Source organism: Oncorhynchus mykiss, chromosome 16 (assembly GCF_057628025.1).
Source record: "Oncorhynchus mykiss isolate SJ-2025 chromosome 16, ASM5762802v1, whole genome shotgun sequence".
NCBI classification, from domain to species: domain Eukaryota; kingdom Metazoa; phylum Chordata; class Actinopteri; order Salmoniformes; family Salmonidae; genus Oncorhynchus; species Oncorhynchus mykiss.
Genome location: NC_143037.1, coordinates 41,572,995 through 41,717,173, shown reverse-complemented (window position 1 = coordinate 41,717,173; position 144,179 = coordinate 41,572,995). Strand labels below are relative to the sequence as shown.

General features: G+C 43.4%; 2 protein-coding genes across 9 annotated transcripts in view; one reads left to right on the top strand and one right to left on the bottom strand.

Annotated features, from left to right (window-relative positions):
- LOC110491928 (fidgetin like 2) overlaps nucleotides 1–11,919 on the top strand; it is a 31,128-nt gene extending 19,209 nt beyond the window's left edge. Inside the window, exon 3 of the mRNA XM_021565801.3 lies at nucleotides 6,008–11,919. Within this exon, the coding sequence (XP_021421476.1) occupies nucleotides 6,008–8,154 (2,147 nt within the window). The 3' untranslated portion in view covers nucleotides 8,155–11,919. The remainder of the gene's footprint in view (nucleotides 1–6,007) is intronic.
- A 30,471-nt stretch (nucleotides 11,920–42,390) lies between these two features.
- LOC110491926 (sodium channel protein type 8 subunit alpha) lies at nucleotides 42,391–132,169 on the bottom strand. Of its 8 annotated transcripts, none has more exons than XM_090202672.1 (27): nucleotides 131,822–132,169; nucleotides 125,950–126,282; nucleotides 103,911–104,028; nucleotides 100,875–100,965; nucleotides 100,362–100,490; nucleotides 99,750–99,841; nucleotides 87,731–87,952; nucleotides 87,455–87,518; nucleotides 85,795–85,936; nucleotides 80,642–80,848; nucleotides 79,529–79,816; nucleotides 76,793–77,116; nucleotides 75,739–75,759; nucleotides 74,566–74,701; nucleotides 72,511–72,749; nucleotides 70,087–70,260; nucleotides 69,306–69,662; nucleotides 68,578–69,051; nucleotides 66,901–67,021; nucleotides 66,516–66,670; nucleotides 65,203–65,376; nucleotides 56,732–56,854; nucleotides 51,076–51,360; nucleotides 50,504–50,695; nucleotides 50,073–50,177; nucleotides 49,129–49,399; nucleotides 42,391–48,755 (listed from the first exon to the last, which is right to left on the bottom strand). In XM_090202672.1, the coding sequence occupies exons 2-27, from the start codon at nucleotides 126,223–126,225 to the stop codon at nucleotides 47,605–47,607; spliced, it is 5,931 nt and encodes a 1,976-aa protein (XP_090058798.1). In that variant the 5' UTR covers nucleotides 126,226–126,282; nucleotides 131,822–132,169; the 3' UTR covers nucleotides 42,391–47,604. The 8 variants fall into 8 exon arrangements, with proteins under 8 accessions (XP_090058798.1, XP_090058797.1, XP_090058800.1 ...); XM_090202671.1 differs by lacking the exon at nucleotides 99,750–99,841 and adding an exon at nucleotides 99,422–99,513; XM_090202674.1 differs by lacking the exon at nucleotides 75,739–75,759.
- Between the last annotated feature and the right edge of the window lie 12,010 nt (nucleotides 132,170–144,179).

Sequence of the window (144,179 nt, the reverse complement as noted above, 5' to 3'; positions counted from 1 at the left end):
TGGGTTGAGGTCGGGTGATTGTGGAGGCCAGGTCATCTGATGCAGCACTCCATCACTGTCCTTCTTGGTCAAATAGCCCTCACACAGCCTGGAGGTGTGTTGGGTCATTGTCCTGTTGAAAAACAAATAATAGCCCCACTAAGCGCAAACCAGATGGGATGGTGTATTGCTGCAGAATGCTGTGTTAGCCATGCTGATTAAGTGTGTCTTGAATTCTAAATGTTTTGAGGGTGCTGACTGTATTATTTGACATTAATAGACTGGTTTTGCCCACAACAACTTTCTATCCCAGCTGGGAGAGAGTGTGAGGACGGCTCAGGTCATGCAGGTTCAGATAGGACTATACAGGACAGTTGTATCTTTTTGTAAAAATCAGTTGGTTGCTGATTAGTATGCTGTTGAATCAAAAATTTGAATTTCCAACTTTAATTACTGAACAAGTAATTGCATTAATAGCAGCCTTGTAACACTGTGTATAGCTTTCTGAATTGTTAGGCTTAACATGAGAAAATTACGACAAAATAGGCCTACCAATAAACATTTATCCATTAGCGAAAGCAAAGATATTGGCTACATGCACAGGCACCATAGAATGCCTATCATCGATTAGATAGGCACCCCCAATAGACGTCTCAATTTCAGCACCATGGACAGCGATCGGTAGTCTATACTTTGTGAGTGGCTGTCTGGGTGACGCATTCAATGTATTTATTTTTTAAATGTTGGGGGACTCCGACCTTATTGGGGGTCCAGAGAAACTGCGCTACGCCAGTGATCGCATCATTAAGAAAAGAGGGAGTGAGGTTTTTTCTAACATGAGAAGAAAAAAAATCACCCAACCTGTACCAATTTCTTTTTCACCCAACCTGTACCATATGCCCCAGGTCTCCCTGGAACAGGATCCGTCTGTATAGCTCTTGGCATGCTGCTCTGATGATGGAGTGGCCAGCAGTTAGACCCCCCTGGATTTCTCAATGAGTCCTCTAACATCCTAATGTCCTAACGTTCGCCCTCCTCCATCCTCTTTGGGTCCACACGCCTGCTGTCCAGTCCCTCCCTCCCTCCCCCACTCCTCTCCACCTTCCCCTTCCTCCCTCTGTCCGCTGCAGGTTTTATGAGATCCCCTGGGCTTCCATCTGTCTCTGTCCCACACTGGCTCCGTTATTGGGCTTTACGCTGCTCACAAACTGCCTGCTGCCGCAGATGGGAATGGACTGGCCTGCAGGACATGGAGCTAAGTCTCTCTGTAGCAACACTCTCTCTCTCTCTCTCTCTCTCTCACTCTGTCTCTCTGTTTCTCTCTCTCTTTGTCTCTTGGACATGGAGTTACTCTACCCTCTCTTTCTCTCTCTCTCTCTCTCTCTCTCTCTCTCTCTCTCTCTCTCTCTCTCTCTCTCTTTCTCTCTCTCTCTCTCGCTCGCTCTCTCGCTCTCTCTCTCGCTCTCTCTCTCCGTTTCTCTCTCCAATCTGCCGGACAATGACTTCTAAGTCAAACCACAGAAATATATGGTCAGCTGGCTGGGTGTGGAGTGGAGAATGTCCAAATGTCTTTAAGCATGTTTCCTAAAAAAGACTGTGGTGTCCTAGTACAGGTTGTCAATGTGTCTGGAAGGACTGCAGTGTGTGGCAGGCTTAGGGGACTGATTACTTTAACTGGTTTGGACGTTGGGAACTTAAGGCAGTCTGCGGATTTGAATATGAAGGACTTCATAATCCAACAGCCATCTGCTCTGCTGCTCTGATCTGATGGGACTGAATTAATAGGGAGGCTGTAATCTGAAGAAAACACACGGAGAAGCTGAAGAGAGGTTGGAGGTTTCCAGGGGGGAAGAGAGAGAGAAAAAGGTCAACATTTAGGTTGAGGAAAGCAACACAGTCAGAGTGAAAAAGCCACCGCGGTTGGTGGATATTGAGGTTGATTTGATTTAAATGATTGATTTAAAAGATGCCGTTTGAAGACAAACCCATGGAGAGGGCTGGAGGTTGGAGGTTCCCACTGGGCGGATAGAAAGCGAGGCCAAAGTTTAGTAGTTGAGGAAAGCAGCACAGTCAGAGTGAGACAAGCAAAGGAAAGAGTGAGGAAAGGCACAGCGGTTGGTGGATGTTGTTGAGGTTTGAGAGAGAGAGAGAGACAGAGAGAGAGAGATTGGCAGTTGCCGGTCGGTGGATATTAGCGGTTTGATTTAAATGGCAATAAGAGTCCAGGCTCCAGCCTCACAGTCATACAGACAGAGGAATGACTCATGGATCATCAAGCAGCTAGGCCTCTCTATTGCTGAATGGAATACTTAGTGTGCATCCCAAATGGCAGCTTACGAAGTGCACTAGTCTTATGGGTCCTATGGGTCCAGAAGTAGTGTGCTAGAAAGGGAATGGGGAGGGTGCCATCTGGGGCGCAGACTAGAAGAGGCCAGGCAAGTAATAATGACAGCTTCTTGTTCTTTATTCCTTTACTTTACCACTCCTCTCCTCTTCACTCCGTCTGCCTGGCTATAGTTCAAGTCCTCCACTCCTCCTCTCCTCTTCACTCCGTCTGCCTGGCTATAGTTCAAGTCCTCCACTCCTCCTCTCCTCTTCACTCCGTCTGCCTGGCTATAGTTCAAGTCCTCCACTCCTCCTCTCCTCTTCACTCCGTCTGCCTGGCTATAGTTCAAGTCCTCCACTCCTCCTCTCCTCTTCACTCCGTCTGCCTGGCTATAGTTCAAGTCCTCCACTCCTCCTCTCCTCTTCACTCCGTCTGCCTGGCTATAGTTCAAGTCCTCCACTCCTCCTCTCCTCTTCACTCCGTCTGCCTGGCTATAGTTCAAGTCCTCCACTCCTCCTCTCCTCTTCACTCCGTCTGCCTGGCTATAGTTCAAGTCCTCCACTCCTCCTCTCCTCTGCCTGTTCTGCCTGGCAATAGTTCTAGTCCTCCACTCCTCCTCTCCTCTGCCTGTTCTGCCTGGCAATAGTTCTAGTCCTCCACTCCTCCTCTCCTCTGCCTGTTCTGCCTGGCTATAGTTCAAGTCCTCCACTCCTCCTCTCCTCTGCCTGTTCTGCCTGGCAATAGTTCTAGTCCTCCACTCCTCCTCTCCTCTGCCTGTTCTGCCTGGCTATAGTTCAAGTCCTCCACTCCTCCTCTCCTCTGCCTGTTCTGCCTGGCAATAGTTCTAGTCCTCCACTCCCCAGGCCAAATCGTGACAGTTCAATAATGCCAAACTATTCCTGGAATGTCAAGCTAACGCCTCAGCAAGAAGCAGCCTGACTGTGTGAGTCTATATGAAACGGCTGATTCTACTAACATCAGTTGTTTTTTCCCTTTTGCATTCTTCCATATGCTCCCCTTCTCCCCTTTCTGCTGGTCTTCTCAGTGTATTGAACAGACATGATCAATCAGAGGCTCCCTGCGTTGTGCTACACACAAACGTGCACCAACAAAAGCACACACACACACATATAGAGGAACAGCGCCAGCTAGTCAGCCAAAGTACAGAGTAACAGACAGGAACAGGCATTCCACTCTCCCAACGTTCCATGGGAGGCTGCAGATGAATAGCACACTATTCTGTTATTCCAAACCCACCCAACCCCCTCCTCCTTTCTCCTCTCTCCACAACACTGTCCAGTGTCCATTCTCCCCTTCCCTCCATCCCTCTTCCCCCTCTCTCCAAACCACTGTCCAGCATTCACCTCCCCCTTTCTCTGTCGAGACGGCCAGTGGTCTGTTTTGAAGCGATGTTGTGCGCAAAGGGGTTGGTTTGGGGTGGGAGGGGGGAGGGGAAGGGGGTGACAGCATGCAGCAGGGAGATAACAATAGGTCATCTGGGAGTGCTGCTGGTGCAGGGAGAAGTAGGATAACCTTATCAATACTATCACCACCACACTACTAACACAACCTGGGAAACAGCTCCATCCAATTCCTCCTGGCCCCTTACCTCTCTCTCTCTCCATCTCTCTCACTCTCTCTTCCCGCTCTCTCGCGCTCTCTCTTTATCTCTCTCTCACTCTCTTTCTCCCTCCCTCTGTCTTTATTCTCCTCCTCTCCCCAGTCTCTCTCTCTCTCTCTCCCTTTCCCTCCCCCCCCCCCCCCCTCTCTCTGGGTAATATGAGCTCCTTCTGTTGCCATGCATGAGGGTAACACTAAAACACAATCCACTACCAGCAGGAGAAACAGGAGAAAGTCATTCCCACTAACAGCCTCTCTGATAAGAGGTGTTCTGGCCATGTGTCACTGTGGACACAGTAGTGGCAAAGAGGAAAACAGGCTGAGGAAAACGAGAGTGTTGATTAAAGGAGTGTTGAAAGGCCTGTGTTAAAACAATGTTAAAAGACAAGTGAGGTTGAGGGACGTTTTCCAATATTAATATATGTGAGAAGAAGAGAATAGGTTGCACACAAAAACAATAGGCTTTTATAGTGTTTCAACCAGTGGAGGCTCCTCAGAGGGGGAAGGGGGTGGGTGGGGGGGGGGGGGGGGATCATCCTCCTCAGTGAAACTTAAAAAGTGATCCTTTTTAGACAAAACTATACTCAATATACTCACGTCACCAAATGTTTGATTGAAACACATTGTTTGCAATGAAGGTCTATAGTAGCCTCACCAGCACTCTGTAGGTCAGCACCATGTTGTAGCCGGGGGACAGCTAGCTTCCATCCTCCTCTGGGGACACTGACTTCCATGCAAAACCTAGGAGGCTCATGGTTCTCACCCCCTTCCATAGACTTACACAGTAATTATGACAACTTCCAGAGAATGTCTTCCAACCTATCAGAGCTCTTGCAGCATAAACTGACATGTTGTCCACCCAATCAAAGGATCAGATAATGAATCTAGTACTGAAAGCATAAACTACAGCTAGCTAGCGCTGCAGTGCATAAAATGTGTAAGACTCAAAGAGAGAGAAAACAGTTTTGAACAAATACATTTTCTTCAAAAGGAAGGAGAAGCAAGAGGGAGTTCGAGACATATTTACTTAACTAGCAAATACAGCTAGGTAGTCTAGCCTACTCAAACACCCTGCTCAAACAGAGGGATGCTATGTTAGCTCGCTGGCTATGACTATTCAACACAACACTGGAACAAAAGAAGGAAGGGAAACACTACTAAGGTACACAATAGCAGATTTTGGTAGACGGAAGGTGCTCTTTGGTAAAAGGGTTAAATTGGTCATCAAAAAGAAGGCACTCTTCATATAATTAATTAAAATGCCTTTATTTGTATGGTATGTTCAATGGAAACAAAGTTTAAAAACACTGGAACTCTTCCAGGTCAAGGTAAGCTTTGGGTTTTTACTCATTTATTGCCAACAGGGCCCGCTGGTGTAAGTGCTAAACTGCTTACTGACTGTACACCGCAACATTACTGCATGATTGCAGGGGATTTAATTACGTGTTAGTTCTATTAAATATGTTGACTACGACGTTACTTTAGCTAATATGGTGACACCGATGTAGAATGTGTGTAGCTGTCATGATATGGCTTGGCTTGGAAAGGTTTTTTCGCCTGGTCACATACAGCTGATGTGTTGTGCATTGAAGTCCACAAGAGTGGGAAAAGGTAAGCGGAGGAGATTGCAAAGATGCGAGAAGGAATGCATCGTGGCTGCTATGAAAGTGAACTGTGTTCATGTGTGATTAGGGGTAAATTCATTCCGAAGCTTCTGTTCACAAACTTTTCATAGGCGAGGTTGTAGCAACCTCATGATGGGTAAAGGAAAAATGTGAGTATCATGTAGTAGCCTAAACCTATCTCTGCTACATTAAAATGGGTGAATGGAATATGATTGACAGTCATCCCATATGCTTTAATAGGCCATGCTCATGAAAAAATTATATTGTCCTCCCTTCATTTTAAACGGCACCGACCGCCACTGGTTTCAACACATTTATTGTTCTGTGATGTCTCGTATATATTTCCTCAGGTCTGCCTCTGTCTCCTCCAGGCTTGTAAAAAATGCACTGGAACCACTGTCCTAAACAGCACCTGACAACCTGGTGTCTCTCTCTCTCTCTGTTTCTTCTCCTCCAGGCCTGTATAAGATGCACTGGAACCCGGAGCATGCCCAGTCTCTCAGCCAGTGGCCTGAGCAGCACCTGGATGTGTCCTCCACCACCTCCTCGCCAGCCCACAAGTCCGAGCTGTACGCCGCTGGCCGCACCCACGGCCGAGGAGGCTCCACCCACGGCTACGCCTGGGCCAATGACGACATTGGTGCCCTAACCGCCTCCAATCTGCTGAAGAGCTATGCAGAGAAGTACTCTGGTGTTCTAGACTCGCCCTACAACCGTCCACCGGGGCCCGCTGTAGGGGCCTACCCAGAGCCAGGGGCCTTCGGGGGCCTCAATGGCCTCAAGACTGAGCTGGAGCCCTGGCCCCTGAGCCACAGTGCGGAGGGGCCCTACCCCGTGTCCCTGGATGGTCTGTCAGGCCCCAAGGCTGGGGCCACATCAGCAGGGCCCCCAGGTGCCAGCAGTGTGTCAGTGGTCAACAGTAACCTCTCAGACTCTGGATATAGTGGTAGCAGCTCCTGCTCTGGGTCTCACTCCGGTGACTACAACCCCCCCAGCTACAACGGTACCTACCTCTCATCTGGGTACTGCCCCGGGCCCCTGCCTGGCTCAGCACTTCCCCCCGCCTCCCTCCACCACCCCCTCCAGCCCACGCCCACCCTGGTGCCCAGCTACTCACCCTCCACCCAAGTTTACAACTACCCGCCAACCAGCTACCCCCACCAGCCCAGCCTGGCCCCCGCTTACAGCCACCCCTCTGCAGGGTACTTACACTCCGGGCTGGCCGCCCCTACTCCTCTCCCCTCCCGGCCCACCGTAGTCGGGGGTAGCTACAGCTACCAGGAGTCTGGAAGTGGGGTGAAGAGGAAGGCATTTGACATGTCATTGGAAGAGGAGGGGGAAGGTTCTCGATACAGGAAGTATTCAGGCTACGACCCAATGAAGTCCGGAGGAGGAGGGGACTCTCTCTCTCCCTACAGCATGGGGGATAAAGGAAACATCAGATTCACCACAGGCAGCACAGATTCCCTGGCATTTAAGCCCAGTAAGCCCTCCTCCCAGCCCCTGGTGTCCCCTCCCTATATGGTGGCTGTAGCAGGTGAAAACAGCCCGGCAGCAGGGATGACTGGAGAGAACGGAGGAGGAGGGGGGTCAGAAAACCAGGTCTTCTCCCACTCCCAGCAGCAACAGCAGCAGCACCGCTCCTCCCAGGCTCACAACCAGAAACGCCCCTCCCTCCACGGCCAGGGCCAGCCTGGGTCTGGACCAGGGGAGACAGCCAGCCTGAAGAGTCCAGACCCCATGGTTCTGGATTTAGTCAACGGGGAAGTGCTGGATTGCAGCCCGGCCCTGCTATGGGGGGAGCTGGCTGGGCTGACCCACGTCAAGGCTGCCCTGGAGGAGGAGCTGTTGTGGCCCTGTCTAAGGCCCAGCCCTGCCATCCTACCCCCAGCCACCGTGCTGCTGTTCGGCCCCCGGGGAAGCGGGAAGACCACTCTGGCCCGCTCCATGGCCGCCCAGCTGGGGGCCTCCTTCTATAGGCTCAGCGGGGCCATGTTAGCTTCTAAAGGCAAGGTGGATGCCGAGGGGATCCTGGGGGCCACGCTGCAGGTGGCGGGGGCGAGACAGCCTTCTGTTGTGCTGCTCAGTGAAGTGGAGGCTCTGGAGGATGAGGAGGGGCTGAGGCAGGTGTTGCTATCCGCCCTGGAGAAGGCCCAGATGGGGTTAGGGTCGGCGGGGGGAGCCCCTGGGCTGGTGATTGTAGTGTGTACCACTGGCAGGCCAGACCTGCTCCAGGATACGGTGCATCGGAGCTTCGCCAAGCACTACCACGTGGGTCTGCCAGATGCGGGGATGCGGAGACAGGTGCTGCTGCAGGCGCTAGTGCCCCAGGGATGTTCTCTCAGTGACAGGGAGCTGGGGGCTGTACTGCAGCGGTCAGAGGGGTTCTCTGTGTGGGAGCTGCTGCAGCTCTGCCAGCAGGCCCTATCCTCAGCATCCACCTCGGGCCCTCAGGGGCCCTTACACAGCCTTTCAGGACAGGCTACGGGGCCCCCAGCCCTCAAAGACTTTGAGAACGCCTTCTGCAAGGTGCGTCCGCAGTCGAACGCCACCCCAAAAGAACTGGACACTTGTATGGAGTGGAGCAAGGTGTACAGCCACTGAGAAGGCAGGAAGGCAGGGAGACAGCCACTGTATGTAATATAATGTAGGAGACTGTGAATGTAAACCCTGTCTTCACTTTTGACATGATGACAAGTCTTGGAAATGTTTTACTGTTTAGTTTTTTTGCAATTACTTATTATTATGCAACCAAAGGTGTTAGATTGTCAAGATTCGAAGGTTTGGGAGAGATGAGAAGCAGATTTAACATAGGTTTCTCTGGTTAGCATGCTGATGCTTCTATTAAATATACATATACTTTATTTTTCCCAAAGAAAAAGATAGATGATGCCTTTGTGGACGGGGCAGTGTATTACAGTAGTAGTTGAACCTATATGGTGGGATAACTGCATCATTGGAGATTACTTCTCAAAGGTTCAAATCCTAACTTGAGATCCATGTGCATAACTTGTCTCTCAAATCTCGACATCAGTGCATGAATCACGCAAAAGCCGAGTTGAGTGCAACGTGCATCTCTAGACAGTTAGGATTCCACCCAAAGATCTATCTTTTTTTGTACTCCAGGACATAAGTCAGTGATGTGTTGTCAAGGTGACGTAGTCCAAGGTGATGGATCACCAGGGTCTTTAGGAACAACCTGGACTTGTCCAATAAGAAACGTTTTTTTTCTTTTGCTTTCCGTTGCAAAACAGATTGAAAAGGGGCAGGACTACCTGGACTCGTTCAATAAAAGCAATTTTCGTTGCAAAACATTTTAAAACATTTGTTTTCCTAATGAACGTGACCCAGGGATTTTTTTAGGGATCTCTCTGTTGTCTGACTGATACTCTCAGGACCCTATCTATTACCAGTCCACTCCTGTGGTGTTTTAGTTTTCATTGGTCATTTGGTGTGTGAAAACAGCTTAGAATCAATTTGAACAACTATAGTGGGGGTTTTTTTCCACAAAAAAATGATCAACAATACCTAATTGTCTCTTAGCATTATGGGTTATTAACTTAGCACAGCTTTTAGCTTCTCACCAAAGTCATGTCATTGTGCTGAAATAATTCAACAAAAAGCATCATCATCATCTTTGATCTGGTCTTATCGTGGACACTTTGGATCAATAGTCCCTCTTTCCCCTATAGTACAGTATCACATCATTCACAGCTGTTTTGGAGACAAAACAACTACAATAGCTCATCAATTGTGTACATCCTGAATGAACGTTAAAAAAAAAACGTTAATATGCAACTTTAAAAAAACGTTGAAATAGAACATAAAGGTCATGAGACTAGGTTGTGGTTGGATATACAACACTATCATTCAAAGCCATGAGTATAACATCCACACATACAATATATTTGAACTGTGGTTTCCTCATTCAGTGCAGTTTTCCCTGAGAATGCTGCTTTAATTACAGCCCTATAACACAGACAAGCACAGCAGGGCAAGATGGCGGTATCTTTGATGTCTGTTTGTCTCTTTCACCTATCTGCTTGTTTTCTTAGTATGTATGTATGTAGTCTTGTTTGAAATGCTCAGGAAGAATTTCTTTACCTCAAAAAAGAAATAAAGAATGTATGTAGTCTTCAGTCTTAGTGAAGAGAGTAAAAGAGGGGAGGAAGAGCTGACGAGCAAAAGGAGAAAAGACCTCACACAGTCCTGTTGTATACACACTGCAGCTGTCTGGGCATATGCCTCGAGGGAGAAACTTGAAAATTATACAAAGAGTAACATTGAATGTAATTCAGGTATTTCAAAGGATATTTGATCCCATAAAATCCATGTTTTTATTATTATATATGAATATATAAATACAAAAAAATATCTTATCCTTTTATTTTTAATGTAGATGTTTTTGGTAAAATAATGTTTGTCTTTATGAAGTGTTATGTAGAACACAGAAAATATCCCTTTTTTTGCTGGACAAACTGTTTACAAATCAACCCAAGGCATTGTGAGTTAACATGTCATATTCATGCATTACTGTTAAATACATATTTTATTGTAATAGATGCAACTCTTTATCTAAATCGATGAATAAAAGGTGCACATTTATTTCCCAAGCCTGGACACAGACAAGAAGCAGTAAAACCATTGTCATATACATTTCATTCTCATATACATTTAAGTGTCATATACATTTCATTGTCATATACAGCAGAAAGAAAATAGAAAATGAGCAAGGACCTAAAGATGAATCAGCTATATGCAGTCGGCAGCTAATCATGTCTAACAATAACCATATATTGTTAATCAGTATTATGCATTATGTACAATACAATACAATCCTAGATATAACATGACAATCCAGAGAAAAGCATACGAGCAGGGTTGTGCTATCGCTACTACTCTGTTTAACAACAGCCTGGAAATATCTTGTCATTCAGTTGAGCTGCAGGTACCGAGGTGAGGTCATGATTATTGGACCGTTACCATGGTATGCAGACCGGAGGTACACTGGAGGATGATGTCTTCTGCTTCTTCTCCTGTCTCTCTTTATCTCTCCCCATCTCTCTCTCTCTCTTCTCGTTATCTCTCTTTCTCTGTACCCAATGCAGTTATTATAGAGATAGGGTCGTCCCTAGCCCTAGCCCTAGCTGCTGGCCCCAGTGACCATGTGGCTGGCCCCCCTCTGCCCTCTCCCTCCTCCATCCATCCATCCCTCCCCTCCTCCTGCCCCGTCTTTCCCTCCTCCTTTTGGAGTGGCATTGCTCTGATTGATGTCCGGGAACCTAATATCACAACCCTGGCCTCTCTCCAGTCTCCCCTGTACAGCTGGTGGCTTCAGTCATGCCATAGAGCCGGGTCAAACACACTGACCCCAGGGTTGATACACATTTTGTAAAAGTAGTGCACTATAAAGGGAATAGGGTGCCATTTGGGACACATCGTAGGTCTAAGAAACTGAAAATACATCTTCAATCTTAGCAGGAGAAATAAGCCTTAGGGAGCCTCTGAGAGATGGGTTTAAATATGTAATAATTTATGTGTAATAACATTAAGATACATCATTTATAAGGATCATTAGAGGCAGTTATAATTTGTTTTCAGATAGAGGTGTTACATATCAGGCAGGGGCTGGGGCTTGAGGCAAATTGTCGTAGTTTATAACAGAAGTCATGGGAGTTTAGTTCATGAAAGGCAGCCGATATCAATACTATCATTAGTTCATTTGATGAATGAAAAATATTTTCTCTATTTCCCAGAGCTCAGATTCACAAAATCGTCCGTGTTTGTCAAACATGTAGATTCAGAAAAACAATCATTTTGTTCATTCTTCTGTCAGCTGTTTTTGTTTTTGTTTTTCATTAATGCATTACCTCACTCTACATATGTTACTGCTTCATGTATTAATCAGAGATAATGAGTGGGAATAGCTCTTATCATTAGAGGCATTGATGATTGGGTGAGGTAGTACTTCCTAAAGGAAAGTCAAATAACCTCACAATGTTTAACTCACGCATGTCCTTGATATCATGTCGACAACACACCTTTGTTTCACCAGTGTTGTGTCTTCTTGAAGCCAATGAGGAAACAAAAAAAATACAACAGTTTGTTCAACAAAATAGGCTTTTGTTAGCTGTTTTGAATCTAATATTACAGTAACTTTGTTATTGCTTCTTGTATATCTTCTGTAACCATTTCTACCTCATTTGGCAACATGTTGTACATGAAAGTATTCATTTCATGTCTTTTTTTATGTCTGTTTTCAAACTGATAATAATGTTCTTGAACTGTAATCATGGTCTACCTCAGAAAAGACTGTATTTTAAGAGAAGATTATTACACAATATTAAACAGAAATATGTCAATATTGGACTGTTGGCCCTGTCATTCTTTTTTTTAATGACATCAGAGTGTATGATTTTTTGTGTGAGTATTTTGACAGGTCTACAATGAGAAGAGGATACAGATAGGTGGGAAGAATAGATGTGGCGATTGAACCCCGGTCTACAGTGGGGAGCTTGATGTATGTGCCAGAAGTCTTGCCACTCAACCACAGCTTTGATCAAGCTCAAGGTTTTGGTTGAGGAGTTCTGATTTCGGATTCCAATTGGGTTGTTAAAAAAATCAAATTCCAGAGAGTGCTGGAATGACAACATGGTTTCATCTTACCTCACTCTACATCCATATCCTGGACTGACCCCAATGTTAAGGTCAGTTAAGTCACTTCAATTGATTAACAAATCATTTAATTAATCAAAATGCTAATGATTTGTCGCGCTAGCAGTAACGTGGCTTTATATACTGAACAAAAATATAAAAGTGTTGGTACCATGTTTTATGAGCTGAAATAAATGATCCCCAGAATTTTCCATAAGCACAAAAATATTATTTTGTTCAAATTTTGTGAGCAAATTTGTTTACATCCCTAGTAGTGAGCATTTCCCCTTTACCAAGATAATCCATCTACCTGACAGGTGTGGCATATCAAGAAGCTGATTAAACAGCATGATCATTACACAGCTGCACCTTGTGCTGGGGACAATAAAAGGTCACTCTAAAATGTGCAGTTTTGTCACACAACACAATGCCACAAGTGTCTCTAGTTTTGAGGGAGCATGCAATTGGCATTCTGACTGCAGGAATGTCCACCAGAGCTGTTGTCAGAGAATTTAATTAGTTAATTTCTCTACCATAAGCACCTCCAATGCTGTTTTAGAGAATTTGGCAGGAGGTCCAACCGGCCTCACAACCGCAGACCATGGCGTTGTGTGGGCGAGCAGTTTGCTGATGTCAGCATTGTGAACAGAGTGCCCCGTGGTGGTATTGGGGTTATGGTATTGGCAGGCATAAGCTATGGACAACAAACACAATTTCATTTTTTTGTGTGTATGCACAGAAATACCGTGATGAAATCCTGAGGCCCATGGCGAGGCCCTTTTTTTTAAAAAGGTATCTGTGACCAACAGATGCATATCTGTATTCCCAGTCATGCGAATCCATAGACTAGGGCTTAATTTATTTATTCCAATTGACTGATTTCCTCGTATGAACTGTAACTCCGTAAAATCTTTGAAATTGTTGCATGTTGCGTTTATATTTTTGCTCAGCATAGTTAGGCTATATTGCCGCCGTGCTATATATTCACGCCACAGGCTGCTGAGGGGAGAACGCTATTATGGTAATGGCTGGAGGGGAATAGGTGGAATGGTATCAAACACATGTGTTTGATGCCATTCCATTAGCTTCGTTCCAGCCATTACTATGAGCCGTCCTCCGCTCAGCAGCCTTAACTGACTCACACAGGCATCTCTGGTGAAATAGATTAGCCTACACATGAATGACGTACACAGAGCCAAGTGTAGATTCAAATAAAGTATATTGTCTTGGTGGTTGTTTTTTGTATTGGTGCTTGTGTTCTGGGAATTGTGGTCATCATCAGTGCTCTCGGGGTTCAGAGGCAGCAAAGTAGAAAAAAAAGAATACTGCTTTCAAACCAAGATGCATAAACATTCAAAAAACTATCCAGCAACTGTCAATGGAAGTTTGCTTAAAAAAATAATGATTTATTGTTCAAATAAACCTTAGTTTCCTCCACTGTTCTCCAAAGAGCTGCTGGATATTTTTCACCTCCTTTAGTGCAAAGATCCAGCAGCAGCAGCGGCAGTAGCTGACCCAGGCCAGAGACAGCTGAATAATTACACAGTACCCAAGAGGACCCAGAGCAGCAGCACCAGAGCACTGAGCTCCTCCATCCCTGTCATACCATGTAAACAACACCGTGCCCCATACTGTCTCAACTTTGCTATTTCTGGGCTTCCTTGACACCTTTCAGAAAACACAGACTGAATGTGAATATATGACAAATTATGTATAGGGACGGTCAGTGACAACTACAGTTAACTCTGAAAAAGTGAATTAAAGCTACTGGTAGCCATCTCTCAAGAACCTGCAATCCAAATTGAATGGTAAGAATTTCCATAGAGGAACAATCAGTAACAATAATAGTATAAGGGCTCGATTCAATCCGTTTTGCTGAAGTTCAGAGCTATAGTGTGCGAACCTGGGAACATTGCCTTTAAATTTCAATCGCACTATAGCACTGAACGGATTGAATCAAGCGCTAACTCTGAAATTAGTCAGTTACTAGATGTGGTTGATAGTTAGGGTTGTGTTTGAGGGTTAGAGTTATGGTTGAGGGTTAGGTTTAGGGTTGTGGTTCAGGGTTAGGGTTGTGGTTGAGGCTAGGGTTGTGGTTGTGGTTAAAGCTAGGGTTAGGGTTGTGGTTGAGGCTTGGGCTAGGGTTAGGGATAGCATAAATGTCAACAGCTTAACTGAGCTATAAAGTTCGTGTGAGTCCCTTTAGAGTAGCGTGTGGCGGTGGTGGTGGTGGTGTGTGCGTGCATGCGCATGTGAGTGTGTGTCGGGAAGGGGGGTGGGGAGGGTGTTAACTGTGTGATTAATAATAGTCTAATAATGACATGTAGCTGTTTTGTTCCCACATCCTTGTGGTTAGTGGCTGTCCTTCAGCCCGTCATCAAGGATAATTGTTTCCCCAGCTGTTAGAAAATGAGTTTTATCCTTCTTCTTTTTTTATTATCATCATGAACACACTTACAAACAACAGACCGAAACATAACCTTGGAAAGGCAGTGAGAGGTTGGGAGTGGGAGAAAGAGTGCTGAAGGTAAAACACAGAACATGTGGGTTTTAATAACAATAATTTGTAATACAATTTTTTATTATACTTCCCATTTTCCTCCAAGAGTAGATGAATATTCTCTTCTCATGAGTTCCCTTCTATATAATGTCACCTTGGTTGGGAGAGCGAGGCAGCAATACCACCTTGGTTAGCGAGCGAGGCAGCAATAGCACCTTGGTTGGAGAGCGAGGCAGCAGTGGCACCTGGGTTGGAGAGTGAAGCAACAATGGCACCTTGGTTGGAGAGCGAGGCAGCAATGGCACCTTGGTTAGCGAGCAAGGCAGCAATAGCACCTTGGGTGGAGAGCGAGGCAGCGACCGACTGTTCCTTTTCCTGTAGAAGACTGGAGTGAATAGCTCAGAAAGGAGTACTAACAAACACCAAAGAATACCAAGAATGTATAAGCCAGCTCAAGCTAATCTACCCTTTATCTAATTGTACCATAGAGCCTATAGGCCTGGTTGATCCTTGCATTAACATGTGGTTTTCTTCATCCGATCAAGGAATACCAAAGCATACCAAGAATGCATAAGACATCACTTACTAATCTACCCTTTATCCACTTATTACTATTAGTCCATGGAGGCAACAGGCCTATGTCTGGTGATGTATAATAGGATGTGTTCGAGGATCAGAGGAGATCTGTTGTGTTGGTGGAGGTCTGATGGGCACAACAGACAACGCCCAGAAACACTGTCTGTTGTCCCTGCAATCTGGCCACGGTGACGGTGTTAATATACAGTTGAAGTCGGAGGTTTACATACACCTTAGCCAAATAGATTTAAACTCAGTTTTTCACAATTCCTGACATTTAATCCAAGTAGAAATTCCCTGTCTTAGGTCATTTAGGATCACCACTTTATTTTAAGAATGTGAAATGTCAGAATAATAATGGAGATAATTATTTCTTTCAGCTTTTATTTCTTTCATCACATTCCCAGTTGGTCAGAAGTTTACATACACTCAATTAGTATTTGGTAGCATTGAAGTCAATGGTTTAACTTGGGTCAAATGTTTCGAGTAGCCTTCCACAAGCATCCCGCAATAAATTGGGTGAATTTTGGCCCATTCCTCCTGACAGAGCTGGTGTAACTGAGTCAGGTTTGAAGGCATCCTTGCTTGCACACGCTTTTTCAGTTTTGCCCACAAATGTTCTATAGGTTTGAGGTCAGGGCTTTGTGATGGCCACTCCAACACCTTGACTTTGTTGTCCTTAAGCCATTTTGTCACAACTTTGAAAGTATGCTTGGGGTCATTGTCCATTTGGAAGACCCATTTGCGACCAAGCTTTAACTTCCTGACTGATGTCTTGAGATGTTGCTTCATTTATTTCCACATAATTTTCCTCCCTCATGATGCCATCTATTTTGTGAAGTGCACCAGTCCCTCCTGCAGCAAAGCACCAACAACAACATGATGCTGCCACCCCCGTGCTTCACGGTTGGGATGGTGTTCTTTGGCTTGCAAGCCTCCCCCTTTTTCCTCCAAACATAATGACCAAACATTATTTTCCTCCAAACATAATGACCAAACATTATTTTCCTCCAAACATTATGACCAAACAGTTCAATTTTTGTTAAATCAGACCAGAGGACATTTCTCAATTTCTCTTTCTCTGTCCCCATGTGCAGTTGCAAACCGTAGTCTGGCTTTTTTTTTGGAGCCGTGGCTTCTTCCTTGCTGAGCGGCCTTTCAGGATATGTCGATATAGGACTCGTATTACTGTGGATATAGACACTTTTGTACCTGTTTCCTCCAGCATCTTCACAAGGTCCTTTGCTGTTGTTCTGGGATTGATTTGCACTTTTCGCAACAAAGTACGTTCTTCTCTAGGAGACAGAACGCGTCTCCTTCTTGAGCGGTATGACGGCTGTGTGGTCCCATGGTGTTTATACTTGTGTACTATTGTTTGTACAGATGAACGTGGTACCTTCAAGCGTTTGGAAATTGTTCCCAAGGATGAACCAGACTTGTGGAGGTCTACAAAAAAATAATTTTGAGGTATTGGCTGATTTCTTTTCATTTTCCCATGATGTCAACAAAGAGGCACTGAGTTTGAAGGTAGGCCTTGAAATACATCCACAGGTACACCTCCAATTGACTCAAATTATGTCCATTAGCCTATCAGAAGCTTCTAAAGCCATGACATAATTTCTGGAATTTTCCAAGCTGTTGAAAGGCACAGTCAACTTAGTGTATGTAAACTTCTGACCCACTGGAATTGTGATACAGTGAATTATAATTGAAATAATCTGTCTGTAAACAATTGTTGGAAAAATGACTTGTGTCACGCATAAAGTAGATGCCCTAACCAAACTATAATTTGTTAACAAAAAAAATTGTGGAGTGGTATGTAAAACTTCCGACTTCAACTGTACAGTTGCTAAACTAATACTAAACTTTTATTATATAATTTCAAATACTCTATACCTTGGTGCAAAGCGTTATCATGATAACTACTAGCTAATTTGCAAAGATACTCTTAAATATCTATACTCCCATACTCTGCTAATGAAATGTTGTTGTTGTCTTCTGATTGGTTCTCGGCCAACAAGAAGCAGGAAGTCAATCATCTTCCTGTCAGTGTTGTTAATTGGAAGTAATTAGGCGAGTAGAGTTTATAATGAGATAATAAAAGATGCTAATGATCCACCATCATATTTACTCATAATACTGACAGAGGAGAGGAGAAGAGAGGAGAAGGAAGGGAGGAGAGGAGTGGAGAAGGGAGGGGAGGGGAAGCGGGGAGAAGGAGAAGGAGAAGAAGGGAGGACAAAGGGGAGAGGAGAGTCACAATAAGGCCTCACAACAAGCTTACAAAAACTTAAATCACATTGCACATGGACACAATGTGAAGTCTGCCCCCCTCCCCCCTCTCTCTCTCCAACTGTTCCCTATCGCTCTCTTTCTCTCTCTCTCTCTCTCTCTCTTTCTCCCTCTCTCCACCTTGCCTCCTGCCTCTCCATTGTCCAGGCCTCCCCACCCCCCCCCACCCCCACGCTCCCTCTCTCTCCCTCAGTACGTTTCTCCAGCTCAGCGCTTCTTCTTGCCACTCCATTGTCCAGGCCATGCAGCACAACAGCCTTGATACTGACAAGGTTGACATCAGAGGAGAGACCTGACACGGGGTGAGTTAGAGCTGCCAGCTGCTAGCAATCAAGTCTATTTTGAAGTCAGGGATGCAGGGACCCCCAGGGCCAAAGCGGCAACCAGCCCAACCCCTACAGCCCCCACACTACCCCTTTCCCTACAAGTCCCACCGTAGCCTCCACAATCCTTGCCCCCACCATCCTACCCCCCCCCCCCCCCCCCCCCCCCCACACTATAGCCTCCACCACTATCATGGCCCTCACCACCCCTATGGCCCGCATTGTAGCTTCCACACTGACAGCACCCACTCTCTGGCCCTCACTCTACCCCAGCCCCCACCTATTGTAGCCCCCACTTACCCTGTGCCCCACTCTGGCTGGCCCACAAGCACAGAGCCCCCCGCCCCATGAGATACTCTACCCTACTCCTACTACCCTGCACAGCTGTATTGGTTCCAGATGTGCAGCCCAGACCAGTCCAGCAATAACAGCAGTGAAGGGCATTTACCTAGGAGCACCCCGAAAATGATTACAGACTATGGGAGGAGAAAGAAATCGCTGCAAGCATCAATGCTCTACCCTAGCCAATACTCTACCCTACCCCTACTACCCTGCACATCAATTCTCTGAGAGAAAGAATGGGGCTGAACCATAGGAGAGGCTATTTCAAAATACTATTGAATTCAAAATTGAATGAATAGGATTGCCTCAAACAAATGTCATATTCTCATATTTTATAGCCATCTTATCCTTGATAGACCAGCAGCGATATTTTCAGCCTATTTCACCCAGTAAATTAAAGAAAATATAACCAGAATTTGTAATGCCCTTGTAACATTTATTTAACTAGGCATGTCAGTTGCTTGTTCAGAACGACAGATTCATTTTTTTTGTTACCTTGTTAGCTCAGGGATTCGATCCAACCTTTCGGTTACTGGCCCAACGCTCTAACCATTAGGCTACCTGCTGCCTCAACGTAAGTTATCCTATTTGTATTGGCATGTTGGTTGGGGGTGTGTTTGTCTTCAGACTGAAACCTGAATGACAACCATGGCAGAGGCTGCTCTTGGTAGACTCTGATGGAATCTTTTGACAGGAAGTAAAAGTCAGTTGATATCATATTTTGGAACAGTACTACTGTTGTTTTGTTTATTTACAGACAAATTGTAGTAATATTTCTGAAAATAAGGCCTTTTCACTATTTAAGAGATCAGCTACTAACCCAACTTTTACCTCGACCAGAGAAGGCCAACAGTGCCTTCAGAAAGTATTCATACCTCTTGACTTATTCCACATTTTGTTGTGTTACAGCCTGAATTCTAAATGGATTAACTTTCACAGGCAGCTCAACCGGGTGGTTGAACTGCCTGTTTAATTTCATTTTAAATGAAATCAAACATGAATTTTGTTTGGCATATTTTATCATCTCAACCATTGCAATGTATTAAAATTATTTATCATATCATTCATTATCGGACTCCTGCATTTTTGTTGAACACACATTCAAATATGGTTGAAAACCAGGAAGTGAAGCAAAACCGAACCTCATTAATCACACATTTTCAGACCTAATTGTGTATAAAATGGGAAATTACAAGCCTGTAAAATGTTGTTGATCTCTAAAACATCCTTTTGGAATTATTAAATTATTCAACTGTTGTTTTATAGTTTTAAGAACTCTTGAAAAATATTCTCTACTAGGCAGTTGAGTTGCCCATTAAAGGAATGCAATTTAGTCAAAGCTAGCTATTATGGACAATGGGACAATATGTTATGGGATTTTATTGTCTGTGCAAATAGACAAATATTTTCATTTTCATATCAGTATTTACCGTCTGCCTGTTATCTTCAATATGATTCACAATATTATTCATGTTATTTTACAGCTATTATGAGCATATTAACAGTTAACACATTCACTTACATATATTTCAATGTTCTTTTTTTTTCACCCCAATTACGATCTCATCACTGCCACTCCCCAACGGGCTCGAGAGGCGAAGGTCAGGTCGTGCGTCCTCCGGTTTGACCTGCCAAACGGCACTTCTTAACACATGCCCGCTTAACCCGGAAGCCAGCCGCACCAATGTGTCGGAGGAAACACCATTCAACTGACGACTGAGGTCAGCCTGCAAGCACCCGGCCGCCCACCACAAGGAGTCGCTAGAGTGTGATGAGTCAAGTAAAGCTCCCCCGGCCAAACCCTCACCTAACCTGGGCGACGCTTGGCCAATTGTGCACCGCCCTGTGGGACTCCCGATCACGGCCAATTGTGGTACAGCCAGGGATCAACCCCGGGTCTGTAGTGACATCTCTAGTATGTATATTCAGCCTCCTGAGTGGCGCAGCCGTCTAAGGCTATGCATCGCAGATGCAGAGCCTTAGACGGCTGCGCCACTCAGGAGGCTGAATATACATACTTTGACACAAATGTATCATATTTTATTCCTATTTGATATCAGTCCTCATTTAACTAGGCCGGTGTTCTATTAAGTAACTGAAGCAGACAATGTTAATTAATATATCTTTTTTTTATGATTCATAAAGTCTATGCAAATTCCAATACAAAATTAGTTTACCCTAATTGGGCAACTTAACCAGCTGGTTGAGTTGTTTGCAATGAGTTAGCTATCAAATATTAAGTCATTCAAATAAAAAAATATTCATGTATGGCCTGTATTAAGGCTAAATACATCTTTCTGGGATTTTTGTTCTGATATTTATTTCTTGCTGTGCCAGTTAAAGGGTTAAATATGTTTGTTCTCACCCATCTACACAATACCCCAGAATTACAAAGTGAAAACATGTTTTTAGACATTTTGAGATTGCTCAAGCAGTAGAAATGTTGATTTGCCGATTTCTCAGCTCTAGTGAGCTCCTGCCTAAGTCAAGCACTGGCTGAAAGATGAATATGTCTCCCAGTGTCTGTTGGAAAGCAGACTGAACCAGGTTTCCTCTTGGATTTTGCCTGTGCTTAGCTCTATGCCATGTCGTTTTATCTAAAAGAAAACTCCCTAGTCCTTGCTGATGACAAGCATACTCATAATATGATGCAGCCACCACCATGCTTGAAAATACGAAGAGTGGTGTGTTGTGTTGGATTTGCCCCAAACATAACACTTTCTATTCAGGACATAAAGTGACTTTCTTTGCCACATTTTTTGCAGTTTTACGTTAGTGCCTTATCGCAAACAAGATGCATATTTTAGAATATTTGTATTCTGTACAGGCTTCCTTCTTTTCACTCTGGTGTTTAGGTTAGTATTGTGGAGTAACTACAATGTTGTTGATCCATCCTTATTTCTCTCTTATCACAGCCATTAAACTCTATAACTGTTTTAAAGTCACCGTTGGCCTCATGGTAAAATCCCTGAGCGGTTTCCTTCTTCTCCGGAACTGAGTTTGGAAGGGCGCCTGTATCTTTGTAGCGACAGGGTGCATTGATACACCATCCATTGTAATTAATAACTTTACCATGCTAAATGTGATATTCAATGTCTGCTTTTTTAATTTTTACCCATCTACCAATAGGTGCCCTTCTTTCCGATGCATTGGAAACCTCCCTGGTCTCTGTGATTGAATCTGTGTTTGAAATTCACTGCTCGACTGAGGGACCTTACATAAGTATGGGGTACAAAGATGAGGTAGTCATTCAAAAAACATGGTAAACACTTTTATTGCACACCGAGTGAGTCCATGCAACTTATTATGTGACTTGTTAAGCACATTATTACTAAAATGGAGTTGAAAACTTATTGACTCAAGACATTTCAGCTTTATATTTAGATTAATTTGTAAAAATGTCTAAATATATCATTCCACTTTTACATTGTGGAGTATTGTGTGTAGGCTAGTGACACAAAATCTCAATTTAATCAATTTTAAATCCAGGCTGTAACACAAACATTTTGGGAAAAAGTCAAGGGGTGTGAATACTTTCTGAGGGCACTGTAAGTACATTCAGACCATAGCATTGGAGCCTGTAGAGGTACAGCATAAGCCTCAGAGAGTAATACTGCCATCTGTTGGTGAATACTTATAACTACATGCACTAGGAGTAGAGCAGAGGAAAGCAAGCATGGTTGCACTATAATGATGTTCAACACACTCACATACTCACAAACAAACTCAGTATAGTCTCAGCTGCTGGTGCTGGAGTGGATGAGATCCAGGGGCAAGGGGCTCCAAACAGTGGGAGAGGGAGAGGAAGGGAGGAGGAAGAAGGGGAGGATGAGGTCGTGTTCATTACGGCATGCAACAGAAATCTTATTAAGTCCAAGTAGTCTCTCCTGTTTTCTTCCATTTGGTGCCTAATAAATAGGAACCTGGAGTCTTTGTCTGTTTGTAGTATTTCTCATGCTGTAGGCTATACAGCACACACACCGTGAGAGAGGTGGGTAAACCACAGCCATCTGGCTTGACTCATATCCCAATTACAGCTGAGGAGTGTGTGGCCTTCTGCAGTCCTGCGGTATGTGACAGGGACCAGGCCTGACCTCATACAACCCCTAACCCTTGACCTCTGACATCATCACAGGCCCAATCCTGGGGTCACAGAGAGGAGTCTAATGAATGACAGACATAAAAGATTGTCCCAAAGCAGCTGACAGACCATAGGGTGGCCACACATCTCTGGCTTCTCTATTAGTATGCTATGGATTATTTCAAAGGAATTCTAACTACTGATCAGCACTGAATTCTAACTACTGATCCAACTACTGATCAGTTGGACATCAACTGTCGAACATCACCTGTGCCAAATAATGTTTGAAGAATACTGCCACATATAATGCCCCTAGCAAAGATAAATGTACATGTAAACTGTAATTGGAGTTTTTAGCAATTTATTCAAGTGAGTTGTAGGCTAGTACATAGTCTAAGGCGCACATGCTGGAGGTGAATGCTGGCCATCTATTCAATTGGACTTTTATTAAATGTTAATGTCTGTCAAGAGAAACTCAAATTACATTTAAATGTTTAAACTAGGAGCATTCTAAACCGCAGTGTTTATTTATCAAGGCCCATTTCTGACTAATTTCTGGCATAAATTGAGATTCTAGGATTTGCGTGAGCAACAAACCATTAGGATTTACCCTATGTTTTCATTGATAAATCAGAGCCATACTACAATTTAAAAGTAAATGTTGCCTACAAGCCCACACTTCTATACAAAAGACAAATTGTTGTGCAGCATTTTGTTTATCAATACATGATTGTGTTTCTATTTACTGCCTTGGTATTGGCTCGGAGATTGAATAGGCTATGACGTCACATTCCTGTCGCACAGAAATAAATCTACTGTAGCCTGCCCATACTGTCAAATATTTTAAATAGGCTGCTGGTCTATTTACTTTCGAGCATAATTGGCTATTGAATGAACGACAGATATAATTGGTAACCTAATATTTGTTGTGGGGCGGGAATAAACCAGTCATGTCAGAAAAGGAGAGACATGCGCTGCAATATGATTAGGATTTAGGCCTGTATAATAAAAGTCAAATAAATAATGACCTGCTGCTAAGCTATCTCCTTACCAAACGCAAATGCGTCTGTTTTATCATTAGGCCTAGGCGTAACTATATATGCTTGCAATACAGTTGATCAAGCACTACAAGTTGTGCATTTGCATTGTCTGAGATTTGCGTGGAGATACATACACTTTCCCGTCAATTTCGGAAGGGATAAATACCTACCTTTGCGGGGAAACTGGCGCACTCAAGGTTTAGTCTTTTTTTGTGCGCACGCACCTTTGATTAATGAGGCCCGTGCTCCTTCACACTCCCTGACACTGATGGAATATGTCAGCATTGAAATGCAAAGAAAGAACACTTCCTATCTTTTCCATAATGGCTTCTGTGGCATAGGTAACGTAATTGTGGGCTGGCTACCTCTTCTATGAGTTTATTTCTTAAAAGTCTAAGCAGTTGAGGGGGGGGGGGGGGGGGGGTAGGGGGTCTAGGATGACATGTGGAATTGTTTCAATATGGTGGTACGATGGATCATTTAGATACATAATTTTAGGACCCCTTTAGATATAATTTTTTTCCATCATAAAATATAGAATTTTGTCTTTACTACTTTAGCCCAGAGAAACTCATTGAATAACATATTCATAAATGAAAATCACAAGAAACAAGGTTTTGAAGTGTTTCTCCTATATCTAGGAGATATAATAATGCTCAGGAAAAATATATACAGTTGAAGTCGGAAGTTTACATACTCTTAGGTTGGAGTCATTAAAACTCGTTTTTCAACCACTCCACAAATTTCTTGTTAACAAACTATAGTTTTGGCAAGTCGGTTAGGACATCTCCTTTGTGCATGACACAAGTAATTTTTACAACAATTGTTCACAGACAGATTATTTAACTTATAATTCACTGTTTCACAATTCCAGTGGGGCAGAAGTTTACATACACTAAGTTGACTGTGCCTTTAAACTACTTGTAAAATAAATAAAAAATGACGTCATGGCTTTAGAAGCTTCTGATAGGCTAATTGACATCATTTGGAGGTGTACCTGTGGATGTATTTCAAGGCCTATCTTCAACTCAGTGCCTCTTTGCTTGACGTCATGGGAAAATCAAAAGAAATCAGCCAAGACCTCAGAAAAACAATTCTAGACCTCCACAAGTCAGGTTCATCCTTTCCAAATGTCTGAAGGTACCATGTTCACAAAAGTATGCAAGTATAAACACCATGGGACCACGCATCCGTCAAACCGCTCAGGAAGGAGATGCGTTCTGTCTCCTAGAGATGAACGTACTTTGGTGGAAGAGTGCAAATCAATCCCAGAACAACAGCAAAGGACCTTGTGAAGATGCTGGAGGAAAGGGTACAACAATATCTATATCATAACCTGAAAGGCTGCTCAGCAAGGAAAGAAGCCACTGCTCAAAAAACGCCATAAAAAAAGCCAGACTATGTTTTGCAACTGCACATGGGGACAAAGATCGCACTTTTTGGAGAAATGTCCTCTGGTCTGATGAAACAAAAATAGAACTGTTTGGCCATAATGTCCATCGTCCTATAGAAAATTTGTGGGCAGAACTGAAAAAGCGTGTGTGAGCAAGGAGGCCTACAAACCTGACCCGGTTTCACCAGCTCTGTCAAGAGGAATGGGCTAAAATTCACCCAACTGTGGGAAGCTTGTGGAAGGCTACCTGTTTCAGGCTACCTGTATGACCCAAGTTAAACAATTTATAGGCAATGCTACCAAATACTAATCGATTGTATGTTAACTTCAGAACCACTGGGAATGTGATGAAAGAAATAAAAGCTGAAATATATCCTCCTCTCTATTATTTTGACATTTCACATTTTTAAAATAAAGTGGTGATCCTAAAGGACTTAAGACAGGGAATTTTTACTAAGATTAAATGTCAGGAATTGTGAAAAACTGAGTTTAAATCTATTTGGCTAAGGTGTATGTAAACTTCTGACTTCAACTGTATATATATATTTTTTACACATATTTAACCCCTTTTTTGGGTAGGTACAAAACTACCTTCATACTTCCATTAGAATTTGTTTTACCTGTACTGGTTATCTTCAGATGAGTCCCATGACACTTGTAGAGGTCATAGAGCAGGAACACCATCATTTTCGTGAGAATCTCCCCTTTGCACGGTGGGGACACACTGTTGGGACGCTACACACGTTTTTTGGAGAAGACCAATTTTCGGGATGTCTCATGGTCTGACATCGGCGGATGCGGTGGTTTGAGATGCACCCAATTAAAAAAAAAAACAGATTTCTCCAGCTTGAACTGATGGATGTTGACGGGGATTTTTGTATTATGCTACTTAGATTTATTGACACACCAGTGGCTGTACAGTGGCTGGCCAATCAACTCTAGGGGGGTTATCAGTAGTTAGTAGACACACTGAATACAACCATCTACTGTCCAGGAGTGTGTATAATCTGGACAGGTATAATAGCCAAGCTTGGTGATTTACTGCCACCTACAGTAATGGAATGTTTGGTCAGGAGTATAATTAGTTGGCCTGGATGGGATTATTGGATCCTTCCTTAACCCATAGCAAGTCCCACACAGTTGACGTTGAACAAAGTCCTCATGCCCTTTTTAAAACAGGCTTTGTGGCAAGTGTGTCCTCTATCCTTCTCTATGTATGTCAGCCATCAGACACTTCCTGCCCTGTTCACACCTGCTGTATGAGAGACAGTCATAAGTCGTGATTGACGGAAGACTCTGAACCCTGGACCTGTATGGAGAGGTCACCTCAAACAGGTTCTAATAACTTAATCACTTCCACCATAATGAGAGGGGGGGATAGGAAGAGACAGACATAGAGAGACAGAGAGAGAGGGAGAGTCTTCGCACCATGTGGGCCATTATAATGAGAGAGAATGGGAGAGAAAGAGAGAGAGAGTGTTCAGAGAGTGTTAAGACCCACTTGTGGACCCGACAGTGTGGGAGGAGGTGACCTAGCTGTCACAGAAAGGTATCCTTATAAAGTGACAGGGATGATGACAGCTCTCCAGTGGTTTGTGAGAAGAATCCCTCTTACTCAAAGTGTCTTCGATCTACAGTAGTGTGTGTAGTGTACCCCTCTCTCTCAGATATTGTTTTAGGTAGATTGTTGGCTACAATAGACTTCAGCTCCCAGCGGTTCCTCTTGCATGCCACAAGCAACGTAAGGCTGGAGGAAGACTTCCAAGGACCAGCGTCAAAACTCTGCTGCTGCACATTCTAAAGGTCCGTTTTAAAACTCTTCCATTGACCGCATGTTTGTTTGACCAACTGGGTTTGAATTTGGGTCGTCTGCGAGCCACAAGACCACTGTGTTAGCCCGCTGAGATAAATCCTACACGCATTAGCTTGGGGAGCCAACACAAGTCTTCAGGACTCAGGCAAGGTACATGAGCTTTACTCATGCTTGTCTCCCTGTTTTCCAGTGTGGGGACCTGACCTGACCAGACCCAGACTCAGCGATGTGTGGTGCAGTGTGGTGTCTCCTGCTCCTGTTGTTCTGTCCTGGTACTGATGAAATGGTGCTGGAGGACAAAGCCTTAGCCAGCCAGTCAAGGTAACACTTTAGGCTACTCTCAATGCTTATCTACCGGTAGTTAGTTATCTTTGTTGAGCCATGAAGTTGAAATGATTGAATAATACATTCTTCAAGGTTTATCCAGTCAGTCCAAGGTGTAAATTGAAATTCCAATATTGAAATATCCTCATTGTAAAAGTATTCTGTTTCAAAATCTACAAAATTAACTCTATTCAAGTAGTTATTAACATGGAAATCATAAGGAGAAGAAATTGTGGCCCCTCATCATTCCTTGTCTCTCCAAGGTGCCATACATATGAGCTGGAGAGAGGACAGAATGGCATCAACAGCTTCAAAAGGCATTCCGACGGAACGTTCACCAATGACTACACCCACTCCCTGGATAAGATCAAGGCTAAAGAATTTGTACAGTGGCTGGCCAGCACCAAACGAGAGAGGTAATGGCACTGACATTTTGTCTAGTAGCACGCCACAGATAGACATTCCAGTCAGGATCAGGGTATTGTAAAGCAGGCAGGCCATTGATGATGTGACTGACCTTATACACTTTGACACCCCTGAGACAAGCAATACCCGAGCCAAGTCACTTCATTTTAAGGGGTCCTTATTACATATGTAATTACACTGTAACGAATCCTTGTTACCATGCCTGTAACAATTGTTAAAGCTTCCATTAGCATCCCATTGCACCATGTTTCAGCCTGCACAAACCATGTGATACGTGTTAGCCAATTGAAAACCCACCACCTCAATGGCACAACTCTGCAACAAACGGCCCTGGAGTCTGATGCCCAGGCCCAATGGCAAAAATGGGTTCACAAATGGTTTGCATTAAAAATACTTTACATTTTTAAATAATTTAATGGTGTATTTGACAATGGGTCAATTACTTTAACCTTCAATTACATTTTTTTAGACACATTAATAAAAAATGATGATGAAAATAATTTGTGCTTCCCAAATGATAAGCCTATTAACTAAACCTGATTGAATAATGGTTTATAAATGCACTTAAAATGGTCATAAGACAAACCCGTCATAAGACATGTAACCTTGCAAGGGTGTCATTGTTGAGGAATATTCTCACGTTGGATGGGATGTATTTGTGCAATTATTTATCTATCCCAGGAATTAAGGTATCATCTCAATGTTTATACACAGATTTGCTGCACGTTCCCGACTGTAGGCTATGCATTATTATTGGGCTACAATCCACAATAGTCTATTGATCCTCTGTGGCTAAATTATATGCCTTCTCGTGGTCTAGTAGGCTATAATGAATTATTTAATTTCTTTCTAAACAAACAGCAGTAATTTTGGCTAATTGATTTCAATGTATCAGGTGTGCTCCAGCTCCTCCAAAACGCTTTGCGTTGATGAAGTCCAACGCTGGACAGATGAGTTGCAGGCTCATGACTATCAGAGCCGAGAGGGATAGAGAACATAGAAAGTGAATCTCATTGAAGTTATGTGAGCGATACAGACACGCTTCTCACACAGCCACCCCTTGGTCTCACTAACTGCCCAACTGAAACATTTGGTTTTGAAAGGACAGCAGGTGCATGCACTTAGCTGAAAAATGTAAAGATGTAAAAAATGTAAATATCTCCTCAATTTAAGGTAAGGTTTGTCTATGATCTAAATAGATATTGTTTTATGATGATACCATCTATCTTTTCATATTTGTGCAAATCTTTCTAAAACAGAAAATGGATACAATTCAATGGATATCAATCAACAAAGAGGTAAGGATTTGTAGGCTATAAGAATATGTTGAAGGCTAGCTGTATTGTGTGCAGATGACTGAACTGCTCACGTTTGTGTCTGCAGGTATACAGACAAGGAGGCATACAAAGGTATGTCAATTGCTATTGGGGATACCTAGTCAGTTGTACAAGGTGTGGGGGGCTGCCATAATCAACATCAACATCTTCGGCACCGGGGAAAAGTGGGTTAACTTTTATTTTTATCTTGTCAGCTCCTGGATTCAATCCAGATTCTTTGCGGTTACCGGCCCAACGCTCTAACCACTAGACTACCTGTATGTTATGCAGATCCCATTTACCATCCTCCTCCCTTACCCCTTCAATGGTTTACCATAGGCAGTATGGACAAGGTATGTGTATGTGTATGAAAACCATTATCAAAACCATGGTATGAATTCTGTTGTGTGAATGTTTTGTTAATCATCTGTAATTACTGTTTTTGGGATTCACAGACTTCTCCCTTCCTACACCTGGTGATCAGGAAACCTGTTCGATTCACCATGCACTGCAAAATCATTTTGGCATGGATACGGAGAACATCAACACATCACTGGATAAGGTATATCCTCTGTTCTCCGTATCCATGCCAAAATGATTTTGCAGGCCAGAGGATATACCCATTGGACTTGGGGCTGCTTTACACTAAAATCGTAATAAACACTGAGAACTAAAATAGTGTGTTATTGTTGTTATTGTTATGCGAAAAATAATAGGGGAGGGGGGGTAGTTCAAATATTTACCCCAAACGTTTCTTTGAGGATCTTTAAAGAACCCTTTTAAAGGGTTATTTGATTAACTTATTGGGGTTCCCTCACAGTTTCAATTTGAAGAACCGCTAAAGGATACTCCAGGAACCTTTTCTTTTTAGAGTGTATGGTAGACCCAAGTCAGTGAGGTTGACCTATTTCTGCTCTGTTTCTGTACACTCAACTTCACCCAGGTGGTACACTTTTGGTACTAGCAACAATACTGAATGGAGATTTTGAAGAGTCCACATTCTCGGGTAGGTAATTAGAGCCTATTGAGCCTCCAACCTTTGTAATCTTGGACACCCAGCGCATCTGTCCACAACAGATTACTACCTTGTGACAGTTATTCGTTGAGAAGAAAATAAACACTAAATTGGTGATTTTTTTGTAACACACATGGTAACAAGAATTTGTCTGTAATTACAGACTGCAATTACCACCAGGCACATGTTGTTATTACAGTGAAACTATGAAATTATGGAACTACAATTAACTATTATACTTGTTAGTGTAATTACACATGTAATTACAATGTAATAATGACCCTTTAAAATGAAGTGTCACCGGGAAGGGTAAGACAAAGGTGAGGCTTCTACAGCCATAGGAAAACTGTTAAATGTGTGTTGTATCGGTATCTAGGCGACAGATTCAACTTGAACAACCTGAGTTTTCCCAACACAGGAGAGGAGGTGCCAAAGTTTATATCTGCATTTGTGTACAAATTTAGTTATTAACATAACCTTGTTCAATGTTCTCTACCAATAAAAATAGCTTACAACATTCAACTGTATTATCAAGTATCTCAGAATCATATTTTTGCATATAGATCCTTGTAATTCTAAGGTCACAAATGTTCATATATATTGTAACAAAATTCATTTTAACCCTGGAATGAACATTGTTCTGTTCACACGGGTATTTTCAAATCGGAGCAAGACTTTTATTCTAATTTAAAGCAGGGTAAAAATATGAAAACATTGGTGTTGACCATGACATGGTTTAATATGATTAAATTACTTTGGCACCTCCTAACAATGACGCGAACCGTTTATCTACCTAGCTAATGTCATGAGTACAGTTATCCCTCAAATGCTAGCCACGTTAGCTAGCAAATCAAAGTTGAACAAGCTAGCTAGCTAATGTGAGTTAGCAGTAATTTTAGCTGGCCAGGTCGTGTTTAAATCTAGCTAGCTACATCATATCAAACCTATCATCTGGTTAGCTTGGTTAGCTAGCCAATGCCATGGCAAGCAAGGTAGGAATTAAGGTAAGAATTAAGCTAGCTAGCTAGCTAGCTAATGTCAGCAAGCTAAATACTGTACATAGCTATGAGTCTGGCTGGCACTGGCAGGGGTATGGGGTAACGTTGGTTACATTAAATTATTCAACATCTTGCTAGCTAGCTAGCTAGCTTACAACATTAGCAAAGCCAGCTGCAGTCACATGTTGGCTACCGAGCAACATGACATCGTTTATAATTTATGGATGCAGTGGAAATGCAATTTGAGCTAGCCCACCAAGGCCAGCGCAACCTGGGTTGACTTCAAAATGAAAACGTTGCTTAAGAGTTCCAAACCTCTTTGCCAATAACAGCTAGTTTTCATTTTCCCCTTCCCACTCAGACCATTCCCAGAGAGTCCTAGCAAAATTCTTGCTTGAGAAATTGCTCTTTGCTAAGAAGCTATTGTGTTTCTTTTTGACCATTTTAACTCTAAACAATCACAGTAAGGTATTTAATTGTTACCCAGAAATGATTTGATACTGAGATAAAAATGACTGCATTTAACCTTTAAAGGACAGCTTAAATACTTCTGTTTGTCAAAATTGTTAGAAAATATCACCTTTTTGGTTGTTAGAATTGTTGGTTATTACATTGTTATTGAAACAAATGTGAGGACCTTCCCCTTCTTAACCTAGAGGGGGGTGTGAGAGGACCCAGACATCACCAGAAGTACCACAAGGACATTTCCATATACAGCAACATAAAACAGGACTCTACCACCAAAAAAGAAAAGGCAGTGTCCTGTCATTGGTTTATGCTGTGGTAAATTACATAGAAACCTGGACGTTATTCCTCAACTGTATTACAGGCTATGTGTCACGACTTCCTCCGAAGTCGGTCCCTCTCCTTGTTCGAGCAACGTTCACAGTCGACATCACCGATCTTCTAGCCATCGCCGATCCACCTTTCATTTTCCATTGGTTTTGTCTGGTCTTCCCACACACCTGGTGTCAATTACATCAATTACATGTTGTGTATTTAACCCTCTGTTCCCCCCATGTCCTTGTCCGGTATTGTAAGTGCTTGTGAACGTGATGTCTGGTGTGCATCGCCAGTGCGCACCCCTTACAGAATACCGGACCAAACATATGGAGTCAGCAGGAGCAGGTACCCCAGGTATAGGGGTGGAGGAGTGTGTCCGGGAGCACGCAGCAATGCTCCACCATCTTGGCACCGCCATGGACCGCGTTGTCCAGACAATGGACCACTGGGAGAGACAGGGAGTTCTCCCAGCGCCTCCACCAGCACAGCCGGGGTCTCCACTACGCACCCCTCCTTCTCCTGGTCCCAGTGGGATTCGTCTCTCCCTTCCCCAGGAATACAATGGGACGGCTGCGAACTGCCAGGGGTTCCTCTTGCAGCTGGACTTATACCTGGCAACCGTCCACCCGGCTCATTCGGGCCATGAGAGGGTGTCCGCCTTCGTCTCGTGCCTCACCGGGAAAGCCCTGGAGTGGGCCAACGCCGTGTGTAGAGAGGGAGATGCGGCGTTGGACCAGTTTGAGGAGTTCACCCGCAGTTTTCCGGGCAGTTTTCGACCACCCACCCGAAGTTAGAGCGGCGGGTGAACGCCTATTCCATCTGGGGTAGGGGACGAGGAGCGCCCAGGAGTTCGCCCTGGAGTTCGCCCTGGAGTTTCGGAGCAGTCTGCGCGAGTATCGCAGCAGTCTGCGCGAGGACGTCCGTTGGGAGATGGCCTGCAGAGACACTACCCTCACGTTCAACCAGCTGGTGGACCTGTCAGACCGGGGTCTGTTGGATACATCCCCCCGCACCCCCTCTCCGATAACCATAGAGCTGGGAGGGGCAGTGCGCAGGGAGACCGGAGGGGGTTCCAGCTCGTGCACCATCTGTGGCCGCAGAGGTCACACTGCCGGTCGGTGCCGGGTTGGTTCCTCTGGGTATCGAGGCAGCAGGCAGGGCGCTCTGGCGTCACCAAAGGTGAGCCGGCACCATTCTCACCCAGAGCCCTCTGTCGCACATATGTTTGTGTATGTCACTTTTTCTGATTTTTCCCCACATTCCCAGCATAAGGCGCTCCTCAATTTAGGCGCGGCTGGGAATTTCATAGATAGATTGTTCGCCCATAGTTTAGGGATCCCCATTGTTCCCGTGGCTGTGCCTTTCCCCGTTCACGCCTTAGTTAGTCAACCATTAGGATCAGGGTTGATCAGGGGGGCCACCGCTCCTCTGGGCATGGTGACACAGGGAGGTCACAAGGAGAGAATTAGTCTCTTCCTTATTAACTCTCCTGCGTTTCCCGTGGTGCTAGGCCTACCCTGGTTAGTTTGTCATGACCCCACTGTTTCTTGGCCACAGAAGGCTCTCACGGGGTGGTTGCGAGAGTGCTCGGGGAGGTGTTTAGGGGTTTCTGTTGGTGCTACTACTCCACCGTGCGCATTCCCCCTGAATATGCCGATTTGGCCCTCGCCTTCTCCAAAAAGAAGGTGACTCAATTACCACCCCATCGACGGGGCGATTGCGCAATAAATCTCCTGGTAGATGCTGCACTTCCCAGGAGTCAAGTGTATCCCCTCTCACAGGCGGAGATGGAGGCTATGGAAACATATGTCTCTGAATCCCTGCGTCAGGGGTACATTCGGTCATCCACTTCACCCGCCTCCTCGAGTTTCTTTTTTTGTGAAGAAGAAGGAGGGAGGTCTGCGCCCGTGTATAGACTCTCGGGTCTGAACCAGATCACCGTGAGGTATCCCACTACCGATCATAGCCACAGCGATTGAGTCAATGCACAGGGGTGCGCTTCTTCACCAAACAAGATCTCAGGAGCGCTTACAACCTGGTGCGTATCCGGGAGGGAGACGAGTGGAAGGTGGCTTTCAGTACCACCTCAGGGCACTATGAGTAACTTGTCATTCCGTGCGGGTTCATGAATGCGGAATCCGTCTTCCAGGCCTTTGTATATGAGATTTTCAGGGACCTGCACGGGTAGGGTGTAGTGGTGTATATTGATGACATTCTGATATACTCCACTACACGCGCCAAGCATGTGTCCCTGGCGTGCAGGGTGCTTGGTCGCCTGTTGGAGCATGACCTGTACGTCAAGGCTGAGAAGTGCCTGTTTTCCAGCCGTCAGTCTCCTTCCTAGGGTACCGCATCTCCATCTTTACTACCTCGGGTAAAGATGGAGAGTGACCGCATTTCAGCCGTGCGTAATTGGCCGACTCCCACCACGGTAAAGGAGATGCAGCGGTTCTTAGGGTTTGCCAACTACTACCGGAGGTTTATCTGGGGTTTTGGTCAGGTAGCAGCTCCCATAACCTCACTGCTGAACGGGGGGCCGGTGCGTTTGCAGTGGTCGGCTGAGGCAGACAGGGCTTTTGGTCACCTGAGGGCTCTGTTTACCTCGACTCCCGTGCTGGCCCATCCGGATCCCTCTTTGGCGTTCATAGTGGAGGTGGACGTGTCCAAGGCTGGGATAGGAGCTGTGCTCTCTCAGCGCTCAGGTACGCCACTGAAGCTCCGCCCCTGTGCCTTCTTCTCGAAGAAGCTCAGCCCGGCGGAGCGAAACTATGATGTGGGGGACTGGGAGCTGTTGTTGGCTATCATCAAGGCTTTGAAAGCATGGAGACATTGACTTGAGGGGGCTAAATACCCTTTCCTCATCTGGACTGACCACCGCAATCTGGAGTACATCCGGGCAGCGAGGAGATTGAACCCTCGCCAGGCAAGGTGGGCCATGTTTTTCACCCATTTTGTGTTTACCCTTTCCTACAGACCAGGCTCCCAGAACGTGAAGGCAGACGCATTGTCCCAGCTGTATGACACAGAGGAGCGGCCCATGGATCCCACTCCCCGCCTCCTGCCTGGTGGAGCCGGTAGTGTGGGAGCTGGACGCGGACATTGAGCAGGCGTCCGTGACCGGTTGATCTATTGGGCTCACACATCAACCTCCTCTGGTCATCCTGGGATCGGTCGGACAGTGCGCTGTTTGAGCGGGAGGTACTGGTGGCCTACCTTGGCTAAGGACGTGAGGGTTTATGTTCCCTCCTGCTAGGTGTGCGCCCAGTGTAAGGCTCCTAGGCACTTGCCCAGAGGGAAGCTACACCTCTTACCCATTACACAACGACCCTGGTTGCACCTGTCGGTGGATTTTCTAACTGATCTCCCCCTCACAGGGTAACACCGCGGTCCTGGTCATTGTGGATTGGTTCTCGCAGTCCTGCCCGGTCTCCCTACAGACTGCAGAGGCCTTGTTTACGCACGTCTTCCGGCACTACGGGGTGCCTGAAGATATAGTGTCTGATCGAGGTCCCCAATTCACGTCTAGGGTCTGGAAGGCGTTCATGGAACGTCTGGGGGTCTCGATCAGCCTTACTTCAGGGTTTCACCCCGAGAGTAATGGGCAGGTTTAGAGAGTAAACCAGGATGTGGGCAGGTTTCTGAGGTCCTATTGCCAGGACCGGCCGGGGGAGTGGGCAGCGTTTGTGCCCTGGGCCGAGATGGCACAGAACTCGCTTCGCCACTACTCCACTAACCTCTCTCCCTTCCAGTGTGTGCTAGGGTACCAGCCGGTTCTGGCACCTTGGCATCAGAGTCAGCCCGAGGCTCCTGTGGTGGACGACTTGGTTCAGGCGTACGGATGAGACATGGGAAGCTGTCCGTGTTCACCTTCAGCTGCGCCAAAAGGAGAACGCAGAACGCCACCGCAGTGAGGCACCGGGTGACCTGCCCCTCCGCCTGCCCTGCCGGAAGCTGGGTCCGTGGTTTGTGGGCCATTTAAAGTCCTGAGGAGAGTGAACGAGGTTTGTTATAGGTTACAGCTTCCACCCGATTACCGTATTAACCCCTCGTCCCATGTGTCTCTCCTCAAGCCGGTGGAGGCTAGTCCGCTCAAGGAGTCTGAGGTGCGGGAGGTTCCTCCGCCCCCTCTGGACATCGAGGGGGCCCCGGCGTACTCCGTTCACTCCATACTGGATTTGAGGCGTCGGGCGAGGGGCCTTCAGTATCTCGTGGAGTGGGAGGGGTACGGTTCGGAGGAAAGGTGCTGGGTTCCAATCGAGGACGTGTTGGACCCTTTAATGCTGCAGGAGTTCCACCGTCTTCGGCCGGATCGCCCTGCGCCTTGCCCTCCAGGTCGTCCCCGAGGCCGGTGTCGGCCGCGAGTCAAGTGGGGGTACTGTTACGACTTCCTCCGAAGTCGGTCACACTCCTTGTTCTGGCGACGTTCGGTGGTCGACGTCACCGGTCTTCTAGCCATCGCCGATCCACCTTTCATTTTCCATTTGTTTTGTCTTGTCTTCCCACACACCTGGTTTCAATTCCATCAATTACATGTTGTGTATTTAACCCTCTGTTCCTCCCATGTCCTTGTCCGGTATTGTTTATTGTGAGTGCTTGTGCACGTGATGTCTGGTGTGCGTCGGGTTTTGGACCCATTTATTGATTGTTCTGTTTTCCGTTTTTTTATTATTAAACTGCACCGTTGGAAACACATTTTTTTCTCACCTGCGTCTGACTTCTCTGCCGCAAGTACGCACCCCTTACACTATGTCATGTATGGTTACCGGCTGTTTTGATTTTCTACAACAAAAGTCCAGGTGATAACATACAAATTCAGTTTGGTATGCAACAGAATGTCAACCTTCTGATCAAAACAGCTTACAATGCATTTTTAGTAAATGTGGCCATTTTGGTTTTCACATAGGACCGTAAAAATCCACATCAACCAAAATCGAAGGACAGTTCGGTCAGAGATAGCACACTATACAATGTCAGTCGGTAGAGGATGGCGCTTGCAGTGCCAAGGGTTGTGGGTTTGATTCCTGCTGGGGCCACCCATATGTAAAAAATAAATTGCATAACTATAAGTTGCTTTGGATAAATGGCATGTACTATTATTATTTTAAGGGTTTTTATTGGATGATAATAAGGGATGACAAAAAAACGTGTTCTGCACAATGACATTTACCTTTACTGTGAAGTATTTCATTTTGAGCATGAAATTGTGAACTGAAAATCTGCATTCATGGAAAAAAAGCTGATTCATTTCAACAGAGGTTGTACATTATGTTTGATATTTTAATGGTGCTTATATTTGTCCCAGCCATTATCAACATTGACCCTGGAGCAATTAGGATTAAGTGCCTTGCTCAAGGGCACATCAGCAGATTTTCACCTTGGGGATTCAAACTATTCAAACTTGTTAGTGCATAGTCACGCTCGAGACACAGGGCTGTGACAGAGATGGGGATTTCGCAATTAATCTTTCCTCAATTACTCCTATCGTCTCTCTTCGGCTTTTACTCAGAGGCCGACAGCCTAGTGGATAGAGTGTTGGGCCAACAACAGATAGGTCGGTAGTTCAAATCCCTGAACTGACATGGTGAAAAATCTGTCATTGTCCCCTTGAGCATGCCATTTAACCCTAAATGCTCCAGGGTCGCCATTAACAATGTCAGGGAAAGTTGTGATACTAACTTGTAAAAACAAGCTGGACTTAATCCATATCGCCAAAGACCTGTGTTAAAATTTCAAGTGAATTTCTGGCATATGCAGCATTTACTGTGAATGCAGTCTCTGCGACCATAGGAACACGCCTGCAACTGTTCAGTGCTACAGTTTGGACAGTCCCCAATTTATTTTATTTTATTAAACTGCGTTGGAGGAGAGAAGGGGAGGAACATTAGACTTTCTCCTCCAATACGGTTGAGAAGGAGATGAGGGGCAAGGAGATCATGAACGCAAGGGATCATGGAAAGAAGAATTGAGATAATACATAATCTGAAATGAGACCCACTGAGAGGGACTGTTGGTAGACTAGCCAATGATGCCAGCCTACTAGTTTCAGTACACTTACATTGCCTAACCAGTAGTGGGCAGCCTTGCTCTTCAGATGACACACCAGTCACCAACAACAGAACCACAGCTTCCCACCACAGACATGTATGTTGACTTGGGAATGTAGCCTAGAAACGCTATGCGTGGGAGTGAGTAACAGCATATGTTTAGCAATCACAGTAAATACACTGCAAACATCAACAGTGTCTTCCCACCACAGTAATTATTGCAGGCTATCATCCATGTTACTCATATGTGCTGGCTGTATCATGTGATAGATATCTATGAGGAATGACTACCGGTAATATAATTGCAGTGATGGAAGGAGGGCGAGATGGAAGGAGGGAGCAGGTGGGAGGGAGGGGATGTAGATGCATGAGGGAGGGAGGGAGGGAGGGGTACAGCGCAGTCTGTGTCCGCCTCTCATTGGAGGGAGAGGCTGCTGGCCACTACTGAAATGGAGAGAGCCCGCTCCCTACTGACATGGAGAGAGCCCCCTCCCGGCTACCCCCCTCCTCTACCCGGGTTCCCCTACACAGCTCCCTGGAGAGAGACAGAGGATGCAGGGAGGACCGGGAGAGAGAGAGGGGGGTGGGGAGAGAAAGAGAAGGAGAGAGAGAGGAGGCAGTAGGACTAGGGGAGGATAGCGGAGGCAGGGAGAGACAGAAAAGAGAGAGGGGTAGATGAGAAGGCAGGGAGAGAGAGGGGTAGATGAGAAGGCAGGGAGAGAGAGGGGTAGATGAGAAGGCAGGGAGAGAGGGGTAGATAAGAAGGCAGGGAGAGACAGAAAAGAGAGGCGGGTAGATGAGAAGGCAGGGAGAGAGAGGGGTAGATGAGAAGGCAGGGAGAGAGGGGTAGATAAGAAGGCAGGGAGAGACAGAAAAGAGAGGCGGGTAGATGAGAAGGCAGGAAGAGAGAGGGGTAGATGAGAAGGCTGGGAGAGAGAGGGGTAGATGAGAAGGCAGGGAGAGACAGAAGAGAGAGAGGGGTAGATGAGAAGGCAGGGAGAGACAGAAGAGAGAGAAGGGTAGATGAGAAGGCAGAGAGGAACAGGAGTTGCTAGAAAATGCTGAGAGAAGTCACACATGCTGTTCTCACTGCTGATTTTGGCTTTCACCACCTGGGTGTATTGAAAAAGGGTAATTCCATATTGATTAAATTCTGTGTTAAACGTCTCAAATGGTTAATAGCTAGCACAATACACCTGTCATATATTATACACATGCTATTCTTGTGTGATACAGGAATTGAAAGATCATAACAAAGCTATACCAATAAACAATAATGGATGATTATTATAGACGTAAATTGTTAACCAGAATAATGGCCCCCAATTCGTGTCATAAAGAGAGGAATCACATGCTAAGTACTGCAGCTACATGACCAAATACACCCCAGTGAGAGGGGAGGGGTGTGGAGAGAGAGAGCGGCAGAGAGAGCGAGAGAGTGGGAAAGTGAGAAACAGAGAAAGAGACAGGAGAGAGAGCGGTAGGTGTGGCTGTCTATGAAGTAGGTCGGACTGTAAGCCTGCCTGCTCACACTAAACACATGACCATTCCGGGGCTCAGCCTGTGCCTACAAGCCAACTTCCCCTCCCACCAACACATGGGACAAGAGGACTTTGTTCTGTAGCTCTGGTCCTTCAGGAAGGCTCAGCGTTAGCAAGCTGCACTATCGCCCTGGACCAGCGCTAACTGTACTGTAGCTAGCTAGCAGAGCACTCGCTGAACACCTACCTACCAGCTCACATCCCATCACACCGCCTCCACAAAATAAAAACATTAAATAACATCCCTGACTACACCCTCAGTACGTCTGTCCTAAGACGAAGAGAGGTAAAGGGCTGGCCGTTATAATGGTTATTAAGCTCTATGAATGTGATATGTGTTTTTGGCGTGTGTAGCGTGAGCAAGGTGGAGGCAGGGAGGCTAGTAGCTAGCACAGCATATCCCAGTGCCATAGTGATGTCCCAGTGCTCTGGTTGTTGTCTCCCAGTGACTGGGCCATGTGTGTGAGGGGGGGGGGAGGGGGGGGGGGGGGGGGGCATACTGGGAGTGGGCTGCTGAGTCAGCCTGCTCTGCTGCATTAATTTATCTGCACTGCAGTGCTCCACTCCACCACTCCCTCCCCCTCCCCTTCCCTCTCTCTCTCTCTGCCGCTCTCTCTCTCCACCTCACTGCACTCACACAGCCATCCCCGGCAGAGCGAGGGAGAGGCAGAGGAAGAGAAGAGACGGTCAATAGAAAAAAGGACTGGGTCCGACGCGCATAATTGTCTAGATGAATGGATAAGATAGAGAAAAACATTTAATGTAGAAAAAAACTGTGAGACCAAACGAGAGAGAGGAGGAGGAGCGGGGGAAGAAGAAGAGAGAGAAACGCTGGGAGAGAGCTGAGCAGAGCAGGGGAGACCATGTGACTAGAAGAGAGAACCAGGCAGGGTTGAACATTTTGTGACAGTGAAAAAAAAGGGAGAGGGAGGGAGGGGACAAGAAGACGGAGCGATGAGAAGGAGAGAAAGAGGGAGGGATGGGACAGGGAGAAGGAGAGAGAAAGGAGAGGAAGGAAATGTGAATGTGTACAGTGCGATATACACATAAAGAGAGTCAGTACCATACACTGTCTGTGTGGACGTCAGCAATACAACTCTACCACATCAGATACATACAACTCCATCTCCTCCTAAATGTATTTCCCCTCTTCCTGCTCTTATTTCAGGTGATGACAGAAATTCACACATATGCTGCATCCCAAATGGGAGCCATTTGGTCAATATTGCTGCACTATAAAGGGAATAGGGTGTCATTTGGGACGCCTGATCAAAAGTAGTGCACTATAAAGGGAATAGGGTGCCATTTGGGACGCCTGATCAAAAGTAGTGCACTATAAAGGGAATAGGGTGCCATATGGGACGCAAACAGGGTCTTAAGGTTGGGGAGGGGGGGGGTGATAGTGATACTGGACCATTGGGCTATCTACTCTCTGGTTCTTTACAATGAACCACAAAGAGGAGCAGCAGTGTTGCTATACAGATGGACTCACCAACATAATGGTCTTTGGTCTGTCTTATGGCTGTGGGGTGGATGTCGTTAACATGGGGCTTTAAACAAATTCAATACAGCCTTACATTTCAAAGGATGGCTTTCAACGGCCAGGAAGGACTGTTAGCTGCTATGCCATACCACACTTGACTCTATTTCCTGGAGTGTGTTGTGATGCACTAATGACATCCACAGTACTGTAGGAACCAAACAAAACAAGATAATACACACAGAATGGTGAAAGAGTGCAGGGCAAGGGATTCTAAGTGCTAGGCTAGTAACAACACATGGTAAATGATTACTAAGAGTCAGTAAAAAAAGAACTATAAAAGACTTCCATATTCAAATTTGCATCAAAAGTGTTGCCTACTGTCACTAAAATGAGTGAAGAATCACAATATTGTATAAGTCTATACTGTAGTTACAGTGCCTTTGGAAAGTATTCAGACCCCTTGACTTTTTCCAAATGTTATTCTAAAATGGATGAAATAAGTTTTTTTTTAATTTACAGAAGTATTCATACACTTTGCTATGAGACTCGAAATTGAGCTCAGGTACTTCCTGTTTCCATTGATCATCCTGTCAGAGAAGAAGCAAAGCCATGAGGTCGAAGGAATTGTCCGTAGAGCTCCGAGACAGAATTGTGTCGAGGCACAGATCTGGAGAAGGGTACCAACAAATTTCTGCAGCATTGAGGGTCCCCAAAAACCCAGTGCCCTCCATCATTCTTAAATGGAAGAACTTTGGAACCACCATGACTCTTCCTAGAGCTGGCAGCCTGGCCAAACTGAGCAATTGGGGGAGAAGGGACTTGGTCAGGCAGGTGACAAAGAACCCAATGGTCACTCTGACAGAGCTCTCAAATTCCTCTGTGGAGATGGGAGAACCTTCCAGAAGGACAACCATCTCTGCAGCAATCCACCAATCAGGCCTTTATGGTAGTGACCAGACGGAAGCCACTCCTCAGTAAAAGGCACTTGACAGCCCACTTGGCCCACTAAAGACTCTGACCATGAGGGACAGGATTATCTGGTCTGATTTAACCAAGATTAAACTCTTTGGCCTAAATGCTAAACGTTTAGAGGAAACCTGCACCATCCCTACGGTGAAGCATGGTGGTTGCAGCATCATGCTGTGGGGATGTTTTTCAGAGGCAGGGACTGGCAGACTAGTCAGGATCGAGGCAAAGATGAATGGAGCAAACTACAGAGATATCCTTGATGAAAACCTGCTCCAGAGTGCTCAGCACCTCAGACTGGGTAAAAGGTTCACCTTCCAACAGGACAACGACCCTAAGCACACAGCCAAGACAACGTAGGAGAGGCTTTGGGACAAGTCTCTAAATGTCCTGGAGTGGCCCAGCCAGAGCTCAGACTTGAACCCAATCAAACATCTCTGGAGAGACCTGAAAATAGCTGTGCAGCAATGCTCCCCATCCAACCTGACAGAGTTTGAGAGGATCTGCAGAGAAGAATGGGAGAAACTCCCCAAATACAGCTGTGCCAAGTGTGTAGCGTCATACCCAAGAAGACGTGCAGCTGTAGTCACTGCCATAGATGCTTCAACAAAGTACTGAGTAAAGGGTCTGAATACTTATGTAAATGTTATATTTCAGTTTTGTTTTTGCTGTCTCATTATGGGGTATTGTGTGTATATTGATGAGGGGAAAAAAATAATTTAATCAATTTTGGTATAACGCTGTAACGTAACAAAATGTGCAAAAAGTCAAGGGGTCTGAATACTTTCCGAAGGCACGGCATGTGGAAACATTTTGAAATCTCAACCAATTGCTTTAACAAATCACAATATTGTAGAAGTCTTCTGTACTGTAGAATACTGCTATTCTGAATCTTGATCTATAGTTAAAAATAACCCACAGACAATACAGTTTGTAACTGGAAGGCTGCTTTATTGGTAATAAAAAGGTTCGTGCTCAAATGAAGACAATCTTTCATAAGTTCTTACTAAGAGTCCAAGTGGTTGTGCATCACTACCATCATACTGTATATATCCTGTTTTATATCACGGTGTTCAAATGATAAACAACAGTTTGAAAAGCACTTTTTAATTATTTTTCAGCAAAAAAAGAAAAAAGCCTGTAATAAATCCATGCCAAAATAAAATAAAGAAAAAAAGAAAACAGAGTCCCGTAATTTAATTAATTCAATATTGATACAAAAATAAATTTCAGATGGAAAGAACAGAAATATAGAAGGCAAGCTGCTTTTTCACAAGCGATAGAAGTGGGTGACACACATAAGCACAAGAAACATAACATTTTGAGTTTGAGCTGTTTTGTTAGGTAACATCACATTGTTGAAGCCTATCTAGAAGAGAAGAAGTGGGGTGTTAGTTTGTTTTCTCGCCTGTCATAGTTGTTAGGATGATCTGATCCTCGGCAGTATAATTTCTGACTCCTTGCGCCGTATGGTACGGACAGACGGTGTCGCGCTGTAGTCTCGAGTCCCCGATATATGTTGTGCTCCATAGGTTTCAACTCAACGACCACCCCACCCTCACCTGTTCCCTCCTTACACAGTTTTGAACATTTAAGTGTGGTATTATCATCTTCCCAAAAATCACAGAAAAAAGCAGAAAAAGGCACATGCCAATGAGTGGAGTTAAACACTAGACTAGAAACAAACCATTCAAAATAAAAAGTGAGAGACGATTGAAGCACAAACGATCAGACATTGAAGTGTTGAACTGTAACAGTACTGATGTTGTGTGGCTGTATTTATGTGTGGGTAGTTACTCCTAGTAGGCTTTGTGGCTGTAGGTGTGGATAGATACATTTACGTTGACATGTAACGATAGATTGGCCTGCGAGACCTTATGTGTAGATAGATAGATACTAGAGCATTGGACGTAGCCATAGATAGATCTACTACGCCTCGGTTGGGATAGACATACTCCATCTTCACTGGAAGAGGCAGTCACATCCAACCTACTTCATCTTGTTGGGACAAATTACTGATTAGTTAGGTTGGTGAGTGAATAGTTGTGTGTCTATTTGGATGTGTGTCTATTTGGGTGTGTGTGTGTGTGTGTGTGTGTGAAGGTGAAAAAGTATGAAACGTTTGCAGGAGAATGTGAGCAATGTGCTGGGAGCATAAACCTCTAATCATATCAGGCTACAATCCATGGCAGCAGCTCCAGTGACATTGTCTGAGCTATTCCCCAACACATACAGTAGGGTGCTGGAAACCAACCAGTTTTAGACAGCCACTGAACATGTTGCACATAAATCAAATGTGACAAACAAACAGTGTTCTTTTGTAATATGTATATACATATAGACATATATATGTATACATGTATATATATTTTTTGTATTATATAATATCTATATTTCATTCAATTTCCGTCAACAAAGTGAAAAGTGTCTCAAAAAATCCAAAAGGTAACAAATGTGACAAAGGGCATAGCTGGAAGCCATTCTATACTGTTATTGTTTCATTTTACATTATTAGTGGTAACTTTTTAAAACTCCGTATTTACAAAAAACACAACAAAGCATGCCGATAAAATAAAAGAATATAGTACATTATTTATAGTTTCTCTCAAAAAGTTCCTTCCTTTTCAGTGATTGTGCCACCATAGCCTGCACTGTACATATACTTCTTGTTTTTGTTCATTTTTTTTTCTCTCTCCAAGTAAGTTCAATGATCAATGCATCACTCATCTAAAACATCACATCCAAAATGAACACGGGTTAAAATTGGATGGCATTGTTTGCTCTTATGGTTGTATCGTCGGTGAACGATCAATCGGGAATGTATTTGGTTTTAAGTGTGCAGCAGCCAAACAGACGGACGTTATCTGGAGACATGTCTTCATATTGTAAACAGTCCTCTAGATAGTATTATAATAGACAGGACATGGGGATATCAGGTACGGGTACAGGCAGTGTTCAATCAACACACCACAATGGCTTTAGTGGTGTGTCCGTAGATACCAGGTCGTTGTTCGACCAGGCATCCGTTTGTTTGTTTGTTTGTTTGTATAGAGGACCGACCATCACGCCTGTGTAAAAAAAAACAGCAAACACCTTAAAGAGGAAGTGTTAATATTATGTCTCATCTTGTCTAACCTGCCTGTCACTCACAGAGATCTGACTCGTATCGTTGGTCCGGCCTACGCTGGCCTGGCCTGGCCTAGCGCTCGCGCTCTCATCTTGTTTCATCTGAGTCGTAGTAGCTTCAAACTGCCTTTGAAAACGCCTCACGTGTTCTTAAAGGCACGATTCTACTGTGAACCATGAATCAACTTACCATGAGTTGATACGAGTTGATCATACAAGGCCTATCTGATAGAAGTCTCACAGACTATCTGTGAGAAACTACGGTTGGAAGGTTCACGCCACTTTGAGCTTACCCCCAGGCAGATTTTTCATTTATCAAACATACAGCAGGTGACCAATAAAATAATAGCCTGCTAGCATATGACATGGTGATGCAAGCCTGGGTCCAACATCCATACACTACAAACAGTGTTGAAGCGGTCCCACAAAGCGCAATGATACACTGACAAACATGGGACTTTCAGCACTCACTCCTAAGAAGACAAAATCACTATTCTCCCTGCTGCTCTGGCTCGCCGTCTTGACTTTCTCTGATCATTTTCATTCATGGCAGTCAGTCTAGAAACTGTGGAGGGTCCGGGAGAGGATCTGTCGAGTCTCTCCATTGGTCCATTGTTATACCATCCTCCACCTCCCTAATTAAGCCTATCAAATCAGATCCGTTTTTATTCTCTTACAAACCTTCCATGGCCGACCGTCTTTTAGTCCTACAGCACATCATGCCAGGAGTGACTGAGCATGTCTTGCTGCATCTGCTCTATGTATCCTCTATCTGTCCTCTATGTTACTTCTACAGTATGCATCTGTGCTGCTTTATAGAAGGCTACGCCACATACATTCTCACTGCTCGAAAATTCGAACTTTCTTCTGAGAATGATTGCACTGCAAGAAGGACATCAGCTTCAGAGAAGGTACATCTATTTACTTCAGAGCTGGCAACTCAAAGTGTCTGGAAAAGGCCATTGGTGTACCACTGGGTCACAGTGAACAATATTCTAATAGGGAACTAAACTGAGTGACAAGAGGACAGAAGTGGACGAAACAGATAGGAAAAGAAGAACGAATCTATGGAAGCATCGCTATATCTTTAGTACATTTCAAACAGCTGTTTCAAAATCGGTTACATCTCCCCCTACAGATGACACTCTCTCTTCTCTGTCCACAGATAGACAAAGCATTGGAGGAGAGTTAAACATGTCAACTGACACTTGAGCTCGCTACACACAAATCTGTAAAGGATATGGCTATACAGGATATGGCATCAAACATTGCCTGTTCGTACTGCCACAGCAACAACAACAAGACGGAGTTGGTTGGAGACCACAGGTAAGGGGAGTAGCCGTAGTAAACACAGCCAAGACTGGTAACCATAGTAACACAGGCAAGGGTGGTAACCGTTGGATGTCAAAAGGTAAATCAAGGTATGTTGCTAAGCCCCAGATTTGGTTTCCTTAGAATGGTCTGAAAAGTTGTTTTTTCTTCTAAATCTGTGCATCCTCATTCTGAAGATATACTCTTGGTACAACTCAGCAGCAACGTTCCCTATCCCTCTCAGCACAAACAGAGCAGCAGAAAACCCTTCTAGTTTCTGTTTTTCATAAATGTGCCTGAATAAAGCTTTGCCTCTGAGTGCCTCACTACATCCCCTGTTAAAATCCCAACGGGCTTCATAAAAAGATTGGTCTGGCAGTTGAAAAGCAACATTATAGTAAAGGGTAGGTCATACCACTTTATTCCTTCAATATTGTATATATAGATGTATATATATATATATATATATATATAAATCATTTTCCAGTTATATTTCTCGTATACATTTTTCCAGTGGACGGCCTCAAACGTATGGTCAAGCCATTGTAGTGGTCAGAGAATTCGTGTCTTGTGGACTATGATTACGTCATGCATGATTCCTGATCAAAACATGCCTTCATGCAAGTCATTTCTATGCATTGAACGAGCACAATAATTATTAGTTATCTGAGACTCGGTCGGTCAGAGCGAGTCCCCGCCCTTCTTCAGCCCAAGTCAAAACGCTGACTAATGCCCCCTACCCAGTGTGACAGTGTGAAAGCCCATGTAGAAAATGTATTTTCCATTATGTCGGTATAACAAACAGAGAGAAGATGAAAAGAGGCAAGTGTGACATGGGGCTAAACGTTATTTGTTCTTTCTTTTGTTTTGCTGCTCAAATAATGTAAAGACGCAAGTATATTCAGCACAAACAAACGAAAAGTAAAAACCCTTTGTCTACTGTTCTGGGGGTTTTTCCCCTTCTTTCTCTAATCTCTCATTCTTCGTATTTAAAACTTGCTTAGATGTTGATTATTGTATATGTTTCCTTGATAAGAAGGACGGTACAGGAACTGGATGTTCCAGAGGCCCAGTCAGACTGCGTAGTAGAACAGTTCTAGAGGGTTCTGTAGTGTTCCGTTCCGTTCCACTCCTGGGGTGCTCCCATAGTGGTGGACCTTTCGCTTGCAGGGGCTCGTCCACACAGGGTGGTGGCAGTCAGAGACTATTTGCTCCAATAAAATCTCCCTCCATTTTGTTTGCAAGCGTTTCTGTCCCTTTTTTTCCCGACAATACCCAACATATATGTAATATGTAGTATGTCAATGGCGGGCACACTTGTATTATTATTGAGTTATTATTGATAATTATTTATATTATCATGGTTCTTCCTCACATTATTTCCAAGATATAAAGAAGAAATTCATCATTAGGCAGTAAAATCCTTTTGTGATAATGATGGTGTCCTAACTAAATCCTTATCGTGGGCAACATGTACATCGCCATCGGTGGTTTTCTTCAACCGACCCTAAGTATCCAACGACAAATCTCGATCCTTCATTTTGTATTGTATTTAAGTCCGTAAACATTTTTTTTTTTTTATATAGTTTTCGTACATTTTTTTTTTTAACTTGCAAATGATCTTTTTATACAGTTGTCTGTTTGTTGGGCTCAGAGTCTGTTCTCGTTGTGTGTCTTAATTTGCTAATGACAGTCACTGAACCCTAACTAACACTTCGATTCCCGCTCATCTTTTTGGTTTCTGTCCTTCTCTTTCCTCTCTCCCTCGTTCTCCTCCTGTTTCTCCTTGTCAGGTTTGGTCACGCTGTCGTACGAGGGAAGAGAGGCGGTGGAGGGTGTGCTCTCTTTCTTCTCCTCGTTGTTGGTCCCACCGTTCTCCAGCTTGGTCTTGGGCCTGCGCTTGCAGATGAAGCCCCGTTTAAGCAGGTGAGCGCGGTAGGCTTTCTGGATGCACCGTGCGGATACATCCTCCTGGCGCCGGCGCAGTGTAGAAGTGATGGGCTCGTATGAGACCTTGGAGGGGTTAGCCGCCACGAAGCGCTCCTCCATCTGCGTGCGTAGCATGTCCAGCTCCCCACTGTCGCCCAGCACACGCTTGGTGAAGGCAAACAGGATGTCCAGGCAGTGGATGCGGTCGCCGCTGACCATGGGCATGTCCATTGCGATCAGCTCGATGGTGTTGGGTTTGGGAACGCGGAAAGGGTGCTCCAGGGTGTCGGCAAAGTCACCCAGTTTTTGGAAGGTGATGAACTGGGAAGCGGAGGGGTCGAATTTCTCCCAGATTTCATAGAAGGTCTCGAAGTCGTCTTCACTGAGCGGGTCGGCGCTCTCTTCTGTCGCTACACTGAAATTCTCTAAGATGATGGCGATGTACATATTGACTACGACAAGGAAGGAAATAATGATATACATGACAAAGAAAAATATGCCGACTGAGGGGTTGCCGCAGTTGCCTGTAGACGGTGCACCTGGGTTCTCCATGGTTGGGTCACAGTCAGGAGGGTAGTTGAGGATTGGGAGCAAGAGACCATCCCAGCCTGCAGACGTGGTGATCATGAATAAGCAGATCATGCTGTTCCCGAAGGTCTCAAAGTTATACATATCGTCTATCCCGGCCCCGTGTTTGACGTAGCCAAAGTTGGACATTCCGAAGATGCTGAAGATGAACATGACCAGGAAGAGCAGGAGGCCAATGTTGAACAGGGCTGGAAGTGACATCATCAAGGCGAAGAGTAAAGTCCGTATGCCCTTGGCTCCTTTGATCAGACGCAGGATGCGGCCGATTCGAGCCAATCGGATAACCCTGAAAAGGGTTGGAGAAACGAAGTACTTCTCAATGATGTCAGCCAGGAACATGCCTGTGGAGGGAGAAGGTAGAGGAGACAAGACAGAGCACACAGTCAGCAGAAATGACTCAACCCAGTGTCTACCTTCAAAAATGTCTCTTCCCAGCTACGATTTTTGGAATTATAGTTACGTTTCCATTCAATTGGCTCCAGAATTTCATGCGAATATTCTGCAATCCGCATAAAGAAAATATACAATTTCCCCACCAGCGGATTGTTTCCACAAAAAGGACTTGTTGCGGATAAAAATCAGTGCGTTTTGATGTAGTGCTAACAGAATGTACTTTTTCGCTGCGTCCTGGCCAGTAAGTAGTGCACTACATAAGGAAGTGAGTGCCATTCTAGACAGAGCCTCAGCCTTCTTACACAGCCTCACTCTACTTACCCGCGATGGACAGGATGACCACGACCGTGTCGAACACGTTCCAGCCATTGGTGAAGTAGTAGTGGCGCAGGGCGAAGAGTTTCAGGACGAACTCGATGGTGAAAGCCACGATGAAAATGAAGTTGACCCAATAGAGGATGTTCTCCGTCTCGTCCGACTGGTCGTCTGTCTCCACCATCATGGTGACCATGTTGAGGCAGATCAACATCATAATGGAGATGTCGAAGACTTGCTGGGTCACAAAGTCAAACACCAACCCTTGGATATAGTTCTGTAGAGACAAGGAGACAACAGCAAGACACACACACACACACACACACACACACAGACAGAAACGTACGCATGCAGAGAAAACACACACACAGACAACAACAACAACAACAACGACGACGACGACACACACACACACATTTTGTTAATCGCAGGGAAACACTGTCACAATCGATGGAAATCAATATTTCAGTGTTAGCATCAAATCAGAGTTTATTTGTCACATGCACAGGATACAGCAGGTGTAAAAAGTACAGTGAAATGCTTCCTTGCAAGCTCTTCCTCAACAATGCAGTTATGCATACTAAGTCATATAAAATATAATACATACAAGAATAAAAAAAGGACACCTGAGAATAGTTCAAATAATGCAGCAGAAAGAAACCCCCACTAAAAACAGCCGAAAACTGCAAAGTTGAGTAGGCGCTAGCCACAAGGCGACAGTCTCTGTCATCTTTCCTTATCACTATTCAGTGTTCCGTCAACAATGAAATACTGACAATACTGATTTCATTCTTTTGTGGCAGTGTTGTACACCACAAAGGCCTAGCCTTGTCCCATACTGTGTGTTGAGCTGGCTAAATAAATATGGAGTGATATTACTGCCAACAAACCGTTGGTACTAATATCACTCCATAAAGCCTGGCTAATAAAGGCAGAGAGCAACAGCCAACCTGTGGTCTGGGAATGGGTTTCTGGGGCTTCTTTGAACCCAGTTTCTTCATGGCATTGTAGTACTTCTTCTGTTCCTCTGTCATGAAGATGTCCTGACCTCCAAAGTATAGGGGCACACAAACATTTGGTTACAACCCAAACCTAACCCTAACCAATAATACAGCACTAAGCCATTAGCCAAACATTGATAACAATACCATTAGCCGCATTACACATTTAGAGCCGTATGCAAACAGTGTAAATAACTGCATTAAACTGTGATACTTTCATATGACCAGGTATAATGCTTTATAACATGTTATAAGCATGTTTGAGCCATTATACATTTTTTTACAACAGAGCCGTATATAATATGCTATAGGGCTTTAGCAAAAAGAGGAGGACGAGGAGGAGGAAGAGGGGGACGAGGAAGAGAGAAAATAGGTCTTATCTTTTTTTTCTGTTGGTTGAAGTTGTCAATGATGACACCAATGAAGAGGTTGAGGGTGAAGAAGGATCCGAAGATGATGAAGATGACGAAGTAGATGTACATGTAGAGGTTGTCTTCATAGATGGGCTGGTCCTCCACTCTTCTGGAGTCTATGGCTGCGTACATGATGTCCATCCAGCCTTTGAATGTTGCCTTTGGAGGCAAAGAGATCCGATTAACTTACAATATTCAAAACACAAAAAAAGTTAAGTCTCGTTTTCATATGAAGGAAAATAAAAAATGTCAAACTCAAACCCAAATTTCACGTGTGTCCTGGAGAAGAGCTTGTACATGGAAAGAAATGAGGGCATGTGGAAAACAGTATAAAGAACCAATAAATGGACAAACGCATAAAGGAGAGGAATAGAGGGAGAGAGAAGAGCCTCAGAGCGCTGTGAAAGAGGATGGAAGGAAGAGAGAAGAGTAGACACAACATGACAAAATAGGTTAAAAACAGTGAATAGATGTGTGTGTGTGGGGGGGGGGGGGGGGGGGGTGTAAGAGAGAGAGAGGGGATGAAGTGACAATCTCACCACTTGAAGCAGAGCCAGGTATCCAGCACCAACATTGTCAAAGTTGATCTTGACATTCTTCCACCTGACCTCAGTGAAGTTCTGATTAATAAGGGCCAGGCACTGTGTCTTGTTGTTGACCTCGGTGGCAAGAAAGTTATCCTCTGAGGTCTGGTTGAAACAGTAGTAGTACTTGCCCGCAAACAAGTTGACTCCCATGATACTGAAAATCAGCCAAAAGATGAGGCAAACCAGCAACACATTCATAATGGAGGGGATGGCTCCCACCAGGGCGTTGACTACCACCTAGACCCGACCCGACGGAGGAGACAGGAGGATAGAACAGTGTGAGAGACAAAACATACTCCATGATACCTATCAACCCCCATCAGAGCAGCAGCATACTGTCATGGCATCTTATAGCAGAAAGTGGTATCGGAATTGAATTTGACATGTTTTATTATTGGAGTCACATAACAAATTGTGTTTCAACGTTATTATAATATTTGTATCAAGTATAGTATAGTTTACAGTATGGTTAAGAATATAGTTAGAGTACAATTTAGAGTATGTTTGTTGTGTATATTGTAGTATAGTAAAGTATCGTATAATGTAATACAGCAGTATAGTATAGTGTATGTAGTATAGTATCATATAGTATATTACAGTATAATATAGTATAGTTTAGTAAAATCATATATAATATAGTATAACAGTAAAAGAGCAGTATCAGCTCTGTTCTAATTAGAACGAATAGTCTAGGATCTGTTCGAGCACACCGCTAGGGTTGCCTAAGGGGTCTGCGCACAAACGCCACACCTTCCTTTAGAGTGAGCATATAACTGTCAAACAAATTGAACTACAAGTGTTTTGCCACACCAGTATGCGGCCTCATCTCTTCCCAAACATTCACCACCCTCCCTCCCTCTGCCCCTTTTCATAAAACAGACTCTACACACCCTCCACCCAGACTAACATTATCATTTCAATGCAATGGAAAGCATTCTGATCCATAGGGTGCATCCTAAATAGCACCATATTCCCTATACTCTATAGCGCATTACTATATTACAAAAGTTGTGCACTTTCTGGTTAAAAGTAGTTCACTATATAGGGAATAGGGTGCAATTTGAGGCACAACACATAGACTACGTCCCACTTCCACAACACCCCCCAGACCGGCCTTCCATACACTGATGTGCACTAAGCTCAGCATTCTACACTATCTCGAACCTAAAAGGGTCATTTGGCTGTCCCCAAAGAAGAACTCTTTGAAGAACCCTTGTTGGTTTGAGGTAGAACCCTTTTGGTTCCAAGTAGAACCCTTCGGGAACCCTTTTTTTCTAAGAGGGTAGTGCATAGTGGGGTTTACCACTAGCTCACTAACAGTGTTAGGCAGGCCGACCAGACCAGCAGCTCTCAGGCACACAGCTGAGCTAAGCATGCATGTCATCTGTTTTTAGCAGACAGACTTGTTTTGTGGAGCCATATTCCCTCCTTGCATACAGTCAGGCAGACAGAGAGCAGAACGAGAGCTTCCCGATCAGCATTCTCTCAGCAACGTGCAGGACATTGCAACGATTATTTAAAGCTACAGTCGGGGATTTTGGGAGCTGTTCAACGGTCATGTCAATGATGGATATTTATTGATTTACCCATTGGTTCTTGGAGAAACATGACTTACAAATGCTTTTAGTGCTTAGCGGAAGTGGATGTCTTTATTTTAACCAAAAATATAGGTTGACTCTTCTCTTGGAGGTTAACATGTAAATTATGACATCATAGGTACTCTCTTTCTACATGTTATTGGAAGTGTTAACTACAGGCTTTTGACTGTTCCTCTTGAATGATTATTGGCATATGGAGATACTGGCTGCTAACTGGCTGCTAAGGCACTGGGGTTGGATAAACACCATATGGCCAGAATGGACGCTTCAGGTAGTTGGGTGCCAACTTCTTTCTGTGTGAGCATCCCAAAAAATATTATAAAAATAGCTTACTGAAATAGCTGAATTAGCTGAAGGCTTGTTCTTGAACCTCTAATAATACATTCGTAAGAATCTATTGTGAAAAATGAAATAGCTGTGAAAGGAAAAGCTACCTTTTGAGAGAAACAATCACGATTGCGTAAAGAGTTAGCAGTATGCCGCATCATCTCACTAACATCGCACCTCCCACCTTTCCCATAAGAGAACACATATCACTGCACATGCTGAGAGAATGAACTACTTGCTCCTACTGGGGTAGTATAATTGAACTTGTTTTCAAAGATTCAAGGTAATATTAGCCATGCCTTATGTAATCAAATTGGCCATGCCTTATATCATATATAATATATATATACCTGTATATATCATATGTTATAAATCTATTCTCAAAGCAGAGGGAAAATGGCTTTCAAAAGTGAATAAAGTGCATCGGCAAGTAGAGAACATGCGTGTTGTTACATGGATGGCATTGTTGTGCAATCTCAAGAACTGTTCAAATCGATAAATAAACAGAGAGAGAGAAATGTTTTGGATAGAGAGAGATAAAGAGATAACCGCCCCCAAAAATGTTGCTTGTCTTTATGTTACATATCTATCTGACAAGTGGATTTGACACTTGTGTACCTTCTTGACACAAATCAAGACCAAATCAAGATGGTGCAGAGTTAGAAGGTGCAGAGTCTGTTCTAAGAACTCAGACATGCGTTTTACGGTTCTCAGAACTCAATTCTAAAGGTCCCGTGGTTCTAAGGTCTCCGCGTGATTGGTCTGTAACTCATGACGTTTCCTGCTAATGTGTCTGCTGCACATTTTTTACATGATGCAGCTGGAAGGTATGTTATTATTATTTTATTTTTACATTTAAAGTTAATCATCTAAAAAAAATGTTTAGAACTAAACATTGAAAATGCAACCAAAGACTAGAGAGCAAGCTCATTAGAAAATATATAGTTAGACAGGTGTAAGGGTGACTTGGCGATTGTGTCATGCTTGTACAGTACATTGCATTGCTCCAAAGAAAAAATAAAATGAGGCTACAAAGCAGCATAATTAAAGATATAGCATTTAACAAGTGACCATAGGCAGTCAGGTAGGTAGGAACAGCCCATTGCATCATTGCATGTTAAGCAGTGCAATATATTCAAATGTAAAGCTGTGTTATGCTGCTCTCTCAGAGCTGTTGACTTGCATTGGCCTCCTCCAATCACAACCTTCCATTGCAACGGCCAGGAAATTCAAGTCAGCAAGAGTTCTCAACATTCTAACTCTCCAGAATCTCTTTTCATTATTATGGTTGTCGGTGTCATCTCTCCATTCTCGTACTTCCCTATCAATTTATTTACTACTTTGACTTGTCCATTTTGAATTTCAAGTTTTCAAAACAAAATAGCAACTCAATTGATGAACATAGACATGGTCTTGAATAGGCGAGTACGTAATTAAACAAAATTTTTTTATCACTGCCTCAGGTATTGGCCTACTGGGTCACCCTCACCTCCTACCACACACACCCAATGAATGAGATCATTCATAGGGGCAATGCAATGTTTGACTACAACATTCCTTAAAAAATGTACCATGGTTTTTCACCCAAAAATGACAGTGGAATTTTGACCAGTCAAGCCACCATAGAAATACAACCCTTCAAATTCAATGCTAGTCTCATACCTGAGCAAACTAAACAAACATGACTACCATGTACATTTTTGTGAGGTGGACTCATACGTATAGTAGCCTACATCCATAAAGCCTATCCAGGGCCGAAATGTTTTGTGATGTCATCAGCTCGTATTTGCAATGTCATCCTCATATTTAGCCACTGGATATTTAATATGAATGGGCATTTCAGTGTGAACAGAAATGTCAGTCAAATTGATGATTAGCTAGCTAAGCTCTCCTGTACCGTAGTAACAGTAGTGCATAGCACACGTCTAAGCCACTACACCTGGTCTGTCATTTTTGGGACATTATGAAGAGGAATGGGGGAAATGCTCTGTGACTGTCTAGGGGTTAAGAAAGACGAGTGCTGTCCTAATGCGGTCCTTGTAGTTTAATATAATATCGGCCCTGCCTGCCTGCCACGAAACCCAACCCACTCCTCTTATATGAGAAAATATAACATATAAGAGAAAGCTCCAGTGTGCTAAACAATGTTGCCTCACAGTTTTACTTCCTGTGGGAGTGGAAGGCAACAGGAAGCAGGAAGCTCTATAAGACCTGCAGTATAGTTGCTATGTAATGTATTGTGTCATGACATGGGGATAGTAATGCTTTAGGTGAGATGGCAGCCTATCAGCATATTTCCTAACCTTCTGCCTTAGGGTCAAGAAGAAGACAAAAAAAGCTAAGATACTGAATCTTGTCTGAGTTTCAAGCCCCTGGTCTACATTGAACTAGCTGTCATGACTTAACTGACCTCTGCGATTCAGCCATTTAACATCACACAAAGTGATAATCACAATGACACAGGCAGAAGCTTAGAAAATATTATCTTCTCAGACCCACAACAATGTGGAGTGTGGAGTGTATGTGTGGTTCTTTCTCAGTCCCTGATGATGCAGATAGATCCTGGACAAGCAGGAAACAGAGAGGAGCAGACGGACTGAGACCTGCTGCAGGCCCAGCAGATCTACTTGGCAAAGATGGAGTGAGCAGTGGAAGGTTAGGAGGAGAGGTAGGGGCAGAGGTAAGGGGGTGCTGCACAGTGCTGCACTTACATACGAGGCTTCAGGAGAGGGTGAGGGTGGAGAGGGTGGTAAGCTCAAACTAGACGACAACGCAACCAATCCAAGATAGGGAGATAGAAAGGGACTACATGTGATAGAGAGAAAGAGGGACTACGGGTGACAACAACCAGTTGTAACCTGTCTTTACCACCAGGTACCTGGTTCCTACTGGTTGTTCTCTGTGCCAGATAGATGTGTTAAATGATAGGGTGAGCATAGTGGTTGGGGTGAGAGTCGGGGTGGGTTAGGGGAACTGGGGACAGGTGGTGGTAGGGGGGCGGGGGGGGGGCTTCTCGATTAAAAGCAGAGATTGAGAATCAGGCCAAATGAACAGCCAATTGTTGATTCAAATGTTCCATGAAATGTAGTTTGGCTTTGAAATGTAGTTTTGGCTTTGTTGGCATGTAGTGTTGACTAACATAAATGTTTATCTTATCCCTCAAGCCAATCATTAAAACAAAAAAAACTAAAAAATAACAGTTCATTTTACTCGTTTTTATGTGATGAGGCAGCTTTGTGACGTCCCTCTAGTTCACTCTTTTTTGTTCTTTTCTTTCTGTTCATAGCAGTAATACTGAAAATGTGAATTAGTATTTATATTTTTTTTATTCAATTGAAACCAGGGAAATAGTTCCTGCTGGTAATACTGTATAAATTTGTAGCATTACTATTTAACATTACCTTACACTTCCAGCTGCATCATGACGTGTGCGTATATATATCTACATATACATTGTATGTGTAAAGTATGGTACAGGATTTGTGTGCATGAAAAGGTCTTGACTATTTTCTTCAAGTTACTATTAAAACAAATCCCCCAATAAATAGATGTTTCATTTTTTGTCATTTAAAAAAAAAATTGAGTTTGGTTACTTTTTGGAAAATATTTCAGTTCCTAGCATGCTTTAATGAACTGTTGAATGGGCATGCGTAAGGATCAGCTGCTTAGCTTCTGGATCTTACCCTCATCCCTTCAAAACGTGACAAGGCTCTGAGGGGTCTCAAGGCCCTTAGTGTCCTTAGTGATTTAATAGGACCTAGATCCGAGTAGCCCAGTGCATTAGCTACCAGACTGATTATAGACACCTACACACAAACAGAGAAGCAAAAGAGTTCCAAACTGTTAGAAGTAGTGAGAATATTCTCTAAAAGTAGAAGAGAGACTCAGACGAGAGCCCTTGGAGCAATAGGGCTGGCATTGGGTGGAGAGAGTTGCTTGACATACACACATAAATCTATATGTATGTATATACATGTATAATATTGCATTTATATATGTATATACATTGAGAGAGAAGGTCAATGTTTAGTATAGGTTTTATGTGCGTAGTGTTTTAGTAGCAGTAGTAGGTAGGCCGCAGGAGGAGGGGTTTGTTTCTGTAATTTTAGGGCAGTTGGACGAGACTTGACAAACTCCTTTGTACCTGCAAAGAAACTTGTGGTTGAGAGAGAGAGAGAGAGAAAAAGAGGAGAAAGAGAAATACATAAGACTCAAAGGAAGGGAAAAATAGAATAGGCCAAAATGTTTTGCCACAGCACACGACTGATTCAGTACAGATACAGACAGGCGAACGAAGGGGACTGGGGAGGAGGAGGAGGAAGAGGGGAGGGAGGGAGGGAGGGAGGAAAGGAGAGAGGTTACAACCTGTAGAAGTTAATATAAAAACCCAACAGACTTGTGGAACCTTACCCTGGCCCCTCTAACATTGTCTCTCCATGTCTGTCGCGCTCGGCTGAGGCATAATATCCCATATAATTTAAGACAGACAAACTTAACGGAACCTAAGAGAAAGAATACAGGTAAATATGTACATGTACGTCATTTTGATTTGCCAAAAATCTCCTTATCATATTCACACAGCATTAGAATCAAATAGGAGCCACATACAATTCATACAGTTAACCACACACTGACAGTAGTAAAGGGTTGGGATAGAGGGTTAAGGGGAGATTGGACACATTAGTTATTTGGCACTGGATGGCACTTAAAGGACCACTGGAGAGACACTGAGTACAGTAGAGTTACACACAGGAACAGGTAACAACACACAACCTCAAAGAAACGGGTGCTTCTCCCCCACTCTCACACACAATGGCCCAACACCAAATCAACCCCTAAGCTATGCACTTGTGAAGTACTGAAAGGATTTGTCAGGGCTAAGTGAGCTTCAATGCCATACAACTCTCCTTCCGTGGCCTCCAACTGCTCTTAAATGCAAGTAAAACCAAATGCATGCTCTTCAACCGATCGCTGCCCACACCTGCCCGCCCGCCCGCCCAGCATCACTACTCTGGACGGTTCTGACTTAGAATATGTGGACAACTACAAATACCTAGGTGTCTCGTTAGACTGTAAACTCTCCTTCCAGACTCACATTAAGCATCTCCAATCCAAAATTAAATCTAGAAATGGCTTCCTATTTCGCAACAAAGCATCCTTCACTCATGCTGCCAAACATACCCCCGTAAAACTGACCATCCTACCGATCCTCGACTTCGATGATGTCATCTATAAAATAGCCTCCAACACTCTACTCAACAAACTGAATGCAGTCTATCACAGTGCCATCCGTTTTGTCACCAAAGCCCCATACACTACCCACCATTGCGACCTGTACGCTCTCGTTGGTTGGCCCTCGCTTCATACTCGTTGCCAAACCCACTGGCTACAGGTTATCTTCAAGTCTCTACTAGGTAAAGCCCCGCCTTATCTCAGCTCACTGGTCACCATAGCAGCACCCACTCGTAGCACTCGCTCCAGCAGGTATATCACCCCCAAAGCCAATTCCCCCTTTGGTCGTCTTTCCTTCTAGTTCTCTGCTGCCCATGACTGGAACGAACTGCAAAAATCTCTGAAGCTGGAGACTCACATCTCCCTCACTAACTTTAAGCACCAGCTGTCAGAGCAGCTCACAGATCACTGCACCTGTACATAGCCCATCTGTCTACCTACCTCATCCCCATACTGTATTCATTTATTTTATTTATTTATCTTGCTCCTTTGCACCCCAGTATCTCTACTTGCACATTCATCTTCTGCCGATCTATTATTCCAGTGTTTAATTGCTAAATTGTAATTACTTCGCCACCATGGCCTATTCATTTCCTTAACTTACCTCATTTGCACTCACTATTGACTGTATTTTTTGTTTATTCCATGTGTAACTGTGTTGTTGTATGTGTCGAATTGCTACGCTTTATCTTGGCCAGGTTGCAGTTGTAAATGAGAACTTGTTCTCAACTAGCCTACCTGGTTAAATGAAGGTGAAATAAAAATAAATAAATAGCTCCACCTTGCTCCCCCACACAGTACCGCAGCTGCCACTCAGTCATGGGGCCCGAGTTCTTTAAAAAATTAAAATTGTAATATATTTTTGAATTTTACCCCTTTTTCTCCCCAATTTCGTGGTATCCAATTGTTTAGTAGCTACTATCTTGTCTCATCGCTACAACTCCCGTACGGGCTCGGGAGAGACGAAGGTTGAAAGTCATGCGTCCTCCGATACACAACCCAACCAAGCCACACTGCTTCTTAACACAGCGCGCATCCAACCCGGAAGCCAGCCGCACCAATGTGTCGGAGGAAACACCGTGCACCTGGCAACCTTGGTTAGCGCGCACTACGCCCGGCCCGCCACAGGAGTCGCTGGTGCGCGATGAGACAAGGATATCCCTACCGGCCAAACCCTCCCAAACCAGGAGGACGCTAGGCCAATTGTACGTCGCCCCACGGACCTCCCGGTCTTTTATTTTTAAATATTTATTTGTTTAAATTCATGAGCTTTAATCAGGTTTTATTTGTACTTGCAAACATGATTTTGGGGGATAAACACTGGTGATAAATAGGCAGCAGCACATACTGTATGCACTGTATAGAAGCGAGGGAAGGGTGTTAAGGAATGATGAGGTCACCTCAAGGAGGCAATGTCTGTCATTAGAAGATGAAGGCGAGCTGCTGTGACTAGTAGGCCTGTACAGTAGCCACTTCCTGTTGTATCTCAGACACAATTGGGGTCGGAGTACCATGAGTCTGGAAAGCAGAACCAGTAGGCATATAGTGAAGAGAGGAGAGCAAGGCCAGTTGTGGCAATGGCTTTTTCCATCAATTTAGGAAGTAAACTGAAATTCCAATGTCAATTTTCATCATTAGTCATTTCCGTTTACTTCCTGAATTGAAATAGAATTGACCCCCCACCCTGACGTGACTAAATGGTACTTCAGTATCTCATTGATTCAACATTACAGATGTCAATCTAATAGTTCTTAGAACGGCAAACACAAAAAGTTTGGCCCGATCTCTCACGCTGCCATTGTTCAGGTGGTGAGACTGGGAAGAGAGAGAGCACCAGTTCCTTAACAAAGGGAAAACAGTGGTGCACAGTAAAAACATGTAAAGGCACCTCCAACCAGCCAACCAGACCATACTGGTCAAACTCACTGCAAAGAACACAACATCCAAAGCTGACCAGACCAGTCACAGATAGAGGGGGGATTCTAACAAAGGCAAAATCTTTATTTCGATTTTAAGGCCATTGGCAGTACTACAGTCAATGAAAACTGATATACTACGTACAATGGCACTCTGGTCATTCCAGTTGACGGCGATGAAGCCATCGGCATGGAACTCACCACTGGACTCGTGACTCATGATGTTGATCTCTGGGTTATGTGGTTCAAGGGCTCCTGAGTCTCCAGGACTCCATATGACCTGTATATTACACACGATTCCATCAGATTCTAGTTGGCTCAATTCTTTTAGTTGAGGACCTCCCATTTGTTAATAATCAGTATAGCTGTATAATAACCCAGCAAGCTGTATGATCATGGCGACGATAAATTGATTGAATTTATTAATCGTTTCGAGAGAAAAAAAACACACTTCAAGGATAAGTCACTGACTTATTTCCATTGTGCTTCTTTTAAACAGATACACAAAAATAAAATAAAGATTTTGCCTTTATTCTACCGTCACAGTATTTGGGGTATTTGTCACCTTCAGCCTCAGCCTGACCCCTTGGAGTGCCCCTCCCCCTTAGAGATCAAGGGGCCTGCTGTGTGGGTGTGGCAGCCCTCAGCGAATCAGCGTCGAGCTCTGCAAGGCAAGGCCAATCACATCTCTGGGCTGTGATCCAATGAGGAACAGTGGAACAGAAACAGAAAGAAAAACAGAAAGACAACGGAAACTAAAATCAAACAGAACAAAAACAACAATGATGAAAATGGCTAAATGTCTTATAAAATAAAAGGATGGATGGATGGATCCAGCCTCATTCCGCTATTACGTAACGACTCCATCCCCAAACTCGACTGGCTACTAGCTTTACTAGAAGGATTTGTTTTGATCTAGATTCTACCTTACAGCACTGTGGTTATATAATTGAAGAGTACGGAGTCCTGCATAAAAACGTTGGTATCCAAAGAAATGCTGTACTGTATTATTAAGATAGTGTCATTAAGATAGCGGTGTACTGTAACTGACTGTTTTCTCAACAATGTAAATGATTTGATCAAAAATCTATTCTTCAATTTTGGACCAAATAGTCTAGAGGTAAGTAATGTATGGCTAAACAAAGCAAGGGCCCAGTAAGTTATTCTGTCTTCTCATAGTAATTCTACTGTATCACATTTGCTCTTCACATTTCTAAAATACAAATCAAGAACCAGAGAGGCCAATGAAAATATAACTCAACAGAAATATATCAAAACACAAAAGGTATGTGGAACAGATAAACACGCACACACACACACACAGAGAGTAATTCATGCTCGTATAAACTTAAGCAATGATGGTGTCCCCCTTCTGATGGTGCCCACAGAGAGACATGGTTAACTCCAAACCAAACCACAGACATCACAGTGACAATGACAGACAGTAGAGTCACAGACAGGCCACAAACAGACGGACTACCCAGGACGACCTAGACTCGGTGAGGCACAGCAGCATTTTAAGAGGGACTGACTGCTTGTTTGCCAGTCTGGAGGACCAAACTTACCAACTGGCTGCCACCATCATTACATCATCACCTCAGCACAAGGTCAAAGGTCACTCACAACATTCCTGGGGTAAGAGGAAGCGTAAGACTTTAAGGAGGATGGGAGGGGGGTGGGGGTTGGGTCGAGGGAGGGAGGGGGGATAAGGGTGGGGGTATGTCACACTTTGTTGTCAAACATTGACAACTTGGGAGGGAATTGTCGGCCCCCATACCATACGACCATCCCAAGTGCATCTTGGGAAATGTAGGCCACTGTACGGCCGTAGTACAGTACGGCCATCCTCCCAAGTGTTGGTTCACACTGCAACAATGAACACACTGCAGCTCTGTGCATCACAACCCTGTTGGCTCGGGCTGAAGCCGAGGGTTGTGGGTAAAGAAGGGGTTGGGGAGGGGCGTGGTAGAGCCATCAATATACGGAGTTTGGTGAAGTGTTCTGATTGAACCCCATAGTGGCACCAAACTCACCACCTAACCATATTGTAGTGTATATCAATGGCTCTGGGTCGTGGGTTACATTGGAGTCAGTCAGTCCATAGAGGGGTCACTAACTCTGTGGGGTACATATAGGACTTCAATTAGATTTAGGTAGAATTTGTTCTACCAGAATCAACACTGAAGGTAAGGTGTCTTGTGTTTTACATGATTGTTTTGTAAACTACGGTACGTTTTAGGTTAGTGTTAACTATATTCTACCGCAGTTACTACTGTACATAAAACAGCACCATATCAGGAACATGTTTGACATTAACAATGACTGAAAATAGTTAGCAAAAAGACTGTCATTAATTCAAGTTGATTATTCCTTAGGGAATTACTCAGTAACAATGTCATTTTAAAAAGGCATGAAAAGGAAGTAACTGTACTAAAATGAGTTCGGTATAACATGCCTTTAACTCTGACAATGGCTGATGCCAATCAATACAGCCTATTGTAAAGTCAAGCATACTGTGACCGTAAAGGCCAAAACACACCATGACTACCAACGGCTAAAAACAGCGGGCGGGCGTCATTTTCTGTTCATTTCGAGTCTACATATTGTATCACCACCGTTCGTTGACACCCAGCAGGTGTTCGCTAACAGAGCACGGCCACCCGCTGCTTTTCGCCGTTTGTCTTTTCGGTGCGTCTCAGCAGTGTTTGTTCGGTGTTTAAGAATAGATGGGTCAACCACGGAAATACATAGAGAATTGCAGGATCTCTATGGGGTCAACAGTCACATTCTCATACTGTATCATCTCCAGTGGCGGCTGGTGGCACTTTAAATTGGAGGACGGGCTCACGGTAATGGCTGGAACGGAATGGTATCAAACACGTAATTCCATCAATGTGTTTGATACCATTCCATTCCAGCTATTACTATGAGCCGTCCTCCCCTCACCAGCCTCCACTTGATCATATCTAACCTCCAACCATTAAGGGTCAGATAGAACTCCTGTCAGACAGAGATGGCTTGGGCTGGACCACACAAACAGTGTGTCGGCGACTGTTGAGAGGTGGTTAGTTCAAGGACAGAGGTAAGAGTTCAACAACACACAGAAGAGAGCTTCTTCATCTTTCCAATGACAAGGTAAGAACCAAGGTCATTGGCCAAATCTGACCATCGAAGCAGGATTTCCACACCACAGACACAGTTCAGTCAGGGGATTGGATCATATCTTGGCAACATGACATTACTCAATGCCCCTTGCTGAGGCGTCAACTTTCAAGTCTGAAGGAATTTCTCTGCCTGTTTTATGTATATATATATATATATATATATATTACTGTTAAAGCAACCAACCGTTAATTATCATTCCCATAACTAATCAATTCAATGGTCCTGGATTCATTTAAAATGAATTAATCAACTTAGAATTTAATAACGGAATTAAAGAAATTCCACTGTTCCAAAGACTGTCAAGAGTTGTGTCACAGAAGGGGCAGAGAATGACCAATAACACAGAGATATAAAAGACATCCAGTACATTAGACGTACAGTAGATTGCACTGTAGACAGGTCAGAGACACAGCAGAGGACACAGTAGAGACACGGTAGAAGACAGTAGAGGACGCATACCCTGTTGTTGCTGAGCATTGCTTGAATATGTTGATCAATATTCTTGGTTATTGATTGGCTGATTGATTCCAATTTGTACTGCTCCTTAGCTACCAGCATTCACATTCCAATATCATTGTCATCAAATTTGAATCATTTTTCTAACAGCTGTTATGTCATAAAACAATAGAATTGGTTTCTATTTGCACATGATGGGGAAACAGAGAGCGCACAATTCCTTGCTTCATCGCACACGAAGGCACATAATAGCCAAACTCACAAACAGAGAATTGCCGTTCATATTCAAGCATTGCAGATTGACAAGAAACCAAGTAAACAGAGAGAGAGAGAAATTACTTCATGGAGATGCAAGTGGTGAGAGACATAGATTCACTTAAAATTGATGGACTAACTCATGGTATAGTAAACACTTCCATGCTCTCTTGGGATATGGATATTGGATATTGTAAGATTGATGAATCCTACACTTTCTGTTAATGTGAATATCATCATGTCTTCTCACCCATTGCATTGCATGAAGTTGCTGTTCGTTTACTACTCTATCTATCCTTCCGACCCTACCATACCACACCACACCTTGTTAGACAGAAGCCTATGTTAGGAATCACAGTACCGAATACCTCTATAAGGGATAACTTAAAGTAACTGTCCAGTGAACATCTCACTTTTTAAAAACACATCATCTGTTAACTCATTCTCAAATCGAGATGTTAACTCGCCCTATAGTCATATTTGTTGCCAAAGCATAAATTAGAGAAAAATAACTCAAACTTGTGTCACAAACAGACCGTTTAAAAAATGTTTTCTATTTCCTCATAGAGTATGACATAATGTTTTTGTCTGAGACGTCTCATTGGCTGAACTGGCCAATCAGCTGTTTACTTGTCATAAAAAATATGTATTTATTGACAGGTTTACGCCCACATCATTCTGTTGTTGGTGTACGCCCACACCATTCAAACACAAAAAAGGCTGCTTTTCAAACATACTTAATAAAAAAGATTTGGAAGGAAAACTATTTCACTCATATTGTAATTAATTATAGATCATATTTCATAGAAATCTGGAAACACTGGACAGCTACTTTAACAGTGTACTGTGTGACTGAAAGCACGCCGTAGGCCCTATATATAATATATGGAACATATCTATTTTTACATAACAATGTGCGTTTTTCACTGTAACTCTACATGACAGGCAGTGTTTTAGAATGTACACAGTATAGTATGTTGCTTCAACAGAGTGTGGTTGCCATAGAAATAGAATTCCTAGAATGGGCCTCCCCATTCAAGTCAATTCTATTTCTAAGGTCCTAGCCTCCTATCCTGCCTATACAAAATGGCTACCAAATCTACCGTAAAGAACCAGAAAATGTTACTTACATCGACAATAAAGAAGTCGAGCCAGCACCAGGCGTTGGTGAAGTACTTGTGGAATCCGTAGGCGACCCACTTGAGCAACATCTCTAGGATAAAGATGTATGTGAACACACTGTCGGCGTATTCCAAGATGGTCCTGATGGTCTTCCTCTGCTGGATGTACACATCCTCAAAAGCCTGGGGGGGGGGGGGGGGGGGGGGGGGGGGGGGGGCACATACACGGTTATCTTCAGCTGAATTGGTGGGTAAAACGAACATGCTCTGGGATTGATACATTTATTGAAAGATTTTAAATACATAGCCTATCATTTGCCTCGGCCATATAAGTACAACAATGAATATATAACAAATCATGGAGGATTAGAAACACAATAAAGTCAACAGACTATTTACATTAAAAGTGATGAAAATGTACACAGCAACGGTTCTGTTGCTCAATCATGGCAAAAAAAATATATTTAAAATTCCCAGGAAAAATGTAGTATTGATTGCACTATTCCATTCCTGCTGATTTGACGTCATGCCTGAGGACATAGCTCCCTTGGCCCCCGAAATAGATTCCCCCCGCCTATCCTATCTGATAAATCACACAGTCCATTAGATCCCCTCTCAGATAAATGGTACAGTCCATTAATCACAGAGAGAGTCCATATGTGTCTCAAATGGCAGTCGTCATCCCCCCTCCTCTCCTTAGTACAGTGACAGGCTGAGATGCTCCTGCCTGTCCCCCCCCCCCCCCCCCTCTTAGTACAGTGACTGGCTGTGATGCTCCTGCCTGCCCCCCCCCCCCCCCACCCTTCTTAGTACAGTGACTGGCTGAGATGCTCCTGCCTGGCCGCTACCCCCACCCTCCTTAGTACAGTGACTGGCTGAGATGCTCCTGCCTGGCCGCTACCCCCACCCTCCTTAGTACAGTGACTGGCTGAGATGCTCCTGCCTGGCCCATCCCCCCCACCCTCCTTAGTACAGTGACTGGCTGAGATGCTCCTGCCCGGCCCATCCCCCCCACCCTTCTTAGTACTGTGACTGGCTGTGATGCTTCTGCTTGGCCCCTCCCTCCCACCCTTTTCAGTGACTGGGCCTGCTGACCGCACCACTCCATGTTGTGTCCTATGTCCTCAAAGCCAGGCAGAGAGAAACACAGCCCTTAAATAGCCAACCTTCTCCACTCACACTCAACCTCCTTTCTGCGTCCGAAATGGCACCCTACACTATTGTCTAGCGCACACCTTTTGACCAAAGCCTCTCTGTCTCACTGTGTGTGTGTGAACATGCATTTTTTTGTGTGTGTGTTGACGTTCCACACTGTGACTTACCAGGGCCCCACTACTGAGTAGGATCATAAAGATAATGACGGTTTCGAACCAGTTATGCTCCACAATTAGATAGCATGTCTTTCTCAGGAACCACCAATATTTTCCCCACCCGTGAGTGATGGGCACGTCGCAGCATGGATACTTGATAATACACTCTGTACGGAAGGGGGACAGGAGCAAACACACAACATCATACCGTTACTAAAACATTGAAAAGAATGTATGAATTACAAACTGGGAGGAGCAGGGCAGGGAGGGGCACAAGGGAGTGTCAGGGTATGGTTTAGGGCAAGGGAGGGCAAGGAGTGGTTCAGACTGGCAGAGCAGGGAGGAACTGGGCAGGGCACAGAGGGGCGGGACAAGGAAGAGCAAGGTGCAGTCCTACCAGGTGTCCAACAGTTTTCTGGGTCTAGGTACTCTTCCACAGCCTCCACCACCACCGCCTCCACCTCCACATCAGGCTTGATGTCTATGGTGCTGCCCTCCGATGAGCTGGTGTCGTCCAGCTACACACACAGACAGAGATGCACACACACACACACACACACACACACACACACGCACAGAGATACAGACAGACGCAGAGCGAGAGAGGGACAGAGAGCGAGCGACAGAGAGACACACAGAGAGGACGTGAGAATGACAGGACAAGGGACAGAGAGACACACATCATCAGCAGCAGGTTGACTGATCAATAGCCCTGTCGGCAGCAATGGATCCTGGGTTATTGGTACACAGAGAGAGACAGACGAGAGAGAGCAGAGCGACATGACAAACAGCGAAGCCTCTCTCACAGCCATTCATACATACTGCTGCGTCCCTCGCAGCGGCTCTCACTTCCTGTCTCAATGTATAAATAGCTACCTCCCTGAGGCTTCATATAGGTAGACAGACAGATGACGATATAGAGATTAAAGGATGAAGAAGAAGATGATGTAGACATAGTCCCGGGGCTAAGATACATCCTGGTGGTACACACAATGAGTTGCGTCTACCCATGTCCACATGCTGAGTGTGTGATCTGTCATGCTCGACGTGTTCTAAGTGACCTTGAGGAAACACATGGCATGACTAGCAGAGTACCAATGACCTGGTCGTGATTCACCCGGGCTTTACATGGCATTAGCGAGCGCTAGATGTTAAACGAGAGCCTCCAATGAGCGATTCAAGTTGCCTTAAAATGCGAAACTACAGACGATGAGGCTTAACTGCAAATATCAAAGCCACAGCAGCCGACTGCAATTCCTAACATTGTGATATGCCACAGATTTAAGACGTACTGTGGCCTACAGGGGTGGAATATCAAATAACCCTCCACTCTAGCCATACTGCTAAATGTATCGGCGACATTTTAAGAAGAAAAAAAAAACCCAGTTCAGCAGATATCCATTTCATCCACGGCTGTAGCCATTACTAGTGTAGTAGTGAGTGTGTGTATATATGAGTAATGGAGTTACATAAGAGCCTTGGGCAGCGGAAACTAATGTTAAACTGGTGACCACACCCGTTCCTGCCAGGAGACCACAAAACAGCAACCATGGAGCTTATGCATTACTACAACATTACTACCACATCACCACAACATTACAATAAGATTACCTCAACGTTACCAAAGCATTGATACAACATTACCGCAACACTACAATAAGACTGCCGCAACATTACCAAAGCAGTACCACAACATGGCCACAACATTAATGCAACATTACCACAACATAACCACACCATTTGGCGACCAAAACATTACCCCCCCCATGCAACATTACTGCATCGCTGCAACATTACAACATAACCACAACGTTACTTACCCCCTGCAAAAACACCACAACGTTACTACAACGTAATCTTCAAATGACCTCCTGCGTCATTACCACAACATTACCACAACATCACCACAACATTACAACAACATCATTATCAAGAGACACACTATGGGTGTGTCTAAAATGGCACCCTATTCCTGGCCATTGTGCTACTTTTCATCAGAGCCATATTGAGGTACCAGGTTCTCATGGCGACATGTGCATTAAACATGTGGCTAACTAACTCTCTGTTCACTCACCTCTTTGCTGTTCTCGTTCTCCGACTCGCTACTGAAGTCCTCGGTGTTGAGGTTCTCGAAGTCGGACTCTCCGACCGCGATGGGAACGCACACGGTCAGGTTCGGGTTGTGGATGAAGGACATGTGGTCCTCGTCGATCATGTACTTCCCGACGCTGCTCCCTATACCACTAGTGGTGCCGTTACCATTCTTGGTGTAGTCCAGGTCGCGGTTGATATCCACACCACTGTGGTTGGCGATACAGTTCAGTTTCTTGTCGTACATGTCGTCTAAAGGTTTCTGTTCATCCTCCACCGGAGGCTTCTTGGTCAAGCTGAGCACCAACTCCGCCAGCTTGATCTTGAACCAGGCGATGCCCTTCTTGATGCGGATGACGGAGATCTGAAGGTTGTTCATCTCTCCGTCGTCATCTGTTGCGGCTAAGTTGTCTGCGCTGAACGAGGACAGCAGCAAGGCAAGGAAAAGGTTCAACACCTGTAGGGAGGAGAATCAGGCACACACTGGGTCAGACGTGAGGGTGGAACTGGCCAACGGAGATGTGCGTACACACGGGACCTGGTATGTGTAGTGCAACGAACCTGCCGTTCATAAGACGGCAAACTGCTCCCAGAGAGTTACGTTTCTTGGGCCAGCGACTACGGTCACCGCCCTCGGTTATGGCGACTGGGGTTTGAGGACCATCAGGAAGGCTAGTATTGTATACAAAGATACACTCTGGGGACACTTACCACCAAGTTCCCGATGACCATGACCATCATGAAGACGATGAGACACATGCCCTGTCCGGCCACCTCCATACAATCCCACATGGTCTCGATCCACTCCCCGCACAGCACCCGGAACACCATCAGGAACGAGTGGAAGAAGTCGTGCATGTGCCAGCGGGGCAGCTTACAGTCCAGGGCGATCTTACACACACAGTCTTTGTAGTTCTTGCCGAACAGCTGCATGCCGACCACGGCAAAGATGAAGACGATGAGCGCTAAGACGAGGGTCAGGTTTCCCAGGGCGCCAACAGAGTTACCGATGATCTTGATCAGCATGTTGAGTGTGGGCCATGACTTGGCCAGTTTAAACACTCTTAGCTGAGGGAGAGGGGCATGGAAGAGAGTGATGGAGAGGGGAGGGAGGAAGAGAGAGAGCGGGAGGAAGAGAGGATGTGAGAATGATGGAAGAAGGGAGAGAGGAAAATACTCATTAGCAGCTGGGGTTTGAGTGATCAATAGTTCTGGTTGCGGAAATGGCTCTTGGAGTATTGGTATGATAATTGATAGAGCAGAAGCAGTCATTATGAAAACTAGCAGTACATAGACAAGTAAGGCAGTATATACAGTAAGTTGTATTGCATACAAGTAAATGTATCACTACAACAGACAGTGCTGTAGTTGAGCAACACCATGTAATCATTCAGCACGTGAATCAATGCACACTGTGGAATTGATATGATTTGTGTACACAACTGACAGACACGTACATTTGGGGGGAGGACGGGGCTAAAAGAGAGATTACCAATCGGAATGATCTGAGCACGGACAGCCCCTCCACGTCAGCCAATGCCAGCTCCACTAACGATAGGGTCACAATGAAGCCATCAAAGCAGTTCCACCCTTCCTGGAAGTAGTAGTAGGGATCCATGGCAACCAGCTTGGCAAACATCTCCACAGCAAAGATCCCTGTGAACACCTGGTAGGGACAAATAGAGGTCAGAGGTCAGTTGGAGTAGCTGCTACAGAAACATTTACCTTCCAAAGTGACAAACAGAGGTCAGACGTACTGTAGGAACTGGTACGATAATTCTTTAAAAAAGTTAGCGGTGAGCACTACCTCAGATGGAAATTAAGATTAGCCCACTAGCAAGAGGCTAGCATTTACTTCAATTAAGATTCAAGAACGCTTTCTGGAGTCTCTTTGAATGCATTTCCAATGTCTCCATGGCGTGTGTTTCTCTGTCTAAAGAAGACCCTTGTGTAGGCTGCCTTCACATTCATAATGTGCAAAACTAGCTCCCTTAGGACAGTGACATTTTCATCACAGGGCAGACGTTTGGCTAGCAGAATGTCACCTAAGCTAGTAGAAATTGTGGTTTACTAGCCCGGCTAGTCAGTGCTTAAAATCCTTACTTTCCATTCCTTACAGCTGCTCTGAAGTCAGTAAGGCCACTGTGACACCTCTGTGTTCTGCTAATGAGTCTAATGAATGGCTAAAGGTCACAGTTAATCATGGAGTCAGCTGATGTAACACCCTGGGTGTCCATAGATCAAGGCGTGGCCGGGCAGTGTTTGTGTGTGCACGCGCGTGTGTGTGTGTGTGTGTGTGTGTGTGTGTGTGTGTGTGTGTGTGTGTGTGTGTGTGTGTGTGTGTGTGTGTGTGTGTGTGCGTGAGAGCATTTGTGTGCGTGAAGATGACTTATGCTTCAAGGTTATACCCAACCCATGAATGAAAATACCTCTAACAGAACACACACACTGCCCGATGCTGAATATCACAAATAATTTCACAACAAACACACACTGGTCTAATATGTAAAAGACTGATCTCACAATTTACTGAAAGTGATACATTTTCCAGCTGCTGTAAATTGATCAAACCGCTAATATCAATATCCTAACCACACCACAGAAAGAGAGACTGTGTTCTACTAATATGCTATCCATGCTAACAACATGAACTAGTAGCTTTAGCTAACATGCTAACTAGACAGTAAAATCCTATGTGCATCAGCTCTACTTTTACTGTGTTTCTGTGGAAATTCTAATAGCATCCATGATAACAGCATCAGCTAGTTGCTTTAGCTTTAGCTTGCATTAGCTAGTAGGCTTAAGGCCCTAAGCAATATGCTGAAACCGTATGTGCAGCTCAGGATTTTGACTCAGTTCCTGTAGAAATGCTAATTGTAAAAAGGGCCAGGTTGGGATTTCAGAAAGAAAGAGCCGTTCTTCAGGCACCATTTTAGGGGAGCTCATCGATCAGGCAGCATAAAATATTAATGTGGGCCACCCACCAGCCTGGCATGCAGCACAGAGACAGAGCAGGCAGTGTGAAGCAGATTGCTGCATGGGACAAGGAAATAGCAGCACAGAAGAATCATATGATAAGGGGGGGGGGGGGGGGGGGTTGAGAGAAAGGAAAAAGGACAGAGAGAGAGAGAGAGACTCCTACAGTATACAGTCCAGCCCCATGTAAGAAATGGGGAGAGAGGAGGGGGGCGAGAAGGAGAGAGGAGAGGAGCAGAGAGGAGAAAGACACAAGGAAGATGTGTATAGATTCAGGGACACTGTAGGTAGGGAGTCCGGGAACGTTTTCATTTAGCTTTGAATAGCCAATGAAAGAACTGCCAATTATGTGTACCAAAATAACACAGCTCTCTCAGCAGACGACAAGCGAATAGATCTTATAGGAGGAGATGTCATTGTCAACGCACCATGACAAGGACGAGATAACGATCACATGCCAGATTCTGTTCAGTTTTTTAATGAACACACTATCAATGATGGGATATACAATGGAAACAAGACAGAGAGTTGAGAGAGAGAGAGAGGCCTGCGGTGGTCACATCGTGGTCTAGCTCGCAGTTAGTGTCGCCGCCCCCAGGTGCACACATATGAATCTGTCTGAAACACACTCTCCTCCTGTCTTTCCCGTCCCCTCTACTGACTGTCCTATCAAGTGGGTTGAATTAATTGAGCTAAATACTAGAAAGTGTCTAATGTTACCATATACTTTCTAAGTTAATACCATATAAATACTAGGTAAGTACTAACTTGAAGTACCAGCTTAAAGTACTTTTTAAAGTGGCACTTCACCACTTTTTTAACCTCATATTCATTATCTACAGCGCCATACCAGTGTCTACATGTGAATATGCCCCGTTAAGTACCAGCTTATAACGGCTGTAAAATACCACACACACACACACAAAAAAGAGATCCTCACCAGGTTTCCCACAGACAGCACCTCCTCAAAGTGCGGGGTCATGGGGTAGTGCTCCATGGCCATGAAGAGGGTGTTGAGAACGATACAGATGGTGATGGCCAGGTCCACGAAAGGGTCCATGACGATCAGGTTGACAATCTCCTTGATCTTCAGCCAGATGGGACAACACTCCCAGATGAGGAAGATGTTGGAGAACTTATACCAGCAAGGTGGACAACTACGTTGAGACTCCTCCAGTTCTGAGAAAATTGATTAAGAGACCACGCCAGGAAAGGAATATATCAAAAATCCAAATAATAGAATAGTCTCCAACAGCGCGTATCCTGTCCCTGCCCACCTGGCACTATAGCCAGGCTTAAGGAAACACTCAAAGTATTTGAAAGAAAACAGAGACACATGTTATAAAATAATGATAATATGTTCTGTTTATGTAGTAATAATATTATGTATGTCATGCAGTGTGTCTGTAAGTACAAGAATGACAAGCAATAGTTTTAGAACACCTACTCATACAAGGGTTTTTCTTTATTTGTACTATTTTCTACATTGTAGAATAGTAGTGAAGACATCAGCACTATGAAATAACACATATGGAATCATGTAGTAACCAAAAAAGTGTTAAACAAATCAAACTATATGTTATATTTTGAGATTCTTCAAATAGCCACCCTTTGCCTTGATGACAGCTTTGGACACTCTTGGCATTCTCTCAACCAGTTTCATGAGGTAGTCATCTGGAATGCATTTCAATAAACAGGTGTGCCTTGTTAAAAGTTCATTTGTGGAATTTATTTCCTTCTTAATGCGTTTGAGCCAATCAGTTGTGTTGTGACAAGGTAGGGGGGTATATAGTAGATGGCCCTATTTGACAAAATACCAAGTACATATTATGGCAAGAACAGCTCAAATAAACAAAGAGAAATGACAGCCCATCATTACTTTAAGACATGAAGGTAAGTCAATACGGAAAATTTGGACATTAGACCGGTGGAAATGTGTCATTTGGTCGGGAGTCCAAGTTGGAGATTTTTGGTTCCAACAGCAGAGTCTTTGTGAGACGCGGTGTGGGTGAACGGATGATGTTCGCATGTGCAGTTCCCACCGCAAAGCATGGAGGAGGAGGTGTGATGGTGTGGGGGTGCTTTACTGGTGACACTGTCTGTGATTTATTTAGAATTCAAGGCACACTATAACCAGCATGGATACAACAGCATTCTGCAGGACTATCATCTGGTAGGACTATCATGTGTTTTTCAACAGGACAAAGACCCAACACACCTCCAGGCTGTGTAAGGGATATTTGACCAATAAGGAGAGTGATGGAGTGCTGCATCAGATGACCTGGCCTCCACAATCACCCGACCTCAACCTAACTGAGATGGTTTGGGATGAGTCGAACCGCAGAGTGAAGGAAAAGCAGCCAACAAGTGCTCAGCATATGTGGGAACTCCTTCAAGACTGTTGTAAAAGCATTCCAGGTGAAGCTGGTTGAGAGAATGTCAAGAGTGTGCAAAGCTGTCATCAAGGCAAAGGGTGGCTAATTTGAAGAATCTCACATTTATTTTGATTTGTTTAACACTTTTTTAGTTTCTACATGATTCCATATGTGTTATTTCATAGTTTTGATGTCTTCACCAATATTCTACAATGTAGAAAATAGTACAAATAAAGACAAACCCTTCAGTGAGTAGGTGTTCTAAAATGTTTGACCAGTAGTGAATATAGATATAGATATAGGAGATGTTGAACTGTTCGTCCAACTAGAGAGAAGAGCACCTCAGTTGAATCCCGTTTGGGGATCAATAAAGTCTTAACGTAAAAATCGTATCTTAAATCAGTTAGAAAAAGAAATAGCGAAATAGAAAGAACTGTTTGTCCAAAAAAAAGGGTGTCTAAGGTTTAGACTAAGAAAATATGGGAAGTAAGATCTGCCTTTCTTCGACATCAGATTTGAAACTTTTTGGTTTACACTGTCAGCTGAAAACAATAGAGCATGGAAATAGCTAGTTAGTTAGTGTCGGGAAATTAATAGTATGAATAGTATAGGGACAGTACCCTCCACTAGTGTGTTGGTGATGACGCTCATGACACTGTTGGCCCGCTCTTTCCTTCCGAAGGAGGTATTGAGCTGGTCCACAGACACCATCAGGGAACCAGACAGCTTCTTCTTCACCTCAACCTCAGTAGTGGGCTGCCAGGAGGAAGAAGAAGAATCAAGCACTGATGGTAGTCAAACCATGAACACCATCCCACAGCGCCATCGCTGGCCAGGGAGGGATGTGCTCTTGTAACAAGACTGGATTGGAAGGAGGGGTTAGGCCCATATTGGAGGTTGGTCATTCTTTGGTTGGCACAGCGGATAGTACTGTATTTGTCTTGTTGTTGCTAGATGTTGAGAATATGTTGTGTCTAGAAACATGCAGGTCATACGCAGCCAGTGTGGGAGCAGTGGTATGGGGATATTTGACAGTTACATAATACTTGAATAAGAATGTAACATCCTGATATTGAGCTGGGAAGTGTTTTGTATTTGTGTGTGTAGGTATTAACGTTGTGACTTACCTATTCTCTGAAACGTGTCAAATAGGTTCCAACCACCATTACATCACACCCATTCTAACTAAATGTTCCCCTGCCTAAATGTCCCCCTGCCTAAATGTTCCAATGCTGCCACTTCGACCGTGTCCGAATACCCGTACTTGCGTTCTCAATAGTAGGCTGGTTGAGTTTAAGAAAATTGAACGTTTGAAAGTATGTGACATTTTGAAAAGGTCATATGGGTTTAAATGCCAGGATGTCATACTAATTTCGCCTTCTATATCTAGTAGAATTCGCTGCAACACTATTGAGGGACGAAAAGCGCCTTTTCAGACCCACGTGTGTTTGACAACAGCTGATAATCAGATAAGAGGACGCGCTATACCCAAATGAAGGAGTGGCGGGAAACGACGCAATTGCGCATTAGACGACGCCTTCTCGGTACGGGGTGAGCCTAGTATGTTGATATTGGTTGGTTACTGCATACATTTATACTAGACAGTACGTTCTATATAGTATGTAGTATGATTAGTACACAGTATGCTGTTTTATTAAGTAGTAGGCAAGAAAGATTTCAGACACAGCCTTTTTTCTACTTTCCAAGCATTATCCTGTCCCTAACCCCATCCACACTCAGCACTCCACACTATCTGATAGTAATCCATTTTCTATTTGACCCTGAAATATCACCTTCAAGTCCTGTAACAAATCCTGTAGCATTTGAGGAGAACATAGAGGGAAGAGTAGTCTGGTTACTGTAGGAGAACACTAGGAGAACACAGGGGCAACACTATTCGGATTGCGGTCGTTCCAGTCGTCATGCATTGAGCATGCACCAAGTCAAAGAGTAGGAGAGGATAGGATAGACATCATAGCCACTAGTTTGGTTGTTATCATGCTGGCTAGTTCAAAACATTGTACAAGACCTGGTAGAAGGGCAGGTCAAACTACCATGCTGCTTACTAGCAAGAGAGAAAGATTGGTTTTTATTTTTTCGTTTTGTTTGTTTTGGTTTGCTCACTGTTGATTGTTTGAAAAGGAAGGAAATATTTCCTCTATTTTGAAGAGGGTTTTTACTTACAATGACTGTTATATGTGGTTGTTTATACCTATCTTAGTTGAATGCACTGACTGTACGTCGCTCTAAGAAAAGACAGTTTGCTAAATGACTAAAATGTTAAAGGGATAGTTAAAGATTTTGGCAATTAAGCCCTTTTTTCTACTTACACAGAGTCAGATGAACTCATGGATACCATTATGTCTCTGTGTGCAGTCTGAAGGAAGTTGAAGGTAGTTTCTGGAGCCATAAATTAACTAGCATGAGTGCAATGACTAGAAGTCTACAGGAGCAAGGGCCTTGTTGCCAAAATCTCGAACTATCCCTTTAATGTCAATGTAACACCGTTTGGAGTGAGAAAATGAAAACGTTGAGATATAAAACAACAGTATGCTGGAAGTCACTGAAAACCCCAGTTATAAAGTAACAATAAGAACATGTTTTTCTGATAAAGTAAACTAAAGTTTCTCTATTTTGCTTCTTTGGGTTGGGGGGCAGCATATCATACACGAGACACTAGGAGCAGGGGAGGAGGGCGAGCGCAGATAGCGCAGACATACGGGCTTGCAAAGAAAAAAGTTGAGAGGAGAGACAGAGAGAATAAGAAAGTGAGGGAAGAGAGAAAGTTGAGAAAGAGGGGGCCATGCCTAGACGAGACGGGTCTGAGTTACTCATTGACTTCCTTACACTGTCGTCAGCAGATGCCTTATCTATTTTCACCTCAGGCAGAAGGCGTCCGCCGGTCCCCGGACTGATCAGCGACACCACGCCGTTGCAGTCCACCGTTGAGTTCCTCTTCCCGCCGCCATGGTGGTAGCCCGTGTAGCTGCTCCGTCGGTACGGGCTGAACAGGGAGTCCCGCCTCTCCTCACACTCCTCCACAGTGCTATGCTCGTCATCGGCGAACTCGTTCTCCGAGCCCACGTCCTTGCCGCGGCCCTTGAAGCTGAAGATGCTGCTCTTGCTGTTGTGCCTCGACAGGAACGGCGAGCCTGGGATACTGAGGAGGGACTGCAAGGGGACAAGAAGACAATGAGATGAGGAGAGAAGAGGAAACGAGAGGAGAGAGATTGATGTAGCTGTGTAAAACTCCTGACACAAAGCATACAAAAGAGCACTGAAGGTCGTGGGTTGAATCCCCACAACCACCTTTCCTACTATCTGTCCGCCTGCCTTACGTCTTTATCTGTTTTAGTACTGTCTACATCTGGGATCTCCGTCCCGTAGGTTCTCTCTCCAGCCCTAATCCAGTGCACCTGATTGTAATAATTAGCTGGTTGATAAGTTGAATCAGGTTAGTTAGAACTGGGGTTGGAGTGAAAACCTACAGGAAGAAGTTGTCCAGGAACAGGGTTGGAGAGCCCTGGTCTAAATGTAGCTTCAAAAACATGAAAGGAAGGTGGAATTCCTATTGAACTACATATGGAATTATAGGATCCCTATGAGAAGTCCAATCTTGAGAGAAGAAAAGAGACGAAGTGGGTTGTTTTGAGTCATTGATTGTGCCATTACTTGGGACAATCCTCGTTGTCATCAATTCTGGGGTCAAAATGAAAGGCAACATCTGTGTGTGTGTGTGTGTGTGTGTGTCACTTAGGGAAATTCTGATGGAGAGTGATCAAGTGACCTACTAAACACAGGGAAATGCATCATAATAAAAATAATATATTGGACTTCTATTTTCAATGATCCAATGCTGCTTTACAATTGTCAAAACTAAACAAAAAACAGAGATCCAAACAAGACAACGGCAGACTTACAACAGGAAGAAACAGAAAATGTAACAAAGAGAAGGGGGAGGGGCTTAAAGAAGGGAAAAGACTGTGATGTGTCGCACTTGGGAACGGCAAGGTGGCCTGCTGTGGTGGAACGGAGTGAGCGAGTAGGGTGCTAGGGGAGAAGAAGGTCAGAGAGGTAGGGGGGGGGGGGGGGGGGGGCAAGGTGATGAAGGGCTTTGTAGGTCAGAAGGAGGATATTGTAGTTAATGCGTTGGGAGACAGGGAGCCAGTGGAGTTCACAGAGGATGGGGGTGATGTGCTGCCAGGACTCAGTGTGCGTGAGGAGTTGGGCTGCAGAGTTCTGAACTATTTGGAGCTTACGGAGGGAGATTGAGTTGATGCTGGAGAGTAGTGAGTTGCAGTAGTTGTAGACAGGAGGTGATGAATGTGTGAAGGAGAGTTTCAGCTGCAGGACGGAAGGTTTGAAGAATGAGGATTTGACAGTTTGTTGGATGTAGTGGTCGAAGGAGAGGGTGGAGTCCAGGAGGACGCCAAGATTGCGTGCACGGGGGGCGTGGGGACCAATGGTGTCATCAATGGTGAGAGTGAGGTTGCCAACTTTGCAGAGTTTGGTTTTGCCACTGTTTAGCTTGAGGAAGTTGTGTTGCATCCAGGTTTTTAATGTGGCAGGATTCAATGCGGGTCAGAGGTGCGTTGAGGAGGGATTTGGTGCTCAGGTAGATCTGGGTGTCTTCGGCGTAGCAGTGGAAGTCGAGATTGAAGTGGCGGAGGATCTGACCAAGGAGGAGGATGTAGATGATGAAGAGTAGGGAACCCAGCACAGAGCCCTGGTGAACACCCTGTGAGTCAGAGGTATGACCATTGAGGGAGGTGTAGTGGGTCCGGTTGGTAAGGTATGATTGTAGCCAGTAAAGCGCAGTGCCCTCATACCCAGACCCTCAAGTCTGGTGAGCAGGACTTGATGATGGTTCACCGTGTCGTGTAATCAAATAATTAGGTGACTGACATCCTACCCCAGCAAGGTCAAACACAGGACAGTCAGACAGGAGAAACACACAGCTGAGCCCAACGCTGCATGGGAAATATTCACTTCCTGCTTCTACTTTGTGTTTTTCTTCTATGGGTACACTCATTATTGCTGCCAGTCCACGCAAAGTCGGAACATTGACTTGAATGGGATTCTCCATTCTAGTTATTCTATGGAAATATGAGCTGTATGCATACCACTGTTCTCACTGTGAACCTGGACCTGTACTGTATCTGTAAGCCTGCTTGAGTACTCATCTGGTTGGCGGGTCTATTCTCTAATACTGATGATGACGATGACCAAGATCTCAGACAAAACATAGTTCTAACACCCATAGAATTCACATGAACGCATGAACGAATACTGCCCTGTGTTGTTGAACAGATACAGTAACAGTACCCTATGAAAGATGCCAGAGCAAAACAACACTGTGTGACTGCTCTTCTCTCACTGAAACATTAATGTACTCACTGTTAATAATTCAAGCCTTGAATGCATGCTACTGTATCTTTAGCTACAACATATATACAAACAGTACTGTATATGTTATGATGCTATAAAGCTCTAAATAGTGTTTATCTGAGTTTATCGCTCAAGGCTAAATGATCTATGCCCCAGAATACATTGCACCGTGACCTTCAACCTTCGTCATCTCACCTGGTTCATGATGGAAGACTTTCGACCCAACCGGTTGTCAGGGAAACGGAAGCGGCTCCTCTTGCTGCCGTCGTCTGACTCGGATTTGACGAACTTCTCGCAGTCCCCCTTCTCCTCCCTCTGTGACTGCTCTTTCTGGCGCCACTTCTTCTTGCGGTTGCGCCGCTCCTTGGCGCTCTTGGAACTGAGCTTGGACATCTCTGACGAGCTACAGGACAGGTTCCCCCCACCGTCGTCCTCCGCTACGTCCTCCGACACCGTGCCTGCCGACGTCGCCATGGCGTTGGCCTATCGCAGACCGCAACACCAGGACAGAGAGAGTGAAAAAAACACCTGTGTGTCCAGCCCTCCTGAAGCCTAATTTATACACTGTGCAAATACGCAATGCATTTAGCTAGCTACTCAAAATGGCAATACTGCATAGTTCCATCAAGATACAAATTGCGGGGCTGCAGCTGCACTTGACTTACTTCACTTGGGGCTGTGGAAGTGTGCATCTTTTTGCTAAGCAAGTACGCAGAACGGCCATTTTGCGTAGCTAGGCTTCAGAGACATGGCTGTACAGCTTATATCAGGCTAAACAGACTTAAACTAAGCATATGTGACAGACAGGGTTCGAACCCCGGTTTGCTGTGAGCCAGAAGAGTGCATTAGCCCGCTAAGCCAAAGCCTCGGCATTGGCTCAGGAAGCCCATGCAGATCTTCAGGTCTCAGGCAAGGTTACTCACCTCCGTCACAAACACAGTGAGGTATAGGAGCACGGTAACGAACACGGCTCCACTGCTTATATTAGGCACAACAGATTTAAACCAAAGAGACAGTCAAGGATAGGAGTAAAGTAAGCAGAGACAGTGGCAATAGAAAGACAAGCACATACAGTATACACAGAAAGCTGCTGAGAGACAGACAGACGGTCAGACAGAACTGACAGACAGACAGACAGAACAGAACAGACAGACAGACACTGACCTGTGTGGCCTCCTGCAGAGCCAGTGACAACAGAGACAGAGAAACAAACACAAATGACCAAACACATATGCACTATATCCGGAAAAGGGTGCCATTTCGCAACCTCATAGACGTGCTGAGACACAAAGACACTGGGATACTGACCTGTGCAGCCTCTTGCTGGTTCTTGATCTGCTCTAGCATGGCTTTGAACTCAGCCTCTTTTTGCTCGGCCTCCTCCATGGTGGCCTGGTTCTGCTCCTCATAGGCCATGGCCACCACAGCCAGGATCAGATTGACCAGGTAGAAGGACCCCACGAAGATCACCAACACAAAGAAGATCATGTAGGTCTTCCCTGCTGCCCGCAGGGTCTGGGAGGGGAGAGAGAAGACAACAGAGGGTCAGATACACTGATATTCGACCTATAACCACTGACCTCTAAACCAAACAACATCCCTTCCCTGCCATCCTCAGGGTCTGGAAGAGAACAGAGAGTACAGCAGAGCATCAGACACTTGTCACTCATCCAGTCCTCCAGAATAGGCTGTCACTTTGTTCCCCCCTCCCCCCCTGTACTCAGATCTGGTTCATTCCACTGCTAACATATGACAGGGCTGTGAGGTTCATATTGAGGTAGAGTTAGAGGGTAGAGGTCAGAGGTTATGTATCAGTTACTGAGTAGTCATGAAGATATCCAGGCTGTGTAGAAATGTAGAATCTACTGTAACACTTCCTCACTTTAAACACAATCAATTATATTTAAGATTCCCTTCTGCATACTAGAGCGTGATGCTGATTCGAATTCACTGTCATGTACATTATGTACGCTGATAATCAATGATTTATAACTGATTTGAAACTAGGAAGTAGGAATTATTCTTGGGTGTGCCAGCGCCAGAAGCACTTCCATGCACTGACTGCATTTTGCTAGGTTCCCAGTGTGTGTGTGTGTGTATATTAGTTTCCCAGCATGGGCACAACTCCCCAATATCAGCATTTTGACCTAGATTTCCAAGCAGTGCAGTGGAAGCACACTCCACCAGCGAGCTAGCTAACTGAAGCCCAATGATTTCAGTGAATTGGGATGCTATCCCCAGCAGAGAGGATTAAGAGGCTCGAGCAGCAGACAAAGAAGACTCCAACATACCTTTAAAAGCAGCCTTTAAAAATAGCCCGTCGCTTAAATGGTTCATAGTACTATTCATAATTCCATGTATATATTACATGATCCATGTCATGTACTAGTTTTCTACCGTATAAATGCAGAGGCAATATTTCAGTCTACTGAAAAAAAAAGTAGTCCACTTAGGGAATAGGTTGCCATTTTGGATGCACATTTAGTTCCCCATTCAAAAGAGGGAGTAAAGTATGGTCTGCACTAGGGCCCTTCAAAAGAGGGTGCATGGTCTGTAGGGAGCAGAGTTGAGGCAGAGAGAGAGGACTTCCTGGGTTCTGGCAGAAGCAATTCCCTACCCCATCAATTATGGATGCGGTTTACATGTAGTGCTGGTAAGAATATTCAACACAACACACTGCGACACTCCCCAGCAAGACAGGGGAGGAGCACAAACTGCCAAAAGGACAGAAACTCTACTGTCCTCCTGTTCCACACATAGACTTCCCCCTGACATTAGGACAGCCGAGGCCATAAAATAACTAGCTTACCATTTTGAAATGTTTTACCTTAAGATGACTGCACTCACTGTAAGTCGCTCTGGATAAGCGCGTCTGCTAAATGACCACAATGTAAATGTACTGCAGACCAAATATTCTACACACACACACACACACCTGAGCATACTCTGGATACAGTGCATATGATTGGCTGCAATCTTAAAACCTGGTCATTTTTGAGCGGGTAGTTAATGCATGCATAATCTAAATGCTAGGTTGAACCATAATGGTCTGACAATCTGATACAATACAATGGGAAATCATTTGAGATCATTTCAGATTTTCCTCCTTAGGAAACCAGCACATATTGTACTGTAGTATCTTGATTTAAAACAGGAGAGCACAAATATCCTTCTGGAATACAGATGAACGCAAACGGTGACTTGAGTCTCCATATTACAAAGCTCAGATGGGCGAACCCTGGCACATGCACAACAGTAGAGTTGGAGATCTGATCAAAAAACTGGTATCTTCTGAGCTAAGAGAGAAGAAGCCATGTAACCTGCATCCCAAACGGCACCCAATTCCCTATATAGTGCACTACTTTAACCATAGCCCTATGGGCCCTGGTCAAAAGTGGCTCGCTATATAGGGAACAAGGTGCCATTTGGGATGCAGACATAGTCTCCTTGATTTCCCATACTGTAATCCCCAGGTCCTCATCCTTTCCTTCTCCTCCCTCTGACCACTCCTGCCCTCTCTGCTCCGTATGACAAAGCCTAAGCGTCTCTTTCCACCATTCTAGAGAGCCTGTCTGGCTGAGGAGCTGCATCCCATATGGCACCCTAAATATGTAGTGCACTATGGAATAAGGAGCCACAGTGTGGAAATTAGGCTGTGAAACAGGCAGCATGAGTCGAGCCAGGGGCCACAGTATGGAGATTAGGCTGTAAAGAAGGCAGTATGAGTCGAGCCAGGAGCCACAGTGTAGAGATTAGGCTGTAAAACAGGCAGCATGAGTTGAGCCAGGAGGCACAGTATGGAGATTAGGCTGTAAAGAAGGCAGTATGAGTCGAGCCAGGAGCCACAGTGTAGAGATTAGGCTGTAAAACAGGCAGCATGAGTTGAGCCAGGAGGCACAGTATGGAGATTAGTCTGTAAAACAGGCAGTATGAGTCGACACAGGGGCCACAGTATGGAGATTCGGCTGTAAAACAGGCAGCATGAGTCGAGCCAGGAGCCACAGTATGTAGATTAAATTGCTGAACTGTAAAACAGGATAAATTGAGCTAAGAGCCATAGTATGAATATGAGAACGCTGAGCTGCAAGACAGCATGAGTCGATCCAAGAGCCAGCATATGGAGGTGAAGCTGCTAGGCTGAAAGCCTGTGCGAGTTGAGCCCGGAGAACACAGTATTTATATTAGACTGGAGGATGGGGAGTCTTTGGGTCATACAGTAGCAGGTGGAAGGTGGGAGGGATATATTTCTCTTGACAGGAATCCAGTGTTCTCTACTAGCGGTTGTCCTTGCATGTGTCTGAAATGGCATTCAATACCTATATGTAGTGCACTACTATTGGCCAGTTGCATATTCCACTCTCCTTGAGACACCATCAGACACAAAAATCCCAAGAAAATATATGGCCAAAAGTAGTGCACTATATAGGGAATAGGGTGCCATTTTCCCTGTATCTCAGGTATAAGAAAATACTGTCCTCCCTTCCCCCAGGCGTTATTGCTATACTGTGCTGTAATCTATACTGTAATGGGGGGGGGGGGGGGGGTGTAAAGATGTAATGTATAATATCACCCAAAGTTAAGCAAATTGGACAGCTGAATATGTGGACAACGCATTTTGCATTTGACTCAAAAGTGAAAACCAAACCAATATATAATTTGGTAAAGGATGACCATGTGAAACAACAAGCCTGTCTCACCAGCATAGAGATACAATAGCAGAGATATACACTACCGTTCAAAAGTTTGGGGTCACTTATAAAACTCCTTGTTTTCCATGAAAACATACATGAAATTAATTGTAAAATGAATAGGAAATATAGTCAAGACGATGACAAGGTTATAAATAATGATTTTTAATTGAAATAATAATTGTGTCCTTCAAACTTTGCTTTCGTCAAAGATTCCTCCATTTGCAGCAATTACAGTCTTGCAGACCTTTGGCATTCTAGTTGTCAATTTGTTGAGGTAATCTGAAGAGATTTCACCCCATGCTTCTTGAAGCACCTCCCACAAATTGGATTGATGGGCACTTGATGGGCACTTCTTATGTATCATACGGTCAAGCTTCTCCCACAACAGCTCAATAGGGTTGAGATCCAGTGACTGTGCTGGCCACTCCATTATAGACAGAATACCAGCTAACTGCTTTTTCCCTAAATAGTTCTTGCATAGTTTGGAGCTGTGCTTTGGGTCATTGTCCTGTTGTAGGAGGAAATTGGCTCCAATTAAGCGGAGTCCACAGGGTATGGTATGGCGTTGCAAAAAATGGAGTGATAGCCTTCCTTCTTCAAGATCCCTTTTACCCTGTACAAATCTACAACTTTACCACCACCAAAGCACCACCAGACCATCACATTGCCTCCACCATGCTTGACAGATGGCGTCAAGCACTCCTCCAGCATATTTTCATTTTTTCTGCATCTCACAAATATTCTTCATTGTGATGTGAACACCTCAAACTTAGATTTGTCTGTCCATAACACTTTTTTCCAATCTTCCTCTGTCTAGTGTCTGTTTTCTATTGCAAATGTTTAGCTTTTATTGGCTTGTCTGAGATATGGCTTTTTCTTTGCAACTCTGCCTAGAAGGCCAGCATCACGGAGTAGCCTCTTCACTGTTGACGTTGAGATGTTGGTGTTTTGCGGGTACTATTTAATGAAGCTGCCAGTTGAGGACTTCTGAGGCGTCTGTTTCTCAAACTAGACACTAATGCACTTGTCCTTTTGCTCAGTTGTGCACCGGGGCCTCCCACTCCTCTTTCTATTCTGGTTAGAGACAGCTTGCCCTGTTCTGTGAAGGGAGTAGTTCACAGCGTTGTACGAGATCTTCCGTTTCTCGCATGGAATAGCCTTCATTTCTCAGAACAAGAATAGACTGATGAGTTTCAGAAGAAAAATCTTTGTTTCTGACCATTTTGAGCCTGTAATCGAACCCACAAATACTGATGCTCCAGATTCTCAACTAGTCTAAAGAAGGCCGTTTTATTGCTTCTGTAATCAGAACAACAGTTTTCAGCTGTGCTATCATAATTGCAAAAGAGTTTCCTAATGATCAATTAGCCTTTTAAAATTATAAACTTGAATCAGCTAACACAACGTGCCATTGGAACACAGGAGTGATGGTTGCTGATAATGGGCCTCTGTACGCCTATGTAGATATTCCATTAAAAATCAGCCGTTTCCAGCTACAGTAGTCATTTACAACATTAACAATGTCTACACTATATTTCTGATCAATTTGATGTTATTTTAATGGCCAAAAAAATAGCCTTTCTTTCAAAAACAAGGACATTTCTAAGTGACCCAAACGTTTGAACGGTAGTGTATACTGTATATAATACTGTATATGATACTGTTTACCCTATATCATACTGTATGTCCTACTGCATATCATACTGCATAATGTATATAATACTGTATACCATACTGTTTATCATAATTTATACTGTATATCATACTCACCAGCATGTAGAGGTTCTCCCAGAAGTCCTGTGTCATGAGTCTGAAGAGAGCCAGGAAAGCCCATCCAAAGCTATCGAAGCTGGTGTAACCGTAGTTTGGATTCCTCCCAGCTTTCATGCATGTGTAGCCCTCGGGGCAGCGGCTGGGGGGAGAGGAGAGAGGGCCACACAGCCATTCAATGACTCATTAAACTGTTTACAGTGCATTTGGAAAGTAATCATACCCCTTCACTTTTTCCACATTTTGTTATGTCCCAGCCTTATTTTAAAATTGATTCAATCATTCACCCCCCCCCCCCCCCTCATCAATCTCCAAACAATGTCCCATCATTAAAAATCTAAAACTGTATTTTAGAAATTTTTGCAAATGTATTAAAAATAAGAAACTGAAATATGACATTTACATAAGTATTCAGACCCTTTACTCAGTATGTTGTTGAAGCCTTAGTGGGTATGACGCTACAAGCGAGGCACAACTGGATTTGGAGAGTTTCTCCCATTTTTCCCTGCAGATCCTGTCGAGCTCTGTCAGGTTGGATGGGGAGCGTTGCTGCACAGCTATTTTCATGACTCTCCAGAGATGTTCGATCGGGTTCAAGTCCGGACTCTTGCTGGGAGGATATTCAGAGACTTGTCCCAAAGCCACTCCTGTGTTGTCTTGGCTGTGTGCTTAGGGTCGTTGTCCTGTTGGAAGGTGAACCTTCGCCCCAGTCTGAGGTCCTGAGCACTCTGGAGCAGGTTTTCATCAAAGATCTCTCTGTACTTTGCGCCGTTCATCTTTGCCTCGATCCTGACTAGTCTGCCAGTCCCTGCCACTGAAAATATCCTCACAGCATGATGCTGCAACCACCATGCTTCACCGTAGGGATGGTGCAGGTTTCCTCTAAACGTTTAGCATTTAGGCCAAAGAGTTTAATCTTGGTTAAATCAGACCAGATAATCCTGTCCCTCATGGTCAGAGTCTTTAGTGGGCCAAGTGGGCTGTCAAGTGCCTTTTACTGAGGAGTGGCTTCCGTCTGGTGACTACCATAAAGGCCTGATTGGTGGAGTGCTGCAGAGATGGTTGTCCTTCTGGAAGGTTCTCCCATCTCCAAGAATGATGGAGGCCACTGTGTTCTTGGGGACCTTCAATGCTGCATACATTTTTTGGTACCCATCCCCAGATCTGTGCCTTGACACAAACCTGTCTCGGAGCTCTACGGACAATTCCCTTGACCTCATAGCTTGGTTTTTGCTCTTACATGCACTGTCAACTGTTGGACCCAAGCAACTGAATTTACCACAGGTGGACTCCAGTCAAGTTGCAGAAACATCTCAAGGATGATCAATGGAAACAGGATGCACCTGAGCTCAATTTTAAGTCTCATAGCAAAGAGTCTAAATACTTATGTAAATAAAGTATTTCTGTTTTTTATTTGTAATAAATTTGCAAAAGAAATACAGTTCACGCTTATGGGGTACTGTGTGTAGATTGATCAGGATTTTTTAATTTATTTAATCCATTTTAGAATAAGGCCGTAACGTAACAAAACATGGAAAATGTGAAGGTCTGAAGAGGAGAAGGACAGACAGACAGACAGACAGACAGACAGACAGACAGACAGACAGACAGACAGACAGACAGACAGACAGACAGACAGACAGACAGAGTAGGTACTCACCCAGAATCTGAGCTGTTGCCACATAAAAGGGCATCCAATTGTCCAGGCAGGAAGTAGAAATTGGCTGGTGAAAGAAACACACACACACACACACACACACACACACACACACACACACACACACACACACAGAACAGCATCAAAAAAACATCTCTCTAGCTATGTAGAGGGATATAGGACAAAGGTTTCCAGAGAATTGAAACCTTTTGCTATGGTGTGCCACTGTGCGCTACAGAACACAACCCTGGTGTGTTTGACTGTGACTAGGCTACTTACTGTCGTTATTGATGTATTCATTCCAGTCGAAGCCTTTGCTGCCGTTGGCCAAGTAGTTCTCGGTGGAGTTGATTGGCCAAATCACGCATTTTTGCCGTAGGTTGCCCATGAAGAGCTGTAGTCCAATCAGAGCGAAGACACTGAGACAGAAGACCGTGAGGATCATAACGTCTGACAATTTCTTCACAGATTGGATTAGAGCACCGACAATGGTCTTCAGGCCTGGAGAGGGAGAAACACACACACACACACAGACGAACGAACAGACAAACGTACGCACACACGCACAAACCAAGAGGTGATGCAGAAGGTGTATACTTGAAGTGTCTTGAAGTTCCCAAACAAGGTGACTGCGATTTTTTAAAGATGCTATAGCTACAGTACTGTACTGTACTATCCTGTCTGATTTAAGGTCATTCCTTCATCAGACAGTATTCAACTAACAGTATATTGTTTGAAGGGAATGGATTGTTCTGAGCAGCTATTATAATACGCATATTAAAACCTAATGCCTGAGCTGGGTATTTAATCACATACAATACGAATGTAAATGTTATCAGTATAATACACTGTTTGTATTTTAGCATTAAGGCCTGAGGGGGTGTGGTATATGGCCAATATACCATGGCCAAGGGCTGTTCTTAAGCACGACGCAACGCAGAGTGCCTGGACACAGCCCTTAGCCGTGGTACATTGGCCATATATCACAAACCCCAGAGGTGCCTTATTACTATTATAAATGGGTTACCAATGTAGTTACAGCAGTAAAAATGTTTTGTCATACCCCTGGTATACAGTCTGATATAACACGGATGTCTGCCAATCAGCATTCAGGGCTCAAACCACCCAGTTTAAAATATGTTGTATGTTGACCCCTTCCCTTTTTCCACATTTTGTTACGTTACAGCCTTATTCTGAATCTACACACAATAGCCTATAATGACAAAGCGAAAAAGGGTTTTTAGGAAGTTTTGCAAATGTATTAAAAATAAAAAACAGAAATATCTTATTTACATAAATATTCAGACCCTTTGTTATGAGACTCAAAATTGATCTCAGGTACATCCTGTTTCCATTGATCATCCTTGAGATGTTTCTACAACTTGATTGGAGTCCAACTGTGGTAAATTCAGTTGATTGTACATGATTTGGAAAGGCACACACCTGTCTATATAAGGTCCCACAGTTGACAGTGCATGTCAGAGCAAAAACCAAGCTATGAGGTCGAAGGAATTGTCCGTAGAGCTCCGAGAAAGGATTGTGTCGAGGCACAGATCTGAGGAAGGGTACCAAAAAATGTCTGCAGCATTGAAGGTCCCCATGAACACAGTGGCCTCCATCATTCTTAAATGGAAGAAGTTTGGAAGCGCCAATACTCGTTCTAGAGCTGGCTGCATGGCCAAACTGAGCAATCAGGGGGAGAAGGGCATTGGTCAGGGAGGTGACCAAGACACAAATGCTCTGACAGAGCTCCAGAGTTCCTCTGTGGAGATGGGAGAACCTTCCAGAAGGACATCCATCTCTGCAGCACTCCATCAATCAGGCCTTTATGGTAGAGTGACCAGACAGAAGCCACTCCTCAGTAAAAGTCTCGACACCCCGCTTGGAGTATGCCAAAAGGCACCTAAAAGACTCTCAGACCATGAGAAACAAGATTATCTGGTCTGATGAAACCAAGATTTAACTATTTGGCCTTAATGCCAAGTGTCACGTCTGGAGGAAACCTGGCACCATCCTTACGGTGAAGCATGGTGGTGGCAGCATCATGCTGTGAGGATGTTTTTCAGCTGCACGGACTGGGAGTCAGGATCGAGGGAAAGATGAACGGAGGAAAGTAGAGAGATCCTTGATGAAAACCTGCTCCAGAGTGCTCAGAACCTCAGACTGGGGGCGAAGGTTCACTTTCCAACAGGACAACGACCCTAATCACATAGCTAAGACAACGCAGGAGTGGCTTCGGGACAAGTCTCTGAATGTCCTTGAGTGGCCCAGCCAGAGCCTGGACTTGAACACGATCGAACATCTCTGGAGAGACCTGAAAATAAATGTGAAGCGACATTCCCCATCCAACCTGACAGAGCTTGAGAGGATCTGCAGAGAAGACTGGGAGAAACTCCCCAAATACAGCTGTGCCAAGCCTGTAGCGTCATACCCAAGAAGACTAGAGGCTGTAATTGCTGCCAAAGGTGCTTCAACATATTAGTGAGTAAAGGAGCAGAATACTTATGTAAATGTACACTCAGTTTTTAATTTTACATTTGTAAAAATGTCTAAAAAACTGTTTTTTGCTTTATCATTATGGGGTATTGTTTGTAGATTGATGAGGGTAAAAAACAATTTAATCCATTTTAGAATAAGGCTGTAAAGTAAAATGTGGAAAAAGTCAAGGGGTCTGAATACTTTCCCGAAGAACACCTGTTCTTTCCATGTCATAGACTGACCAGGTGAATCCAGGTGAAAGCTATGATCCCTTATTGATGTCATTTCTTAAATCCACTTCAATCAGTGTAGATGAAGGGGAGGAGACAGGTTAAATAATTATGTTTAAGCCCTGTGACAACTGACACATGCATTGTGTATGTGCGCCATTCAGAGGGTGGATGGGCAAGACCAAAAAATATAAGTGCTTTTCAACGGGGTATGGTAGTAGGTGCTAGGCACACAGGTTTGTGTCAAGAACTGCAACGCCACTGGGTTTTTCACACTCAAGTTTCCCCTATGTATCAAGAATGCTCCACCATTCAGCCAACTTGACACAACTGTAGGAAGCATTGGAGAGAACATGGGCCAACATCCCTGTGGAATGCTTTTGACACTTTGTAGAGTCTATACCCCCAACAAATTTAGGCTGTTCTGAGGGACAAAGGTTTTGTTGGGGGGAGGGGGGTCAACTCGATATTAGGAAGGTGTTCCTAATATTTGTTATACTCAGTGTATATCAGAAAGGTAAAATTGTCTTTAAGAAGGTGGGCTGAAAAACTGACATTTGATTAAATCTTGGCAAATAGAATATTGAAAGTAGTTTCATTAACATAATCACAGAAATGTTACTTAAATGTACATTTCATTGGTTAAAGACAGTCACACTTTAGACAAATTTCAACAACTGAACACATACAACACATTTTTAAATACAAAACGAACAAGAAATATTAAAGAGCCATCCCCCTCTGTTCTGAGTTTCAGTATTGAGACACTCAATGGCTTTATCCAGTTAGTCAGAGAAAAATATGACAGAGATAATATGTCACTATTGAACCAGGAAGAGATATCACTATTGAACCAGGAAGAGACCTATAGTATCTTGCCTTTCAAAAGATTTGCACTTCTAGCCAGCAGGGCCAATGGTGGATTACACCTGAACTAGAGGGGGAGGACGAAACAGAACAGTGAAAATCCATAAGAAAGAAAGGAAAAGAAAGAAAGGAAGCACAGCAGCACAACAAGGGGGCCATGATAAGAGGACAGAGGCACAAGCAGGCAGGAATCGAAACCAACCACATGCAGGTCATTTAAACTCCAAGGCTGAACAGAAACAATTCAATGCCATTGCCACTCTGTGGCCTTTCCTTTCTTCTTTTCTTGTATTTTATTGTCATTAGGTTGAAGCACAGACTCTTACCCCTTCTTAGCCCAACCCTACTACAGCCAGACTCTTTCTCCAAACCTACAGCGCTTTACTGAAGACAGAATCATATTATTTTACCTTCAGGACAGGCATCATCCTCAGGCAGAACTCACAATGGCTGAAGCAATGGGTCCATAAAGTGCAGGAGGATTCCAAACATTTCTGGAAACGGAATGTCTCTTACTCTTGAAACATAGAACCTCAAACATAGAACCGAAACCCCTGAGGGGCTTCTGTTGACTCTTTACTTTAGGGGTACTTAAACTTTTTCAGCTCGAGACGCAAATGTGAAATTGAACATCGGTGACCCAAATTGTCATCCAACAACCCAAATTAAGAACAAAATAGGGTGTGATTATAGATGTATTCTCATAACTCGCGACTCACCTCTCACATACCCAGGGCCCATTTTTGGTTTAGACCAAGCCTGCACTAGTGCACTACAACAGGCTTTGCCTCTCATTCTATAATATGCTCCCATCTTATGGTGTGTTCAAGACAGCTCGGAACTCAGAACTCGGAACAAGGAAATCTCAGAACTCTGACATCAGTGCATTCAATAGAACTGGGAGCTCAGACTGTGATTTTTTATAAAAACTGTCATTCAACTTGGAATTACAAATCGGAAACTCTGGCATCTTCCTAGAGTCACGACCTCTCCGACATGAAGAGATCACTGACGACACAATTTTTCATAGTTTTTTCCAGATTCCCCAGTTGTCTTGAATGCACCAAAAAACGAAACCACTACGATGCCGACAAGTGGCAAAAAATGGACCACTTATAAGGCGTCATGCACCTAATCAATATATCGTTGACATAATAAGAAACAATTTTTGCTATATTTTCAGTGACGCTCCTGCGTGAATTTACTTCATACATAATAAAATCTATTTATTCTTAATGGCCTTGCCCGAATACCCATACTTGCGGTCTAAATAGTAAGCATTTTGGGGAATGCGAATATAATGTTTTTTAGTATATAAAGTTTAAAAGAAAATGCTATGCTTTAAATGCCAGGAGGTCATTATCTTTTCAGCTTTTCATGCTATTGAGGAAGAGAATTGTATTTTCATACCCACGTGTATTTGACAACAGCTGATAATCATCTGATAATCAGATAAGAGGACGCGCTATACCAAAATTAAGGAATGGTGGGAAACAACATTAGATGATGCATTCTAAGGAGGAACGTGGGCTATCTAACCCCCTGCCTATATTTCTCACAGAAACCACTTTATGTCACCAATTTTACTTGGGACACTTTCCCTGGCTGCCAAACCTCTTGCTCAACTAATAATCTAATATTTTTCCTCGAAACAAAAACTAAAAGTCATTCCAGCAAAACAATTTTTGAGGTAAATGTATTTAATATTTAATAATTTAAGAAAAAGTAATGTATTATCTAATTAAGTTATATACTGTATATACCATTAGGGGAGCCTAAACATTTATAATTTACTGATTTAATAAAGCAGTACAATTTAAGGTGAGTATGATTGGAGCAATCCAATGCAAGTCTATGGTACATACATTTTTTGGGACATGATTTGGTGCAGAAATTAAAGGAGGCACCTTACACCCAAAGCCTCATCATAGTGAGGATATATACAGTGCCTTCGGAAAGTGTTCAGACCCATTGACTTTTCCAACATTTTGTTACGTTACAGCCTTATTCTAAAATGGATGAAATAAAAAAAAAGATCCTCAGCAATCTACACACAAAACCTCATAATGACAAAGCGAAAAAAAAAATTTGATTTTGATTTTATTTACATAAGTATTCAGATCCTTTGCTATGAGACTCGAAATTGAGCTCAGGGGCATCCTGTTAACATTGATCATCCTTGAGATGTTTCTACAACTTGATTGTAGTCCACCTGTGGTAATTAAATTGATTGGACATGATTTGGAAAGGCACACACCTGTCAGTTGACATTGCATGCCAGAGCAAAAACCAAGCCATGAGGTCAAAGGAATTGTCCGTAGAGCGCCGAGACAGGATTGTGTCGAGGCACAGATCTGGGGAAGGGTACCAAAAAATGTCTGCAGCATTGAAGATCCCCAAGAACACATGGGCCTCCATTATTCTTAAATGGAAGAAGTTTGGAACCACCAACACTCTTTCTAGAGCTGTCCGCCCCCTCAAACTGAGCATACGGGGGAGAAGGGCATTGGTCCGGGAGGTGACCAAGAACTTGATGGTCACTCTGACAGAGCTCCAGAGTTGTGGAGATGGGAGAACCTTCCAGAAGGACAACCATCTCTGCAGCACTCTATCAATCAGGCCTTTATGGTAGAGCGACCAGACGAAAGCCACTCCTCAGCAAAAGGCACATGACAGCCCGCTTAGAGTTTGCCAAAAGGCACCTAAAGACTCTCAGACAATTAGAAACAAGATTCTCTGGTCTGATGAAACCAAGATTGAACTCTTTGGCCTGAATGCCAAGCGTCAGGTCTGGAGGATACCTGGCACCATCCATACGGTGAAGCATGGTGGTGGCAGCATCATGCTGTGGGGATGTTTTTCAGCGGCAGGGACTGGGAGACTAGTCAGGATCGAGGCAAAGTTGAACGGAGGTAAGTACAGAGAGATCAGACTGCTCCAGAGTGCTCAGGACCTCAGACTGGGGCGAAGGTTCACCTTCCAACAGGACAACAACCCTAAGCACACAGCCAAGACAACGCAGGAGTGGCTTCGGGACAAGTCTCTGAATGTCCTTGAGTGGCCCAGCCAGAACCCAGACTTGAACCCGATCTCTGGAGAGACCTGAAAATAGCAGTGCAGCAACGCTCCCCATCCAAGAAGACAGAGCTTGAGAGGATCTGCAAAGAATGGGAGAAACTCCCCAAATACAGGTGTGCCAAGCTTGTAGTGTCATACCCAAGAAGACTTGAGGCTGTAGTCACTGCCAAAGGTGCTTCAACAAAGTACTGAGTAAAGGGACTGAACACTTATGTAAATGCCATATTTTTTATAAATTAGAAAAAATGTCTAAAAAACAGTTTTTTGCTTTGTCATTATGGGGTATTGTGTGTAGACTGATGAGAGGAAAAAAATATTTTATACATTTTAGAATAAGGCAGTAGCCCAACAAAATGTGGAAAAAAGTCAAGAGGTCTGAACACTTTCCCAAAGGCACTTGTGATGCCATTTTGTTTCAATATTTGATTCAAATAAGATACCAACACTGTACAGGGGTTACCATGAATTTAGCAGTAAATTGGTATTTCATATTACATGGTATCAAAGCAAGTACTGTGTAATGACAGTATTTTACTGTCATTACAAGGGATTGGTGCAAGCAGGTTGGCTGCTAAATCAAGTGTTTACAAACATTACAGCATATTAATGAATAGTTGGTGTTTTATATCAACTGCACTTCTAGAGGCCTTAACAAAGGCTTCCAAACTTGCAGCGACTACAGGGAAAACAAACAAAAGGGACATGGCAAAATGCTCAACCATTTAAGGTTTAAGACGCTGCCACTCCAATCTGTCCACTGTAAATGTTTAATTGATGGGGCACTGTAACCACACACATTTTAAATTGGTACAGCATTCTCACTTAAGGGTGCAACAAATATAGCCTCTTACAAGGCACGACACAAAATGTGTTAATGCGTCAGTAACAACAATACCATGCACTCACTAGCGGTCAAAAGGTTTTTGGCATTGTAAAAATACGGTACTGTACTGTATTCTGTGGGGTGAAATTACAGAACCATTCAAAATACAGCAATTATTTCCCAGGCCACAACATTTTCCCACAATGCACCATAATTTACAGTATGCTGCAATAAAACGTATAAAACGTTTACTGTTGATAATACAAAACATTACCGTATAATTTACAGTTTTCCGTTACAGTGTAGACTTTAGTTTTTAAGAGTTAACTACAAAAAAATATATAAATAAAATATAATTCAATACACTAATTTTAACTCAACAGAGGGGGGAAAACACTGCTTTTCGAAAAATATATATTTTATTAAGCAACAAAATCTGTGTTAACAGTAGGCACTTATTTCCCTTCATAGTTTGTTTGCCTAAGCATACCCATCATCACATACTTAATAGTATGTTGATATTTCTTTTTACTGCATACATTTTTACTACACAGTACTTTCTAAAAAAGTATTTAGTATGATTACCCCACATTAAGTAGTTTTAGTAAGTGGTAGGCGAGACTTCGGACACGGCCATTGACTATTATCCAGACAGCGTTTACTTTAAATTAATCTGAGATAAATATTTGTTTATTTTTGGCACCTCACTGCTTTGACATCACCTGAGTTGTCAATACAACAGACTTCCCTCAAAAATGTTCCATCAAAATAAGAGAAAACAGCAGTTACTCGTATCTGTGAGAAGAACAATAACCCAGTGAGTAAACAGGTTAAAATGACATCATTACAACCAGAAACAGGTCATCATGATGTCATTTCAGCATGAAGTTATCATTAGGTAATTTCAACCAGTTTTGCCCAGCTTTGTGTGCTGAGGATAAAGAACCACATTTGACCATCCTTCATATATCATACCATATACAGTACCAGTCAAAGGTTCAGACACACACACTCATTCAAGGGTTTTTCTTTATTTTTACTATTTTCTACATTGTAGAATAATAGTGAAGACATCACAACTATGAAACAACACATTTGGAATCATGTAGTATCCAAAAAAGTGTTAAACAAATCCAAATATATTTTAGATTCTTCAAAGTAGCCACCCTTTGCTTTGATGACAGCTTTGCACACTCTTGGCATTCTCTCAACCAGCTTCACCTGGAATGCTTTTCCAACAGTCTTGAAGGAGTTCCCACATATGCTTAGCACTTGTTGGCTGCTTTTCCTTCACTCTGCGGTCCAACTCATCCCAAACCATCTCAATTGGGTTGAGGTAGGGTGATTGTGGAGGCCAGGTCATCTGATGCAGCACTCCATCACCCGCCTTCTTTGTCAAATAGCCTTTACACAGCCTGGAGGTGTGTTGGGTCATTGTCCTGTTGAAAAACAAATGATAGTCCCACTAAGCGCAAACCAGATGTGATGCCTTATCGGTGCAGAACGCTGTGCTAGCCATGCTGGTTAAGTGTGCCTTGAATTCTAAATAAATCACTGACAGTGTCACCAGCAAAGCACCCCCACACTATCACACCTCCTCCTCCATGCTTCACTGTGGGAACCACACATGCAGAGCTCATCCGTTCACCTACTCTGCATCTCACAAAAACACGGCAGTTGGGAAAAAAAAATCTAAAATTTGGACTCCAGACCAAATTACAGATTTCCACCAGTCTAACAGTCTAATTGCTCGTGTTTCTCAGCCCAAGTAAGTCTCTTGTTATTATTGGTGTACTTTAGTAGTTAGTAGTTTCTTTGCAGCAATTCAACCATGAAGGCCTGATTCACACAGTCTCCCCTAAACGGTTGATGTTGAGATGTGTCTGTTACTTGAACTCCGTGAATAATTTATTTGGGCTGCAATCTGAGGTGCAGTTAACTCTAATGAACTTATCCTCTGCAGCAGAGGTAACTCTGTGTCTTCCTTTCCTATGTCGGTCCTCATGAGAGGCAGATTCATCATAGCGCTTGATGGTTTTTGCACTTGAACAAACTTTCAAAGTTCTTGATATTTTCAAGATTGACTGACCTTCATGTCTTAAAGTAATGATGGAATGTCGTTTCTCTTTGCATATTTGAGCTGTTCTTGCCATAATATGGACTTTGTCTTTTACCAAATAGGGCTATCTTCTGTATACCTCCCCTACCTTGTCACAACACAACTTTTCCTTAAGAAGGAAAGAAATCCCACAAATGAACTTTTAACAAGGCACAGCTGTTAATTGAAATGCATTCCAGGTGACTACGTCATGAAGCTGGTTGAGAGAATGCCAAGAGTGTGCAAAGCTGTCATCAAGGCAAATGGTGGCTACTTTGAAGAATCTCAAATCTAAAATATATTTGGATTTGTTTAACACTTTTTTGTTTACTACATGATTCCATTTGTGTTATTTCATAGTTTTGATGTCTTCACTATTATTCTACAAACGGGAAAACAGTAAAAATGAAGAAAAACCCTTGAATGAGTGTGTGTGTCCAAACTTTTGACTGGTACTGTATGTACTGTAGGTACCGTATGAGTTGACTCAATTAAAGGTTAGTGGGTCATTCAGTCCCCCCATCAGCATTCTACAACGCTTTAGAATATCAGCAGAAAATATGCTCGTGTTCTACTTTCTTGTCAAGTATTATTTCTAAAAATGTATCATCAAAATAAACAAAACAGCAACCGAAAACTGGAAAAACAAACGATTTCAATGCCATTTTGATATCAGCCAAGCTTCTTGGTAGGCTAATACTGTAAAGCAAGTGACTAAAAAGCATCATGCAGCATAAAATATGTCCACAAACTAGGCTTGGCAGTCTTCATCAATAATAGATATATTCACAGCCATATATATAGAGAGTTCACAGCCATACGTTCCGAGACGCCACTTTTTTCCTCCATAGCGATTATTAAGTTATTATTAATGCTTCCATTTGTGCTGTTTATTTTTTAAATTTCTATTTTTTTTGTTTTATTTTGCCCTTTTTTCTCCCCAATTTCGTGATATCCAATTGCGATCTTATCTTGCAACTCCCCAACGGGCTGGGGAGAGGCGAAGGTCGAGTCATGCATCCTCCGAAACATGACCTGCCAAACCGCACTTCTTAACACCCGCCCAACCCGGAAGTCAGCCGCACCAATATGTCGGAGGAAACACCGTTCAACTGACGACCGAAGTCAGCCTGCAGGCACCCTGCCCACCACAAGGAGTCGCTAGACCGCGATGAGCCAAGTAAAGCCCTCCCCTAACCCGGACAACGCTGGGCCAATTGTGCGCCGCCCTACCGGACTCCCGGTTACAGCTGGTTGTGACACAGCCCGGAATCGAACATGGGTCTGTAGTGACGCCTTAGACCACTGCGCCACTTGGGAGGCTGTTTATTTCGGATAGTTTTCAAAACCTATTAAGACGTGAAAGCAGGTATGCAATTTGTTGAAGATACAACACGTTATCCAGAATGCTAATCACTAAGAAAGTCTGTTCAATTCGCTGCTCTGTTTTGCTTGTTTACAGTGGGTCATTTCATAGGTCATTTGTCGGAGGTGCTCTCGTATTGTTACATCAACACCAACAATTCAAGAGTACAGTTCTATATGGAGGCTAACATGGCAGCCGTTCTAAAACCTGGTCTAACTCTCTATATATATGTTTCTGGATATATTCTGTGGGCTGTCGCTAAGAGCTACGTCAGTTCTCAACTTGACGTCAACATACTCTTAGCTTTCTCTTAGCTTTCTCCTTCAAGTCGGATACATAGAGTAAAATTCGGAAATTTCCATCCTTTGTAATAAATAATGTAAATGAATTTGGATAATTGAATATTTTCTCCCAAGCCAATTATCAAGTTATTTTTATATTATATGAATAATTATCTTCATCTTCCCGAAAAACCTGGAGGCTTTATCTAATGGTGAAAGTACTATGGATGAGCTTTACTGTAGCTGATGAGCTCAACTGTCTTCGACAAAGTGTATAGTACAGCGAATTAGTAAAGGTTAGTTAACTATAAGCTATTCCTTATGTTAAGCTAAAGAAAAATGTATCCCATATATAATCAACATATATATTTGACTTCGTCTCTGGTTGTATTCTAGTGATATGCTATCGGACTGGTACTGTCAGTGTCCTTTTCTTTATAATAGCCATTTGCAGCGGCTTACAGCAATTTCTGAGGAGAACCACAGCTGCCTTGGAAACTAGAGCCTTATTTAGGATGAGAGTTTTAGTAGAAGAGAGTGCAGACACGTTGGAGGGCCCTGGAGTAGACTGCAAAGCCTATCAAAAATGTATTAGTACCATTTTTGATCATTTTGGAAAAAAATAAATAAAAATGATTATTATTTCCAAATCTTTTTTTTGTTGCTTACAAATTATAATAATAGTGAGTATAAGAAAAGTAAAAGGGTGAGATATAAGTATCAGCCTTAGTGTTTAAACTGAATCTCACCTGGTATGACAGAGATAGTTTTCAATGCTCGGAGAACTCTGAATGTTCTCAGCGCAGAGACATTGCCCAGGTCCACAAACTCTGTTATATATCTGTAAACAGGGGAAGGATCACACACAAACAAACACCAATGACAAAACCACACGCAAGAGCACCACAACACCACCACGCACGCTACGCACGCACCGAACCAGGAAGTAACCACGACGCCACTCACAGAGCCTGTCCACTGAAGGGGAGGAAAGGAAAAAGGAAAGAAAAAACACAACCCACAATACACCTAACACTGACCCCATGGACCAAACCCCCATCCCCCATCCTGTCTTACCTGGAATTACAGAAATAGTTTTCAATGCCCTCAACACTCTGAACGTGCGCAGAGCTGAGACATTGCCTAGGTTTACAAACTCTGTTATATACCTGCAGAATCAAATCAAAGTTACAAACTCTTGTTATTTACACACAGATACAATCACAAATGTAGTGGTTCAACAGAAGCACCTCTTGATGTTTAAGATATTCAAAGCCCAAGTCCCTGAACTAGTTCTACGTATCATCCAAAACATGGTAGTATATAGTTATAAATAGTTAGCGTTATAGTTAGTTTGTAAAAAATGTCATGTATTAGTAACTATACATCTATATACATCTATATCACGTCAAATTCAACATGGTGAGAGTAAATTGAGGAGATGGAGATTGAGAGAGAGAGAGAGAGAAAGAAAATGGGGGAGAGATAAGGAAGTATACAGGAACAGTCAGGAACCTTTCTGTAAACACCTGATTGAACCACTCTTTCCCAATGTAAAGAGAAAGAAAGAAAGACTGGACAGTAAAAATAACTTGAGATGTATTTATGCTCTACTCAATGATCTCACACAGTAATAATGCTAAGTATTTCTTACAAGAAGGAACAGGTAGGTATGAGTCTGATACTTACGCCATAGAAATGACCATGAAATCCAGCCAGTTCCATGGATCCCTTAGGAATGTAAACCCATCTATACAGAATCCTCGAGCGACAATTTTTACAAGAGATTCAAACGTATAAATCCCTGTGAACGTGTACCTGGAAGACAGAAGCATGGAAGCATGATCAGAATTAGCAATTGATCAAATCCATGAACAACAAAGAGTTTTTATCTGTTGAAATGGTGCACTGGTGAAACACTAAGGCGTCGTCCTAATACCCAACTTGCGTTCTAAATAGACCGTTTTATAGTATGTTGGAAATGAGTATGGCCTAATTGGCAGGATTTCATTTTATTACACGGTATGTAGTTTTAGTAAGTAGTAGGCGAGAAAGATTTCAGACACAACCTACGACTTTTGAGCACGGTTAGTAGTACACCAATGATAAAATTGAACTGATGTTGGTTGAGACATGCATAATAAACTTGTTCTAGTATTTACTATGTACTTGTGTAGATAAATATAATAAACGTGTACTTACTCTACTTGTTTGGACCACTCAGGAGGATCACTAAAAGTCATGAATATACAGTTGGTCAAAATAGTACACATAATGATCATGCTGAAAAGAGTGAGGAAATGAATTAAGGAAAAGTCCAGAGATTCACAGTGGGAAACAAACCCAAAAATGTCATCCAAAACAGTTGACTATCTATCACATTACGTTTGATGGTCATTTTCCATTCGGTTCATGCAGATGATGTACACTCTTTTCACTCTCTCTCATAGGAGATATGGATGACTCGACAGAAGTGGTGCAAATTGCAGTCCCAACCCCAAAAAAAAACAATAAAAAAAAACCAGTTGTCTCCAAACTTAGGACATTTATTTACATCATGATACTGTACTGTATGTTCTAATTCAACCAAAGGCTATTACAAACATATTGTTACATTAAAACAGTACAAAGTCATTGTTTATGCACCTATTTATATTGAGCGGTGGCTGTGCATGGCTCTCTATTATTTCTTCACTATGTCTCGGTAGCGACAAATTTAGTGGAGCGGTAAGGAATTCAGGTAAATATTTCAAATATGCAATACAAGCAAAGTGTGAGAGTAGTATAAATTATATATTGCTGAAAGTTTGGGAAAAATAGGATCCAAATGGTATTCTTTTTTGCACCCCTTCTGTAGAATGACCCATATCCTACTACTGTAGTACTACTGAACCATGCTACTGCATACTATAAATACAGATTTAGGACCTTAATCTGATCACCCTGTTGCAGGAGAACTTTCCTGCAATGCAGGATATTTAAAACGTGTATGTGACGATTAAAAAGGCTTCTGATTTTTCCTTATGAAAAATGTATCGACCCCTACAAAAAAAATGTCCATTAATTATAATTTCCTGTTGCTGCAGGATAATGTTCCTGCTGTAGCAAACTGGCTCAAATTAAGATCCTACATTTGTAGAACTATTCATACATCTGCAAAAGGCAAGAATGAACACATCAAATCTAGCTAAAAATATATCCTAATGGACTTTTCATAGTAGATGAACTTAACACTAACTGAAATACTAGTACAATGGGTTAAGTGTGTCCACAGGTCACATATAGGGTCCCCCTAAAACCATTATTTCCCATTAAATATTGATCTAATGTATAGGTGGTGGGAGTGGACAGCCCCCTATTCCCTTTATAGACCCCTGTGGGCCCTGGTCAAACATAGTGCACTATAATGGTGCCATTTGGGATGTAACCATGAACCATTCTGCACTATACATTTCAAGACTAACAAGGCTTCACCACAGGAAAAAAATGTGGTAGTGTGAAGGAAACTCCAATGTCAGCAGTAGAGCAATCAGGGATGTATTTCAATATTCTAAAGTGACTTCCTCTCCTCTATGTCTCATTTCCTTTATCTACACTGATCTCAAAACAGACCATGTGAAAATCAAAATGGAGTCTATCTAGCAATAAATTACATCTCACCTGTCTAGTGGTTTAATGACAAAGAGAAGAGAAGCGACCAGTAGGAGACAAGGAGAGGACACATCTTTAGACTATTGAGATGCAACCCTGATGTGTCAGCAGACCCACATGGCAGGCTGTGATTGGTGCAGAAGTGATTGACATGATCAAACTTCTCAAGACAGGATTAACCTTGAAGTAGTAGGCCTTATAGTACCAACAATTTCAATAACTAAGACTCATCAGGCCCGTATTCACAAATGTCTCACAGTATGAGTGCTGATCTAAGATCAGGTCCTCCCTGTCCATCTATTTGTATTCATTATAACTTAAAACTGATTCGAGATCAGCAGTCCTAGTCTGAGAAGCGTTATGACTTTGAGGCCTGGATTTGTGTGACTGTTAAAATAGCAGCAACCCCCATATTAATTTCACTCTGAAATCTCAAAGTAATACTTCAAAACAGATTGTCTGTGGTATTCGAGCACAATCTCTTGTGGGTGCATGGATGGACTGTGGGTCAAATACACATTTTGTAACTGGATATGTCTATACATCTACCTGTCGAGTCTGTAGCGATATATAATGTCTATAAGTCAGTGCCCAGGTCAGGATCACGAATGAGGATCTGTTTCAGTGCTATTTTCATCATCTTCATAGATCGATGGATGTAGGATGTATGGACTAAGCCATCTGACCTACTCTTATATTGGTAGACAATAGCTATCCCTTCTTTTAACATCTAAAGACGGGATGTGACATCATTATTAGTCAGAGTTCCCTCCCCTTCTCCATGGCTGAGAGTCATCCTGAGGAAATAATACATTATAAGGGGGTAATTTATCAGAACAAGTCTTAATACACTATAACTGAATAATACTGGATTAATACCTGCATTCTTATCGAAGTCACTCTTACACTAGCCCTCCACTCCTCCCCTCTCCCAATTTAGCAATCTGCTCTGATCAGTTCCGTAAGCGTAAACATAGGTATGTCTACGTTACCTAAAGGTTTCTGTGGAAATCATTGGGTGCTAGCCTGGGTTAATAGATAATAGAAGTCTCCCAAAAAAAGGGAAAGAAGAAAAAGTAATCCCTCTTTTTTTAGAAGACTTTAGAAGCCCCTCTACAAGGGGGCTTAGTAAGAGGGTTTATGGTTGTCAGGTTAAGGATTGATTAAATGTAAAACCATACATGTACTCTTTCCAAGATTAAGGATCATCTACTTTGGCATTTACCCATTCTCATTGGTGGTTTAATCTTCAATTTAAAGAGCATATCCATGTATTTTTCCCCACTGTGGTTTAACAGTCTTGCCCTTGCTGATATCTGCAGCTTTCAGACTCTATAGCGCTGACTGTGCATCCAAAAACTTCACCCTGGCTTATTCCATATAGTGCACTATAAAGCGAATAGGGTGCCATTTTGAACATCAACCCATGACATGATACAGTCTATACTACCAACACTGAAGCAGTAGCCATATGAACAGTAATAGCAGCATGCAGCAGAAACAGAAGGAGCAACATCCCCGTGAATACTCTAAACGAACAGGAAAGACTGTTGTCTCTCCTGGTAGGACACCATTTGAAAGGATATGAATGTATCAAAATTTTTATAGCTATTCGCCTGAAAAGATTAAAAGGACTTATGATGTACAAGGCAGGGTTGGCACTAAAGCGGAAGATTGTCTTCCCTCTGTTTAGCACTATGAATGTCTGTGGAGAGAAAGAAACAACGAGAAAGGGATCAAGAGAAACAGAGAAGTGAAATATTGAAGTAATCATTTAAGGCATGCACACCCAAAATAGCTAGAGGTGGTTCATCCATCCATATGTGCTCACAAAAATGTCAGATAAAACATAGGTCTACAACATACATCATACCAAACTTTTATGTATAATATAGACATTCATCTATTATTTGAACAGAAAATTCCCAATACCGGTATTCTATTCTACCAGAATATATACTGTTGGTTTTGTGTATAAAAAAAAAAAAAAATCACCTTTCACTAACAAAAATCATAAATCTATCATTTTCTAATTCTCCACTTTATCTTACATCAGATCAACATAGGTAAACTACAGCTTTGAAATACTGTACTATGCAACATCCTGAAAATGGCCACCAGGCAAACTCGATGCAGGGCAGAGGCAGCCTCTAATCTCTGAGTTTTACACATCAGCCCCTCTCACCCAATCATAACGGGAAATGTGCAGTGTGTAGAGAAATGTCCTGTCGTAATGTTTCAGCTCCTGCCTCTACATTGTGTCCTGCCCTGCCTGCCGTTGATGGCTGTAGTGGTTTTGAAAGGGGTGGAAGCAAGCAGAGGGACCGACGGAGGAGGAAGGGGCTGGCCAACCTCTTTCAGCAGATAACCTCATAATTGTTTCAATAAAACATGACAATTTACATGAAACTTTAATGAGACCCTGTGTGCATTTGCAAAAGTGATATGTACCCTTGTGCTTTTAACAAGACAAGGCTTCCCTGCATTACGCCTTGCAGAGCATAGACCACGGACCAGTGTTTTAGCCCAAAGACAGAAGAGAGGAGATGAGAGAGTGTCCCAGCCCCATTGGGAGACCTCAAACTGGGCTCCCCATCTAGTCTTTCACAGAGAGGAGACGAGAGGAGAGGAGAGGAGAGAAAGAAAGAGAGAGAGGCCATATACAGCGAGCACACTATATCATCCTCAGCTGACATGCTCTAACATGCAATTTTGTATACATCCTGTACAGTTATGTATGAAATATTGTACAGTTATTATAGAAAAGTGCTATGGGGAATAATATTGTACAAGACACAGGATGGAAATCATATGACTTGTCTTGTTTCAGTCACATGGCTAGCATACCTTAATTTGATTGCAATTCAAATCAGAGCCTGATGTAAGTAAGGCAGGATTGAGTGATGTTGAGTAAGTCATTAACTACAGTACAGTGCTAACTACAGTACAGTGCTAACTCCTGGAGCTGTACTGTATGTACAGTATCAGTCAAAAGTTTGGACACACCTACTCATTCAAGGGTTTTTCTTTATTTTTACTATTTTTTCTACATTGTAGAATAATAGTGAAGACATCAAAACTATGAAATAACACATATGGAATCATGTAGTAACCAAAAAAGTGTTAATCAAATCAAAATAGATTTTAGATTCTTCAAAGTAGCCTCCCTTTGCCTTGATGACAGCTTTGCACACTCTTGGCATTCTCTCAACCAGCTTCACCTGGAATGCTTTTCCAACCGTCTTGAAGGAGTTCCCACATATGCTGAGCACTTGTTGGCTGCTTTTCCTTCACTCTGCAGTTCAACTCATCCCAAACCATCTCAATTGGGGTCTGGTGAAAACCTTGAATGAGGTGTGTCCAAACTTTTGTGTATATATACTTTTGACTGGTACTGTGTATATATATATATATATATATATACATATGGGTCAGGATAGCGGGCCAGCGGCATTAATGCTGTCATATATTCTGAACATTACAAGCCAACCACACAGGTCCAGCTGTAGTGTGATACACTTGGACATGTACCAATTGCCATTTAGATATGCCAAGAATACCAATATGACATTACATTGGAAAGAAGCAGTTGCTTGTGCACACACACGCACACAAGTTGTGCTACATATGCACTTACATATAAGGAGAGACACATTTATGAACAAACACAATACACATATGCACACAAACACACATCACACCACCAACACACAGTCTCACACAGACACACCCGCATGCAAGAGACCTTTTTGTAACGCATGACTAAACTGCTGCAAAGCTACTGAAAATTTTATAATCCAGAGGAACAGGGAGAGAGACAGGCAGACCAAAAGGCTCTGGGCAGGCTAGAAGCAACTGCAGCAGCAGTAGTAGCAGTAGACTTGGTAGAGAGAGGGGGGGGTGGGGGGGGGGCAGGACAGAGGGAAGGAAGGAGAGTGGTGAAGGAGCGGTAAGGAAAGTCAGAGTTAGGGGGGGGGGTGAGAGAGAGAGAGAAAGCAGTAGCTCAAACAATGTAGCTCCAGGGTTAGTGCTATCTGGAATCCTTTGCGATGTCCCTACCCTAAACCTTAACCCCTACCCTAACCTTAAGCATAACTCTTAGCTAACCCTAATATCCTCCACCCTTATCATTTTAAATGTCAACTTTAATGGGGTAACGTCAGAGTTGGGACGTCCCAAGGATTCCTGATAGCATTGACCGTAGCTCCAGTCACCAGGCACTAGGCAGAGCAGAAGAGGGTTGTTTGCAGTAGCAGCAGCAGCAGGATATGCTTCCGAAGGACAGCAGTGGCCATTCAACCTCTTAAACTAGCCGGGCTAGCTGCTTAGTGCTTACATCCTCAATTCAACTCTTCTTCAATCAATCAATCCATCCATCCGCTACCCAGCCACCACACCCCTATGTCATTCACTCTCTCAGTTTCCATATGTCAAGCATCCTCTCTCTGTTTTTTTAATTCACCTAATTCCATTGTGGTCCTCTCTATGCAACATGGACTCAGACGTAACATAGTAAACATACATTTGGGACTCTAATTAGTATGATATGTTACGTTTCATATGGTAGGTATTAATTTGTGGATGTCCATCATTCATTTCGTATGATGTGTTATGAATTACATTTCATATGATATCTTACAACTTCCAAATTCATACAATATGTTACAAATTTGCAGAACAGCTGATATGTTACAAATGGCAATTTGTTGCGGCTAACATTAGCTAGGTGGCAACGCTAACGTTAGCTCGGTGGCTAATGTTTGCTAAGCTAGGGGTTACGGTTATGAGTTAAGGTTAGGGCTAAGGTTAAAGGTTTAGGGTTATGGGAAGTGTTAGTTAATATGTTAAGTAGTTGCAAAGTAGTTAAAAAGTAGTAAAAAGTTGCAAAGTTGATAATTAGCTAAAATGCTAAAGTTGTTTGTGATGCACTGTGTGTGTAACTAGCTCCGCAGCCTTTTTTAGTGAAGACGCCCAAATAATAATTTCTAGTTGAAGGAACATATGAGACAAGTTGAGAAAATACATAATTTTCAAATGTAATATTTTGTTGACTCATACCCAAATTAATTGTATTGATTCATCTTAAATTTGTATTTGTGGCCAAAGCATAAATTGGGAAAAAAACGAATTGGTCTTCTGACCAATCACATCAAATCTTTTACGGAGCTGATCTGATTGGTCAAAAGACCAATTAGTGGGGAAAAAACATCTGAATTGGGCTACCTGTGTGGCCAAAACAGACCGCTTCAAAAATGCTATTGCCTCAGAGAATGATATCATCCTCCATCAATCAGCAGTCTAGACACATTCATATTTTTAATGACTGGTATACACCCACACCATTCTGTTTTTGGGGTACGCCCACACCATCCAAACACAGAAAAGCTGTGGTATTTCATAGACATCTGGAAACAATGGACAGTTACTTTAAAGCTACAGTAATTTCCAGCAATTGCCATGGGGCTATAAAGAAAATGTGGAGTTTTAAAGCTAAATTCCTGCAATTCTGTCATGGCTTATGCCATGTTCATATGTTATCTGAGCGACTCAAACATAATAACTAAATCAATTGGGGGGCGATATGCCATGATATTTTTTATAATTTTAGATTCTCCGTGACTATCTAGTTTCTATTTTGGTGATTGTTAATTTTCAAAGATGATGTTATTTTACAAAATATAGCTTTTCTACATACTTTATATCTGGTTTTTAAGTTAACACTTAAATGTTTTACCATCCGCCGCTGATAAATGAACATAGGGGAAACACTGATTGAACAGCACATGGTTACATCTGTATCGTTGTTGTTTCAAGTCCGATGCGCTCAGAAATGTTGTTACATTTGTATAATTTGAGGGGAGCGCATAACAAGCAAAGTTATTTGTAGAATTTTACTTTGCCTATGAGAACCATTAGCACAGGCAAGTCTGATTAGGCTTAGCTGTACCACAGCCTCTGCCATCGATAGAAACAAACGGAGCATGGCTTTGTGTCAGTGGTTGCACCTTTACAATGCAGAAAACCACTTGTCTCTAGATCAAACCATTAAAAATGAATGACCTATTTTACCTGAGCTATAAAATAAAATTCTAGCATGGATTCGCGGGACGCTCTAAAAGGGTTACTCACACATTATCACAATCAATAAGGAATTATGAAAATAGTTTAAATAAATCTATTAATCTGTAAAAAAAAAACTGTTAAAATGTTTGGTATAAATAAACTCAGCAACTTCAGGACGCTGCCTTTCAAAGATAATTCGTTAAAAAATCTAAATACACAGATCTTCATTGTAAAGGGTTTAAACACTGTTTCCCATGCTTGTTCAATGAACCAAAAACATGCACCTGTGGGAACGATCGCTAAGACACTAACAGCTTACAGATGGTAGGCAACTAAGGTCACAGTTATGAAAACTTAAGACACTAAAGAGGCCTTTCTACTGACTCTGAAAAACACCAAAAGAAAGATGCCCAGGGTCCCTGCTCACCTGCGTGAACGTGCCTTAGATATGCTGCAAGGAGGCATGAGGACTGCAGATGTGGCCAGGGCAGTAAATTAAAATGTCCATACTGTGAGACGCCTAAGACAGCGCTACAAGGAGACAGGATGGACAGTTGATCGTCCTCACAGTGGCAGACCACGTGTAACAACACTTGCACAGGATCGGTACATCCGAACATCACACCTGCGGGACAGGTACAGGATGGCAACAACAACTGCCCGAGTTACACAAGGAATGAATAATCCCTCCATCAGTGCCCAGACTATCCACAATAGGCTGAGAGAGGCTGCACTGAAGGCTTGTAGGCCTGTTGTAATGCAGGTCCTCACCAGACGTCAACCTCAACAATGTCACCTATGGGCACAAACCCATCGTTACTGGACCAGACAGGACTGACAAAAATTGGTCTTCACTGGAGTGATGGTCGGATTCACGTTTATCCTCAAAGGAATGAGCGTTACACCGATGCCTGTACAATGGAGCGAGATCAATTTGGAGGTGGAGGGTCCGTTATGGTCTGGGGCGGTGTGTCACAGCATCATCGGACTCAGCTTGTTGTCATTGCAGGCAATCTCAATGCTCTGCGTTACAGGGAAGACATCCTCCTCCCTCATGTGGTACCCTTCCTGCAGGCTCATCCTGACATGACCCTCCAGCATGACAATGCCAACAGCCATACTGCTCATTCTGTGCGTGATTTCCTGCAAGACAGGAATGTCAGTGTTCTGCCATGGCCAGCGACGAGCCCGGATCTCAATCCCATTGAGCATGTCTGGGACCTGTTGGATCGGAGGGTGTCGGCTAGGGCCATTCCCCCCAGAAATGTCCGGGAACTTGCAGGTGCCTTGGTGGAAGAGTGGGGTAACATCTCACAGCAAGAACTGGAAAATCTGCTGCAGTCCATGAGGAGGAGATGCACTGCAGTACTTAATGCAGCTGATGGCCACACCAGATAGTGACTGTTTTGATTTTGACCCCCCCCCCCCCTTTGTTCAGGGACACATTATTAAATTTCTGTTAGTCACATGTCTGTGGAACTTGTTCAGTTTATGTCTCAGTTGTTGAATCTTGTTATGTTCATATAAATATTTACACATGTTAAGTTTGCTGAAAATAAACACAGTTGACAGTGAGAGAACATTTATTTTTATGAGTTTATTAGTTCAGAACAGTGGTTTTACTTTTTTATTGGTTACACTGGTTAATCATTAATTCCCAAGAAATGGCAGAAAATGAGTGAAAGGAATGTGACTGTTACATGTCAAACTGCTATTATGGAATGTCCTGATTCAGTACTACTCTACTTTGAACAATCAGCCTCCACTCTTCTGGGGAGGCGTTCCAGGAAATGTTGGAATATTAGTGAGGTCGGGCACTGATTGATATTGGCTCGCAGTCTACATTCCAATTCCTCCCAAAGGTGTTCAATAGAGTTGAGGTCAGGGCTCTGTGCAGGCCAGTCAAGTTCTTCCACACCGATCTCAACAAACCATTTCTGTATGGACCTTTGTGCACAGGGGCATTGTGATGATGAAACAGGAATGGGCCTTCCCAAACTGTTGCCACAAAGTTGGAAGCACAGAAGATTCTAGAATGTCATTGTATGCTGTAGCGTTAAGATTTCCCTTCACTGGAACTAAAGGACCTAGCCCGAACCATGAAAAATAGCCCCAGACCATTATTCCTCCTCCAACCACCAAACTTTACAGTTCGCACTATGCATCGAGGCAGGTAGCTTTCTCCTGGCATCAGCCAAACCCAGATTTGTTCGTTGGACTGCCAGATGGTGAAGCGTGATTCATCACTTCAGAGAACGCGTTTCCACTGTTTCAGAGTTCAATGGCGGCGAACTTTACACCATTCTAGCCGACGCTTGGCATTGCGCATAGTGATCTTGTGTGCAGCTGTTCGGCCATGGAAACCAATTTCATGAAGTTAATGTGCTGACGTTGCTTCCAGAGGCAGTTTGGAACTCGGTAGTGATTGTTGCAATTGTTGTAACAGCAGTCAAGTTCTGTGAGCTTGTGTGGCCTTGCCATTGTTGTTCCTAGAGGTTTCCACTTCACAATAACAGTACTTACAGTTGACTCGATCAGCTCTAGCAGGGCAGAAATTTGATAAACTTACTTGTGGGAAAGGTGGCATTATATGACGGTGCCAAGTTGAAAGTCACTGAGCTCTGCAGTAAAGGCCATTTTACTGCAAATGTTTCCCTATGGAGATTGCATGGCTGTGTGCTCGATATTATACACCTGTCAGAAAGGGTGTGGCTGAAATAGCCGAATCCACAAATTTGAAGGGGTGTCCACATACTTTTGTATATATAGTATATGTTGCCCATATGGTTAGTATGCATTTTGCATGACAAATATAAGGAAAGCTGTTACTGCCGCCAGTATAGGCATTGTGAAAAACACAAGGCACGTCGTCAATGAATTGCGTGGTAGGCTATCCTAGCCGCTTCTGCTGTTCGCGAGTGAGTATTGTAGCGATGTCCTATTCCATAGCGTTATTTATCTCTCCCTACCACTAGTTGCTCCGTTTTCGAGGGACACAAAAAAAATGAGGGGGAGGGGTGAGGGGAGAGTTATTGGGATTGAGTCTAAGTGTACCTCAAAGGTTCCTCACAGCGAAATGCATTTCAATGACATGGGCTTGGCTGCATCTAAGAGAGAGTGATGCCACTCTTTCACGCATCCTTGCACACGTCTTCCATTTCCCCCCCGCCTTCCTTTCCAGCCTCCCTCCCATTATACTGGGCTGGTAGTGACAAAATTCCACACCCGGGCACAAGCTAGTCTTGCATTACCACACTGCATTGTCTCATTCATCACTCGGCTGTTGAGAACGGACGTGAGGAAATCGAGGCTAAACACAATCTAGCTAGCACAGCCTGGCCAATCCCCAACTCAACCCAGGACAGTATAGCATGGGCCAGCCCTAGCCCTAGCCCCAGCCCAACACAACCCAGCCCGCATCCAGGTTGGCTGACCTGGTGTTCTGACAAACTGACCTACACACAGAGGGTGCGATACCCTTGAATGAAGATTCTCATCTGCGCCCCAAATGGCATCCTATTCCCTATATGTGCCCTGGTAAAAGTAGTGCACTATAAAGGGGATAGGGTGCCATTTGGGAGTGGGAACACACGCATCAGTATTCTCAGAGAGTCAGAACAGCGTCCCAGTATAGCCCAGCCCCAGCCCCCCCACACAGCAGACTGAGGCTGAGTTAGAGTGCTGCATCATCAACCATCAGCCAGCCAGACTGTTCGTTGGCCGGCCCTTCCCTCTCTCTCTCCCAGTCTCAGTCTTGACACACTCTAACAGAGCCAGTACTGTGTCAGGGGAGGGGAGACAGACCAGCTTTCTCCACATTATATTCTCCTCACATCCGTCCATCCATCCTCCATACACAGGCTGTTGGTGTGTTTCCTTCATTTGCTTATTATTCCCCAAAGCAATAACATGGTCTCTCATGACTACTAGCAATAACATGGTGTTCTCCCATCATGGCTGTAGTATTCTCGCGAGCCATACGCGACTCTCCAGCTGAGGAAACTGTAGATAGGCTACAGAGATGGAAGAATCTTAGCCCAGGGAGGATCACTTCCCTTTCATTAGCTTTTGCCCCTTCAAGCAGTAACTGTTTTCACATCATGGCTGTACAGGGATGCTATAATCTTAGCCAAGGAGGATCCATTCCCTTTGGCAGTAGCACAAGACTTGATGCTAGCCATAATCAGATTCCCCTGTTAGCTGAAAGCTGAGAGGGGTGTTGATAATTGGCTGAGAGGGAGAGTGGTTGTAAAACAGAGGTTATGTCTAAAATAGCACCCTATCCCGTATATATTACACTACGTTTGACCAGGGCCCATAGGGATCTGGTCAAAAGTAGTGCACTTTGTAGGGAAAAGGTGGCATTTCAGACATAACCTAAAACAGAGATGAAAAACATAGATCTCGTTCCTCCCTGCATTCAAGTGAGAGAGAGGCAAGAACAGAGTGGCTGGGCAGTGGATTATAAACTGGCTCCCTTCCCTCTACTGGCCCTGTGTCTGTTTTTCACATTTCATCAGGAGAACACAATTTCTGTCTTGTGCACTGAACTTGTTTGTTACATAACTGTCAGCAGTACTAGATAGAGAGAGGGAGGTAAGTGAAACACACATATACTAGAGCACGCGGGCTCTTTAGAATATCATTTAACATCATCCAATAACTTCCATAGAGGTTAGCTATAGATGGGCTCTAAAGTGTGACCATTTTGGTCGCGAACGCTCCTAAAGATTTAGCTGTAAGACCTAGAATATTTATTTGGGAGAACGATTTATTACTTTTTCTTTAAACAAACGTTTTGCTGGGTAGTTGGCGTTAGCTAGCGCTATTCGGCTGTACCTGCGCCAAAAACCTGCTATTTCTCCTTCGCCATAATCTTCTTTTTAAATGGTGAGCCAACATGTTGTCAGCACTTTTGTTACCATGATTGATCAAAACGCGTTTTCTCATGGTTCTCTATTGCCCTTCTGCAGCAGATAAGCGATTCGAGCAATTTAGTGAGCAATTTGTTTGGAACATCGAATCACAATAAAATGGCAGTATCGTCTAGCAATATGTATAGAATCGTGAGAATTGCAACATATATCATATTGGCACATAAGTATGAAGATAATAATTTGTATCATGATGTCCCTGGAAATTCCCAGCCCTAATTAGTAGAGAGAAAACGGATGGTTTCTAGCCCACACTGTTCAAAATATATGACCCATATTACCGGCGCTGTGTTTTTTATTACTGTAACGCATTGGCGACTTTTACATTCATAAAGCAAGTCGCGGGCCGTTCTAAAACTACTTGCGGGCTAACCATTTGTTTACATCTTATTCAGTTATCAAGCTAATAACATGGTAACTTTACCAGTGTATCCGATCATTTGGGAACACAGAAAGAAAGGAAAATGGATAGCTTCATCAGGAGATCAATGACTGCACCAGATTTGCCAGTTCTTGCAGTGAGATGTTACCCCACTCATAGTAATTAAAGAATGAATGACTGATCTCTTGCATGTTGTCACTCACAACAGTGATGTTCTTATAGAGACAGTGTTGCATGACATTGAAAATGTACCTCAATAGGAAAATAGTAGAAACCTATTCCACCAATGACTTTGTAATTTCAATGACAGGTATTTCTATTAACGTTTTAGCTTTTTATAATAAACCATGTATTTAAAGGATGATTCCTTAAAGGATGGTGCAGGATGTGCTCGAAAAGTAGACCGAATTCCTATAGGCCCAATATAAGCCTTATCTCAGTCAATTTACAAACTCTGCTTATCTGGAGCTCCTAAATTGTATGTTATGCTCCTAACTTTTTTTATGTTGGGAGAACCAGTGCTACCTGCTTGGCTAAAGACCCAAAATCAGGGCCTGTATTTATGAAGGGTCTTAGCGTATGAATGCTGATCTAGGACCCCCGTCAATGTAATATCATTCATTATGATCTATAATAGTCAGGAGCCATTTTACATTTACATCGACATAGTTAAGACTGACGAAGGAGGGAAGTGGACAGCACTTCAACCAACATGAGACAAGGTGCAGACAAAAATCATAACATCAGAAGGTGCGACTCTCGCTCTTGTGACCTCACCTCCATTGATTTGTACAGTTTTTCTCCATTTTCATTTAGGTCGTGTAGAAGATATCCATGATGAGAGAGGAGGATGGGACCCCCTTGTCTCTTTTACAGCTACACTCTTAGAAATATCTAGCCTATATCAACATGCATGATGACAAAAACCATTTTCAAGGCCATGCTTATACTTGGAGCGGCAGGTAGCCTAGTGGTTAGAGTGTTGGACTAGTAACCAGAAGGTTGCAAGATTGAATCCCTGAGCTGACAAGGTAAAAATCTGTCGTTCTGCCCCTGAACAAGGCAGTTGTTCAGGCCGCCATTGAAATTAAGAATTTATTCTTAACTGACTTGCCTAGTTAAATAAAGGTAAAATAAAAAACACACCAACAATACAACATACATCACTCGTCACAAAAACCACACTGCTTGTTTAAGTCAGCTAGCTAATGCATTTCTGCTGGTTTGCGTTGCCGTATTTCTTCTGCAGGAAAACATTTTTGAACAATTAGAAAAGTCTGTCATCTGGAACATCAGTGTTTCAACAAACAGTGTCTGCCATTAACCTTTTCCCAGTAGCCCTCTAAGCCATTGGGGAGAGGGAGTGAGAGCGAGGTGGACACAGAGAAGAGGGTAGAGGAGAGATGGGGGAGACAAGCAGGTACAACAACTGAACCTCAACAACTACAGTATTCTAGAGTAATCTGCACTCAAGCACACTAAAACTTTAATGCCTTGGGGACAGTGGGGACAGGGCATTGTACAGAATAATAATAATAATAATACAACATATACTGTATGTAGCTTTCAGGGGTGTACCGGTTCACCAAACACACGATTCAGTAGGTAATGTGGTTTTGAGGTCTCATTTCGGTACAGCAGGAAAATGAAATGCAATTCACAATGTTCAGCATTCACAATTTCCATGACATTTACTGTTGTGACCAGGTTGTTATGTTGGGCCTCTCAAGTTGCCACTCTGATTCTGCGTTAATAACCATGTGGGAGATGCCAGTTGTGAAGTTGTAAATACGAGTTGGATACATTCATGTGATTTGAACTCGTTGAGAAACGTCAATTGGCAAACGCCCAAGAAGCTGTGTCACCCATAAACTATAAGCACAGGTATCACGCTTGTAAACAAATGATAGAGTTCAAAAACCACATTCATAGATTGCTTTTTATACATAATTGCATTTAACTGCCAAAAATGCTGTTATAGAAACCATTTCCTCAGTAGGTGACGTCAGAGGTCACCATGTGGGAGAAGTGGGTGCTCAGGATGATAGACGAGTTTGCCACTAGTAATTACCAGTTTTAGAGCCGTTCAAGTGGATTTTTACCAATCATTTGTGGTAAATTCCCACTTCCCACTTGGTTTCGAATGCACCATGATCGTGTCTGTAGAACGGTACATCTCCCACTCTGGGGTAATGGGAATGGCTGTCACTGTTAAGTACGCACAGGGTGCTTTGGCCAATTCATTGAAAACCTATGCTTTGGTTTGTGGGTACTACCTGTTTGCTGGGTACTACCATGCACAAAGTAGATGTCCTAACCCACTTGCCAAAAGTATAGTTTGTTAACAAGAAAATAGTGGAGTGGTTGAAAAAACGAGTTTTAATGACTCCAACCTAAGCGTATGTAAAACTTCCGACTTCAACTGTATATATTATTTTCTAGGCTGACCTATTGTTGAGGCCCTTGAGTTTTTCTGTATTTATTCGGGTTCAGTGCGGACCGAACCAAGAACCGTGTACCGAACAGTTCGATACGAATACGTGTACCGTTACACCCCTAGTAGCTACTGTGCACAGACCAATCACAAGCCAAAAAGCAACTCCTGTACCACCAGTTTACACGATGCCATGATCATTTGTGTCATGGGTTTATAATATCTGGAATTGAATAATAATATATACAAAGTGGGCCTTACAGTAAATGTGTCGGCTACAGTATATCATGTGACTGAACAACCCCTTTATGTGGTTTAATTAAATATCTCAACTGGACAACGTGTCAGTATTTTGATATAAAAATAATTTCTTAAATATGCATAAAATATCTATACTGACATCAAACTGTCAAAACCACCAAAGCCATCGATGACAGGAATCCTGTCCTCTAAACCAACTGAATAAGGTTAAAACTCATTGACAATGCTGAACCTGCACAGAAGCTGACTCATTCTACACAGGACAGGACCTGAGTCATGTTGCTTACTATGTTGCTTACCTTCGGGAAAATATTCAGACCCCTTGACTTCTTCCACATTTTGTTACGTTACAGCCTTATTCTAAAATGTATTCAATAGTTATTTCCCACTCAATCTACACACAATACCCCATAATGACAAAGCAAAAACAGGTTATTAGACATTTTTGCAAAAAAATAAATAAAATGGAAATAGACATTTACATAAGTATTCAGACCGTTTACTCAGTACTTTGTTGAAGCACCTTTGGCAGCGATTACAGCCTTGAGTCTTGGGTATAATGCTATAATCTTGGCACATCTGTATTTGGTGAGTTTCTTCCATTCTTCTCTGCAGATCCTGTCGAGCTCTGTCAGGTTGGATGGGGAGCGTTGCTGCATAGCTATTTTCAGGTCTCTTCAGAGATGTTCGATCGGGTTCAAGTCCGGGCTTCAATGCTGCACTCAAGGACATTCAGAGACTTGTCCTGAAATCACTCCTGCGTTGTCTTAGCTGTGTGCTTGGGTCATCATCCTGTTGGAATGTGTACGTTTGCCCAGTCTGAGGTCCTGAGAACTCTGGAGCAGGTTTTCATCAAGGATCATTCTGTACTTTGCTCCGTTCATACTTTCCTCAATCCTGACTAGTCTTCCTGTCACTGAAAAACATTCCCACAGCCTGATGCTGCCGCCACCATGCTTCACTGTAGAGATGGTACCTACCAGGTTTCCTCCAGACTAGACACTTGGCATTCAGGCAAAACAGTTTAATCTTGGTTTCATCAGATCAGAGAATCTTGTTTCTCATGGTCTGAGAGTCTTTAGGTGCCTTTTGGCAAACTCCAAATGGGCATTCATGTGCCTTTTACTGAGGAGTGGCTTCCGTCTGGCCACTCTACCGTAAAGGCCTGATTGGTGGAGTGTTGCAGAAATGATTCTCCCATCTCCACAGAGGAACTTTGGAACTCTGTCAGAGTGACCATCGGGTTCTTGGTCACCTTCCTGACCAAGGCCCTTCTCCCCTGATTGCTCAGTTTGGCCAGGCGGCCAGCTCTAGAAAGAGTCTTGGTGGTTCCAAACTTCTTTCATTTAAGAATGATGGATGCCACTGTGTTCTTGGGGACCTTCAATGCTGCTGAAATGCTTTGGTACCCTTCCCCAGATCTGTGCCTCAACACAAACCTGTCTCGGAGCTCTACGGACAATTCGTACATGCCTACACGTACACTACGGTCACAAGACAGAGGCCTCCTTACTGTCCCTAGAATTTCTAAGCAGACAGCTGGAGGCAGGGCTTTCTCCTATAGAGCTCAATTTTTATGGAATGGTCTGCCTATCCATGTGAGAGACGAAGACTCGGTCTCGACCTTTAAAACTCATCTCTTCAGTAGGTCCTATAATTGAGTGTTTAAAAAAAAAAGTATTTCACCTTTATTTAACCAGGTAGGCTAGTTGAGAACAAGTTCTCATTTGCAACTGCGACCTGGCTAAGATAAAGCAAAGCAGTGTGACACAGACAACAACACAGTTACATATGGAGTAAACAATAAACAAGCCAATAACACAATAAACAAGTCAATGACACAGTAGAAAAAAGAAAGTCTATATGCAGTGTGTGCAAAAGGCATGAGGAGGTAGGCAATAAATAGACCATAGGAGCAAATAATTACAATTTAGCAGATGAACACTGGAGTGATAAATGAGCAGATGATGATATGCAAGTAGAGATACTGGTGTGCAAAAGAGCAGAAAAGTAAATAAAACAAAAACAGTATGGGGATGAGGTAGGTAGATTGGTTGGGCTATTTACAGATGGACTATGTACAGCTGCAGCGATCGTTTAGCTGCTCAGAAAGTTGATGTTTAAAGTTGGTGTGGGAAATAAAAAGTCTCCAACTTCAGTGATTTTTGCAATTCGTTCCAGTCACTGGCAGCAGAGAACTGGAAGGAAAGGCGGCCAAATAAGGTGTTGGCTTTGGGGATGATCAGTGAGATATACCTGCTGGAATGTGTGCTACGGGTGGGTGTTGTTATCGTGACCAGTGAACTGAGATAAGGCGGAGCTTTACCTAGCATAGACTTATAGATAACCCGGAGCCAGTGGGTCTGGCGACGAATATGTAGCGAGGGCCTGCCGACTAGAGCATACAGGTCGCAGTGGTGGGTGGTATAAGGTGATTTGGTAACAAAACGGGTGGCACTGTGATAGACTGCATCCAGTTTGCTGAGTAGAGTGTTGGAAGCTATTTTGTAGATGACATCGCCGAAGTCGAGGATCGGTATGATAGTCAGTTTTACAAGGGTAAGTTTGGCGGCGTGAGTGAAGGAGGCTTTGTTGCGAAATAGAAAGCCAATTCTAGATTTGATTTTGGAGATGTTTAATATGAGTCTGGAAGGAAAGTTTACAGTCTAGACAGACACCTAGGTATTTATAGTTGTCCACATATTCTAGGTTGGAACCGTCCAGGGTGGTGATGCTAGCCGGGCGGGCGGGTGCAGGCAGCGAACAGTTGAAAAGCCTGCATTTGGTTTTACTAGCGTTTAAGAGCAGTTGGAGGCCACGGAAGGAGTGTTGTATGGCATTGAAGCTCGTTTGGAGGTTAGTTAGCACAGTGTCCAAGGAAGGGCCAGAAGTATACAGAATGGTGTCGTCTGCATAGAGGTGGGTCAGGGAATTGCCCGCAGCAAGAGCGACATCATTGATATATACAGAGAAAAGAGTCGGTCCGATAATTGAACCTGTGGTACCCCCATAGAGAGTGCCAGAGGTCCGGACAACATGCCCTCCGATTTGACACACTGAACTCTGTCTGCAAAGTAGTTGGTGAATCAGGCGAGGCAGTCATTAGAAAAACCAATGCTATTGAGTCTGCCGATAAGAATACAGTGATTGACAGAGTTGAAAGCCTTGGCCAGATCGATGAAGACGGCTACACAGTACTATCTTTTATTGATGGCGGTTATGATATCATTTAGTACCTTGAACGTGGCTGAGGTGCACCCGTGACCTGCTCGGAAGCCGGATTGCACAGCGGAGAAGGTACGGTGGGATTCTAAATGGTCAGTGATCTGTTTATTAACTTGGCTTTCGAAGACTTTAGATAGGCAGGGCAGGATGGATATAGGTCTGTAACAGTTTGGGTCTAGGGTGTCACCCCCTTTGAAGAGGGGGATGACTGCGGCATCTTTCCAATCTTTAGGGATCTCGGACGATACGAAAGAGAGGTTGAACAGGCTGGTAATAGGGGTTGCAACAATGGCAGAGGATAATTTTAGAAAGAGAGGGTCCAGATTGTCTAGCCCAGCTGATTTGTACGGGTCCAGGTTTTGCAGCTCTTTCAGAACATCTGCTGTCTGGATTTGGGTGAAGGAGAAGCTGGGGAGGCTTGGGCGAGTAGCTGCGGGGGAGGCGGAGCTGTTGGCTGGGTTTGGAGTAGCCAGGAGGAAGGCATGGCCAGCCGTTGAGAAATGCTTCTTGAAATTTTCGATTATAATGGATTTATCGTGTTACCTAGCCTCAGTGCAGTGGGCAGCTGGGAGGAGGAGCTCTTGTTCTCCATGGACTTTACAGTGTCCCAAAACTTTTGGGAGTTAGAGCTACAGGATGTGAATTTCTGCTTGAAAAAGCTAGCTTCGTATATTGGTTCCTGACTTCCCTGAACAGTTGCATATCGTGGGGACTATTTGATGCTATTGCAGTCCGCCACAGGATGTTTTTGTGCTGGTCAAGGGCAGTCAGATCTGGAGTGAACCAAGGGCTATATCTGTTCTTGGTTCTGCATTTTTTGAACGGGGCATGCTTATCTAAGATGGTGAGGAAATTACTTTTAAAGAATGACCAGGCATCCTCGACTGACGGGATGAGGTCAATATCCTTCCAGGATACCCGGGCCAGGTCGATTAGAAAGGCCTGCTCGCAGAAGTGTTTTAGGGAGAGTTTGACAGTGATGAGGGGTGGTCACTTGACCGCGGGCCTATTGCGGACACAGGCAATGAGGCAGTGATCGCTGAGATCCTGATTGAAAACAGCGGAGGTGTATTTGGAGGGCAAGTTGATCAGGATAATGTCTATGAGGGTGCCCATGTTTACGGATTTAGGGTTGTACCTGGTGGGTTCCTTGATGATTTGTGTGAGATTGAGGGCATCTAGCTTAGATTGTAGGACTGCCGGGGTGTTACGCATATCCCAGTTTAGGTCACCTAACAGAACGAACTCTGAAGCTAGATGGGGGACGATCAATTCACAAATGGTGTCCAGGGCACAGCTGGGAGCAGGCGGCAACAGTGAGAGACTTATTTCTGGAGAGGTTCATTTTTAAAGTTAGAAGTTCAAACTGTTTGTATAGACCTGGAAAGTATGACAGAACTTTGCTGGCTATCTCTGCAGTAGATTGCAACTCCTCCTCCTTTGGCAGTTTTATCTTGACGGAAAATGTTGTAGCTGCGTATGGAAATCTCAGAATTGTTGGTGGCCTTCCTTAGCCAGGATTCAGACACGGCGGAGTGTGCTAAAGCAGTAAGTAAAACAAACTTAGGGAGGAGGCTTCTGATGTTGACATGCATGAAACCAAGGTTTTTTCGATCACAGAAGTCAACAAATGAGGGTGCCTGGGGACATGCAGGGCCTGGGTTTACCTCCACATTACCCGAGCAACAGAGGAGGAGTAGGATGAGGGTACGGCTAAAGAATATCAAAACTCGTCGCCTAGAGCGTTGGGGACAAAGAATAAAAGTAGCAGATTTCTGGGCGTGGTAGAATAGATTCAGGGCATAATGTGCAGATGGGTATGGTGGGGTGCGGGTACAGCGGAGGTAAGCCCAGGCACAGAGTGATGATAAGAGAGGTTGTATCTCTGGATAAGCTCGTTATAATGGGTGAGGTCACCGCATGTGTGGGAGACAAAGCAGGTATCAGAGGTATAATGAGTGGAACTTGGGGCTCCATTGTAAACTAAAACAATGATAACTAACCTAAACAACAGTATACAAGGCATATTGACATATGAGAGAGACATTCAGCGAGGCATAAAGTAACAATAGGTGTTGATTTGGAGAGCTAACTGAGACAACAACGGGTGAGACAACAACAGCTAATCAGCTAAAACAACAACAGGTAAACTGGCGATGAATGGGCAGAGAGGGTCGGTTAACTACACACAGAGCCTGAGTTCGTGGCTGGGGCCGACAGATTAAAAAAAAAAATATATATATATATATATATATATACACAGTGCCTTGCGAAAGTATTCGGCCCCCTTGAACTTTGCGAACTTTTGCCACATTTCAGGCTTCAAACATAAAGATATAAAACTGTATTTTTTTGTGAAGAATCAACAACAAGTGGGACAAAATCATGAAGTGGAACGACATTTATTGGATATTTCAAACTTTTTTAACAAATCAAAAACTGAAAAATTGGGCGTGCAAAATTATTCAGCCCCTTTACTTTCAGTGCAGCAAACTCTCTCCAGAAGTTCAGTGAGGATCTCTGAATGATCCAATGTTGACCTAAATGACTAATGATGATAAATACAATCCACCTGTGTGTAATCAAGTCTCCGTATAAATGCACCTGCACTGTGATAGTCTCAGAAGTCCGTTAAAAGCGCAGAGGGCGTCATGAAGAACAAGAAACACACCAGGCAGGGCCGAGATACTGTTGTGAAGAAGTTTAAAGCCGGATTTGGATACAAAAAGATTTCCCAAGCTTTAAACATCCCAAGGAGCACTGTGCAAGCGATAATATTGAAATGGAAGGAGTATCAGACCACTGCAAATCTACCAAGACCTGGCCGTCCCTCTAAACTTTCAGCTCATACAAGGAGAAGACTGATCAGAGATGCAGCCAAGAGGCCCATGATCACTCTGGATGAACTGCAGAGATCTACAGCTGAGGTGGGAGACTCTGTCCATAGGACAACAATCAGTCGTATATTGCACAAATCTGGCCTTTATGGAAGAGTGGCAAGAAGAAAGCCATTTCTTAAAGATATCCATAAAAAGTGTTGTTTAAAGTTTGCCACAAGCCACCTGGGATACACACCAAACATGTGGAAGAAGGTGCTCTGGTCAGATGAAACCAAAATTGAACTTTTTGGCAACAATGCAAAATGTTATATTTGGCGTAAAAGCAACACAGCTGAACACACCATCCCCACTGTCAAACATGGTGGTGGCAGCATCATGGTTTGGGCCTGCTTTTCTTCAGCAGGGACAGGGAAGATGGTTAAAATTGATGGGAAGATGGATGGAGCCAAATACAGGACCATTCTGGAAGAAAACCTGATGGAGTCTGCAAAAGACCTGAGACTGGGATGGAAATTTGTCTTCCAACAAGACAATGATCCAAAACATAAAGCAAAATCTACAATGGAATGGTTCAAAAATAAACATATCCAGGTGTTAGAATGGCCAAGTCAAAGTCCAGACATGAATCCAATCGAGAATCTGTGGAAAGAACTGAAAACTGCTGTTCACAAATGCTCTCCATCCAACCTCACTGAGCTCGAGCTGTTTTGCAAGGAGGAATGGGAAAAAAATTCAGTCTCTCGATGTGCAAAACTGATAGAGACATACCTCAAGCGACTTACAGCTGTAATCGCAGCAAAAGGTGGCGCTACAAAGTATTAACTTAAGGGGGCTGAATAATTTTGCACGCCCAATTTTTCAGTTTTTGATTTGTTAAAAAAGTTTGAAATATCCAATAAATGTCGTTCCACTTCATGATTGTGTCCCACTTGTTGTTGATTCTTCACAAAAAAATACAGTTTTATATCTTTATGTTTGAAGCCTGAAATGTGGCAAAAGGTCGCAAAGTTCAACGGGGCCGAATACTTTCGCAAGGCACTGTATATATATATATATATATATATATATATATATATATATATATATATATATATATATATATATATATATATATATATATATTAAATAAACAGAATGGAGTAGCGCGATTAATGGACAGTCCAGCGGGCATCAGGTATGTAGCCAAGTGATCATAGGGTCCAGGGGGCAGCAATAGATGGAACCGGGAAGTCACGGAGTAGTAGCTACTACGCTAGCACGCGGGCGACACAGAGTTTAAAGTTAGTAGCCCGGGGCTAGTAGACACATCTGCTCCGATGTCTGACGGAGGCCGGTTGAAGGCACAGCGGATGGAGTATTCGTCGGCAGACCTGTCTTGGTGGTGCGGCGGGGCGCCGTGCGACTAAGGATCCAAGCCAGATGGCGAAAGAGGTATTGTAGTTGTAGTAATTTAGTTTTCTATCCGGGAGATGCGCCTGGCTCACGGCTAACTGGTGCTAGCTTCGGGGCAGGGGCGTTAGCCACTATAGCCACTCGGTAGCAGCGGTGATCCGGTGCCAAGATCCAGAGCTTGCGGCAAGGATCCGGTGGAGTAGTGTGTTATAGCTGTGTTTGGGTGGAGTCCGGGTGAACAACTGAGTAGGCTGGGAAGTGGGCCTCAGGGATAGCTTCGGTACTGGGTAACTCGGTGGGTGCTAGCTAGTTGTGAAGATCAGGAGAATGGTCCAGGGATTATGGCAGGAATCCGGCGTTGTAGTGGAGAGACAGTCCGTTACTGGTAGGCTGGCGAGTATTATCCAAGCTAAAAAAAGGGCTGGTACCTGTGCAGAAGGTAAAGGCCGCTAGCAGTGGCTAACAATGACTAAATAGCTTGTAGCTAATTAGCTGGCTAGCTTCTGATGGCTAGATGGTTCTTGCTATAATAGCGGTTCCGTATCACATTGGGTGAGGCAGGTTACCGGAAGGTATAATTGAACTAAAATGGAGAAGAGATTGAAAATAAAATTTAAATATATACAAAAAAGATGAAAAAATACAAAAGTACACGAGAGGACGAGAGGACGGACAAAACACGTCTGCACTGCTACGCCATCTTGGATGTAGTGTGAAGGTGAACGGAAAGGCACTGGAGCAACGAACCTCCCTTGCCGTCTCTGCCTGGCCGGTTCCCCTCTCTCCACTGGGATTCTCTGCCTCAAACCCTATTTCGGGGGCTGAGTCACTGGCACTCTTCCATGCTGTCCCTAGGAGGGGTGCGTCACTTGAGTGGGTTGAGTCACTGACGTGATCTTCCTGTCCGGGTTGGCGCCCCCCCCCCCCCCCCTTGGGTTCGTGCCGTGGGGGAGATCTTCGTGGGGTATACTATGCCTTGTCTCAGGATAGTAAGTTGGTGGTTGAAGATATCCCTCTAGTGGTTTGGAGGCTGTGCTTTGGCAAAGTGGGTGGAGTTATATCCTGCCTGTTTGGCCCTGTCCGGGGGTATCGTCGGACTAGGCCATAGTGTCTCCCGACCCCTCCTGTCTCAGCCTCCAGTATTTATACTGCAACATTTGTGTAGGGGGGCTAGGGTCAGTCTGTTATATATTTTTCTCTCTTTTTCTCTCTCTCGCTCTCTTTCTCTCGGAGGACCTGAACCCTGGGAACATGCCTCAGGACAACCTGGCCTGATGACTCCTTGCTATCCCCAGTTCCACCTGGTCGCGCTGCTGCTCCAGTTCCAACTGTTCTGCCTGCGGCTCTGGAACCCTGACCTGTTCACCAGACGTGCTACCTTGTCCCAGACCTGCTGTTTTAAACTCTCTAGAGACAGCAGGTGCGGTAGAGATATTCTGAATGATCGGCTATGAAAAGCCAACTGACATTTACTCCTGAGGTGCTGACCTGTTGCAACCTCTACAACCACTGTGATTATTATTATCTGACCGTGCTGGTCATATTTGAACATCTTGGCCATGTACTGTTATAATGTCCATCCGGCACAGCCAGAAGAGGACTAGCCACCCAACATAGCCTGGTTCGTCTCTATGTTTCTTCCTAGGTTCCAGCCTTTTCTAGGGAGTTTTTCCTAACCACCATGCTTCTACACCTGCATTGCTTGCTGTTTGGGGTTTTAGGCTGGATTTCTGTACAGCACTTTGTGACATCAGCTGATGTAAGAAGGGCTTTATAAATACATTTGATTGATTGATAGCAAAAGGTCTGAATACTTATGTAAATAAGGTATGTTTTTTATACATTTGCTAAAATTTAAAAAAACCTTTTTTTGTTCATTATGGGGTGTTGTGTGTAGATTGATGAGAGAAAAAACAATTTAATTAATTTTAGAATAAGGCTGTAACGTAACGTAAACTGTGGAAAAAGTCAAGGGGTCTGAATACTTTCAGAAGGCACTGTATCTTTGATGTAAGGTGTTGAGAAAAAGCAAGGGCAAGAAGGGATGTGCGTGTGATAGAGAAGGGGATACGGACGAGGTGTGTTTCTCACTTACTTTCTGAGCCTGGTAAAAGGGGTCCAAATCCTCCAGTGGTGTCGCCACCATTCCACTAGGGATGTCGCCATAGATGAAGGGCAGATTCCGCCCAGCCTCCAGGTCGCTGTTGGGCTTGGGTTTGTTGTCATCGTCGTCGTCACGGTGGCTGCTGTCCTGCTTGGGCGGCGGTTTGTTCTTCTCCTCGTTGATCCGGAGCTCGATGTTAGCCAATGATTCCGCGGTAAAATACTTGAAGCTGTCAGGTCCTGGTGGTGCCATAAGGGGTGCAGCCATGTTTTCATCCTGCAGCTACTTGGTCGTCAAGTATTGTACCATCCACTGTAACCAGCTCTGGGGGGCCAAAGAGAGAGAGTAGAGAGGAGGAGAAAGAAGAACAATTGAGCCAAGAGAGGAGTTGAGGCCCTTGACTTTTTTGATGTATTTTTCTTGAAAATAAAAGGCATAAAATGTTAAATGGTTTGAATAATTTTGTGTATTTTTTGTAAATGTAATACATGAATTATCATAACAGCAAGATGTATCTGTATGAACTGGAAGTATTATCATTATTATTATTACTGAGTGTAACTCTTTTTGTGCATGCACTATGTGCCCTGGTGAAAAGTAGTGCACTATATAGGGGATAGAGTGCCATTTTGGGTGCAGATACTCTCTCCCTGTTTGTCTACAGTAAGGAAGAGCCTCAGAGCATGAGAAGGTATTTCTAGTTCTGTCACAGCAGAGCCATCACAGAAATGGACCAGTACAGTCTAGTCTTGACAGAAGAAGAAAAGAACAGAATGTGTGTCCCAAATGTGTCCCTATTACCTATATAGTGCACTACTTTTGACCAGAATTCTATGGGCCTTAGTCCAAAGTATTGCAATATGTAGGGAATAGGGTACCATTTGGGACGGGCCCCCAGACACTAACACTGAATGAGAGATAAGGGTTTTAATGTGAGATCATCAAACTAAAAATACCAACGAAAACATCAAATAATGATGCTGCTATTTTCGAAACACACTACAGATGTAGAAAGAAGGAACAAATATGAGTCAATGGCTTTCATCTATGATAGATATGACAAGTAGGCTTGATCATTGGCTGCATCTCAAATGGCACCCTAGTCACTATATAGTTTACATAGCCCAATGGACCCTGGTCAAAAGTTGTCCACTATACAGGAAGCAGGGTGCCATTTGTGAGGAAGCCATTAAGTGCTGTAGGTGACACCCTGTGTTTTATTAAAATATATATTTATTAAAAGATAAGTATTTTGGGGGAAGAAACTACTCAATAGCGTTTTACTCAGATTGATATATTATTTGTGCTCATTATCAATTGAAGATACTTATTGCATCATTTTTAAAAGGTGTGGTTGATTCAGGCGTGTTGAAATCAGAGATGTGTCAACTTACTGAAAGGATTATGAATATTCAAAGGATATTATTAGGATGATGAAAGGATTTGCTGGGTAGCGTCTTGGAGGAGGAGCTTCATCCTGACTACCAACCCAGTATAAAACACTAATATTGTCTACATATGGCAAGCATAGAATTAGAATACTTGCCATTTCATTTTATGACATTTTTAAGTTTCTCACTGTCACAATCCATGCTAACCATGCTTGGCCCAATGTAGAAAACGCAATAATATTATGGTAATGGTATAGTAGTATAGTAGTAGTATAGAAATGTGTCATGTCATGAATCTCTGTGCCAATAAAGGAAAAGAGACCCATCTGGCAACAGACCCAACAGACCACAACAGACTAATGGGATGTGGAACTGTAAGGAAATACCTTCCACTGACCTGTATTTCCTGCTGATTCAGAGAATACACAGACACACTATAGTACAACAGAATCTGTTTTACAACAGCAGCACAATGCATAGCCTATCATTCATAGGCTTCCCCTCGTAAAAGAGGTTTCTTACCTTTTGGGTCTTTCCCGGTTTGATTAAAGGTAAAAAATGTTTTACAATGTTTTGCCTCATAAGTGCATTCATAGGGTCATGTTTCCTAGTTTGACAATATAGACACTTACTTGACAGAGCTAAAGATGCTACATGAGATGGCTACATGAGATTCTACATGAGATGGCTACATGAGATGCTGCATGAGATTCTACATGAGATGCTACATGATCATGGGATGACATCATGCTTTTAGGGCTATACTGTATTCGTAGTTTTGCCTGCAGCCAAAATTTCACCCTATTCCCTTTACATAGTGCCCTACTTTTGACTAGTGCCCATAGGGCTCTTTTCAAAAGTAGTCCAGTGCCTATAAGAATCTGGTCAAAGGTAGTCCAGTGTTATAGGAATCTGGTCAAAAGTAATCCAGTGTTATAGGAATCTGGTCAAAAGTAATCCAGTGTTATAGGAATCTGGTCAAAAGTAGTTCAGTGCCTTTAGGAATCTGGTCAAAAGTAGTCCAGTGCTTACAGGAATCTGGTCAAAAGTAGTCCATTGTTATAGGAATCTGGTCAAAAGTAGTCCATTGTTATAGGAATCTGGTCAAAAGTAGTCCAGTGCTTAATGGAATCTGGTCAAAAGTAGTCAAGTGCTTATAAGAATCTAGTCAAAAGTAGTCCAGCGCTTAATGGAATCTGGTCAAAAGTAGTCCAGTGCTTATAGGAATCTGGTCAAAAGTAGTCCAGTGCTTATAGGAATCTAGTCAAAAGTAGTCCAGTGCCTATAGGAATCTGGTCAAAAGCAGTCCAGTGCCTATAGGAATCTGTTCAAAAGTAGTCCAGTGCTTATAGGAATCTGGTCAAAAGTAGTGCAGAGAATAGGGTACCATTTGGGACGCGTGACTCTTAAGAGAAAAGGATGAAGATACTAAGACAGCGGTCAGGGGGATGAATGAGACAGCAGCAGCAGTCCCTCCCTTGCCTGAGAGCACACATTGAGAGCCTACACACACACACACACGCACGCGCACACACACAGAGAAAGAGAGAGCCTAATCAGAGCAAAACTCTGACACACTGTCACTACACAGTTTAATCCCACTAATAAAATACCAGAACTTCCACTTACATTGGCACTGTCTTACAGTAGCTTGCTTACGGGTTCCCAAAACAGTATAACTACCTTTGCTTTGAATTTCCTTAAGAAAGTATCAAAACAGCCCCAATTCAGTTGCAATTCAGTGTATCCATTTCCCACATCATACCTCACATAATAGGATACTGTACCGTACATGACATTAGTACAGAATCATGTCGGGGCATCACATCTGTCAAAAGACCATTTCAAAGCGTCTCTAGGAGGGTACTTCTGTCCATATAGCAAAATCATGCTGTCCAGATTACAGGTATGTTAAACACATATCAGAACAAATCGCACATTTTACAAATGGTACAGTGTACAGTCTATAGCCTACACATTCTGTATAGGTTTATATCTAACCTCTGAATCAGATCTCTCATCAGACCCAGAAGGTCGAAGGAGGATGAGGCCCAGGCCTACATCCAAAATGGGCCTATCATTCATCATTTAGAAACCTGTCAATATCAAAACTTCCTGCTAACATATTGCAATGAATAACGTTGTATAAATCTCACGATTTCAAATGAAAGATTCGATTCAACAAACGACAAAAATGTCAGGGTTTGTTCTCATGCTGAATGCTCGTCCACTGTAGAGATTGTATAATTGTGTTGTTCGCATTCACACAATATAACTAACTACAGGGATTGACAACATATCTAACCTTACAGCTCATGAAACACTTAGAAAATGCTAAAATCTCATATTGCAGCCGAAAATCGGAGATAAGAGAAGGAAAGCTGCATTCCAATCCCTCATCTCACGCTTCTCACGGGCGCTGTCCATTTCAGCACCACAAGATCGAGCAAGGAAAGGGACTAGCGGCTGAAATATCAGGTTACAAAATAGCCGTTTTAATGCGATATCAACTTCGTCACTATTTTTATGTTATTGCTTTACACTCAAAGGGGATATAGATGACAGGACAAACAAGACAACAAGATTTTTGGATGCATGCAGGCCATGAGCCTATAGACATAGGCTACAGGGTAATGGTTTACTAACAAGGATATGGGCTGCAGGTGTGGTATAATCCGATAATGAAATATGTCACGTTGATAAAACAAACACTTAACTCATCAAGCAAGATCAAAAAGCACATGATGGTTGTTTAGGCTACAGCGTTTTACTTACCGACTTAAATGTTACACACTGGCTGGTGTAAAATAAGGCTATGCATCAGCATAATGTGATAGCAACCATCCCTCATTCTATTCTTACTTGGACCCAATGGGACATACGAAATGAACCGTTTTTCAGTCATTTTGTTTCATCCAGTAGCGGTGCACCAGCATGTTTTATGTAACCATTTCAGACAGAGAGCACCATGCAGCTTTTCCCGTTAACGACCGTGTCTCACAGGTATACCGGTGGCCAAATATCCTTAGGCTACCTAAAAAGCCCTTACATAATGACCACCCTTTCATTTTCCAAACATACCCTAGGCTACACATTCGGCGTCATGGTATGATGGCAATCTATATTCTGTAAAGAAGCAGGCAGGTCTCTGTGGGTTGTTGCACCACCTGCCATTATTCCTGGTAGTCGATGGCCCTATCAATTTCAGTTTATACTATTGTTTACTATATTATAAGCTCAATGACACCAATCTCCCTGGCAAAGACATGCACACTAGGCCACTGTATCGTTGTTATCTAATCTCATTTTCACAGGCGCAATAGGCGAGCTATTGCTGAATGGTGTGTTTGTTCTGATGTATAAACATGAATATCGATCATTCTATCGTTGCCAATCGAATTACAAAGTCGGTTTGTAGGCTTTACATAATAAGGCATGATAAGCATCGTGCAGAGATATTGCGATGCACACGTTTAGCAGCAGCCTACCCAAAAGTGCGGCCCATCAGAGCCTAGGAATCACTGCGAAATGCTGCAGTGGGTGGTTTCTATGTTATGCTCAGGTTTTTCCACGGAGCAAAAGTCCCATCTCGAACACATAGTCCTACCTTGTCGCCATCAACATCATAGACTCCAGAAAAAAATATTGTTCTCCATCATTTTCTCCAATAATTCAGTGTTTCTAGGATATTCTGAGCGTTTAACACGCTGCCTAGTCCTAAAATAGGCTCCTTTAAGGAAGGAGATACAGTATGTAGGCTACCACACCCGTAAAGCCATGTCGACCACCAGGTCGATACCAGGGTATGTGTATGCAACGAAATTACAATGGTAATAAGATTCTTGCTTTGATTATATATTTTTTTAGATGAAAGGTGGATGAAAAAGAGGTGTGAAGGATAGCGGCACCGTTTGAAAGGCTCTGGTACCAACACCCCCCCCCCCCCCCCCTCCCCCCTACATGTTAGAATAGGCTAGAATAGATGGATGATTTTTTTTTAATGCATGGTGGAGGAGAGAATTAGGCTATCACATTAGGCTAGGCTACTGGTTCTAATCGCCATACATTGGCCCATATTTGCTGCGTGGCATAACTATCACGAAAATAAATACTAATTTAAGCACGAAATCATTCATTTTCGTTTGATAATCATACATTTAGATTATTTTTTAAAAATGTAATCGTTTAGTTTTTTAAGCAGTCAAAATCGGGGACATCATCACCTCATAATTTTTCCTATTTATCTGAACAATATTATGGTTAGCTCTGTGCAGGAAATTAGCAATATATCGATTAAGCTTAAATATAACGGGAATCTGGTTTAGGCTCTGGCAGGCAGCCTATTCAAGCAACAAAAAAAATGCTGGTCAGAGAGCGGCTCTGCGACATTTTTATAAGGCTATTGACAGACTATAACCAACCGATTCGTCAAAACATGCAACCGTTTTAGAAAAAGCTAAGAATTCACCTACTTTATAAGCGTTACAAGGAACCCAGAAAGGCGTTGTTGGACTGCAGATGTCGAAAAGATTCGGGAGAAACTGCGGTTGTCGCCATATTGTTGCTGCTATCTTCCCTCTCAGTACTTGCAGCTACCCTGGCTGCATAATTGATGACTCTCAGCAGAAATGTAAGGGAGTGTCGCCAAGTGCCTTTCACTGAAGAAATCAGTGACCACCACCACCATTCATCTTCGCTTAAAAATAGGCCTATGATAAACAGGTGAATTGTTATCTAACATTTGCTCAAATACCTCCACGAGATGTGAAATCGTTAAAAAAAGACTAGCCTATAAGACGTTCAACATAGGCACGGCAACTGAATGAGCCAAGCCATATCAGCTGAACATGGTGTGGACCACTTTTTACAGTCTTGTAAGATTTCTGATGGATGATACGCGGCTTACATGGTACATGGTGGGCAAAGTAATGAGTTGTTGGTATAGACCTACAGGAATATTTTACTAAAATGATTACATGAGAAACTTGAAATTGGGCCTAAAATTAGATCGTAGGCTATGGTAGGATAAACCTATAACATTGTTCAAGGGTATCAACATTATCCCCATTTTTTTACAAGCCTAGTAGGTTATTGACTCAAGTGACCTCTGCCTGCAGTACTAATTGAAGAGTGACCAAACATGGTATTACGTCACAATGTCGACACTTTGAAACAATCAATGAAGGAATCAATGAATGAACCCCCGATTGGATCCACCTGTCAGTTTAGTCCATCTAGCCTACATTTCCTCACTCAAATAATGGACTTTAGGGCATTTGGAATCTTTCTATGTGCCCTGTATATAAGTGTATTGTTGTCTGAAGTTTCAGCACTGGGAAGTAAGTCGTAGACTTGTTCGCAACGAGTAGGCTAGGGTTTGCACTTGGAGCCGGCGCTAAATGATGCTTGAACGTGGCCTGAATGGGTCTCAAAGTTGCCAATACATTCCGAGGCGATGACGCGAACGCTGATTCTATTTAACTGACACATGGGAGATCTTCCCCATTTCTAATATAAATCAAAACTTGAACTGAAACATAAATGTACATTCTAAACGTCCAATATTCGGTGTTGTTAATGATCGCATGCTGACAGCGGCCGTTGGCAGACGCTCTGTGTTGTTGGAGGGCGTGATGCACCTGTGGTGCTTGGCCTTGGCAGGCCAGCGTGCAGGTGAATTCGTGGCACCTCTGTGGCGGGACTATCCTCAACAACCTCTGGGTGCTCACTGCTTCACAGTCGTTCCGTGAGTCATTTACAGGCCTGCAAGAATAGGCAGCCTATATTTAGTATATATTTTGATTAGATAAATCCTAGCCTGAATGCCAGTCTGATTGCGCTATCATGCCAACTCCTTGTCACTCATTGTCACGCCATGTGTTTGGCTGGACAACGACAGCAATGTAGTTGGCAAGAGCACACACATATATTGGTATAGGCTAGAGGAATTACTGTAAAGCAGATAAATCCAAGAAAGTCATAAAGGTATAATTACTTGAGATAGGTAATTGACAGTGCCACTGATACATGCAGGCTTGGCTACACCTTTCAGATTACTATTTTGTTAATTGTTTAGGCCAAATAAGACAATCCTATAACACTTTGAAATGACATTAGTGACCGACACACACATGCTGCCATTTTTCCTAGTCATTGCTCAATGTAAAAAAATCTGCTATCACTTTTCTGTTAAATACAGTCATTTTTGTTGTTCACCCCAACTCTCTTTTCTGCTGCACCTAGACCCCATAGGATGTCCAGTCTACGCATGTTGGCAAAACTCAATGTGCTAACAGCGCTATGTTACAATGGTCCGAACTCATGAGTTTGACCACCCCAGCTTCTCCAGTGACCTACCTCTTCTCCGTCTCTGCTCTCCACTGGAGTACACTGACTTTGTCCAGCCTGGAAGCTGGTCTCCTGCACTGCTCTCAACCCCCCGTATAACACAAAGACACCCATTTGAGAGAACCACAGGATCAGCCACAGTTCAGTGCCCCTGGGTGGAGAGCAGTTTAGGGGTTAAGAGCCTTAGCCTGGGTACCAAACTGTTTGTGCCATCATGACAAGGAGTTGACATGATAGCACAAACAGATCTGGGACCAGACTATAAGAGCCTTGCTCAAGGGCACAACAGTGCTGAATGTTGAATTTAGCAGTAGATGAATACAGCATGTGTGTCTGGTCTCTCTTTAGAAAAGCCGATGGGCATACTGCAGGAAGTTGAGGAGAAGCTGATTGAGAGAAATACTTGTAATCGGATAGACTGGTACAACAGTTACATCAGGAATGGTATGATCTGTGCTGGCTCTGAGACTGGGGGGGTTGACACATGTCAGGTGAGATGGCCATCATGTGAGTGTGTCCAAAATGGCACCCTATTCCCTTTATAGTGCACTCCTTTTGACCAGAGCAAATGGGAAATAGGGTGCGATTTGGGACATAAACCATTTTGAACTTTTTTTTAAAATAATCGCTCCCTGTGCTTACCCCATACATTATACCTGTCTCATAACTAAGGCGTTATATGTCTGCTTATGGTGCATTATAATAAGGGGTTAATTTATTCATTTTTTTCCCTTCATGAATTCATTATGAGAATAAAGTTGTGTTCTCCATTACAGTGCCTTCGGAAAGTAGTCAGACCACTTGACTTTGTCCACATTTTGTTACATTACCGCCTTATTCTAAAAGTGATTAAATACAAAAATGTACACACAATACTCCATAATGAAAACCAAAAACAGATTTATAGAATTTGTTTCAAATTTATAAAACATAGAAAACAGAATTTATTTACATAAGTATTCAGACCGTTTGCTATGAGACTCAAAATTTAGCTCAGGTGCATTCTGTTTCCAACATCATCCTTGAGATGTTTCTATAACTTGATTGGAGTCCACCTGTGGTAAATGCAGTTGATTGGACATGATTTGGAAAGGCACACACTTGTCTATATAAGGTCCCACAGTTGACAGTGCATGTCAGAGCAAAAACCAAGCCACAAGGTGGAAGGAATTGTCCGTAGAGCTCCGAGACAGGATTGTCTCGAGGCACAGATCTGGGGATGGGTACCAAAAAATGTCTGCACCATTGAAGGTCCCCAAGAAAACAGTGGCCTCCATCATTCTTAAATGTAAGAAGTTTGGAACCACCAGGACTCTTCCTAGAGCTGGCCGTCCGGCCAAACTGAGCAATCGGGGAGAAGGAGCTTGGTCAGGGAGCTCCAGCGTTCAGCACTCCACCAATCAGGCCTTTATGGTAGAGTGGCCAGGCGGAATCCACTCCTCAGTAAAAGGCACATGACAGCCTGCTTGGAGATTGACAAAAGGAACCTACAGGACTCTCAGACCATGAGAAACAAGATTCTCTGCACTGATGAAACCAAGATTGAACTCTTTGGCCTAAATGCCAAGCGTCACGTTTGGAGGAAACCTGGCACCATCCCTAAAGTGAAGCATGGTGGTGGCAGCATCATGCTGTGCGGATGTTTTTCCGCGCATGGACTGGGAGACTAGTCAGGTTGAGGAAAAGATGAACGGAGCAAAGCACAGAAAGATCCTTGATGAAAACCTGCTCCAGAGCTCTCAGGACCTCAGACTTGGCACACCTTGGCATACAGGTGTGTCAAGTTGTGGCGTCATACCCAAGAAGACTCGAGGCTGTAATCGCTGCCAAAGGTGCTTCAACAAAGGACTGAGTAAAGGGTCTGAATACTTACGTAAATGTGATATATATACTTTATATAATTTAGCAAAACATTTTAGAAACCTGTGTTTGCTTTATCATTATGGGGTATTGTGTGTAAATTAATGAGGGAAAAAAACATTTTAATCCATTTTAGAATAAGGCTGTAATGTGACAAAATGTGGAAAAAGTCAAGAGGTCTGAATACTTTCATATTGCACTGTATAGGGGATACAACAATCCCACCCCTGCAGATTTAGGTCACGAAGAGACAGACTCATTAGATCATTTGTTTTGGTACTGTCTATATGTAGCTTTTTTTTGGTCGCAGGATAATGAATAAAAATATTCAATATGTTGCAATATGCAACAATTACAAAGATTTTACTGAGTTGAAGTTCATATAAGGAAATCAGTCATCAGTCATCAGCCAATCCAAATGAGTTTTTCCCCACAAAAGGGCTTTATTACAAATAGAAATACTCCTCAGTTTCATCAGCTGCCCGGGTGGCTGGTCTCAGACGATCCTTAGGTGAAGAAGCCGGATGTGGAGGTCCGGGGCTGGCGTGGTTACACGTGGTCTGCGGTTGTGAGGCCGGTTGGACGTACTGTCAAATTCTTTAAAACAAAGTTGGAGGCAGGCTTATGGTAGAGAAATGAACATTACATTCTCTGGCAACAGCTCTGGTGGACATTCCTGCAGTCAGCATTCCAATTGCAAGCTCACTCAAAACTTGAAACGTCTGTTGCATTGTGTTGTGTAACAAAACTGCAGATTTTAGAGTGCCCTTTTCTTTTTCCCAGCACAAAGTGCACCTGTGTGATGATCATGATTTTTAATCTGCATCTTGATATGCCATGCCTGTCAGGTGAATGGATTATTTTGGCAAAGGAGAAATGCTATAATTATCAAGGCTCGGGCTAAGACCCAGATGCAGACACAGGAGGCGGATAGTACGAGTCTCAGAGTTTATTATAGTACAAGGGGCAGGCAAAAGGTAAGTCAAGGCAGGACAGCCGGCAATCACATTTACATAAGTATTCAGACCCTTTACTCAGTACTTTGTCGAAGCACCTTTGGCAGCGATTACAGCCTTGAGTCTTCTTGGGTATGACGCTACAAGCGTGCCACACCAGTCTTTGGGGAGTATCTTCCATTCTCCTCTGCGGATCCTCTCAAGCTCTGTCAGGTTGGATGGAGAGCGTTGCTGCACAGCTTTTTCAGGTCTCCAGAGATGTTCGATCGGGTTCAAGTCCGGACTCTGGCTGGGCCACTCCAGGACATTCAGAGACTTGTCCCAAAGCCACTCCTGTGTTGTCTTGGCTGTGTGCTTAGGGTCGTTGTCCTGTTGGAAGGTGAACCTTCACTCCAGCCTTTTCAGTCAGTTATGAATACCAGGCCTGGTATCCCAGATTTTTCATAGTGTTCTACTGTTCCCAGTACTTGTCTTATATTATTTCCAATGTATCGTCCATTTGAATAGGCTGAATAATATCCGACAATGCGTTTTTAATTTTATGCGCTTGGTATTTTGCTAGAATATTTGCATCGCAACACCGAAGTGTAAGGGGCCTCCAATTTATTGAATGGACTGGATCTATATATTGTTTCAGTAATTGTGAAATCAGACCTTTTTGTTGAGTATGACACTTTTTTTAGGAGTGGATAAAACATGCGAATAACGGTCCTATGAGTACATCCAAAAAGGTTTGATGTACCTTAACTGGTATGCCATCCAGCCCTGGAGTTTTCCCGTATTTAAAAGGCTTTAATTTCATCAAGAAGTTTCTCCTCTGTAATTTGGCCTTCACATGAGTCTTTCTGTACAGCTGTTAATTATTCATAGAAAAAACGTCTGTACAATTAACTATGGTTAGTGGAGATGGAGAAGACTGAAACGAAAACATATGCTGAAAGTACTTTGCTTCCTCTTTCAAAAGATAGTTTGGCGAATGATGGGTGACTAGCATTTCTATGTTGACGGTTCAAAAATCATTTGGTGCATTTATCCCCCATATTCCATCCAGGTCACTTTATTTTCTACAATATATTACACCTGATCTTTCTTGAATAAATTCCTCCAGTTCTTTTTGTTTTTCCTCTTGCTTATTCTGTGCCTCTATGGTACAGTTTTAATTGCTATCTATCTGTACTGTTAGTCCCTCTATTATGAAGTCAATTGACCTAAATTGATCTTGTTTTAAATATGAGTATGGATTTTCGTGGCCTCTTAAAAGCACATTTAAAAGTGTCTCATATAATAAATGGATCTGCTGTACCTATGTTTTGTTGGAAAAAGTCAGTTCTTGTCCTAGTTTTAAATTATTTATTTTTTAAAGTAATCCAAAAGGCTTTGATTACATTTCCAATATCATTGCCCAAGTGGAAATTCTGTAAGAGTAATGTATGTGCCAATTATCTGATGGTCCGACTGCATTCTGTTCCCTATCTATCACTTTTTTAACTTTTGGTGCCAAAGAGAATGACATAAGAAAGTAGTCAAGACTACTAGCATGATTGATCCTCCGCCATGTACTGTATATCTCACAAGGTCAGGATATTTAAGCCTCCATATATCCACTAGTTCCAATATATCCATGATATTCGTGATTTCCTTAAGTGCATGAGGGTAATAGTTTGTAGTGTGATTTCCTTTGCGGTCCATTAAGGTATTTAAAACTGTATTATAATCTCCCATCATAATAATAGAGTCTTGTATTGCGTGTAGGCTTGATACATTCATATACACTACCAGTCAAAAGTTTTAGAACACCTACTCATTCAAGGGTTTTTCTTTATCTTTACTATTTTCTACATTGTATAATAATAGTGAAGACATAAACTATGAAATAACACATATGGAATCATGTAGTAACCAACAAAGTGTTCAACAAATAAAGATATATTTGTGATTCTTCAAATAGCCATCCTTTGCCTTCAAAGGGGCGGCAAGGTAGCCTAGTGGTTAGAGCGTTGGAGTAGTAACCAAAAGGTTGCAAGTTCAAATCCCCGAGCCTACAAGGTACAAATCTGTTGTTCTTCCCCTGAACAGGCAGTTAACCCACTGTTCCTAGACCGTCATTGAAAATAAGAATTTGTTCTTAACTGACTTGCCTAGTTAAATAAAGGTTAAAAAAAAATGTATTTCTCACAAACACATGGTTAGCAGATGTTAATGCGAGTGTAGCGAAATGTTTGTGCTTCTAGTTCCGATAATGCAGTAATAACCAACGAGTAATCTAACCTAACAATTTCACAAGAATTACCTTATACACACAAGTGTAAAGGAATGAACAAGACACATATGGAATCATGTAGTAACCAAAAAAGTGTTCAACAAATAAAGATATATTTGAGATTCTTAAAATAGCCATCCTTTGCCTTCAAATCAAATCAAATTTTATTTGTCACATACACATGGTTGGCAGATGTTAATGCGAGTGTAGCGAAATGTTTGTGCTTCTAGTTCCGACAATGCAGTAATAACCAACGAGTAATCTAACCTAACAATTTCACAACAATTACCTTATACACACAAGTGTAAAGGAATGAATAAGACTGTGTACATCAACAAATATATGAATGAGTGATGGTATAGAACGGCATAGGCAAGATGCAGTGGATGGTATAGAGTACAGTATATACATATGAGATGAGTAATGTAGGGTATGTAAACATATACAAGTGGCATTGTTTAAAGTGGCTAGTGATACATTATATCAAGATGTCAAGATGCAGTAGATGGTATAGAGTACAGTATATACATATGAGATGAGTAATGTAGGATATATAAACATTATATGAAGTGGCATTGTTTAAAGTGGCTAGTGATACATTTATTACACCATTATAAAAGTGGCTGGAGTAGAGTCCGTATGTTGGCAGCAGCCACTCAATGTTAGTGATGGCTGTTTAACAGTCTGATGACCTTGAGATAGTAGCTGTTTTTCAGTCTCTCGGTCCCTGCTTTGATGCACCTGTACTGACCTCGACTTCTGGACGATAGCAGGGTGAACAGGCAGCTTGGGTGGTTGTTGTCCTTGATGAACCTTCCTGTGACATCGGGTGGTGTAGGTGTCCTGGAGGGCAGGTAGTTTTCCCCCGGTGATGCGTTGTGCAGACCTCACTACCCTCTGGAGAGCCTTACGGTTATGTGCAGAGAAGTTGCTCTCGATTGTACATCTGTAAAAGTTTGTGAGTGTTTTTGGTGACAAGCCAAATTTCTTCAGCCTCCTGAGGTTCAAGAGGCGCTGCTGCGCCTTCTTCACCATGCTGTCTGTGTGGGTGGACCAATTCAGTTTGTCCGTGATGTGTACGCCGAGGAACTTAAAACTTACTACCCTCTCCACTACTGTCCCGTCAATGTGGATAGGGGGGGTGCTCCCTCTGCTGCTTCCTGAATTCCACGATCATCTCCTTTGTTTTGTTGACGTTGAGTGTGAGGTTATTTTCCTGACACCACACTCCGAGGGCCCTCACCTCCTCTCGTCGTTGTTGGTAATCAAGCCTACCACTTGTAGGGTCGTCTGCAAACTTGATGATTGAGTTGGAGGTGTGCATGGCCACGCAGTCGTGGGTGAACAGGGAGTACAGGAGAAGGCTGAGAACGCACCCTTGTGGGGCCCCAGTGTTGAGGATCAACGGGGTGGAGATGTTGTTACCTACCCTCAACACCTGGGGGCAGCCCGTTAGGAAGTCCAGGACCCAGTTGCACAGGGTGGGTCGAGACCCAGGGTCTCGAGGTTGATGACGAGTTTGGAGGGTGTTAAATGCTGAGCTGTAGTCGATGAACAGCATTCTCACATAGGTATTCCTCTTGTCCAGATGGGTTAGGGCAGTGTGCAGTGTGATTGCGATTGCGTAGTCTGTGGACCTATTGAGGCGGTAAGCAAATTGGAGTGGGTCTAGGGTGTCAGGTAGGGTGGAGGTGATATGGTCCTTAACTAGTCTCTCAAAGCACTTCATGATGACGGAAGTGAGTGCTACGGGGCGGTAGTCATTTAGCTCAGTTACCTTAGCTTTATTTGGAACAGGAACAATGGTGGCCCTCTTTAAGCATGTGGGGACAGCAGACTGGGATAAGGATTGATTGAAAATGTCCATAAACACACCAGCCAGCTGGTCTGCGCATGCTCTGAGGACGTCGCTGGGGATGCCGTCTGGGCCTGCAGCCTTGCGAGTGTTGACACCTTTAAATGTTTTTCTCACGTCGGCTGCAGTGAAGGAGAGTCCACAGGTTTTGGTAGCGGGCCGTGTCAGTGGCACTGTATTGTCCTCAAAGCGAGCAAAGAAGTTGTTTAGTCTGTCTGGGAGCAAGACATCCTGGTCCGCGACGGGGCTGGTTTTCCTTTTATAGTCCGTGATTGACTGTAGACCCTGCCACAGACCTCTTGTGTCTGAGCCGTGAAATTGCGACTCTACTTTGTTTCTATACTGACTCTTAGCTTGTTTGATTGCCTTGCGGAGGGAATAGCTACACTTCGGTCATGTTTCCGGTCACCTTGCCCTGATTAAAAGCAGTGTTTCACGCTTTTAGTTTCGCGCGAATGCTGCCATCAATCCATGGTTTCTGGTTTGGGAATGTTTTAATAGACGCTGTGGGTACGACATCGCCGATGCACTTGCTAATGAACCCGCTCACCGAATCAGCGTATTCATCAATGTTGTTGTTCGCCGCAATGCAGAACATATCCCAGTCCACGTGATCGAAGCAATCTTGAAGCGTGGAATCCGATTTGGTCGGACCAGCGTTGAACAGACCTGAGCACGGGAGCTTCCTGTTTTAGTTTCTGTCTATAGGCTGGAAGCAACAAAATGGAGTTGTGGTCAGCTTTTCCGAAAGGAGGGCGGGGGAGGGCCTTATATGCATCGCGGAAGTTAGAGTAACAATGATCTAGGGTTTTGCCAGCCCTGGTAGCGCAATCGATATGGTGATAGAATTTAGGGAGCCTTGTTTTCAGATTAGCCTTGTTAAAATCCCCAGCTACAATAAATGCAGCCTCAGGATATGTGGTTTCCAGTTTACATAGAGTCAAATGAAGTTCGTTCAGGGCCATCGATGTGTCTGCTTGGGGGAGGGGGATTATATGCGACTGTGTGTCACGTTCTGATCTTTATTTCCTTTGTTTTGTCATTATTTAGTATGGTCAGGGCGTGAGTTGGGGTGGGCAGTCTATGTTTGTTTTTCTATGATTTGGGTATTTCTATGTTTCGGCCTATTATGGTTCTCAATCAGAGGCAGGTGTCATTAGTTGTCTCTGATTGAGAATCATACTTAGGTAGCCTGGGTTTCACTGTGTGTTTGTGGGTGATTGTTCCTGTCTCTGTGTTTGCACCAGATAGGGCTGTTTTGGTTTTTCCACATTTCTTGTTTTGTTAGTTTGTTCATGTGTAGTTGCTTTATTAAAGTACCATGAATAGAAACCACGCTGCATTTTGGTCCGCCTCTCCTTCACCTCAAGAAAACCGTTACACTGTGATTATAATCAGAGGATTCTGTAGGTAGATAATGCTGTCGGCATTTGATTGTGAGAAATTCTAAGTCATGTGAACAGAAGAACTTGAGTTCCTGTATGTTGTTATGATCACACCACGTCTCGTTAATCATAAGGCATACACCCCCGCCCTTCTTCTTTACAGAAAGATGCTTGTTTCTTTCAGCGCGATGCGTGAAGAAACCAGCTGGCTATACCGACTCCGATAGTGTGTCTCGAGTGAGCCATGTTTCCGTGAAACAAAGAACGTTACCGTCTCTGTTGTCTCTCTGGAAGGCTACCCTTGCACGGATTTCATCTAGCTTGATGGTTTTTCCCACTAAGCCCAAACCAGATGGGGTGGCGTATCGCTGCAGAATGGTGTGGTAGCCATGGTGGTTAAGTGTGCCTTGAATTCTAAATAAATCACAGACAGTGTCACCAGCAAAGCACCCCCACACCATAACACCTCCTCCTCCATGCTTTGTGGTGGGAAATACACATGCGGAGATCATCCGTTCACCCACACCGTGTATCACAAAGACATGGCGGTTGGAACCAAAAATCTCCAATTTGGACTCATCAGACCAAAGGACAGTTTTCCACTGGTCTAATGTCCATTGCTTATGTTTCTTGGCCCAAGCAAGTCTCTTCTTATTATTGGTGTCCTTATTATTGGTGTTTCATCTTGAAACATCTTCACTTGATGGTTTTTGCGACTGCACTTGAAGAAACTTTCAAAGTTCTTGAAATGTTCCGTATTGACTGACCTTCATGTCTTAAATTAATGACGGACTGTCGTTTCTCTTTGCTTATTTGAGCTGTTCTTGTCATAATATGGACTTGGTCTTTTAGCAAATAGGGCTATCTTCTGTATACCCCTTGTATACCACTCACAACACTAATTGGGTCAAATGCATTAAGAAAATAAATTCCACAAATTAACTTTTAAGAAGGCACACCTGTTAATTGAAATGCATTCCTGGTTGAGAGAATGCCAAGATTGTGCAAAGCTTTTTTGGTAACTACATGATTCAATATATGTTATTTCATAGTTTTGATGTCTTCACTATTATTCTACAATGTGGATAATAGTAATAATAAAGAAAAACTCTTGAATGAGTAGGTGTTCTAAAACTTTTGACCGATAGTTCTTCGTATACACTATCAATAGAAAACAGGTATCTGTGTTGATGGCTAGCTCTTGAACAACAGTGTCCCGACGAGAGAGTACATTTTCTATGCCAGGTGAAATCTTGCATCATTATTATTATCATTGTTATGGATGTATCTAAATAAATGTCACTAGATAACAGCTTAAACAAATGCAAATGAAGCTACATTGTTGTTCTTCTGCACTGTTTGAAGTGATTAAGTTAGCCGTAGTTGGGCTAGCTAGCAAGAAAGGGTTAAGAACGTTGTCAGCCAATATGGCAATGGAACATTTATAACGAACGACTGGGATGCATCCGTAGATACAGAACAAAAAGACAACGACCGGGTCGCGTCTCTGGCAACCGAACCGATTGAACGAACAACCAGCCGGGTTAGGAAGCAACACTAGATTTGTAATGACACTATATCTTGTAGGATGAAATAGTACGAGTACATGAATCAAAATAACGTGTTTAATGAAAATAGGTTAATCATTATTTTAATATGTTGGTAACCCGATGTATAAAAGTGGTAATGCCCTCAATTCCGGTGTTTGGAGGATGTATTGGCACGGTTTGCCGGCCCTCGACCTCTTCTTGGCCCTAACAACACCCGTGCCAATATATCCTCCAAACACCGGCTTCTCTGGCATTATCACTTAAATATGTAACGTTAGCCTAGATGTAGCCTAGACGTAGCCTAGATGTAGCCTAGTAGGCTCACGTTAACTAGTGTCATGACTGTCCTGTGAGGATCCAAATAGATCAGATCAGCTTTGCAATAAATAACTTCAACCAGACCCCCCCCCCCCCCCCCTCACCTGTAGAGGGGGGAGGAGGGAACTGGTGGGGGTTAACACCTCACGCCCTGTTGTAAATCAAGGACAGAACATTCAGCATCTCCCTTTCCAATGTTCACCAGAGGAATGTGCCTTTGTTTTAAGAAGACTTCCCCTGCCGAAACTCTAACACGTTCTAAAGCAAATACTAGCACAATATTTCTAACTTAGGATGT

Excerpts from the sequence above, each read along its gene's own strand:
- LOC110491926 (XM_090202672.1), bottom strand. The coding sequence starts at position 126,225 with ATGGCTGCACCCCTTATGGCACCACCAGGACCTGACAGCTTCAAGTAT. Across the intron at positions 69,663-70,086 it reads TGCTCAGATCATTCCGATTG|CTAAGAGTGTTTAAACTGGC; the intron begins GTAATCTCTCTT and ends CCTCTCCCTCAG. Across the intron at positions 69,052-69,305 it reads TGGTCATCGGGAACTTGGTG|GTGTTGAACCTTTTCCTTGC; the intron begins GTAAGTGTCCCC and ends TCCTCCCTACAG.